Source organism: Osmerus mordax, chromosome 16 (genome assembly GCF_038355195.1).
Source record: "Osmerus mordax isolate fOsmMor3 chromosome 16, fOsmMor3.pri, whole genome shotgun sequence".
NCBI classification, from domain to species: domain Eukaryota; kingdom Metazoa; phylum Chordata; class Actinopteri; order Osmeriformes; family Osmeridae; genus Osmerus; species Osmerus mordax.
Window position 1 is genome coordinate 14,230,072 of NC_090065.1, and position 140,031 is coordinate 14,370,102.

Below are 140,031 nucleotides of genomic sequence, written 5' to 3' on the forward strand. Positions count from 1 at the left end.
AACAGTGGGAAAGAATATAATTATTTTCGCTTTTGTCTGGCATTGTACATTGAAAATTGTATTCACGCATTGCCGTAAGTACAGTTCTATGTTGTTCAGCATGCTGTGTGGAAAAATAGAAGGAAGTAAAGGAAGTGAAGAAAATACAATTGGACAGCAGGAGAGAAAGAACAAGTGGTTGAGATTAAATTGAGGTATTAGTCTATGCAGTCTATGCATAGTGCTTTGTTAAGGGTAATTAGGCCTACCCGTCATACTCACAGCAAATATGGAATACAACCATTTGGACTGGATTCCCTTAGGCTACTGTAATACAACCTTTAAAGCCAATCCTCAGCCCACAGGCTGTCACATTACTTCCTTCACATGCAAACAATGCCCCCTGCTGACATGTTCAAGTTTTACAGACGAGAGATCTCCAGGTTAAAGACTTCTTGATATCACAAAAGTGTGTGAGATAAAAATGAAAAAACTAAAAGCTGTGCAACATGTTTGCATAGTCAGTGAACATTGAAATGAATTTGAGGATTATAGGTCACATGACCAAAAAGCTATTGAAGTTTGAAGATTTCTTTTGAATAAAAAAATGTTTTTAATAACCTGAGATGAAAATGAACAAAATAAAGGCTGTGCAGCATAAATGCATACATCTTCACATTTAGTCATTTAGCAGACGCTCTTATCCAGAGCGACTTACAGTAAGTACAGGGACATTCCCCCCGAGGCAAGTAGGGTGAAGTGCCTTGCCCAAGGACACAACGTCATTTGGCACGGACACGAATCGAACCAGCAACCTTCTGATTAATAGCCCGATTCCCTAACCGCTCAGCCACCTGACTCCCTGCCACCTGACTCTTTAAACAGTTTAACATTATTTTGATCATTAGTTCATGTTGTTGAAAAGCTATTGACTTTTGAAATTTTTCATTTGTTGACGTCCCTAACATACGTGTTGTTTAGGCAGCCAAAAGCATTGGCTAAGCAGCCGGTCATAGCGGTGCTAAACACCGGTTAAAATAACACAATACTGGGCGTCCGAACATCTGTTGAATATGGAACTTCAAACTAACTTTACCATGGTCATCTTTGTTGTTGCTTTCCCAAGAATTCACGAGTTAACGTTATTAACCTCAATTCAACAGGAAAAGTAACGTTGCAACGTTAACCCTGCACTTTTCTAATTATTCTTAGTCATTAATAGATAATTGCACCTCAAAACCTCATTCCTCCGGTGTGGTCTGCTGTCCGTGCTGACGATTGCTTCCCTGAGTTGGAGCCTTCTATGGTGAACTGAAAAATGAAAAAATAAAAGCAACTTTGGTGGCGGTGTGGGGAGGGTGGATGGCGTCATCTCATGCTGCATTTACATGCATTCGGATATTAGGATATTAGACATTCGCTCTTGCAAATGTCCAACTTCGCAGAGTGGAGTGGGGAGGGTGGTAGGAGTCATCTAGTGCTGCATTCACTTGCAGTGGGATATTAGAAATTCGCTCTCGCAAATGTCCGATGAGCCACAACTTTTCTTTGTTTTCAAAGCTGCCAACTGGGGTGGCAGCTGGGGTGGCAAGGCTATTTTAGGGTGGCATGCCACCCCTTACCAACCCGGTATATCCGCCCCTGCTGGATATACGAACGAATCTGCGAGCTCATGTTTGGCCAGGCGTAACTCTTGACATGCAAGCGTTGTCTATATCTTGACAGTTTTAAGAGAGATGGGAAATGACCCGCGGTGCCCTGCTGATGTGTTTAAAAAAACTAAAACGTTAAGGTTAAGGAAGGAATTCTGTGTACGTGTAAAAAAAAGTATACCTCCTTTAAGCATAAATTATCTGCCTCAATTATTGCGGTGGGTTAATGTAACATTTGTTATGCAAATCCAACCTTCTCACGTCGGACAGTCAGCGGACATCATGGATCCAATCACAAGCTCGCGCTTGTGCCAAGCCGCCAAACTGACTCCTCTCGATCTGCTGTCAAACGTTACTATCTAAAGTGGATCGAACATGGCTAGCTTAATAGCTCGATTTTATTAGCCAGGTGGAAGGCATTGTACAAAGATCGGTGAATATGGACGGTATGTGTGAGAATATGAACGAACCGTTTTATTGTGTAAACAATCTGTAATTAAATAAAGCGCAGCAAAGCAGTCATGTCAAGTTAGCTCTACTAGTAGCTATCTAGCTACAGTACGTTCATATGTACAGTATGGTACTGTAGCCTAGCTAGCTAGTACTAGGATACTGTAACGGTTTGGTTAGCTACAGTAGATTAGATTCTACTTCTTCTGCTGGCTATTTATAAAACTTCTGCTTTGAGTTCAAGGTTGGGATCGATTGATCTTTGATGGTAATGTATAATGCAAACTGATAAACCATCAAGTTAGCTAGTACAGGCGCACTTTTGCCATTGGACAAAGAAGGAACTGTTGACCTTTTACTGTGATGTAGTGTACTGGAAGGAATTGTTGGCTTAATGTGATTTATCGAGTCCCTTAAGAATATTTTTTTCAATGGTGGGTCATGCTGAAATGTCTGAATTCAGTGCACTGATTTGAAGTAGCTTGGCCTTTTTGCTTTTTTTTTTACATATGCAAACACATTTGTAACTCAAGACAAGTCTCCTTGGATTTTGGATTGGAAAACTATAGGTTTTAGTAACTCGGCAAGTTAACATGGAAAAAAGTGTTCTGGTGACCCTAAATGAACGGAGTCCAGTAGTTAAGGACTGACACCAGTGAGCGAAAAAATTTGGGTTGACGTCCCTGGAAAGAGCTTCTGGTTTCATTTTATCCCGCCTACTACTGTACCGTGTCCTAAAGCGTGAGAATGTAGGTTACGCTCATCTCTTTGATTTATGTTTGAAAGTGAGCCCACAATCCACACTCTGGGTTGAATAAATGTACTATTATGTATTATGGGAGTCAGGTGGCTGAGCGGTGAGGGAGTCGGACTAGTAATCCGAAGGTTTCGTTCGATTCCCGGTCATGCAAACTGACGTTGTGTCCTTGGGCAAGGCACTTCACCCTACTTGCCTCGGGGGAATGTCCCTGTACTTACTGTAAGTCGCTCTGGATAAGAGCGTCTGCTAAATGACGTAATGTAAAATGTAATGTATATAGAGATATGTTAAATTTACAGTATATGAACAACTTAGAGGCATGGCTCTCTCACTGGAGGGGGAGCACTTAGGCTGTGCAGTGGGGATTGTGTGTGGGTAGCAGGTAATATAGGATGGGATTGCTTGGACTGCTCTGTCCAGGGGTGAGGTGGAGGTGAGGGTGTGTTTCGGGAAGGGGAGCAGGAATCGGGAGGGTTTGGCTGCACATTGGCAAGGGAGGTGTGGGCGGCTGGGAGGACTGCTAGGCATTAGTCCTAGTTTTCCTTTCAGTCGCCAGTCAAACAGGAGAGGGAGGCTCTGGGGGCGGTAGGATGAATGCGTGTTTACCAGATGAAAGCTGGGGCACTGTGGTCTGGGCTGAGCGGAGGTTTGCAGTTTGTTTTGTGGGTTGGCTGACCCTGCTGGGGGAGTGACTGCTTGGATGGTCCAAAAGTTAATATCCTAAGGCCTGTACTCTTGGCCTAGGCTGGGTATAGCCTGGAGCAGATATTTAGCGCTATGCTTTTTCTTTCGCCTGTAGAAGGCAGTAATGCGCCGATATCTGTCTAGACCCCCGCTAATTTAAAAGAAGAAGAACTTCGAGAGGCGGAAGTAGATCAAGTACGATATCTCGAAACCAGAGATCTCTGCCTGAGCAAAGCGTCCAATAACAGAGAATGCTTGTGGGAGAAGTGACCGCTAGCTGGATGTCAGAGATAGTCGGGGCGGAAAACATCGCTAGCAAAGGGGTTGAATAGGGCTGTTGACAATATATTTCATTGTAGGTTGTATCATTACATTGCTATCGAGTGGCAATAACATTGTTACGTTAAAATCAAGGAGTGGGGGCATATTTCTGTAGTTAGCTACCACCATCTCCCGCAGTCTTAGCGATCGCCGTGTCTTCCATACGATGGGAAACGCTGCCACTGCCAAGAAAGGCAACGAGCTAGAGAGCGGTGAGTTAAAATATGTCAACACACTCATATGTATTTAGATACAGAGAACAGCACCTACATCAAATGCAGTTCAGAGAGCCAGTCTTTTCAAATAAGGTTGGGGCCACTTGGTCTTATTCTGGAATTTGGTTAGTCTTACCCAGCAAAGCTACATTTTTACATGCATAACGTTCGATTATGCATTTGCTGTGTACTTACTCCAGCTGTTCTTGCATTTATAGTTATAGGAAGTGTCCATTATAGGCCAACTAATTGGAACATGCTGGTCAAGTTATGTGATCATTACCAATCTTTTTTAGACGATGTTGTCATTGGCAACCCTATTTTAGCGAGGGGGCTGGGTTGGCTAATCTAGCTAGTTTTGCTACATAGGAAGACTATCTAACTTTACAGATTCCGAGTGTCAGCTTTCTATTTAGCTAGCTAGATAGCTGTTGGTCTCTAAACGATATGCATGTGTTAGCCACTTGGTTTTAAGACTTAACGGCCTAGGGAAGATATGATATGTGTAGCTAGCCTGCCTGCTATCATTATACTTGGTGGATTAAGTCTGCAAAAGGCCTTAGCTAACAAGCGAGAACCTGGCGAACCTGTTAGCTTAACAGTTATCTGGTATTGTTAGCTCTAACCTTTTAGCTGCCTCTCCATTTGTCGTCTGAAAGCTAACGGTAACTGGCTACTGTACCGGGCCAGTGTATTGACTGGAGACGGCCCCGAGCCTATAATCCACTGTTGGTCGCAAGGCTAAATGCATTGCTATTACCGGGGTCGGGGTTTTAGACCTAGAAAGTAATTCCGGCGATGATGGCCTGCTGTTTGTATATTGTGGTTGCTGCACGCAACTGTTGTATAGCTATCATAGCTTGAAGGCTAATATGGGTGGTTCTGCAACACATCTTCATGTGTACAAATGCTACCTAACTGTATTAATGTTGGAGTAAACCATGGCCACACAAAGGTCATTGTAGACAGCCATGACGTGTTATATCATTAGAAAGCAGTTTCCTTATTTTGTTATTCTTGATTTACTGTATGAACACAGCTTTCTCCCTGAGCGCACCAGCATGACCAAATATGGTGAAGATATGACAAATGCTCTTGTTCCCATTCATAAAACCAGGCTTTACTACAACCACCCCGAGTGATTTACCACAGAAGTCATTTTTTTGTTTAGAGTTCCTGTTTAATCTAGGTAGAGCTAAGGTTCTGTCTCTCACACACACATGTACTGTGTGTACAATCACGCGCACACACACAGTTTGTCATTGACTGGAAAGGCTTGTCATCAGACCTTCGTCAGAGGATAAGCTGAATTACAAGCTTTGAAAGGTTTGACGTAGCAAGCCCTTAGCCTGCATTAATTTGCCATGGTATGCTTTGACGTATTTTGCTGATAACCAGTGTCCATTTGATAGTGATAAGGCAAAAATGATTAGGCTAAAGTTTAGATACCGAGTCGGTGTTGGTTTGTAGTCGAATTTAAGTGGGACAACGCTTATTAAATTGGTTAGACTTGTTAACACCACTTAATTTTTGTTAACTACATACCTCTTTGTTTAGTCATTCTGTTTTATGTTCTGGAAGCCTACATTCACTTGGAAATAAGTTTAAGTGATATAGTATGCTACATGCACTTGGATGTGTAAGTATTTATGGCCGCTAACCTGTATCAAGGTTGTTAAGGGGTGTCATTTCATTTTATGACTCTTATGAATCTGTTGGTGTGAGATTTATTGGGGTCCTGAGACAAAGCGAACTAACCTGGTTGCGTTTCCAGATGCCCGCTGGCATCGTGGACCAGATGAGCATGGCGCTCTGCTGAGTGGCTCTAGCAGTGTGGCCCTGAGCAGTAGTGTCCCAAGCTGGAGCTGGGTATTAAACCTGTGTAAGCTGACACAATGCCCTGAGCTGCAGATTTGTCTGAAGGGTTGATTCACAAGGCGACCTGGTTCCCTATAATAGCTCTGTGGGTGTGCATGTGTGTGTGACTTTATTAGAACATTTTTTTTTTATTTTTTTTTTACAACACGAGTACACATTTCTGTTATCTGAAGAAAAGATGATCAGACTGGACCTATAATCAGCTTGTCTATTGTGTTACATGTTAGATATGTCTGTGTGGTGCGGACTGGTACATCATATAGGCTACACACCTTTTTTTGTCAAACTTTGTCTATTCCAGATATACAGCACTGAGAATGTGGTCATCTTGTGTGTTTTGAACTTCTGTGCACCATGTTTTTCAGGGGCCATTCCAAGTGCATCGTCTTGTATTTGAGTGGCGCGGCTGTCATTGCCTCCCTGTTTACTGTTGCTTCATCATTGCAAACTGTATGCTTCATGTTTGTTGATCCGAGATTCTTGAATGTGCATAAAAATCGACCTCTCTCCCTTTCTCTGTCTTTTTCCTTCCTTATCATCCCATCCATGTGGGTGATTGTTCCTGCAAATCCTTGCTGATCTATAGAGACTTTTGGTATGCCCATATTTTCCACTAGATTCCCAAAATGACAGAACTTTGCTCTCTAAAGACATCAAAATATGACTTGTGATTCAGTACTACATGCATTTCCAACACCCTCCCCCAAATCTCAATCGTGTCGTCGTCTGCACTCTGTCATTCTGGATGTCTGCTGTGTTTTCCATGTAATGTTGGTTTGTCCCTGCTTGTGTAATCAGTGTGGTGATTCTGTGTGAGTTTCTTAGGCTTTCATTAAAACAGTTTTGCTGTGGAGACAGTGATGAACAACAGCCATGCATGTCCTGGGAGTCCGGCCTCTCCTTTCCTCGTCAACCTCGACCGCCCTAATAAGACGGGGGGGGGGGGGGGGGGAGAGGCCTCTCACGGTCATCACTTCTCACCAGTCTGTCTGTGGTGGTGGTTGTCGTCTTGGTTGTTTGTTGTGTGTCGTCATTCTGTGCCTCTTCAGATAGAGAACAGTGCATTTGCTGTGTGTGTGTGTGTCTTCCTCAAGCCCCCTTATAAAGTGGATATTGTGTGTTAGTGCTGCTTAACCCCTCGTTGTAAAATATCTGTTGGTGTTTGTTGCCCGATCCATCCAGACCTTGTCTAAGTTGACAAAGTTTGATGTTCCACGGGATTCACTCAAGTTTTTTTGGTGTACTTCTCCTTCCAGTTAAAGAGTTTCTCGCCAAAGCCAAAGAAGACTTCCTACGGAAATGGGAGTGTCCACCACAGGTGAGCAGTGTTTTCAGGCGTTTCCCCTCCTGTGGTAAGCGGGGGGAACAGGAGTTAGAAGTGTATTTGGATGTCCAGTTACCCCCTCGAGCTGACTGTGTTTCCATCACAGAGCACCACGGGCCTAGATGACTTTGAAAGGACGAAGACTTTGGGCACAGGCTCATTCGGCAGAGTCATGCTGGTGAAACATAAAGGAACAGAGCAGTTCTACGCCATGAAAATACTGGACAAGCAGAAGGTCAGGGAGGAAAAACACTGTTTCCCTAACGTGCTGCCCCCCCCCCCCCCCCTCACACCACCCACATGGTTTTTATTGCTGTGAGTGACCCACATGTTAGAAATGGGGCACATACCTGGTTATTGTATTAGAAGGTCTGTTCAGCACAGGTTTTGTTATTTCAGGGCAGGATTAACCCTTGTGCTGCCTTCGGGTCACATGACCCAAAGGTTCATAACGAACCATCGTTGTGTTTACCCAATTTTACCCAATACAAAAACAAATAAAAATAATTTTCTTTTAACCTTTGCAATGTGGGGGGTCTGAGACAGCCCAACGGTTAAAATAAATTGCTTTACTTTGTTTTTGTATGCGGTAAAGTTGTCGCAATACGACGGTGGGTCACAACGACTGATGGGTCAGAATGACCCGAAGATAACACAAGGGTTAAGCAGTGTCATGCCTTCACCGCAGCTGCCTGTTGATTCATATTTTTGTCTTATCAGGTGGTGAAACTCAAACAAATAGAGCACACATTGAACGAGAAAAGAATCCTGCAGGCTGTGTGTTTCCCCTTCCTCGTCCGGCTGGAGTATGCCTTCAAGGTACAGTCTTTACATTTTAATTTTTATTTAAATGCAGTCCTGAAATACAAGCAATGAGAAGGTTACAAACAAATGATCTAAATAGTAGCATCACAAATACGGTATATGAGAATAGCAACAATACTATACAGATACGAAATAAACAAAAGGCCAGGGGTACAAACCTTTTAAACAAAGACCTCAAGGGACAAACATTTATCAATTTAAGTGTTTTTTGTTGGTATAGTATTGGATTGTTTTAAAGTATTGATCCATTTCTTTTTGCAAGACAAGAAAACAGACTGTACTTTCAAGGTACAGTCTCTGCCCTGTGCTGTCTGCTCAGTGACAGAGCCTTCAAGGTACAGTCTCTGCCCTGTGCTGTCTGCTCAGTGACAGAGCCTTCAAGGTACTGTCTCTGCCCTGTGCTGTCTGCTCAGTGACAGAGCCTTCAAGGTACAGTCTCTGCCCTGTGCTGTCTGCTCAGTGACAGAGCCTTCAAGGTACAGTCTCTGCCCTGTGCTGTCTGCTCAGTGACAGAGCCTTCATTTGTCTAGCAGCTCAATGACACTGGAGTGGCCTGTGTGTTTGCTTAATTTCTCTCCCAGGACAACTCCAACTTGTACATGGTGATGGAGTACGTACCAGGAGGAGAGATGTTCTCGCATCTAAGACGAATCGGAAGATTTAGGTGACCGCCGCTCCTTGCCACAAACAATGTTTCAATTTTTATGTCGTTCAAAAAAGTCTTACCTTGTTCAGTAAGAAGATGTTTGCTCATGCAAGTACACGGTACATTCCATACGACAGTCCCTATAACAGTCTTTTTTCCTCCATAGTGAACCACACGCACGATTTTATGCAGCCCAGATAGTCCTGACATTCGAGTACCTCCATTCGCTCGATCTGATCTACAGAGATCTTAAGCCTGAGAACCTTCTCATTGACCAGCATGGCTACATCCAGGTTGGTAACATTGATCACCGGAAAGGACGGTCTCGGGTTATCATTTGGCTCCTCCTTGACCCCTGCCTATGTGCTGTCGCCCTGTCAGGTGACAGACTTTGGGTTTGCCAAGAGGGTAAAAGGCAGGACTTGGACGTTGTGTGGCACACCAGAGTACCTGGCCCCAGAGATAATCCTCAGCAAGGTAAGAACCACATCTCCGTGTCACGACTAAGGAAGCAACCATTGAAAGGCGTTGTTTGTCTTGTGTCATTTCTGTGTCGTGGCGTGACCTACGTGTACCGCTGTTGTTGGAATAGGGTTACAACAAAGCGGTGGACTGGTGGGCCCTCGGGGTCCTCATCTATGAGATGGCAGCTGGCTACCCTCCATTTTTCGCCGACCAGCCCATTCAGATCTACGAAAAGATTGTGTCTGGAAAGGTAGGGAGGCGTCCTCTTAAAGAAACGTCCACATCAGTGCTGCTCGGTCGACAGTGCCAGTCGTGACCTTTCTCACCCCGGGGTTGCGTGCCACTGGTTCTCCGCAGGTACGATTCCCCTCCCACTTCAGTTCCGACTTGAAAGACCTGCTGAGGAACCTGCTGCAGGTGGACCTGACCAAACGCTACGGGAACCTGAAGAACGGCGTCAGCGACATCAAGAGCCACAAGTGGTTCGCCACGACGGACTGGATCGCCATCTACGAAAGAAAGGTATGCGGCAGTGTTCCCTCGCCGTCCGTCTCTGTGAAACACTCGATTGGCCCCCGCCGGTGTCCTCCAGTGCTGTGTGCAGTCTTCAGGGTGTGATGTTCTGTGCCTGCAGGTGGAAGCCCCGTTCATACCAAAGTGCAGAGGCCCGGGGGACACGAGCAACTTCGACGACTACGAGGAAGAGGAAATCCGGGTTTCCTTAACGGAAAAGTGTGCAAAGGAGTTTTCTGAGTTTTAGGACACAGGAACATGGATATATCAGGGCTAAAACACATGAAATAATGGGATCTTTGCACTCTTCTAAAGACATGGGATTGAAGCAGAGACCGCCATTGTTCAAAACTATTACGTAGTCCCTTCATTCCACAAGGCTGAATGAGGTCGCCATGATCCTTTGGTGCCGATAACACCTCACTGTTACACCCACCTGCAGTCTACAGCAGACACGTCACTACCCCAGTGTATTTTCTTTCTATTCTTTTCTTTTTTTTATCTTCCCACTACTTTTTTTTTTTTTTTTAACTTTGAAGCAGTTGTTGTAGTCTTGGATGTTGTGCTCCCCTTTAAAATGTGATACTTTTCAACCTAGGAGGAAAAACTGAAACATCACTTTGAAACCAAGGCCAATGTTGCGTCCACACGGTGTAACGTCAAAATCGATTCTTATGAGGCACAATCACACATGGTTTGTAGGGTATTGCCTCTAGTTGTTGATTTCAGTGTATATTTATGGTCTGTTACAAGTCAAATGCTTTTATCAAGAGAATAATTGTATCTTGGACTGAAACAGGATTTTATGTTTGGCCAGCTTTCAGAAATAGTATTTGTCCTATGTGCATATCTGTTCTGTCACTTTTGTAAGACATTTGAACACTGGGTGTTAAAAGCATGACCAAAATAGAAGCAATTGGATGATGTGTTAAGAGAGGGCCCCTTTCCTTTCTTTGCCTTAGAGTGCAGATTCCACTGACCCCATGAAGTCCCATTGATCCACTGACCCATTGATGTTCATTGTACACTACTACAGAGAATGGCAAAGCTGATAGACACAAAATTGTTTTTTCCTTTGGGGTAAACATTTTGTTAAACATTAAGCACATGTTGAGTTACTTCATCTTATTTCAGGTCCAGATTTCAAGTACACAAATGAAAAGGGTTCTTTTGTATATTAATTTGTGAAGGGACGTTCCTCCAATATGTGGGGATACAAGCAAAAGGAAATCCTTTTTAGGGTTTTCAGAGTGTACTGTTTCATTTATCAGTTCAGTGTAAAGTGTTGTGGCGTGAGCCTCAACCTTGTTAGTAATACCTAAAAAGTCCACACTTCCTAACATATTAATGCTATGCTGTCTTTTTGCAAACTTTGAGGGATTGCAAAGTAACAATTTTCCATGTTTTCCCTGTTGATGTTTTTAAATTGCCATCCCTGTTTGGCTCATTCTTTTGAAAGAATATAGAGTTGAAACTTTATAGATATGCATATTGTCAAAAAAGAAAAAAAAGAAGATGCTTGATTTGAAGGTACAGTTTTCCTCTCACATACACTGGCTAAAAAAACAAGACTGCTCCTTTGTATCACATATAATCCAGTCATTGTTCAGCTCATTACATTATACGTATATACATTGTTTCATATATATGTTTTTATTTATACACATTAGAGATGCTAATAAATTTTATTTTTAAAAGTGTCAACTGTTGTTCGTTTTATTTTAGTAACCGATTTGATATGTAGCGCAAACCTGCTAGTTGAGGTTTAGACCGTTATTAATAGACAGTTATTAAATATATTTGAGTTTCTTAGATTAGAATGTATTTATTTTTACCCCCATTTACTGTACATTAGGGCGTCTGGGTAACGTAGTCCTTTGCTTTGTGCACACGCGTTTATCACGGCGACACACAGCGAACATGGCAGGACTGGAATTACTTTCCGACCAGGGATATCGTCTGGATGGAAGAAAAGCCACAGAACTTCGCAAAGTTCAAGCCCGCATGGGTGTTTTCGCCCAAGCCGATGGCTCTGCATACATAGAGCAGGGAAATACCAAGGCCCTCGCCGTTGTGTATGGTCCACATGAAGTAAGCATTAGCTAGCTAGCCACCATTTACGCTAGCATTTAGATAAGTTGCTGCCTACTAGGTACTCTAGACCAGAGTTGAGAGTATTGGCGTAGGGAAATTGCATTTACTATACTATGTAATACTATGCAGTATGACTGTCTTATCTTTAAACCAGCAATGACAAAAAAAAAATGCAATCGATTGCACGCAGCATCTCATGATAACCATTAAGTTCCAAAACTTAAGCTGCACTTAATTGTAGGCTACATTCACCTCTTATGGTAGGCCTACATTTGAAACTGACCAAGGAATTACTATTAGAACTGTGGACAGTGTTTTCCTCTTGATTATATGCTGCACATACTGTATTAACTGTAAGCACTGTAGCTGTATAACTTGGGATAGAAGCGTCTTTTAAATGAAATATGAATGTAAAACTTCTAGCCGAGCTCCTTATGTTGACGATCAACCAGGAATAGCTTAAGGATCAATGAGACAGATGTATATATCTGTCAGGCATATGCCTGCCTGTCTTCGGTTCAGAGTAATATCTGATGTCATTTTGCCCCTGATATCACCAGGTGCGTGGAGGCCGCAGTAAGATTCTCTATGACCGAGCAGCGATCAACTGTCAGTACAGCATGGCCACCTTCAGCACTGCAGAGAGGAAAAGAAGACCCCACGGAGACCGAAAGTCCACAGAGATGAGCCTTCACCTCAAGCAGACATTCGAAGCCGCTGTGTTGACTCAACTGTACCCTCGCTCGCAAATAGACATCTATGTGAAGGTGCTAGATTTGACGAAGCGAGGATGTTCCATTTTATTATACCTTTATTGTTGTACACTCATGAGTTTTCCTTTCTCCTAGATCTTGCAGTCAGATGGTGGGAATTACAGTGCGTGTGTGAACGCTGCTACCCTGGCAGTGATCGACGCAGGCATCCCCATGCGGGACTACGTGTGTGCCTGCACAGCTGGCTTCGTAGATGAGACGCCCCTGGCAGACCTGTGCCATGCAGAGGAGAGCGGAGGAGGCACGTCGTTGGCCTTGGCTCTGCTGCCCCGCGGGGGTCAGATCGCTCTGCTGCAGATGGACGCCAGACTCCACCAGGACCACCTGGAGACGCTGATGGAGGCAGCCATGACTGCATGCAAGGGAGTGAGCAAGGTTTTGGACGAGGTGGTCCGGCAACATTTACAGGAGGTGTCGGTGCTGACTGGAGAGTGATGTGGGACACAGTACTTAGACTGATGGGTTGAGAGCTGTGGAGGGGCTGAGTCTGGAAGGTCTTTTTTCATTTACCTATGCATTTGTAATAAATACAGTAAACACATTAAACTCGAATGGATGTCTCTTGTTTAAATTACACATTCAACTAGGAACGAATAGATGCCTAAGACAAATACCTAAATCCGAATATAAAGCATGCATCAAAAATTATGAACGTTTCAACAGTTCACGTGTGGTGTACAAAATCGCTGTTTGTGTCAGACCGCCGGTAATTTAATTTGGGAGATCTCGTTTTTGATCATCTTTGCTTCTACGGAAATTGGTACGCAGTATTGTAGTTCCGACAGGGAACACGGAAATCACGTTATAGACCAGCGGCCAAAACAGCTGCACCTGCAAAAACCCTTGGTGGTTTACCGGTTTTGCTGTGAACGAGGTAGGTTGATTGTATTTCTGTTTCTAAAACTGAATGAACGTTTATCTAATTAACGTATCTTACCCGTTACCAGTCACAATCTGTCAGATATGTGAAGCTTGCGTTAGGTTTGATGCTCGCTTGCGCGGTAGTTAGTTAGCTTGCACGTTAGCCAACCGTACTTTCTATATCAATGTGATTGTCTTTTTTGTGTGTATGTGAATTCGTGTTGTCAAATGTGGCTATTCCATCCTCTTCCGTTCTTTCACCATTAGTGCAAGTGCATTAAGAAAGCGTCGTTCCACACTGTGTCCCCCTTGCCCCAGCCAGGGTCCTGCGCTGAGACAACCCTTGGAACTGGACCATGGGTCTTCTGTCGGACCCTAACAGAAGGCGCGCCCTGACCAAACTCCTTACCCGCCTCAACGCACCAATCTGGTAAATAACTCATCTTGTCATTCATAAAACGGGATGTTGTTGAATGCTTGGGATGTTGCCTGGTGCAAAAAAATAAATAAGCACTTTTCACTAAAACGTTACACTGCCTAAACATCAAAAACAGGTATATGCTAGTGTGTGAAATTATACGACTACATGAATCAATATGAATTGAACCCATGCCTCTCTTTTCAGTGTGGTGTGTTACATGGCGGGCGTGGCTTGGTTCATGGGGCTGGCCTTCGAGCCATTTACGCTGCGGACCTACATGTCGGAGAACGCCATGGGTTCTACCATGGTGGAGGAACGCTTCCCAGCTGGGGAGAGGGCACTGGCCACGGGCAAAGAATTTGCCGCTCACAAGAGGAAGGCAGGGTGAGTAAGACAAGCCAGCTCTACCAGCAAAACTCTTAACCCAGCCAGTGTTAGCATACCTGTCCCGACTCTTGACGTGTGTGTGTGTGTGTGTGTGTGTGTCTAGAGGGATGCCGGTGGACTGGCTGGTGAAGACCATGCAGGCTCGGGGGCTGGAGGTGTTCACCCAGAGCTTCACTCGCACCTTGCCCTTCCCCGATGAAAACAAAGAGAGATACGTGAGTGTGCGATGGGAGAAACGTGGAGCCTACGTGTACAATGAGGCAATGTTAGCGATAGCACACAGGAACACGCAGCCCTCCGCACTTCATGTGGCGGCCATCTTTGTAGTCCACTAGTGTTCAGGCACCGACGTTTCCCCCTAAAGTGTCCCTTGGCCTCTCTCTGTGTCCTGTGTGGGTCAGATGGTGCGTGGCACCAACGTGTACGGCATCCTGCGGGCCCCCAGGGCGCCTCGTACTGAAGCCCTGGTGCTGACTGCCCCCTGCAGCCCCGGGAACAGCAACAACCAGGCAGTGGGGCTCCTGCTCGGCCTGGCCCAGTACTTCAGGAGTGAGTACAATGCACACACACACACACGCACACACATGCTCACACACGTGCACGCTCCTCGACACCTAGTTACTCTACTAGCCCCACACATTAGCCTTCAGTGTTGTGTTTTAGACGTATTTAAGTTGAAATGTGGATCGGGACAACCATCCAACATCCAATGCCTGAAGTCGAAATACTATTACGAACCCCAGTGTCTCATGTTGATGAAGAGCCTGTTGTGTCTCGGTCAACAGGCCAGATCTTCTGGGCGAAGGACATCATCTTCCTGGTGAACGAGCATGACCTGATCGGTACGCAGGCTTGGCTGGAGGGATACCACCACACCAACACCACCGGTGAGGGCTCCCCCCACACACACACACACACTCACACCTGTAACTTTTCGAAAGAATGCGTTGATTTCAAACCCCCCCGCTCCCTCTCCTCCGTCGCGCCTGTCCCTCAGGTATGGATTGGTCGCCACTGCAGGGGCGGGGCGGGTCCATCCAGGCGGCGCTGTCGCTGGAGCTGAGCAGCGATGAGATCACCAGTATGGACCTGGTTCTGGAGGGACTGAACGGACAGCTGCCCAACCTGGACCTGGCCAACCTCTTCCACGCCTTCTGCCAGAAGATCAGCGTGCTCTGCACCATCCAGGGCAAGGTAGGACCACGCGGACGTTTCCTTCTGCATGATCTATGTCAATGGAGACGAGAGAGCAGGAAAATTGCCCCCCGGGTGGATGGAATTGAACCCGGGGCCCCTCACGGTTAAACATATGGGATACGCTCGCTGACCCGGTTAAGCACCGGCTTGGTCATGTCCTGTGAGGGAGCGGTGGTGGAGACGGCTGTCGCTCACCCTAGCCTCCCGTCCTCAGCTCCAGAGGAACGACTGGGACACGGCGTCGGGCTACAGCCACGCCGTCCAGACCATGAGCCTGATGGTGCTGAAGCAGGCCAGTGGCCGGCCCTGGGGGGACCACGGCCTCTTCCTGCGCTACCACATCGAGGCGGCCACCCTGCGAGGCATCAACAGCTTCCGGCAGTACAAGACGGACATCACCACCATCGGCAGGTCAGGACCCAGAGCTGACATGTCGTTTTCTTTGGGGGGGGGGGGGGGGGGTTAGCATTTGTTTGAACCCAAAGCGATCTTAATCTGCAGACGTACTCTACACTCACTGAGCCATACCCATCTCCATGTAAGTTACTAAATGCGCAGTCTCCTTATGTCTGTGTGTGTCTTTGTGTGTGTGTGTGTTTGGGCTCATCGCCAGGCTCCTGGAGGGAATGTACCGGAAGCTGAACAACCTCCTGGAGCGTCTCCACCAGTCCTACTTCTTCTACCTGATGCCCTCCCTCTCTCGCTTCGTCTCCATTGGCTACTACATGCCGGCCTTTGGCCTCCTGGCTCTCATCCTCGTCTTGCGTGTATCCTCCCCCCAGCGCCAGCAGCTGAGGACGCCACGGCACCGCCACTGAAGGCTGCCTCACAGGCTGCCTCACAGGCTGCCTCACAGGCTGCCTCACAGGCTGCCTCACAGGCTGCCTCACAGGCTGCCTCACAGGCTGCCTCACAGGCAAACTGCAGTGTGTGTGTTTGGGTGTTGTGAGGGTTTGGGTGGTTTGAGTTGTTTGCTTTGATGCTTGCGCGTGTGCATGTTCCCTAGTTCCGCTGCTATCATCCGGGCGTAGCCCTGTACTTGTAGACCTTAACCCCCCGGTGTAGGCCTTGGACCTGTGGGTCCAGCTGGGTGCCGCCGCCCCCAGGACAGAGGAGGGGCAGGTCGAGGCAGAGCAGGTCAGTCACACTCAGTTATCCGCCTGCCCTGGGGGACATGCTAAGGAGCCCTGACCCATGGAGATGGGAGATGAATCAGATCTGAACTTTGACCCCTCTCTCCCCTCCTGGTCTGTCTTGTCTGTCTCGACACCCCCGCCTCCTCTCCTCTCGTTCTCCTCCTGGCTCGCAGGCGTCCAGCCCTGGGATTCTGTCCATACTGACCCCGGTGGTGATCAGTCACATGACGGGCGTGGCCCTCTACACCCTGCCCATCCTGTCTCAGGACACTGCGGTGGAACACTTCCCCGTGTCCAAGACCGAGGCGGTGGTCTTGACGGCCATCGCCATCTACACAGCCGGCCTAGCCCTGCCACACAACACACACCGGTACACACACCACACACCCCTCACCTGGTCGCACGCACACACACACACACACCCCTCACCTGGTTTTCAAACACACGACTCACACACACACACACAGACACACACACACACACCCCTCACCTGGTTTCACACACATGCACACACCTCAGCCGGTCTCACACACACACATACACTGGTACACACACACCTCAGCCGGTCTCACACACAGACACATACACTGGTTCACACACACCTCAGCCGGTCTCACACACAGACACATACACTGGTACACACACACCTCAGCCGGTCTCACACACAGACACATACACTGGTACACACACATCTCACTTGCCCTTCCACATGCCAGCACAGGAGTCCACATCTAACCTGGTCTCTCTTTCACACACACAGCTCATTAGCTCACGCACACGTTTCACACATGGTCTCTCTCTATCCCACACACACTAGCATACAGGGTGCTGAGCTGCGGTGTGTGTGTGTGTGTTCCAGGCTGGTGTCGGGAGAGGGCACGGAGCAGGGCTGGAGGGTTCTGAAGCTGGTGGCTGTGCTGTACCTGGCCGTGCTCCTCAGCTGCACCGCCCTCATCAACTTCTCCCTGGGCTTCATCCTGGCCCTCACCCTGGTGCCCCTGGCCGCCTTCATCACCCCACACGTGCCCAAGTGAGCCTCTCGCACACACCAGCTGTGCCCTCTCTCTTCAGTTTGGTAGCAGTCTCTCGTTCAGTGATGCTCTTTGGCGTCGTTTGTTTTCTAAGTCCTTGTCGGGGTCTCTCTCTCTCCCCCTTTCTCTCTCTTCCCACCTTTCTTTCTCCCTCTCCCCCCTCCCCCCCACTTTCCCTCTCCCCCCTCCAGGGTTCTGTCTGCCTTCCTCATGGTGGTCCTGAGCCCCGGCTGCACCCTCCTGTTCTGCGTGTTCCTCTTCCAGGAGCTGCAGGAGATGCCCGTGTCCCTGCTGGAGGGCTGGGTGCTCTACCTGTCCGTCATCTCCCAGGGCATCCTGGACCACGCCCTGTACGGCTCGCTGCTCTACCCTCTGCTGGCCCTGCTGGTCTACCCCTGCTGGCTGCTGCTCTGGAACATCCTCTTCTGGAAGTAGCTTGCCCCAGCCACAGCCATCCCAGACCCGGGGCCAGGGGAGGTGGGGAGGCGGCTCTCCAGCTGCAGGCTGTCCGAGCTGGGCTGAGGACTGGGCCTTCCCAGGAAAGGGAGGAGATGACCCACTGGCTGAAGAGGACAGGGGAAGGAGTTGAATGCTTTGGTTGGATTTGTATGCAGACACTCATATAGGGTTGAGGGGTTAAAGGTTAAATGCTCGAGCGCATTTAAAAAAAGAAAAAAATGTTGGGGTGGTGTTGGGGGTTTGGATAGCAGAGGGAAAATTCTGGCACTGGTTTTTATTTATATGATCAATGTGTTTGTCTGTTTGTTTGGGGGGGGGGGGGGTACAGGCCCCGCAGGCGTGATACCAGACAACTCTCTGTCTGACGCTGGAGAATCTAAGTTACACGTATCCACTCATCCACTGTACAAACATCTTTTGCTTTTAATGTTTTTATATTCGTTTGTTTTGATAACTTTATTTGAGCCCTCTGTGCACAACCACATTTCTATGCCAAACTAATAAATCTGAAAACTGACCAGGAGTTTCATTTGAGTTTCACATTTATTCCCATAAATAATGTGGAAGCCAAGAGCCAATTTATGAACATGTGTTTATTCAGTTAACACCGGTTACAGTATTATGTTCTGACGAAACAAATCATTCCATCACAATCACAGTTCAGAGTAACTTATGGCAAATAGGTCAAACGAATGAACATCAATAACTCTAGACATTCTGATACAGAGAATACACAATACAATGTTATAAAAATAAAAGCACTTTGAAAACCCTGTCAACTTCTGCAGCCGATGCCCTAAAAGCAAGCATGTTCCTCTCAATGTGCCCAACAACAAATGTTGGCCCTTTTTCTTTCTTCACCTCACCTAGCATGTCAATGTTCATCAGCCGACTAGTCGTATGACATCCTCTCATCTTCATTGGTGTTAAAACGAGGGGAGAGAAGTGAGGCATCGACCCCTCTGTGTTTAAAATAAATATTGGGATAGTCTGCTTCTTAGGCAACAGCACATATCATCCAACCCCGACCCACCCCTTTAGAATAAATATTGAAACGGTCTGCACCCGGAGACAGAGTGAGCCTCAGAGAGAGAGAGAGAGACACGGAGGCATCCTCTTGACACCCTTCCGGCCGTAGCTCAGTAGGAGCCTGCAGCATCGTGACAACCTGACCGCCAGCAGGCCTGTCGCTGCATGAGGGTGAGTACGTGGTCAGTAGTTCTGTGGGTTTATCCTGGCTGCGACGCCGCCTCCAGTTTTGTGTTCGAGGGAGAGAGGAAACAAAGAGAGTGTGTGCGTATGTGCGTCGGGCTTCTGTTCAGGGAATGACGGTCTGTGCAACAGGCAGTCAGCTACTCTGTACAGCCACTTCTCCCTGGTCCTCTTTCCGTCCCTTTTCCTAAAGCACAGGAATTCAAGCTGAGTCACTGGACAAATACAGGAAGTGGACTTGCCAATATGGACTTGCAGTCAGGTGACCTACCTGTTGGATGCGGGCCTTGCGCGTGTCGGGTCTGGCCGTAGCACAGATCTCACAGCCTGGACGAGAAGGCTTGTTGATGAAGGTGCACGAGGGACAGGCCCATTCAGTCTGCGGGGTGAAGGGGTAGAATGACTGTAGCATCCATGACTAACTCCTCTAACAGAAGCGTTCCTGACTGGGAACAGGGGTTTGGTTGGAGCCCCACCGGCCCTTACCTGGGCTTTGCCACTCTTACTGGGTGGTTTGTCGTTCAGCTGCAGCGTCTCCAGGTTGAGGGCGTCCCTGATCTCGGCCGCACCCGCTCTCTCAGCCCCGCCTCCACTCCCTACGACCAATCACAATGGGACTGTTATATATATAATAACAAGGTGGGAAGAGAGAGAGACAAAAGGGGATGGGGGTGTGGGGGAAATTCACAGAAACAGAAAGTTAGTCAAACGGAACAGCAACATGTGTGTGTAACACTCTGGCCCCCCCCACCCTGGCTGCTGTGGCTCAGTCTGGAGGGCAGGGTGCTGTAGCCCCTCCAGTCCTGGGACGCGGGCCCGTTGCTGGGGGGCGGAGGGGGCGCCAGCAGGGCGCTCTCCTGGTCCTGCTGGAACAGCTGGCGGGTGAGGCGGCTGTGGCGAGCGGAGACCAGGTAGAGGTAGGCCGTGTCCCCGTCCTTCTGCGCCCCGTAAGAGGCCAGCGACCTGGGCTCGGTGCACAGGCACTGGCCAATCACCCAGCGCTGCACCCGGGGGTGAAAGCCATACTCCAGGAACACCTGCCACAGAGAGCGTTCTCTTTACACAGACTGAAGGGAAGAGAGCCGGCTCTGCTTCTTTGTGGGGTGCTTGTGGAGACTGACTTGAATAAAACCGAGATTCAGTTCCTCTCTCACCTGCTGCTTGAGTGCCGCAACGGTCATGTGGGGGAAGACTTTCACCGTCACGCAACAGGAAGAGGAAACGTCCTCCACGGCCACGGATAAACTGGAGGACAGACGGGAGGCTTTTGTTAGCGCGTGCTAGCTAGAACGGCAGCGGCTGCTGTGGACAGACCCCCCCCCCCCCCCCCCCCCCCGGCCCGGACGGGCCGCCTCACCTGATCTCTCCGTCAGTGTAGCTCCTCCCAGACAGCTGGATGGTCAGGGACGGCTTCTGCCGGGCCAGGGAAGACGCGTGCTGGGAGGCGGCCTGGGTGTCGCCTGCCTCGATCGCCCGGGCCAGCTCTAAGCACAGTTCCTCTGACAGAGAGAGCGAGGGAGAAAGACAAAGAGAGAAAGAAAGACAAAGAGAGAGAGGGGGGGGGGGGAGGCTGATACAGTGAGATACAGACAGATCGAAATGTTCTTCACATGTTCTGCGGTTGTGGGAGCAAAGACAGGGCCAGGCAGGCTGGAGGAAGGGCCTCACCAGTGAGGGGTAAAGAGGCTGAACTCCACTGCTCTATGGCAGCTGTGTGCTGCTGCTGCTGCTGCTGCTGCTGCTGCTGCTGCTGCTGCTTCTGCGGCTTGTCATCCAGAGGATGAGGGGAACTGTTTGCCACTGAAAAAGAAAGCAAGGGTTCAGACCACGGTTTCTAACACTGAGGGTAGTGTTCTCAGACCAGATTCCCAGAATTTGGGAATACAAGTGGCAGGGTGAGGGGCTGAAAGAGAGACGGGACAGTGAGAGAGTTGTCCCGCTGACCTCTGTGAGCTTCTCTGAGTGATGACATCACCACAGTGGCCCATTCCTGAGCCTCTCTGTCACAGCGGAAGTTGAAACGGATGCAGTCGTGTGGAGGCGTGGCCAGACGCATCTCATGACAGCGGGGAGACTTGATTTCATACTGCACAGAGCGCAGATCAAATTCGGCTATGAACTGTGAAAGTAAAGGAAGGTGCCATGTTTACCTTTGTATGTGGACATTTGTATTCTTCACAAAACTTATGAGCTTACTTGGATTTGTTTACAAAGGAATCTATCCAGTATATAGTCTGGTACTTTCCAAGTGTGACTGCTAAGTATGAGGCAAGACAAACATTATTTTTTTGCTACAGTAAATGTGGATGTGCCACACAGCTAAGAGTAGTAGTAGTTCGACTGTTACAGGGCATACATATTATTATTTCAGATGATAATCAACTCATGATCGACTTGTAAGTAAATATGACTAATTAACTCAACCATGTAATTACAAAATCGTCTAAAACTCGTGTAAGGTGAAAATTGTTACCACACTGCGGCCGCTTCTGCTTGAGTCTCGGAGAGCTAGCCTAAACTCCCCAGCCCGGCTAGGGTCCATGCTAAGCTGAAGACGAAGAGCTTCATCACCAGCTCCAGGGAGACACAGCGGCCGAATACCCGAATGGCAAACAGACACGCGTACCGACATTAAAACGGTATTGCAGCTAGCCATTGGAGGCCCACCGTGCGCAACCTGGGACGGGGCTGCCACGGGTGTAGGAGCCCATCCACCAGAGCTCAGTGCCATCTCTGACACACCGCTCGGAACGACAGGTGTCAAAGCGGATCGTTGAGAAAGAGTAATTCTACAGCCTACCTGTGTGTAAATAGATGTAGTTTCATAGCTAGTAGCTAGATTGTTGTTAGCTGGTGCCTAGAATGGAGGATCGCTAACTGCCCTGTTGACAACCAGAACCGAAACCGACCTGGAAATCAAAACAGGAAGTAGAAATGTACGTCCTCTATTTACTTCCGATGCAAGATTCTACCGCTAAACAATTAACATAACGGTCCGTGCAAAGACTTGCTTCAACTATGAGGCCAAATTTCCCACACATGGATTTAGCCTAGTGCTAAATTAAGAGAACAATTCAGTGAAGATCTCCATTGAAAGAGATTTTGGTCTAGGACTAGGCATGTCTGGGAAACTGGGTCTTAGAGTACATACCCAGCTTCTGTTGATTTCAAGATCTCCCAATACCCACCAAATTGAGACAATTTGACAACTTTTTCCGTTTGCAATAAATATTTATTGTACAATAATTCACAAAACAAATAGTTGATATTGATTTACAAAAACCTTACTACGTTCACATTACTAAACATACATGCTGGATTTTTCAGGCTGAAAGCACCCGGTTTATACCTAATAGGCAGGTCTAGTCCCAATATGTGATCAGTAAATGTAGAAATCAATAAATGTTGTGACATCCTACATTTCTCGAGTGAGTGAGTGAGCGAGTGAGCGAGTGAGCAAGTGAGTGAGTGAGTGATTCTAAGTCATTCCTCTAAACCTCTAAGTCTAAACCTCACTGCCTGACATATATAAGCTACGTGTTAATGTGTGTCTTTCAAGGGGTGTTCATTTACTCACCAAAAACACTCAATTCAGCTCAATGTCCTTGATGATAAACGTCCCTTTAAGTACCTGTGACTAACTGAACACCTAGAAACGAAGTCAGTCACAAACCGGTGAGGAGAGAATCTGTGACTTGCTCTCTCTCTCCTCAGAAATACAGCTGGGAGCCCTATAGACGACCCTGTCAGGGAGAATCACAGAGGCAGGCTGTAGACGACCCTGTCAGGGAGAATCACAGAGGCAGGCTGTAGAGAAGAGGGGGCCAGAGGGGACCAGACGTATTGGACTACGGACGATCTTAAAGAGAAGATAGAGCCTTACAACATGACCCTCTTGAGAGAGATCAATCAGAATGTGAAGAGAATCAGGCCGTCGCAGCTGGAGAGGCTCATCCGGCGAGCGGAGCAGCTCAGAGAGGAGCTCAGACACGTGAGTCTCCTCCGGCTCTTCTGTTCCAACATCGGAATTCCACTTGAAACCCGCTGCAACTGGTTTGTCTTCCATGTTTCCGCTAGGGTGCGAAGAAGCCTTATAAAAACCTGACGAATGTCTTCTGGGGTGATCTTCAGGGAGGAGGAGTGAGGCCTTTGTCGTTTGTTCGACAGGTAAAGCTTTCTGTCCTTAGCAACTGCCGCTCTAATAAAGCATGTTTCCATCTGTTGCCGTTGGCTCGTCTGTCTGTCCCACATCCTGTCTGACTGTTGTGTATTTCAGGTTCTGGCAGCCTGCTATTACCCACAGCTTGTCCACAGTGACAAACTTCCAATCGATGTCAGAGAGAGGGCTCAAACACTGCTGGGTGCTTGTGAGGGAGGGAGTGTGGGTAAGAGAGTTTGGTATGGGGAGGGAGTGTGGGTAAGAGAGTTTGGTATGGGGAGGGAGTGTGGGTAAGAGAGTTTGGTATGGGGAGGTTCACTGGTGAGGGGTGAACGGTTCAGGACTGTTTCGTGTGATGTGTTGGTAATGTATAAAGCCTGTTGTTGTTCAGTAGGCTTCTTTCGCTTCTGTTGTCTGTCTTTAAACTGTAGGTTCCTACACAGCCACAAGTGGCATACGTCATGTTCAGGAAAGTGTAGCAAGATTCATATGTCAGAGAGATGGAGGTGTACCATCCAACCCTGACAACATCTACATCACCACTGGCTCCCAGAGGTCAATCATGGTACCGGCCGCCATCACCCTCCTCCTCCATCATCCTCCGTCATCATAATGAAGGCCACTCCCATTCACCTTTGCTCTTCCGCTCTAGAAAGTTCTCAAGCTGCTGGTCCATCGTGAAGGCTTGCCCCCGACCGGTGTGTTGACTCCAGTGCCTGGCTACCGAAGCGTCACCATGGTCCTGGAGGCGTTCGGAGCTGCCATTGTGCCCTACTACCTCAGCGAGGGCCGAGGCTGGCAGCTGCAGACACAGGAGCTGCATAGAGCGCTGCGGGCCTCTCAGGGCAGCTGCAAGCCCACTGTGCTCTACGTCATCAACCCAGGAAACCCCACAGGTGATGAGTTGCGACCCTGTTCTGGTCCTGTCGATCACAGTTTCGCCTCTCTATTATTCCATTTCCTTACCTCGCTTCTTGAATCGTGACAAATGCACAAATGGATTTTCGCTAGGTCATGTCCAGAGCAGGAAGTCTATTGAAGAAGTCATCCGGTTCGCTGCAGAGAAGAAACTCTTCCTAATGGCTGATGAGGTGATGGATGGTGTTGGGTTGAAAGTTACCTGATAAAAGCCTCACAAATGAAGCCTGACAAACTTTTTTGTCTTTTGTCTTCAGGTGTATCAAGACATGATGTTTGGGAAAGGTAATACGTTTGTCTCCTATAAGAGAGTCCTGGCAGAGATGGGCCCCCCCTTCTCTCACACAGTGGAACTGGCCTCCCTCCACTCAGCATCCAAAGGCTTCATGGGAGAGTGAGTTTAATAGCTCCCGAGCACCGATTCAATCATTTGTAACCGGCACTACTGTGCAAGAACTTGAACTCCAACTGTCTCTCATTCCCCCAGGGCAGGTCTGCGAGGAGGCTATGTGGAGCTGGTAAACCTGGACCCCAGCATCATAGACTATGTCCACACCCTCTTCTCCACCGATGCTGGGGCGCCTGTGTCTGGCCAGTTGGCCCTGGAACTGATGGCTCAACCACCCAGGCCGGGGGAGCCCTCGTACCCCGTCTACACTCAGGTGGGCTGGATCATCTGTCCACATCACCTCCAAAAAGCAATGACCGTTTTTCGGTCTTGTTTCCATAACTAGCAATGCATCTCCCGATAGTTTATTGGAAGCTGGTGTTATTTGGGGGCTCTTTCTCCTCACCTGCAGGAGACCCAGGCCATCCGGGCCATGCTGGTCCAGAACGTGGGCCGGGCCCTGGAGGTCCTCAACAGCCTCCCGGGGGTCAGCTGTCAGACAGTGGAGGGAGGAGCTTTCGTCTTCCCCAGACTGCACCTCCCACCCAGAGCAGTCCAACAGGCCCAGGTCAGACAACGGACAAACGTTACATCATTACACACGGGACATTTCCTGTTAGATGGTTGACTATATTAACAGCTGAGCAGAGGGGAGTACAATGGAAAGTATTTCTTTGTTGTGCGGTTGTGTTGACCGTTCAGGAGGCTGGCCTGGAGCCTGACCTGCTGTACTGCTCCATGCTGCTGGAGGAGGAGGGGCTGTGTGTGGCACCGGGGTGTGAGCATGGGCAGTTAGAAGGGACACATCATCTGAGGTACCTCTTCCTGTCACCAGTCAGTCTTTACATACAGTACAACCATCAACTGTCTCACTGGCCCACCCAAACCAACATTTACATTTAGTCATTTAGCAGACGCTCTTATCCAGAGCGACTTACAGTAAGTACAGGGACATTCTCCCCGAAGCAAGTAGGGTGAAGTGCCTTGCCCAAGGACACAACGTCATTCTGCACGGCTGGGAATCGAACTGGCAACCTTCAGATTACTAGCCCGACTCCCCCTACATCCATCCCTACCCAAAGCATTACATAGAATTATCATAACATTATTTCATTATATTAGAGTAGTTTTTGGACAACCCACTAAATGACAATAGTGTCTCATTGACTGACCAAAGAACCTTCATATAGACCTCTGAACAGCGAATCAATGAGGCACCCTGATGACCCTGTTTTTTGTTGTTACCGTGTCATGTCCTTGTAGGCTCTCCATGGCGACATCGGTGGAGAGGGCGGAGGAGGCGCTGAGACGTCTGACAGCGTTCCACCTGCGCTTCATGGAGGACTTTTCCTAAGCAGCAACCTGCCAGAGACACACCAGCACCTCATCACACTATAACCCTGTGATCAATCAGTAACATCCACATCACGTTTCTAAGTTCTGGCTTTATGGAAAGAATCACACACACAAACCAATGAGTGTTTTAAAATGTATTTGACATTCATATATCACTTAAATACGATGAATAATTTGCAACAATAAATTATATTGTTTGTCCATTGACCACGACGTCTTCATTGAAGGAGGTTCTTTTCCACTTGGTCAAGTAATGTACAATCTCACCTCCTCCCATCTCACCATACTCATTAACAGAGTTCAATTCTTCAACTCCTGCTTTTAAGAAAGCAAATACCAAGTTCAAAACCCACTCAAAGCAAATGGATTTCCTCACCTGCCTTATTTCACGCTTCAAAGTCTACAAGGCTTTGCATTGACCTACTGCACAGCTTTCAAGGCCGGATGGAGCAATGACAGCATGATGCAGGACAAACAGAGACAGTTTAGTAATAAGGGCAGCCATCCAAACATTCTGTAATCCCTCTACCTCATGTTCCAGCTTACAAATCACACTACTGTTTCTTAGTTGTTGTTTTTTTTAAACTGTTGACTTGATTCTTCTGTATCCGTTGACCATGTCCATGACACGCAGGCAGGGCCCCCTGCAGGCTGGAAGCAGAACTTCACCGTCCAAATCAAAGGGTATTTTTGAAGTGCCACTAGTCCACTTCGCTGTCGCCCTGCTGCGAGTCTGAGTCTGTGTTGTGGAGCAGCTCCACCAGCAGGGCCAGCAGCTGCCCGTCCTGGCCCTGGGTGTGTGCGTCTCCCCGGGCCCTCAGGCTGCGGTGCACCATGGTCTGGATGGAGGTGCGGAGCTCCCACAGCAGCTCCCAGGTGGGGGCGGACAGCTCGCAGCGAAACAGGGAGTGGCCCGGGAAGGACACCTCCACCCGGTCCCCCAGCACTGGGACAGAGAGAGGGGAAGGAGAGGAGGGGGAGAGGAGAGGAAGGGGAAAGAGGAGAGGAAGGGGGAAGAGGAGAGGAAGGGGGAAGAGGAGAGGAAGGGGGAAGAGGAGAGGAGGGGGAAAGAGGAGAGGAGGGGGAAAGAGGAGAGGAATGGGAAAGAGGAGAGGAGGGGGAAAAGAGGAGAGGAGGGGGAAAGAGGAGAGGAGGGGGAAAGAGGAGAGGAGGGGGAACAGGAGAGGAAGGGGAAAGAGGAGAGGAGGGGGAAAGAGGAGAGGAGGGGGAAGAGGAGAGGAAGGGGAAAGAGGAGAGGAAGGGGAAAGAGGAGAGGAAGGGGAAAGAGGAGAGGAGGGGGAAAGAGGAGAGGAGGGGGAAAGAGGAGAGGAAGGGGGAAAGAGGAGAGGAAGGGGGAAGAGGAGAGGAGGGGGAAAGAGGAGAGGAAAGGGGAAGAGGAGAGGAGGGGGAAAGAGGAGAGGAGGGAGAAAGAGGAGAGGAAGGGGAAAGAGGAGAGGAAGGGGAAAGAGGAGAGGAAGAGGAAAGAGGAGGAGGGGGGGACAGGTTAGTTGAAGCGGCCTGCTTTGTAGGGCGTGACGGAAACGTGGTTTCTGAACGCAGACTTGTTCAGTATGGCTCCAAGGGGGTGATTTTGAAAAGTCTTGTTTCGGTGGGGCGCGCGGGGGGGGGGGGGGGGGTGCCTACCTCTCTCGGTGATGTCACAGTCGGTGAACAGCAGCAGGGCCAGCGGGTGCACGGAGGAGGAGTCGCGCATGAACACCTGGCCGCTGGACTTGACGGCGGTGAAGAAGGTGAGCCAGCGGCTCGGGAGGTCCTCCCTCCCCCTGGGGAACGCGGGCGGGAGCTCATTAACACACTCACTTGCTGATTGGTCCACAGCACATTTTCCCTCCAAAGCTTTGTGCGGCCAAACATTTCCCAATATAGATACAGGTGGGTGGGAGGAAGAGAAAGAGACACACACACACACCTGTTGACTGAGGAGCGGTGGAGATGCACAGGGCCGCTCTGTGTGCGGTAGCCCAGGTTGTTGGGCCTGAAGCGCCCTCCTTTGGTCACCAGGCCCCTCTTCAGCTGGGACACAAACGGTTGGAGGAGGGTTAGTGACAACACAAAACAGCCCCTAGACAGGCAGTGAGTAAATCCTAGGTGCGGACTGGTGTGCATGCTATGTGTGTGTGTGTGTGGCACCTGTATGAGGTTGGGGTAGAGGCCAGCCAGCAGCACAGCCTTGATGAGTTCCTCCTGCTGGCTGTGCTGGTTGTAGAGGGAGAAGGGCCTCTGGCAGTCGGGGGAGGCCGACACCATCTGGGCCTCGTACAGGTTCTCACTGAACTGGGACGTCAGCCCTGGGGACGGGGCACAGCACACAGCTGGGTCAGCACAGACGCAGCACCAGGAAACACAGACACCCGTGTGTGTGTGTGTGTGTGTGTGTGTGTGTGGAATCTGCTGTGAGGCTCTTAAATGACAGACAGTCGTCATTTGAAATGACCGTTATTCGTTAGACACAGTTATAGCAAATGTTTTATACATTCATTTGAATGTATTGACCATAGCATACTGATCTGTGCCTTTGACATATAACCCCTTGCCAGTGAGATTTTCAGTTGAGTGTATGGACTGGGTAAGCCTTTATTGGGATCGCTAAAGTTGTGTCAACGTGCTGTTGGGCTGGGACAGTGTGTGTGTCGTGTGACAGTGTGTGTGTGTCGCGTGACAGTGTGTGTGTGTGTGTGTCGCGTGACAGTGTGTGTGTGTCGCGTGACAGTGTGTGTGTGTCGCGTGACAGTGTGTGTGTGTGTCGCGTGACAGTGTGTGTGTGTGTCGCGTGACAGTGTGTGTGTGTGTCGCGTGACAGTGTGTGTGTGTGTGTGTCGCGTGACAGTGTGTGTGTGTTTGTCGCGTGACAGTGTGTGTGTGTGTGTGTGTCGCGTGACAGTGTGTGTGTCGCGTGACAGTGTGTGTGTCGCGTGACAGTGTGTGTCGCGTGACAGTGTGTGTGTGTGTCGCGTGACAGTGTGTGTGTGTGTCGCGTGACAGTGTGTGTGTGTGTCGTGTGAGTCGTGGCCCACCGTGGATGAAGCGCAGGCTGGCTCCAGACAGCGTGTGCTGGGTCAGGTAGTCCTGCTTGTCCTCGCGGCCTCCTTCCCGGAGCACCCTCTTCCAGCCGGCCACGGCTCGGCTCAGGGCCAGGTAGTCACTGTGGCTGGAGCCACTCAGAGCCTTCTTCGACTGGACACAACACAGGGACGCGACACGCAGGGTCACAACATACCGTCACTCGCCCTCGCAAAGCCACATTCCCCCACCCGGAATACACGTTCCAGCACAGTTTCTTTGAAAGGATTTCAACGCATCTCTGAAACATCCCCACAGAGTGCCATTAGAGGGGAGTAGGCCGGTGTTTCGAGGGGAAGTGGTACCTTGGAGACCAGGGCTCGGTTCTGCATGCTGTTGTGGAAGGGGTCTCTGGTCAGGCAGGCTGCCACGGACAGCAGGGGCAGCACGCACCGGAACACTGCCGCCAGCACCAGCACCTTCCCCAGCCGCGGGTCACATGACATGCAGGCCACGCGCTCCCCCAGGGGGGTCAGGGCCTCGCTGGTGTCCAGCACTCCTGCAGAGAGGGAGGATTGGAGCCGGGTCACAGAAGGTCATCCGAGCACGCAGAGCAGCGATCGAGACGACCTCGGACGGAGTTCCATTTGAAACTTGATCGGACACCCGCTATCCTGGATGCAAACGTTTGGATTTTTCGACCCCCAACCCAAATGTCTTTTTCTCTCACCGATTTCCTGCAGGTTGCGGACTGCATCAATCACCGCTTGTTCTTCTGGGCTGTCCAACACCTGGGACAAGAAATCTACCGCCTGCACAAAACACACCAGCACAATATCTCAACATTAAGTAGGTAGGGGCAACAAAAAAAGAATATCTTTACACCCCTATATCAGAGGTTTTCCCCCCCCGTCCTCACCACCCACCGTGAGATGAGGGCTGTGGATCTTGGCCTGTACCACCAGGCTCTCCAGAGGGGTGCGTAGGATCTCTGGCACAGGGAAGTGGCTCATGTTCTCCAGCCGGGCCTTTGGGAACAGGTGGTAGGAGTGTCCTGGCTGACAGCGGCCCGCCCTCCCTCTGCGCTGGGTGATGTTGGAGCGAGAGACCCACACTGTGTCCAGACAAGATACCTGCACGGACCCCAAACATTACGCAGCTGAACCGTGGCCTTCCGATACGTTTATCATGATGAACCTTCGATAACGAAGAACGCCATTGGCCTCAACTCATTTCCGTTCCTTTCTACATTTACAATTATTCGTTTGGCAGACGCTTTTATCCAAAGCGACTTCCAAGAGAGAGCTTTACAAATTGCATAGGTCACTGATCATAACGAGATGGCCCCAAAACATTGCGGGTAGCCAAAACATGAAGCCCCCAGGAAACAGGTGGCACCCCCCGGTGGCTCACTGGAGTAGTGCGCGTACCAAACTGTCAGGGATTATTGCTGGGTTTGAATACACCTTTTTTTCTGTCATGGCCTCCATTTCTCCCCTGCTTATCCAGTCTCTCCATACTGTCACCATAAACATAATAAAAAAGGCAGAAATGCCCCCCAAAAATCGATCTTCCAGGGTGCAGAGATGACCCACCTTGGTCCGGGGGTCGTAGTTCTGCTCCTTGTGGGAGCCTGAGTCCACCACATGGACGATGTCATCGATGGTGATGGAGGTCTCGGCGATGTTGGTGGCCAGGACTATCTTCCTCCGGCCCTCCGGGGGGCGCTGGAACACCGCCTGCTGGTCGGCCACGGACATACTGGAGTGTACTGGGCAGAGGAGGAGGAGGACGGCTCAAACCTAGCGAGCGCTCATGTAGTCCAGACCAGGGGTGTTCAATCCTGGCCCTTAGGACCCACTGTGCTGTATCTTTTCCACGCTTCCCTGCTCCAACACACCTGATTCAGAGGTTGTTATCAAGCTCTGTGGAAGCCTGATAACGAACACTCATTTGAATCAGGTGAGCTGGAGAAGGGACACGTCGGAAAATCTACAGGACAGTGGTAGGACAGCCTCTTACGTGGTAGGATGGTGTGGGAGGCCGAGCGGAAGGCCGGCCTCTCCTCCAGACGCTCCTGGACGGCCTTGATGTCCTGCCAGCCGGGCAGGAAACACAGCACGGCCCCTGGGGGAGGACAGGAGCAGACCGGGGGATGAAGGGGAGATTTGGGGGGGGGGGGGCGTTCGAAGCAGGGGAACTGGCGTTGAGACGTTGCCTCACCTGGCTCCCCGTGACTGTGGATGTGCTCGATCACGTGAGCCACCAGGTCCAGGTTGGGCGTGGCGTCGTCTTTTGGCTCCTGGACGAACAACACAAACACGCGCTCAAGACGAGCTCAGGTTGTCTCACAAAACTCCATAAACAGTACTTTCGCCAGCATATCAAAAGCACACAGACAATTTGGATGAAATGCACGTCTTGGTCAAGTCCAAGTCATTCGAGTCCCCCCCCTCCCCCTCCTCACCCGTCCTTCAGGGTTTGCCCTGACCGGGCGCGGCGGGGGGCGCCCCAGCTCCTCCAGCACCTCCTCCAGGTAGCGGTCCTGAACCGGGTGCATGAACCCGGGAACCTTGACCACCGGGCAGCCTCCAAAGTACTGGGCCAGCCTGAGGTTGTCCCCGGTGGCGCTCATCAGCACCAGCCGCAGGCGGGGGTTGTCCCTGAGGGCGGAGCGCAGCAGGGCCAGCAGCAGGTCCGTGTTGACGTCCCGCTCGTGGACCTCGTCCACCACCACGTGGCTGACCCCCCGCAGGGAGGCGTTGCCCTGCAGCTTCCTGAGCAGCACCCCCACCGTCAGGAACAGCAGGGCCCCCCCGCTGTGCTCCGGGGGACGGCTCTCCAGGCGCACCTGGGGGAGGGGAGGGGGGGAGGAGGGGGTGAGAGAGGTGCCGTTCGGGAAAGACCCCCTGCGGTGACCCGATCGAGCGGTTTCCCCCGGCTTTACCCGCAATCCTCCAGACTCACCTGGTAGCCCACAGAGTGTTTGAGGGCGGGGCCCATCTCGTGGGCCACCCGCTGGGCCACGGACACGGCGCTGATCCGGCGGGGCTGGGTCACCAGGATGTTGCAGTCGGCCCCCTGGCCCCCTCGCACGCGCCCCTCCAGCAGGAAGCGTGGGACGCGCGTGGTCTTGCCGCAGCCCGTCTCCCCGGCGATCACCACCACCCTGGAGGCCTCCACCTCCGACACCAGCCTCTCCCGGTGGCCGTCGACCGGGAGCTCCACCCCCAGCCTGGGGTTGGCCCTCTCCCACTCCTCCCGGAGGTCGGTGGAGAGCTCCTCCGCCTCGGACACGGAGAGAGGCCGGTGGGGCCGGCCTGTGATGGCGTCGGTCACCAGGTCGTCTTCCTCCTCTCGGTCCTGCTGGTTCAACCTCCACTGGGCCCTCTCCTCCTCCTCCTCCCACAGCCTCTTCACCTCCAACGCCGCCGGGTACTGCCGTTCACAACACGGGCACAACAAGCATGGCTAAGCCGGTCTGGTGGTACGGTGGGTACTGTGGGTACCGCCGCGAGCAGCCAGGCAGAATACGGCACGTTACAGAGTAGAGAAGCAGGGGGAACTGACCTCGGCCAGGTATTCTCTCATCCTGTCCTGCAGGTACTCGGGTATCTCCAGGGGGCAGGGCCGCCGGTCTTTCTCCCCCGCCTCGCGCACCTGCTCCTTGTGGTATCTGGCGTGAGTCAGAGGGTTGTTTTCCTGGTCCAGAAGCTCCATCTCCTACACAGGTTTAAGGGTTGCCGTCAGGGGAGGCCTGTTGAGAAACGGGGACCCCTGGAAACTTGCTGGTCACCTCACCTTCAGCTTGAGACAGGCCAGCGCGGACGCCCGCTTCTCCGCCTCCACTCTGCGGCCAGCCGAGGCCACGAAGGTGAGGTTCTCCGGCCACCGGACAGTCAGCTCGCATCGCTTCATCTTCCCTCCGGTTGTCTTGTACTGCACCAGCTCCTGGAGCCCAAACGTTTTAACATGCCAGGGCAGGGATACGGAAGTGAAGTTAATGATTGGGTCCTCCAGTGATTCATAAGACAGTCAGTCTCTGTGTGCTTGCTCGTGTGGACGAAGGAGAGGGAGAAATACACACCCTAAAAGAGTTGGAGGACGTGGCCACCTGGATAACCCTGGCCAGGAGAGCTTTCGGTTGGGGAAACATTGAGAGAGCCTTATACAAACTGGTGTCCTCTTCAGTTGACCTGTAGACACCAAAACCGATTTTTCAACAAACAGCGAACACAGATTTGAACCCCATCCTAAAACTATTCTTTTCCAGTAACATCCTTAATACCTTGTTAGTAGTTGAGGGTGTGTGGGTTGACTCTGGGAGACTCCAGAGATGTGGACCTGATCTGTGACAGGGTCCTCCTCTGCATCAAACAGGGCAGACGGCCGAGCTCCTCGGCCCCGTCCGGCTCCCTTTCTGGGCAGCTGGTTATCTGGACCAAGCACCCCCAACTCCTGGTTGTGTGTGTGTGTGTGTATGGAAGAGGGAGAGGGAGAGAGAGCGAGGGGGCAAGGAGATGAAAGGTAAGAGAAAAAGGTACAATAGAGTGCAGTGAAGCCTGAGGCGAATCCTTCTCTGTAACGGTCAGAAACATTTCATTAGATCCCAAGAGTCACCAGGTGTCTTTTCTACCTTCAGCTTCTGGCAGGCAGCTGCAGCAGCAAAGCGTTCAGCATCAAGTCTCCTGGATGCAAAGCCCTCCACCTCAATTTTGGTGGGCCATAAGACCGTGACAGTGGCTTTCTGAAATGAAACACAAAATGTTCAACCATGAATGTGAAGGAGAAATGGCCTTATGGTGAACTGAGCAGTTTACATAAATACTGACCTTGACATCTCCATTTTCTGTGCAGTGATACTGTATGAGATTAGAGAGGTCTGACACTCCAAGTGAACGGGAAATAGCATTGTTCAGCAAACCCTTCGGCTCAGGAAACTCCTTCAAGAGTTTGGGGTTACCTGGTTGGGCACGAATAAGGAAACATGACAATCGGACTAAAATCGGACATGTTGTAATTCGCAGGTATTACGTTAAATACTAACTTTACACTTATCAACACTATAATTATTACGAGGCATATTTATTTGGTTTGTCCTTGAGGTTACACGCAGTTGTGATGGTGACCTGGCTGATCTAGGCAGTTATGTGACTCATTGTAGCTCACCCCGTTTAGTTGGCTCTGCTGGCGTTTCTGAGTCCTGAAAGGTACGAGCTTTTGTCTTGTACCACCTAACACTACTGCTAACATTTAATCCAATTTTGCTTTTGGAATAAAAACCAAGGTTGCAAAACGCTCTAAATTGCACGAGTACTGTGCCGGGTAGCGCCATCTTTCTTTTTCTTCGTTTTGGTTTACGGTAGTTGGCATTCAGCTTATTGGTGCATTATCGCCACCCTTTGTTCAGGAGTGTGCATCAGACAGTAAACACACAAACACAGACTAGTAGCACCATCTTTTTACTACAAATTAAAAAGTTTTGTGTGCTGAGTGTAATACTGGGCTATTTGAAGATGTTGGCGGTACAAACGGTTATCAGAGATCTCGCGTCAATCCCAAGAGATCAACAAAGCAATAAGATTTTTTTTTTTTATACATTCAGACATGAAGGTATTTTTGATAGATCAAGTAGTGACAGCGAAGATGGAGAAGATCTCCCCCCGATCTGGTAGCCAATTGCTAACCCTGAGGCCAAATACTCCCGAGGGTCACACGGCGATGGAGTTTATATGGAGGAAGTCATGGATGACGATGTGGAGGTTGTCTGCTCTACCTGCTGGAGGGCTGAGTTAATTCACCTTGGACTTGCAGTTTTGTTCGAGGATACGGTCTGGAATGCAAACTCTCCCTGCTGCAGCTCCAACTGGGATGCAGTGCTTCAAGATACTTGTTTACTGAAGAATTGGTTGTGGATATTGTCGAGGAAACACATCGCTATGCCTTGGAGCAGCAGAAGACCGCTCCAGGAATGGGCAGACAGACACAGGAGCTGTGAAACGGTGGCAGACAGACAGAGCCCTGGATCTCCTACAATGAGACATGGTGAGGCGGTGGGCATACAGACAGACTAGAGCGCTGGCTCTCCTACAATGAGACCGGGTCATGGAGCTGATGGCTGTGTGTGAGCGCAGGCAGAGGAGCTTGGACTGTTCTACGAGGGACAGAGAATCACAGACACGCAGGCACACATATACACACACACACACACACACACACACACACACACACACACACACACACACACACACACACACACACACACACACACACACACACACACACACACACACACACACAGCCTGAGCCTTACTCGAATCACACTGGTCAGTCCCAGTGTGTGATAATGTGTTTATATGTGTCCATATGTGTATTGTATAACTAATCTAAGTTTATGTGAGTTTTTCCCTCACTCCAGCTCTGGACGTTCCCTTTAATAAATGAATGGTTTCACCCCTGCTGGCCTCATATATAGGTTCACATTTCTAACTGTACGGCAGGTTGTAAGTGACAAAGTTTTGAGCGGCATATTTCACGGTTGGCTGACATTTGAAATGTGCTATGAGAGAGACAGCTGGGGGGAATATGGCTGTGTAATTGTTGTGTATCTGGTTGTGTTTTTCCCTTTACAGCACCTGGCAGGGCCACAGATAATAACGAGGTGTAATGACTGACAGAGAATCACACGCCCAGAACAACACCTTCACAAAGACTTGCTTATAGGGGCCGAATCCCCAGCGCTCCGAGGCCCCACTGATCCATGTCAACTTCTCAACGCATTAGAGGGTTCAGCATCTGTAAACATCACGGCGAGGACTGTGTTTTGAGCTGCACTCACATTAACATTTACAAATATGTTGAAGGAAATGCCACTGGAAACACAAGGCGCATGCCTACGGTATTCATATCTACGGTTATTGTTTAATTTCTTTAATCCTAAATGACATAAAAACGGGTTACGGAGACCTTGACTTACAAAGTTATCACACTCTCACTGTACAGATAAACTCACATACAGCACCTGGTACAGAGAACATTTATCCCAGGGCGTTTGGCTATTTAAAGGAATTGTGTCAAGGCAGCTCACACAAAGATGTCATTAGTTTGGGTATACGCCATGAAACAGGACTACTAGGAGTCACAGTGGGTAAGCTAACTTCCAGTGCTCTCGAAATGTCACAGCCCTGCAAAAAAACCTGCTTTGTTGAATCGACAAGTATCTCTGTGCTTCAGTGTCTGAACCCTGTCTACCAGCCCCTCACCAGCCGGGTGGTGGAGGGGGAGGAGGACCGGCCGTACAGCTGGCCATGGCAGGTAAGGGAAAAAACACTCATAAACAAATGGTAGTCCACGTCTACAAGCCGGATAGCCTGAGTTAGCGACATCATTTGAAGTTACGGAAACTGGTTAGCCCAACTGTAGTTTTATAAGGCATTATTGATCTACAGACCTTAATTCACTGACGAGTAAATTGTAACTTATCCGTCGAGCGCACACCAGTTGGTGACAGCAACATGCATAGTTTTCATTCCTCTCATGCCAGAGGGATCAACTGCAGTGAACACACTCACTCATTACAACACATGATACACAAATGGTCACATACTGTTCAAGCACTTAAAACAGAAATTGTTTCAAAGATTACGTTGGAATTAAACATAATCAGTTTAAGTTAAATCACCTCAAATACATTTTGATGTTACAAATCAAATCCGCAAAACCATTTGAGACTAAAATGATGACATCCTAAATGATGTATTAATTCAGAGTTGGCCACAACCGAGGTAACTGACCACAACCCTATGTGCTGTTTCCTGGGTCATGACTTGATTGGCCTCTTGTATTCAGGTTTCTCTGGAGTCTTTATTCCCAACCTGTGGAGGGACTCTCATCGCTCCTAACTGGGTCATGACTGCCGCACACTGCATCACGTGAGCACAGCCTGTCAGTCAAGGAGATGTCTGGGTTGGATTCACCACAGTACATTCTATGCAGAAGATCCTGATATTCCTTCCGGTCCATGAAATGAGGTTATGAATGAATGACTAAAGCATAATACCTGTTTTATTTCTATACTGACCCTTGAAACTCTACCAGACAATGAACTGGACTGCTTCTCTGGCTCTAGTTTAGGAAATTGAGATTCTTATTTCAGGCCACCAGCATGTGGTGCTATAAGACTGAGCACTATAGCCTACTGTACCAAAGAGGAGGAATCATTGGGATAGTTATTCATCTCAGATAGATTGCTGCTTGTCCATCTCACATGTGTTTGTGTGTTGAGTCCAGCTTCCACACCTACAGGGTGGTTCTAGCAGAACATGACATGAACACACAGGAGGGCTTTGAGCAGTCTATCATGGTGGATAAAATGATCCTCCATCCTGACTGAAATGATAACTGTGTGTCCTGTGAGTAGGTCGACCTCCTTGACTTAATGTTGATCTCGTTATACGTACCAGGAAGCGATATCGACCTGTTAATGTGAATAGTGAAGAGAAACAGTCACGTGTGGCTAAGTGATATTGTTGCTCTGTCCATGTGTAAGGTATCCAACCTGAGAACCTTTTGTAGATAGCAGCTGTGTCAATAACAGGGTCAGTGGCAAAAGGCCACACAACAAAACTAACTTACAACATACGTGACATGACAATGCATCGTTCTGGCACTAACAAGTGTCCCTTGTGCTTTTGTGGTGATATCCTGTATGTAGAAATGACATAGCCCTGCTAAAACTGGAGAGGAGTGCTACTATCAACGACAGAGTCCAGGTGGCTTGCCTTCCAAAGAGCGATGCCGTCCTTGTCAAAACCAGCCCTGCTACATCACAGGGTGGGGCCGCCTGTCCTGTGAGAGCCACCCCCCCCCACCTGCCGGAACACCGCTAGCCCACAGAGCACAACGGACATGTTGTTGAACGTCTTTCACTTAAACTTGCAGTACAATAATGCCCTGGTGTCACTCGTCTACACTGTTGTCAGCTCGTTGCTTTGTCCACTTATATGGAGTCAGGGCCCAGCCTAACATCCGAGTGAACCCGAAAAGGATCTTTGTCATGAGTAGAAGTGAATGATCATTGAATTCCCACTTCCCTGTGTGCATCAGCTGGAGGCCCCAAGGCATCCAGGTTCCAGCAGGCCTTACTTCCTGTGGTGGAGCATGACGTATGTAGTCGTAGCGACTGGTGGGGGGGCTCTGTGAAGACCTGGATGGTACGCGCTGGAGGAGAGAGCAAGTCTGCCTGCCATGTAAGCAACCACCCCCACTGGGATGCCTCAACCTCAACACTCCGGATAGTATCCATGAAATATCTTATCATGGGTTAAATGGGAAATCAGTGCTTATCAGTATCTTGTCTTCCTTCCATATTTGCTGTGTCTCCAGGGGGACTCTGGAGGGCCCCTGAGCTGTGAGGGCCGAGATGGGAGGTGGTATGTCCAGGGAGTCACCAGCTTTGTGCATGGGGGCGGCTGTGACACCCCCCAAAAGCCCACAGTGTTCACCCGAGTGTCTTCCTTCATCCCCTGGATCAGTAAGGTGAGGAGGGCCTGGATGACATGGCACCACAAACATGGCACCACAAACCCTATCCTATTAGTTCACACTGGATGTCTTAGTGTCACCAGGTGGATAAATGGTGCTCATTGTGCAACAACTGCATTCAAAACGATGATTAAAATCATGCTCGGAACAAAAGATAAAATGGCCAGTACAATTAGTTTGATACACATACATGTTTATTATTAACAATTTTAATATCTGTTTTCCTCCACTCTGTAGACAATGGCTGAGAACTGAAAAAACTCCCACCCAGAAAGAATCTACATGCAATTAAAAGGCTTACCGCACAAATTGACTGATACTCCTTATTGATACCGGTATCTACATTTAGTGCAGCAAAGGGTGAGGAGACAAGACCGTATCATAACATCATAATCACGTCGTGATTCTAGAATCTCTAGAACATAGAACCATTTCACATACGTGTACAAGTTGGTCTTTGAGTGTTTGAGTGACTGTTTTGGTGTCAGCCTCATAAAAAAAAAAAAACTCCAGCAACATGAGACATGATCTCCACCAGCACGTGCCCAGGGTCAGAGGTCAGAGGTCAGCTGGTGTCCAGGTGAAGAAGTCGGTCCCCTGGAGCTCCTGGGGCAGGTAGTCCTGCTCCACCGGAGCGCTGAAAGCAGGGTTGTACTTGTAGTCCTTAGCGTAGCCCAGCTCCTTCATCAGCCGGGTGGAGGCGTTGCGGAGGTGCAGGGGCACGGAGGGCAGGGGGCCTTTGTGGTTCCTCAGACACGCCTTTACATTGTTATAGGCCTTGTAGATCTCCACGGACTTGGGCGCCCTGGCCAGATACACAGCACACTGAGCCAGAATAACCTGAGTAGATGGGGAGGAGGAGAGGAGATGGGGAGGAGGAGGAGATGGGGAGGAGGAGAGTAGATGGGGAGGAGAGGAGATGGGGAGGAGAGGAGATGGGGAGGAGGAGAGTAGATGGGGAGGAGAGGAGATGGGGAGGAGGAGAGTAGATGGGGAGGAGAGGAGGAGAGTAGATGGGGAGGAGAGGAGATGGGGAGGAGGAGAGGAGATGGGGAGGAGGAGAGGAGATGGGGAGGAGGAGAGGAGATTACAGGAAAAGAAGTGAGCTTGTATGATCAAGAAGAAAAAAAAGAAAAATATAATACATACATACACACGCGCACACACACACGCACACACACCTCACACTCTGGCATCCCTATGAAGTGGCAGGCCTGGAAGGCAGCGACAGCCTGCGGCAGGGCAGAAGGATCAGCCAGACCTGAGCAAGAGGACAACACACAGTCAGAACCTCAACCAGGAGCCGTCCAGGGCTGCCTGCTTTTCAGCTCCCCCAGCTGTTTCCAGCTCCATTTCATTTGATGCTGTTTGGAGTAGTGAGGGATCTAGAGAGGATCTAGCTGACTGTAGAGTCCCCCACACACAGAAACCCCTCAGTTACATTTGCATGAAATAAAGACTGTGAACATGACCGACTTGGGTAGTAGAAAAATGATCAGAACAGTGTGACACCCTCTTCTCACAGTACTGAACCTTCCAAGTTCAACTGGTTAATAATCCCAGCCAATGACTGCCGTGGAATGAGGGAAGTGTCCGAGTCACGCACCCACGTCCTCGCTGGCGAAGCGCACCAGCCTGCGTGCCACGTACAGAGGGTCCTCGCCGCCCTCCAGCATGCGGCCCAGCCAGTACAGAGAGGCACTCTCGTGGGAGCCCCTCATGGACTTATGAAGCGCGGAGATGCAGTTATAATGCTCCTCACCTTTAGGAGAAACAAAAGTGCACACACACACACACGCACAGGGTATTAAATACACAGATTGTCCAGACAATGTGTCGCCTCATTTAGCCCCGATCTGCAACCTTGTCACACACACCTTGGCGTCATTAGTCAGGCTGAGGGGGGAAGTGTCATCAGCCAATACAGCAGGGTACAGTAAATCTCTGTGATAACTGACAGCTGGATGTTACATAACGCGACACAGGGAGGACTGGTTGCGTCTTAGCCGGGATGAGAGGGAGGGATTCATGTTGACGAGCTGTTCCCTAGCCTAGCTAGCCGGCCCCGCCACTCTCGTTCCCCTCCGCAAGCCATCCGTCTGAACCCCTGAGATAGCTGGTGCTGTCGAACGACAGTTCAGCTGGTAGCTTTACAAAGTAAACAACCATAAACTAAGGGGAACTCTGTTGATGACTGAAGATGAACCCATGGCTTTGGCCCTGGATCCCCCAGCCTGTTTTGTCACGAACATAAGCAACATAATTAAATGTTTTTCCCCAAATGTGAGGAAAGGTTTTGAAGGACCGCTTATTACCCACTGATAATGACAGAAAAGAAACGTCTTTACAAAGAAATACAATCATTCATCGTTAATGGATCGTTAAGTGTTCTTTTATGGCCTGAACATACCAGTCTTCCCACTGTGAAACAATCCTCTTCACATAAAAGCAGGGGCCGCATTCCGTCAGATAAAAAAGTATACTGCAAGTTACTATTACCATGATAACACATCACACAAAAGAACATTATCTAGAAGGCTTGAGATAAGATTCCTAATTCTTTCTTGAAAGGGATCTGATTATTTGTGTTCCCGAGGCCTCAGGTACTAAATCGTTTTTGGGGGGTCCGAGCTTTAACCGAAGCCTCTGCCAGCGCTGCAGATCCCAGCGCTGCAGGACCCCAGCGCTGCAGGACCCCAGCGCTGCAGGACCCCAGCGCTGCAGGACCCCAGCGCTGCAGGATCCCAGCGCTGCAGGACCCCAGCGCTGCAGGACCCCAGCGCTGCAGGACCCCAGCGCTGCAGGATCCCAGCGCTGCAGGACCCCAGCGCTGCAGGATCCCAGCGCTGCAGGACCCCAGCGCTGCAGGATCCCCGCTCCTCCACTCCGCTCTGCCCGACGGGTCCCCCCCCCTGCGTGACCACCGGCTCCCCCCTGCGTGACCACTCTCCTCCCAGTGTGGCGCCCCATAGTCACATCCACCTGTCATTTGGGGGTGCCTTTCTGTGTGATGGATGGACGTCTGCTATCCTGGACAAAACCCTGAGGCGTTAGTGCGTTGACACCCGCTATTCTGGAACGGGATCATTCTTAATCCCAGGTCCTCCCCCCCCCCCCCCCCCCCCCCCCCCAAACAATGCCGGTGCTCTGCCAGGAGCTCTACCATGCCAGCTGGCAGACACTCATCATTGTCCCCTGGCAGCCAGGGGCGTACATCAGACTATGGGAGCGAGGGTGGTGGCAGACCTGAGGACCGCCCACTGATACCATGCACGGAAAGCATACTAAAGTATGCTTTCCGTCTATAAGTTCAGTAACAGTTTTGGACCAACACTCTGGTTCATTAGTCAGTGGTAAGCCTATTTATAAAAACTGCCCATCATCTGGGGTGACTCGAGCTGCAGCATCGTTGGTAACACTGGGCACCACAGTATCACCACAGTATCACCACAGTATCACCACAGTATCACGACTGGTGAGGTGTGGGAAGATTCGGCCTAATTAGACCTCCGCCCGACGACCTCATTAATACTGAAACTGATACTAGACGAGGGTTCAGGAACATTCTGTTCCTTGGCTTCAGTCACAGGAGCACGTGGCGGCGCAGCTGCCCGGGGGGGATTCTCTGGAGACTCTGAGCCCACCTGCTCTGTCGTAGAGGATGTGGGACCTTTGCAGGCCCTCCTTCACGTGCTCCTCCCGCACCACCACAGCCCGAAGGCCTCCGCCCGTGCCGACCCGCGCCTGGACGGCCAGCTGCAGCCCGTTGAGTCCGGAGCGCGCGTCTCCGTCACACAGGTGGGCGATGGTGTCCAGAGCGGTCTGCTCTATGTACACCTCAGGCCTGGGAGGAACCACCACCACACAGAGGGAAGGAGCATGACTACTTCTGCTACATAGACCAAAATGTACTGATATTGGTACAAAAATATTAATTTTGAAACAAACCTTAGGCAATATTTAGAGAACATGCTGACTCATTATATACATGTTAAATGCCCTACAGACCATGATTGAGTGATTGAATTCATGCAATCATCAATAAAAAAAAAATGGTGGTGCATGTGTGTCTCAAAAATGATCAAAGTCAAGGTGTTTACATTTGACAAACTTTAGACAAGCACTGTAGTATGGATATTATATAACCTGTTTTTCATTTGAAAAGGTATCCTCACAAGTTAGCCTAGATTTAATCGGGACACATTGTAGCATAATATCACACCTATATTAAAGCTTGCTGATTTAGTTGCTACTCAGATGACCACATTGGTATCCTCCAGACGGCTGTGCCAAGGAATGACCCAATCCCTCATCCAAGTGTTGCCCCAGATGAGAAGTGGACCAGGTGCCGCCCTCTCTTGCCCTCATGAGTGTCTGGCCTTCCCCCCAGGTATGGAGACATTACCCAGGCCCCAGTGTCTGGCCTGCCCCCCAGGTATGGAGACATTACCCAGGCCCCAGTGTCTGGCCTGCCCCCCAGGTATGGAGACATTACCCAGGCCCCAGTGTCTGGCCTGCCCCCCAGGTATGGAGACATTACCCAGGCCCCAGTGTCTGGCCTGCCCCCCAGGTATGGAGACATTACCCAGGCCCCAGTGTCTGGCCTGTCCCCCAGGTATGGAGACATTACCCAGGCCCCAGTGTCTGGCCTGTCCCCAGGTATGGAGACATTACCCAGGCCCCAGTGTCTGGCCTGCCCCCCAGGTATGGAGACATTACCCAGGCCCCAGTGTCTGGCCTGTCCCCCAGGTATGGAGACATTACCCAGGCCCCAGTGTCTGGCCTGCCCCCCAGGTATGGAGACATTACCCAGGCCCCAGTGTCTGGCCTGCCCCCCAGGTATGGAGACATTACCCAGGCCCCAGTGTCTGGCCTGCCCCCCAGGTATGGAGACATTACCCAGGCCCCAGCACAGCTCTATTTCCCCCAGGTTGCACGGTCAGTGTTCTCGCCAGTGTCCCCACCTGCTTCAAGTACAGCAGGTGTTTAACAAGCCTTTCTGCCAGCTCTGTACACTTCTCCCAGACTGACGTTGTGTCTTGAATCGCTCAGAATGTATTCAAATAAGGATTTTGCGCAATGCAACAACATTAGCATGTATCAAGGCGGTAAATACGAGTTTTTATCTAGATATTGATGGAACTTTACAGATCAGAAATATATTAAATATGGACTCGCCTGCGGTTAAAACACTTTATTTTGAATCCCTGTTTGCACCATTAATATCATGCAAGGGATGTTCAATAGCTTAGCAGGCCCAGCCTTATTTTGTGGCCTCAAATAAACCAGTCTCTTAATTCCCATGACATCATTTATCCCACAAGGTGATAAATAAAATGTTGATCCTTTTACCAAGAAACAACAAGTCAGCAGCAGTTTGATCCTCCGCCTGAAATGAAGCTGTGTGGCTGGTTCAGTAAGGTTCTTGCCCGGGTGAGAGTGTGTTTGTAGGGGTCAGGTGACTGTTGAGTCCACAGTCCCCTGACAACATGAGATGGGGAGATAGGACGGAGCACCGAGCACAACCCTCCAAGTGGGTCACGACCAGGGGCGGACTGGCCGTCGGGAGATTTACCGAACGGACGGTCCAACGGCCGCGGCATAATGCAAAAAAAATATATAATAATAAAAATACACGCCCCTGGGCAGTTTTTCAGTCCCAGTCCAGACTTGGTCATGACATGTCGACCTCTCAGATTACATCCCATAATGCCTATCCAAATAGACCACCAATACGTGCCTCCTTGCCAGGGACAAGGCATGCAAACACATCCATAATTTCTGAGGAGGTCAGGCTGTAAAAAGGTTCTCTAATTTTAAAATTGGTAACCTACTTTGATGTTGACAAACTTTTGACTCGGGCAACTTTTGAATCGTTTTAAATTGACACACTTCATGGTTATCAGTGTTTCCCCTACCATTATATTAGGGGGGGGCGCCCCGCCCCCCCAACGGCCCCCCCTGCCAGGTAAAGTTAATTTAGTAATTAATTATAATTTTTTTATATAGCGTCAGATCACAAAATAAGTCATTACCTTTCCTATAAAACAGGTCTATAGCTTGCTCTTTTATTAAACAAACTAAATGGCCTTATGTTAATGATATTATTTACACGACGGCATGTCATTTCTGTCTCTACATGGTCGGGTGGTCATGTCCCCCCCCTCCCCCCAAAGCTGTAAACCTAGGAGAAACACTGGTTATACTATACTATCAACAAACTATATTTAAAATACATACTGTAGAATAAATGAATTGTCACACCCCACAGGCACATTTCTGTTAAATAAGATAAAGTTGCTATTGTGAGTGACAGCCTCAACAGACATGACACTTGCATGAGAGATTATCAAAGTACATAATATGAGGGGCAAGGAATGAGGCTATTGCCTTTACATGTTTACATTCAAGGCATATACTGTGGCACCTTGTACTGAATGCCAATGCTACCCGATACCAAACACCTCGTAAAAAATCCTCTCAGATCACAATTCTATTAATGACTTTGACCAACAGGGGGGTCCGCCCACGAAAAAGTGGGTTAAGGAAAGAACTAATTAAACCCTGTCGTGCTTCGCTGGTGGGACTTTACCCAGTACTAAGTGGGGCCAACATTCCTTCTTCCTCCATCAGGCTTGTGTGACGCAGGACAGCAATAGGCTTGTTTAATTTGATAGGGGATTCCGGACGGCAGCCAGGGTTCCACTCACTTGTGCTGACACCAGGTGGAAAGTGTCTGATAGCCTCTTTTGCATTTTTCAGCGTTCAAGAAATCTGACAGAGACGAGCTCACCTTCACAACCCAACAACTCACCATGGAACCGTACAAAATGTCCCAGAGCCATGAAGAGATGGCAGGTGTAGGCAAGTTACAGTAGACCTACACACAGTACTAAATAAACACTGATCATCAAAGGGTTTCCATGGGAACACACTGTACACGCTGTGGACGGACAGCCATCGGATGCATCGTCATCCACCCCGACTGCCCGGTGCTCAGTCCCAGACACCAAGCAGCCGGGTGGGCCGGCATCTCCGTCACACTGACATGTTTACCATGAGCCTGGCAGCAGCAGGGCTGCTCAAACTCAGCTCCTGCCAGCCATTCACAGCAGTCCCACCCTAGTCGCACCCACCACTCACTTGCCCCCCCCCTCTCCTCGGTGTCTGTCAACAGATATAGAGCCCCAGGGACAGGGGGAGGGTTTTAGTTGTAACTACTGTCAGGGTGCCCAGCCAATAGCGTGCCTTGACCATATATAAATCACCTTACTGACATGCATCAGACGACTACAGGAGATGGAGAGGGCCTCCCACTCGACCAATCGGAGCCTGGGGATGGGGGGGCTTCCGGGGTGACACGCGGGCCCCCTGGCATCCAGCGCCCTCCGTGATAACAAGGGGCGCGTTCCCGGAGGAGGGGGCACTTACTGGGATCCGAGCTGCGCCGAGTCCTGACGCTCGTCCTGACCCGCCACCTGGCTGTCGTCCCGCCCCAACACGCCGATCCCCAGCGAGGCCACGGCCCGCCGCAGGATCCAGCCCATCGCCTCCACCGACAGCTTCTCCAGCACCAGCACCCTGCACCTGCTCAGCAGGGCCGCGTTCACCTGGAAGGAAGGGTTCTCCGTGGTGGCCCCGATCAGAGTCACCGTCCCGCACTCCACGTGAGGGAGGAAGGTGTCCTGCACACACACCGAGAGAGAGAGAGAGAGGGAGAGAGACATAAGGAAAACATGGGAGGAAAAGAAAAGATTGTGTTGAGCATCCCTACAGTTGCAAATGATCAAGGGTAAGTTGTTATAGACATGGTATAACATGCTTAGCTCATTCATTGTACAAAGAAAAATATGAAGAGATGTATACAGAATGTATAACACTATCTGATGGATGCACGTGGGGTACGAAACACTTTTAGTAAGACATGTACACAGAATGTATAACACTATCTGATGGATGCACATGGGGTACGTAACCCTTTGGCATCTCTTTAGCCCGAGCAGAGTCAAGAAAGCATGGTTATTATCAGGATTTACAAAGATCTCAAATGTCAAGCAGCAGACAACTTCAATCCTTCACTCCTTTGTGGGATCAAAAACTAATTACAGATTACTCGATTCATTCTTTTAGTTTGCAATTTTTGGTGACAGAAAACGATTTCCAGCATGATTTACACAGCCATGTCAGACAATTGTCCATTTTGGAGGTGTTACAGACCAAAGGGTTTTTTCTTGATCATATACAGTTAGCTAACATCTGTCCTCTGACGTTAGGCTACGTCTGATGGATCAATAATGAGATATGAGATTGTTTAAATACCCATCTGTTTACCAATTTAGTTGTATGGGTTCTGCTACGGTGGTGTTGAGCTGATGAAGTAGCCTAACATTACCATTACTTTATGTCAACCACTTAAGTATCCTGGCTGGAAGGATTATTACATTGTTGCATTCCACAAAGGGGAACAACTCTCTCTGTCCTCTGAGAAGATTAATGACTAAATGAATTCCACTGTGTGGGGATGGGTATTTTGTATGGAAATCAGAAGGTGTATTTTGGGGTTGCACATTCCCATAGTACTGTTGTTAAGACCATGTTGACAGGCCATCACCACAGCCATTCACAAGTGTGGGGAGTCAGGTGGCTGAGCGGTGAGGGAATCGGGCTAGTAATCCGAAGGTTGCCAGTTCGATTCCCGGTCATGCAACTGACGTTGTGTCCTTGGGCAAGGCACTTCACCCTACTTGCCTCGGGGGAATGTCCCTGTACTTACTGTAAGTCACTCTGGATAAGAGCGTCTGCTAAATGACTAAATGTAAATGTAAGAACACAGAAGAAGACAAAATGTGTGGCTGCTGTCTGGAAAGGGCAATGAAACCATTAGCTGGGCCTACATTGAGCACACAAATGGCAAAGGGCACAGTCGACAACAATAGAAGTCATGATCAAATGCCACTCGGGAGATTCTTAAGTTTAAGGGTGGGTCAGGGCGAATGGGGTGGCATACCTGTTGGGATTTGTTGAAGCGATGGATCTCATCAATAAACAAGATGGTTTTCCTCTTGCAGAGACGGAGCTCGTTCTGGGCTTGCTTTATGACCTCGCGCACCTCACTGGTGGATGTGCTGGTGGCGGACAGTTTTACAAAGCGGGCTGTGCCCTTCTTTTTACTGGAGCTGGCAATGATGTGAGCAAGAGTGGTCTAAAGTAGAGAGAGAAAAACACAGCGGCAAAATAAAGATGAATACATGGGAGTTACTGACACCACCTCAATAAGACCTGCTCTCAATATGCCAGTTCCTAATTCCTGGTAGACCCAGATGCTGTTAGCGATCATACAAATGAGCCTGCCTATTTTCCTGTATCAATGTATCTAGGTAGGTCAGCCTGGTGGCTAAGTATGCTCATCTAACATGCCACTTTTTAGTATCCATTATAGGTTTTCCAATCCATATAATCTGTCTGTCACAAACTAGTCCCCCAGACCCTGCCCGAAGACAGCCTCATAAATATGGTCCCCAGTGTAAATCCTTCAGACCAGTTCCATAAATAACCAAAATAACTCTTATGAAACCTGACCTGGACACAAGGGGGCTGGCAGAGGAAGAGATGCAACAAAAATGTGAGTGGTGCGTTTTGACTGACAGTCCAAAACCAGCGATTATACCATCAACAACGCTGTCTGAAAAGCCCCTTTGTACAGTCCTGTCAACTTGCAGAATTCCCACAGGGACATACACCGCCCACACAAGTCTTGCTTTGGAAATGTAGTTAACATCTGTGCAAAATGAGCGTGCCAAATGCTCACAGAGCAGGATTAAAACCTTATAATCCCTTAAATCAAACTGGGATTTACTGGTTACAATGCAATAGAGCAAAATAGCAAGTTCAGAGTGGATGAAAGGTTTAAAATGTCAAAATCTATAGACATTATAACATTTGGATTTAATCGGATTGTCTTCTGTCTCAGGACAATCTCAAAGGCAAGAATGGATGCGCGTCAAATCATATGTACCTTTCCACAACCAGGTGGTCCCCAAAGGATAAGAGAAGGGATCTCCTGTAAATCTAGAAGTGACCGAAGCAGTGTGTGTTCACCCACAACTTTATTTTGTCCAAAGTATTCCTCCAGCGTGTTTGGTCGCATCTTCTCGGCCAAGGGTTTGTCGGTGTTCTGCAGGGCGAGTATGGTACTTGGCATCTTCAACGGTCCATTCATGGCAGGTGAAGGTGAATCGCTCTTCAACCTTCCCATATCTTTCTCCCTGTCGTTCGGCGAATTGCGTTTTATTCCATTGCTGACAGCCTCGGCGCTCGGTTTGTTAGAAGGAAATGCGTTCCGTTCACTCTGAGATGAAACCATAATCTTGTTAGTTTGAAACATAGAAAATACCGAAGAACCTTTACTCCTGGAGGAAGTGGAAGTGTTCGCTTTGTTGACATCAGGACTGCCTGGGACAACTTCGCAAGAAATGCGAGATTTCTTGTTAGGTGGTCCACTCTCGTCTTCAGTCGTTAATGTCGGACCATCATCAGTGCTCAGCAGACATCTGTCCAAATGGGCATTTATTTCTGAAGGCGCAAAATCGCTCGAACAAACAGGACATTGCACCCAGTCTGAAACAGTTTCGCTCGCCATGCTTTCTTTTCCCGCTCAACTATGACCCCAACGAGTGACCATATCAACAAATTATTTAACAAAAAGTCGTCTTAATAAAATCTCACTTCAAGTTTTACCCCCCTTTAAAGATAACAGAAAGTAGAACAGTCCACCAGGATTTTATAAATAAATATCAAGCCTGTCTTGTGACAAACGCAAGTGTTTGGTGCCTAAATGCATTATGGGTCATGTAGTTTTATGCTACTACTCTACGTCTCTCACCGTATTCTTTTTGTATTATCTCTCTGTGTTGGCCCTGTGTTGCCTACTGGAGCACATTTATCCTTTAACCACATGTTGCAAATGCATCTTAGTGTTTCACCAGTCAATATAGTATAAGTTTGTCGTTGAAAACATTATCGTTTCACTATTCAGGTCAGACAAAAGGCCCAGCCATGAGGTGGATGTCAGCTCACTGGGTAAGAATGAGAGGGCCCATGGATGTGGTGGCCGGATTTCCCCCCCTGCTAAGATGGCCAAACTGAAGTCAGTCCGCCAGTACTCTGACAGCCATGGTGTGGGCAAGCTGGCCTTCTTCCACTACCTGGAGAGGGTGGAGACCATGCGCTGCTTCTGGGAGATGAAGCACATTGAGCTTGAGGGAGATTTTCCAGAGGTAGGCATCACTCTGTTGCACCTCACTCTGTCTCTTTCCTCATTTCCTCTAGAACAGAACATTTAGTTATTGAACGTGTCTACTTAAGATGAAAAACATATTCAGAAAAACGTTTCTGAACACGTAATTGAAAAAACAAACAAACATATTCTTTAACCCCTCTTACATATTTAGTTTTAGGTTTTCATTAGGTTCAAAATGCTGTCTACATGGTCGACTAGCACCATCTAGTGTCCTCTCCTAAGTGTACATTGTTATTTATTTTTTATTTATACAAGGCACTGCTAAAACTCAACATTGATTTTCAACATTAACAAGTAGATGGTTTGTGTGTCACCTTTACTAACTTACAGTTTACTATAGACCATACATCAATAAACAATCATTTGTTTCCAATACCTTTTGGTCTGTGAGTTTGAGTTAGATACTACATGGATTTGAGACATAGAAATTGTATCTATAAACAGTCTTGGCTGGAATAGTACTCCAGTTTCAGACCAGACAGCAGAGTCCTGTCCACACATGTCACATGTTCTCACATTGTTTTGGTGTTTAGTAATGCCAGGCTGCTCCCCCCCCATTGGCACCACTGGCCAGATTATGTTGTTTTAGGAATCCTTACTGGAACATAATTGTCCCCTGGTCCTATCGATATAGTTGGTAGTAAGACACCACGTGAATGTGTGTGTGTGACATCTGAAACAGTCATTCAATAGCGCGGGATATTTACACCACTACGCCTCTACAGTTGCAGACAGGCCAGACCGTCCATCATCACAAATTGTGCCACCTAAATCCAATGTCCTCCATTCCATTTTCTGACTTCTGGTAATTAGAGAGAAAGAGATAGGGAGCGAGAAAGAGAGATAGATTTAAGCACATCCCCCCTGACACCCTTTGCTGGCACCTGTCACTCTTTAGTCACATGGTTCAACTCGCCTGTCCTTTGGGGCCCTTGCTGAGGAGTGTTGAAGTGTTGGAGGTAAGGTCGTAAGTTTGGGCGTTCCTAGTCCAGGGAACCCTGTCTCCTAATCAGCCTACTGCCATCTCATACTACGAGCGAGTTCTCTCTCAGAGGTTAGAGAGGCCCTGAGGAGAGAAGATTCAAACCTGGACAGAAGAAGAAGAGGGTAAAGGGAAGTGAGAAACCATGAAGAGCTTCTTCAAGGGCAGGGACATGTGGCTAGTCAGCAGCTTGTGCGTGGTGGCGTCCTACCTCTGGTACAGGCTGTGGGATTTACTGTGCTACAGGAGCAAGCACAGAGCATCCATTCCATCTGACGTGCAGGTACAAGGGGTCTTTTCTTTTTGAATATGTCAACAGTGTGCTCTCAGTTTTGTTATGATTTTTTTGTAAAATGTACAGATGGCTTTGTCACGTGACCTGCGACGTGAGGTAGTTTGCTAATTGTTTGTCTGTTAGCTAAGCAGTCAGATGTAAAGTCAGATGTTCTCTCGTACCCTGTATTTAGCACATTCCCATTGTAGTTGTCAGTATATTTTAAATGCAACATATGTCTAGCACAGAAAATGTATCAATTTTTGTAACTTCTATGGATTTACTCTTTATACAGAGTATAACACATCAACAGTTTTATTCCGAGGCTCCTAAGACATCAGACCTAAAGCACAGCACCTCAGCACTAAACATAACCACCAGTTCTTATTGCATGGTAGACCATGCACTAAACAGAACCACCAGTTCCTATAGCATGGTAGATGATGCACTAAACAGAACCACCAGTTCTTATAGCATGGTAGACCATGCACTAAACAGAACCACCAGTTCTTATAGCATGGTAGACCATGCCTAAACAGAACCACCAGTTCCTATAGCATGGTAGACCATGCGCTAAACAGAACCACCAGTTCTTATAGCATGGTAGACCATGCGCTAAACAGAACCACCAGTTCTTATAGCATGGTAGACCATGCGCTAAACAGAACCACCAGTTCTTATAGCATGGTAGACCATGCGCTAAACAGAACCACCAGTTCTTATAGCATGGTAGACCATGCACTAAACATAACCACCAGTTATTATAGCATGGTATACATTTTCACATAGGTCCATGTCAGCATTTGTGTGTGTAAACTACAGATCTACTGAACATGTTCCACTTTCAACAGCATCATTTGTCTCCGCTTGAAAAATAACATGCATCCTCTATCAGGCAAACACTGGAAATAAAGCAAATTTCTTTTCCTATCTATCTTACTTATATATAGTGAATTCAGTTGATCAATCTCATGATAGGTTGTGTGCTGCTGTAGCAAGCCAAACAGTGGGGCCCCATGTCTGATCCAGACAGTTTAGATGAGGAATTTTGGAATATCCCATTCCTACTCATTCCAAAATTACCTCTCTATCTCTTTCCTTATTATTTCCTCTACCTTTCTCCCAGTGTTCACCGTGCTTTGAACGATTGTATTAAAAAATGAGTGAGTTGTAAAAATCATTGAGTTGTAAAAATGAGTGATTTACAGTTTGGATTTACAGTGAGTCATGATTGATATCTTAGGGATGTGCTGTTATCTAGGAGAGTTAACTGAGGCATGCACATTTTATATTCTTCTGCCAGTAGTCCTTCTGCCTATGACTGAGATTTCCATCTAGCGCAAACAATCATTATTCCTTTTGTACTGACAGCTCAATGTTTATTGATTAAATGAAATCCATGATCCATGTTGGATCTGGTGTGGAAAGCACACACTGTCCTTGTTTACCTCCCCCCAGTAGGTACCATGAGAAATGCAAGGTCACTTACATTAGTAGTCAAAGTTCTTTACTGGAGTACCTGAAGATAGAGGGGTTGGAACTAAGATATTGTAGTTGTTACACCTTTATTTGATAAATGCAGACATATTTTAAGAAGCCCACATATTTGACCTGTACTGTATTCCAGTCGGTATGATAGAGAGCCATGCAGCTGCCTCACATGGCTGGTGGAGGGGCAGGTCCTGGAGACTGTTGAGTTCAGTGCAGGGGGCAAGAATGTTGTGCTCTGAAAGGCTGAGGTGTTTTATTATAGCATCAGGTGTCTTGTGATACTGTGCACACAATGGGACATTGTCAGCCCCCCTCCCCCATTAGGACTCTCGCGAAAACCACAGGAAACTAGTTTGCTTGTTAATCAGTGTCATAATTACAGTCAGCCCTGCCCGTCAACATTCAGCAGAAATAGCTTCTAGGATATGTGATTGTAAGTCCCACTATATGTGTCCCTGTATCTTCACATTACCATCAGTCTCTTTGATTCCAGGCCTCATCCATTGGATCTGTATTGCAGTCATACATGAGTCCATTTGTGATGGTGAGTCCAGGCCCAGTAACCACTCACCGTATTGTGGTGTGTTATCTTCTGGAACATTCCTGAGCTAAATCTCAATTTGAATTTAATTAGTGAGCTCAACTCATAACAGCACAGGAACGTGTGTATGTGTACAACAGTAATATGACTCATTTGAGGTATTTGTCAGCGAATAATTATGTCTCAATCTCTTCATAATAACTCAAAAAACACACATATGCAATAATTATGAGTTTATATGGTAGTTTTTCTTATAAGAAATATTGTCCTGATTGATTTTCTACGCAAGTACTGTACGCAGAAAGCTGTAGTAATACAGTAGACTGACTGGCACAGCTTGTACCCTACAGTGCGCAACCAGAGGCAGGGGCGCAATAAGATGGCTGCAGTTCTCTCATGTAAGACAGGGTGAGCTCTCAGTCGGACATCAAGCAGTGTCTCTGTGTGTGTTTCTAAAGTTTTGACTTACATTTAGCAGACGCTCTTATCCAGAGCGACTTACAGTAAATACAGGGATATTCCCCCGAGGCAAGCAGGGTGAAGTGCCTTGCCCAAGGACACAACGTCAGTTGGCATGACCGGGAATCGAACTGGCAACCTTCGGATTACTAGCCCGATTCCCTCACCGCTCAGCCACCTGACTCCCTGACTTAAGTACCTCTGTCATTCCAGGGGATTATAGATGTGCTCAGAGAGCAGTTAGTTATGTCTAGTAGGCCTACCACTAACCATTTACACATTGTATGTGTAACAAGGTTTTGTCTGTAATTGTTAAAAGGTAAACTTTAAAAGTAAAGCTGCAAGGCCATGGTGAAAATATGTTGTTCTTGTCAACTGTTGTTCTGTTTTTGTTATACCGTCCAGTTTCATTGACGAAAACTTCAAACACAAAAATGTTCTTTGAGACAAGAGAGGAGATCCATCATCCTCTCATGTTTCCATTCCTGTAATGGTGTTTGAGAGACAGTCACTATAAATATATGTGACTAAGCCCTCTCTCTGTAACCATCCAGTCACTATGCATCCTTGCATGTCAGTCTGGAGGGTGTCCTCTGCTTAAAGATGCCTTCCTTCACAGACTCAATACGATATAAGAGTTGTTTTATGGAACACTAAACATGTATAATTGACAACCATCAAGCCTCAAGACTCAAAGTGTTGAGGCTTCCAGTCTCATGCACTGTATGCCGCCTCCCCTTTGGCCGTCCTACCGCCTGCCTGTGAGCGTCCGCCTGTCCGCCTGATGCAGAGCTCCCTCAAGTGTTCAAACAAAGCCATACAGGACAGAATGCGATCTACAGTGTTCATCATTTAAGATATCGTTTTCAACCGACTTGAAAGCAGGTTGCTTGTGTTAAAATATCCTTGAAAAAATATTAGTCCACCCCTTCTTGTCTTATCATATATCTGTTTAGCTTTTTTGTGTGTGATTTTTGACACTTAGCTGTGAACAGCAACGCAAGTTGTGATCGTGATCCATCCTCCTGTTTCATCATCTAGAGGACATTGTATTCATTAGGCTCTGATCCTGAAAACATCTTGAGAATGATTCCAACTCAGAAGATCCGGCTAAGTGTTCCGGTGTGTTATGTGTACAAGGCTCAAGTGAGAGAGTACATGCACAACCTGAGAGGGGACGGGGGGACGGGGGACGGGGGACGGGGGGGAGCGGAGGGTGAGGAGGGGGAGGAGGGGTGGAGACGTTTAAGACGGTGGTGGGATGTGTAGGCTTGTGTTTCCTGGCTGCCACTCACGTTTCTGCCCACTAGTTTCCAAGAGACTCAGCTATAGCAGCCCGGGTGGTGTTAGAGAGGGGAGGAGGGGTGTGTGTGTGTGTCGCCCCTGACAGCACACGACCCTGGAGCGTCCCAGGACAGTCTGTTCTGGATGAGAGGCCCACTGCTCGGTGGTTTGTCCCTCTGCCAAACAAACCCCCTAATGCCACTCAGGTCACTGTCCTCCAGAACTCCCTCCCTGGCTCCCTAGCACGGACTGTTAATACCGTTTTGATTGAGATGTGGTTCAAATGAACAGTATTTAGTATTTAACATAGCGTTAGGTTGCTGTGTTTGTCTGCCATGTTGTCTTACGGTGTTGTGTATTCAATACAGAAAAGCAACAGGTGGATATTGTTTCCTTTCTGCGTCTGACAATGCTGTTGGTAAAAAAAAAAGAGAGGATGACAGAAGTGTGCGGCCGCAATATCTATTTTTGTTATAAGCGCTATGTGTAATATCCATTTACTTGATACCAGATTTCAGCTGACCAAAGAGGACAGTTTGTTCCACAGATGAAGGGACCGACCCTCACAAACACACGCAGGGATAAAAACAAGATTTTGTTCTGTTCCCTTTTGTCATGTCTGTGTGTGTGTGTGTACTTATGAGGGGAACAGTGGCTCAATGACTTACTGTCACATTAACGGAAACGTTACAACCCTGCACCGTTAGATGGCGGCAGCAGTCGTTCCGCTGGTCAGGACATAGCTCCACTTGGCACCACAGGTCTGCATGTGGAAAACGCGGGCAAGACTCCCGTTGTGGCTTCTGAGCTTCCATTGCTCATGTTTCACTGTAAGTGTGAGTGATATAAACTCAACCTCTGGTTTGTGTAATGAGCACCATCGTAAGCCGTTTATATCTCACTGTAGACTTTAATGGCCTCACATTACCCCCTCCAGTGCTCAGAAAGAAGGGAATAGAGAGGGAATAGAGAGATATATTGTGTTTTTAGAGAAATACAGTATTAAATATTCCTATTTCTATAGTTATGGTAAGGGTTTTGGGTACCTGGTGTGTCTGCTACAAACAACAGTGGGATAAGCCCACATTTTGCACCATTTAACATCTGAAGTGTAGCACCCCATCGGTATAGTATGTGTACAGTATGTCCCAATAGTTTCTTCAAAGTGGCAGTTGATTTACGCGCGATGCGTGCGCATCGCTTCGGTTGCAGCCTTGACTTTCCCCTCATCAATCTCTGTGGATTCTTTTGAATTCTGTTCCTTCCATGAAAGCATCGCAATGCGTAAGGTAACCCTCCACGCCTCTCATAGTGACACAAGCTGAGCCGAGTGTCCGGCGTGGTCGAAATTGCCTCTCTGTCATCTGTTGGCGCCCAAGGACAGGTGTTGCCGCCCTCCCCCCCCTCCCCCCCGCTCAGTGATGCCTGGTTACGTTCCCATCTGCTACAGCCCGCCACAGAACACGAAAAAAAAAGTGTCAACCTCAGCTCACAGGGGGTATGGAGGGCACTAGAGGTCAGGTAGAACACTGGGCTGGACCCTCGCCCTCCCTTGCAAGCATGTCTACCTCCGTGCGAGACAGGAGAATAGAGTGAACCGCCTTCTAAGTCTTTGCTTGTGGTGAAACCGGATCTGAACAGCCCCCCCCCCCTTTCACAGGGCCAAACCTCCCCTGTGCCCCCCGTTGCTGGCCCCACATGCCCATGAAGCCCATTGGCCCATTTGGCCTGGCCCGCCTGAGCATGGTGAGCGCTGGGCTATTTTGGGTCAGGTCTGGGTGGCTTAGTTAGCAGTCTGTGCCTTCTTTGTGAGCTGCATGTTTCCCAGTGAGCTGGGTGCCTCCTTCACCACATCATCTGTCCATCTAGGAGGGCGGCATGAGTTAGCACATACGCAAACGTTTATCTGAAGCGGCCTCTTTGTTGAATTCAAGTGGTTAAGACTTAATGTCACACGTAAGTTAATGCAGTACTTCCAAAATTAACAGAGGAATTTCATTTTGTTGACACAGGTTTGTTAGTACTAAATACCAGTCACCCAAGTAAATCGGTTGAAATGGAGCACAACAAAAACATTGAATAAAACGTCTATCATTAAAAAGTTTCTCTTTCCTTGTTCATTGGTGGTTGGAGGATTTGTTTTGACCGTTAATGCAAACAACATATGTCCACTACTACAACACGTTAAGCATAGTTTGATAGGTTTATAGGGTTCTTGGCTCAGGCTCAAATTTCAAACCCTAAGTTAAAATTGATCCGTAACTGTCTTAACTGTGTATGAGTAAGCATGTGCAAAGCCTTGAGCTGGATGGGTTTGTCAGTGGAGAGACACTATATTAATCATCCCTGTCAACCCTCTCTACTTTCAGGAGAGGGGCTGAAGATCTCTCCCAGAGACTACAACTGGTGTCATTTACCTATGCCACCGGGTACAAACCCAGCAGTGCAGGTGGCTTTGTACAATACTTCTAAATACACAAGTGCACGTAGATTCTGCAATAGTCTGATATTTGTCCAAAGAGGCTACTTTGAACACTGTACTGCATATGTGCTATAAGTTGACTGACAGATATCAATATACATAGCGGCCCCGTTCCAAAACACAGCTGTTCATGAGCTTCTTTTAACCTGATTGTTTGATATTTAGAGTTGACCTTAACATGTCTATCACTACTTATAAATAAAACCCCTTGGCACCTCGTTCCCCTCCCTCTTTTGGGGAACACCTGTCAGGTATGTCGTGTGAGAGCGGCAAGCATGGCCGGCTGCGGTGACACGCATCCTCGTTCGGGTGTGAACAATGACAAGAAACGTTGAAAAAAGGGCATCGTTACAGATGAAATTCCGCCCTGCCTCGAGGTGGAGTTGTGTACACTGGCCATTTTGACACTTGGCAGGCGGTAGACGATGGTGGGCTTAACATTGAAAGCCTCTCATGTGTCTCACAGCCCCCAGCAATGCCAACCCCCCCCCCCCCCCCTCTCTCTCATAGCCTGGCCCCTGCTGACGTCGGTGGTTCCGTTTTACATTTAGGCAGAGTGACTTATCCCATTCTTAATACCATCCTGGTGGGGAGAGGGACAGCCACATTAGACAGTGGGTGCGAAAAGGAGGGACAATCTCATGATCCGATGACTCTTAGCATAGTGCAAGGGTGCTATACAAGGGATTAAGAGTTCTGTCTGTTGGAAGGTCAATTCCAACACTCCTCATTGGATCTTGGATTTATAGATGTTTGAGGACACAATACGGTGAAATCCTTTTTTATCGGTTGTTGCCTGCGTTCGAGCTTTCAGATAAGCCTGTCTTTCCACTTGAAGAGGAGCACCGAAGGATAGAACTGGCTGCGTTTGTTGAAACCGTTTTTCCGTGTGTGCCGCGGACCTCGCTGGTCCTTCGTCTGTCTCGGCTGGGTGTCCTGACGTGATCCTGTCACACCTGTTCCAAGATTGTAAACACTATGGGGGACCTGAACGGCACCGGCTTCGACCTGATCCAGAACCGAATCGAATCTCTGAGCAGCAAGATGGACCGGCTCATCAACATCCAAGAGAAGGTCCTCAACAGGCTGGACGGAATGTCTCAAGACATCGACGGCATCGAAAGGGACGTGGAGACTCTCAAGGTCGACAAGGAGGAGATCCACGTCCCGTCCAGGGCTGTGATCCTGACCTCTGCCCAGTCGCAGAGCCAGGCCACGGGGGGAGAGGTGAGGGAAATGTGCCAGGAGATGAGCTCCATCATGTCTGCCGTCAACCAGCGCTCCCAGCAGCAGGCTCAGAAGCTGGAGGGGATGGAGAAGCTGGTCCTGGGCATCCAGCAGGTCATTGGCTTCATCGGGGAGACAGTGAAGAGCTCCAGGGTGATGGACCTGATGTTCAAAGGGCCGGCCGCGCGCAAGGCTCAAAGGCTCAAAGACAAAGGCAAGGTGAGAATTAAGAGAAAACATTTTTCTGCTTGAGGAACCAAGAAGGTTGACAAAGTGCATCCTTGAGGGCAAAGTTTAATATTTACAAACGTCAGTGCTGCAGAATCCATAGAAGCTGCATTCCATCATTGCTCAATGAAAAGGTTTTGGATGACGTCATATTGACAATACAATACAAAACAATACAATATTGACGTATTGTATTTAACACGTTAACATATATTGAGGTTGTCCAACAATGCCAGAAAAGGGGCTCCACGTGTTCGGTGCTACAACCGTTACCCGCAGAAGCCTTATCTGGCACTTCATGTTCTTGGCACCACATGCAACATGTAAGTGATCAGAGCAGTCAAGCTCTGTCAAGAGTTCTATTTCCAAAGATCGCGGCTAGGCACAGGTTTACTGTTCCTTCTTCATCATAAGAAAGCAGGACAATGTGATTAATCAGCAACGTAGCAATGCAGATAGAGAAAAGCATTCATTCACTTTGTAGGTTCTTCATCGAACCCATCAACATCCGAATCTGAGGAGGAGTGCAATTGCGTACTGGAGTATTTGAGTTAATAGTTGATCATTAGCAAACGAATACGTCATCTTATTTGCACAAGCTGCACCACTTTAAAAACCCACATTTCACTCCTGTCCTGTACTGTATGCCTACCAGCTGTAATGTGGCCTCACAGGCATGTGACATGCACTGGGACCCCCTGGAGGGCATGAGAGGGCCACTGCGGGGCCACAGGTGGAGTATTATGGGCCATGTTTGGTTAAGCTGAATGTGGATCTGGTCTCAGTCTGTTTGTGGCTAAAAGGGCCTGAATATAAGAAGTCAAATGTCCAAAACTTGTGATGAGCTCTTTTGAGTCTATCCACATGGTGACACATTATGTGCTATCTCGAACCTTTTTTTCCCCGCACAGTAAGAATCTCATTCGTCTCTCATAATTGTCCTATTTTGGGTGTTGACCTATTTTGTGGAGAGCTATTGCTGGTGTTAAGTTCACTCACCTGTGCATCAACATCTCAAGCATGTCTGTGAGTTTAAGTGCTGCTATGGTTACTGTGCCCCACAACAGTTGCTCTAGTAAAGGTCCAGTCTTTATCGTGTGTGCTACGTTTTAGCGAGGTTGGCACCGATTCAGAGGTGAGAGTCTGAAAATAAGCCGGACGTCGTAGAAGAATGTCGAAAGCTCAATCTGTTCGATTCTTTTTTAGGTGCACGGTCATCCTATGGGACGGAGTAGAGTCTAGCTCCATAGTTATTCGATTCTCCATCTTCTTTACTAGGCCCTCAACCAACTACTGTGTGTTTTAAGCTCAAACCTGTCGGGGCTAACTCTAACAACTTCAATGACCACTTGTGGTCGCTAGTCCAGTGCTCACAGGAACAGGTGGACAGGGTCACAGACAGGGAAGAATCTGATGGTCAGTGAGTGCCACGCTGGCATTAAAACCAAAGGCTAGACTTAAATATACCACAAAGCCCAAATGTCATCACATTCCACTGAGTGTAGATACCAGAAGGGGGGGCTGTTTTAATGACAGGAGAGAACCCGGCAAGGACATTGAGAGGAATAGCCCTCTTATAAGGATGAATGTTTTCCCAGTAGAAGTGAGGAAGAGTTGTTATTGGTGTAATCAGATTAGGTATTACGTATATGTAGCAAGTGTTAAGCTGCTGTGTATATCCTGAAACATCATTACCGTGGTCACACATTATTTCCATGCAGTCGAACACATACATATGTAACGGCTACTGAGTGACTCAAAATGTCAGGAATCCATGTGGTCGTCACTGCTCGCGTCACATGTTGTCTCCACCTTCTGGGGTGTGAGAAGTCTGGCTAGCGACACCAGCTACTTTAGCCTCGACACCGCCCCCCAGCTCCCATCCTCCGACTTTTCCTCTGGCTGTCGTCACTGTGGAAACCCCATACTCAAAACATCTCCCCTGCTTTACCAACAGCCAGTGTTTACCTCCACACAGTGCTGTGTGCGTAGGAAAGACACGCTCACGCTCAACGGACCTCCTTGATTTGGACCTGCTCATAAAAGGAGTGTGTCATCGAGTCCCTCTGGGTTGAGTTGGAGTAATATTTTCCGCTCAGGGCCGACATTGAGTTCCACTGACTGTGACAAGTGATAAGCTATAAACTCACAGCCTTGCACCTCTATGGACATCCATCCACTATGAATATTCAGAGGCAGGCCTTTACACATCCAACTTTGTCTGCGCATTGAAATCAGGTACATAGTACTTTCAGGAACACAGCAACTGATAAATTGTTTTATAGGCCATGACATGTGGCCGTTTAGCCTTTCCATCACAACTAAATGTTCCGTATTACGTCATATATTCTACTGTTTATCCTCCTCGTGTCTCCTTCCAGACCTCTGGGCTTTAACCCTCATCCCTAATCAATGCCTGCCAACCTATCATGCACTGCCATATTGTCTCTTTAACAGAAAACGACCTCTACTAAAGCCTCTAAAGGGACTCAAGAAATAACTCCTGCATGTGAACCCACTCCTTCGGAGCCCACTCACAAGATAAACCTCCACGGACCAAAACATTACATCTCCTCCCGCAAAATCGGCAACTTTGTAGGTTTTTTGTCGTTCCGAGTGCCAGTTGTCATATGGCATTTTGACATTCATGAGCCATCTCATGAATGCGCCTTAAAAAAAAAAGGCGAGGTTTACAACATTGTATGTACAGCACTGTTCTCTGTGAAGATCTAAAGCGTTTGACAATTTCTGTACTACAGTATACACAATTCAAAAAAGACATTAACCATTGTTCCTCTCTCTTTATCTTCATTTTCTTTGTCTGTTGTTGCGTAGCTGAAAGACAACAAGGGTAAGGATGGAAAAGACAAGTCCCGTCTGAGCCTGAAAGGTCTGAAAGCGCAGAAGAAGAAGAAGCCTCCGGATCCTGCAGGTGCTCACATCCAGAACATTCTACACACTCAAGTCAACGGGAGTTTGCACCACACAGACCTGAACACACAAATCACTCGATAGACACACAGTAACAACAAAAGGAAACAGGGATCAAAGTTCCCTTCCACTTAAAAGCAGCAAGATAGTCACAATGGTCTTCCTGTAGAAATAAACAACAGTGGTCTAGTAGTACAAAATGATACAAGAGCATTGATTAAAAGGTTAGGTTAAAATATTACACCACCAATCCTTATTTACTATCAGTATTACACTTAGACAACAATACTTAGGTTGTTTCAGCAACCTCGAGACATGGCAAATAACTTCACAAAGGCGGTTGACATGTAATAAATCTACTGCTGCACTGTTTGAACCTTGGCAGATACCATCTCCCTGAAGAAGCAGGCTTTGCTGCTGGAAGAAGTGCAGAAACTCAACCGGGAAAATGCTGAGAGATCAGACCCTAATCTCCCCCCTGGACTCCTGGACCTGGAGGCTGGGGGGGCCCTGGAGCCAGAGCGGGGCTCCCTCAGCCCCAACTTGCTCGACTTCATCCTGGAGGTCCCCAAGGCTCCTGTGGCAGAAGAGGAGAAGGAAGAGGACCCAGGTGACGGGCTGAAGGAGGGCGTTACAGAGGTGTCAGCTTCAGTGGACGAGACAGATCTCCGCGAATGCAAGCTCAGTGAGGTGGATGTTCTGAAGGAGAAAGAGGAGAAACAGAAGGAGGAGGAGATCAAGTCTAACGCTTCCTCCGAAGACCCCTCAGAACCTGTCATACTGCCGGAGCTCCCTGTTAGTCCCCATACTCAAAACGAGACAGACTCCATTCCTGACAGGTACTCCTAATCCATTCACTCTCTGTATTAATCACCCCATTTCATTGTCTCTTCGCCTTGCCGTATCGATGTGTGTGTCCGCTTTTCTCACCTCTGAAACGTCTACTTCAGCCGTGAAGACAACAAAAGTGCCTTCCCATCTCTGGAGGCCGAGCTGGACCAGATGGAGGAGGTCAACGCCAGTAGCAAGCGACGGGGCACCGAGGAAGACCTCGGCGTGGAGGACCACAAGAAGAGTCGGGTGGAGCGCGGAGAGGAAGAGGAGGAGCAGAGGGAGGAGGACACGGAGGAGGAGGAAGAGCAGCGTGCCGAGTCTGAGGGCTGGGGGGTCTTCAAGGCAGATGGAGTTGAAATCCGGGTGAAGCTGAAGGAGATGCTGGAGAAAGCACAGGAGGAAGACACAGAAGGGGAAGACAATGTCAATGTCGAACGGTTCTTTATCGGTGAGTCCCTGGTTTCTTTGTGAGTAATGCACATGATAGAGGGGCCAGACACAGACTGTACTTAATAGCCACTGAAGTCGTTTGCTCCTACTTGTTCTCTGCGTTGCTGTAGGTGTACCAGCATGCTCACTGGCAGTTTGACAGGCAGTTACACATCAGAAGTGTATCATGCTTACCACAGTGTGTTAGCAGGCCTGGGTGCTAACGTGATTATGACAATCATGAGGTAGCATTTCTGATGCCACATGCCTCTCATTAAACAACCAAGGCTTCCATCTTCTCACCTTTCAGTCTCACTCTCCCGTTTTCCTTTTTTTGCCCCTTTGTCCAAATATCTTTTTAGACACTGCTCCCCCTCCGGCTGCTCCATTCAACCACCGGATAGTGTCTGCCAAACCCAACCAGATCAATAACTTCTACACCATCAACCGACAGGAGATCCTAGGGGGGTGAGGCTTCCATCGATGGATTTTATTGTCAACTTCAGCTTTTGGTTCATTCAAAATAAACAGTTTCTTATATACTAGTGTAATAATTGGACCAATACGCTGTTCTTATTGGTCCAGAAGACGTTGTCAAAAGTTAATAAATCCGTTTGTATACCTCCTGAAAGTTTGCAGAGGTAAATAAACGTTTTTACGGACCTAGCAACAAGCGGTTATTGAAACTCCACAGAGTTGTTGATATGTTGCCTTGGAGATGTAGTGACGTCCCCAGTGCAAGTGCAGCTGATTGCTCTGACAACATGGCGTCTGCAGACCTGTTGAGGAGTAAACATTTGCAGTTTATCAGACGAGGCAAATGCAGAGAACAAGGTTCTCAACCACCGGCAAAGACTAATTGTGTAACCCTCTCCCTCCTCTCCTCTCACCTTGTTCATAGCTTCAGAGTCAGCCCAGTTATTTTTACTCCAGGCTTTCAGGGCATGTGAAACCATACTCCTACTGCCAGATGGTAGCTAATCACTAAGTGTTAATCCAGCTCTTCAAAGAGACGCCCTCACTCCCATTTAATGGAAAAGAAGAAAACACAACACTGTTCCAAAACGTTGGCACTTTCTCGTATGTAAAGTGATCTTATTTCCAGTTCAAGGACATTGAACCGTGACAGATATTACTATCAGTGCTAATTCATAGGGTCATTTGCCCAGAGTGTAACATTGTAGGATTTGCAGCTTACAGGTGATAGTTTTGGCATCTCTTTAGACTGGCGCCTGTAGGGGAGTACAATGACATGGAAAGGTGACATTATAAACCGAAAAATGAGATAGACAGACGTCATTCAGACACTTGTACTACTTTTGGACTAATTTGCCTCTCTTTCCATTCTAAGGGGTCGTTTTGGCCAGGTGCACAAATGCATCGAAAACTCCTCTGGACTCACCCTGGCAGCCAAGATCATCAAGGCCAGAAGTCAGAAAGAGAAGGTACAAAAACAGCTTGTGATCATGACTGCTGAAATACTACAACAGTAGTTACATTAAAAGGGGAGAGTCCTCCACTGGACACCTTTCTCCAAAGTCAGTGCACTCCAAAGAGGTGAATGGACTGTTCTCTCTGAATCTCGGTGAGATGATACCTGTGTGCGTGTGTGCTTGGCAGGACGTGGTGAAGAACGAGATCCAAGTCATGAATCAGCTGGATCACGCCAACCTGATCCAGCTCTACGCTGCCTACGAATCCAGGAATGACATCATCCTCGTGCTCGAATTGTACGTTTTCAAACTCCCAAAACAATTGGTTTATGCTTTACATATATAACCAATGCTAGACAGTCCAACTTTGATTGAAGAGAATCCAAACATGTGAGGATTTGAAGGGGGATTTGGATAAGTTGCACACACTGATTCCCAAACGTTGTGTTTGTCTGATCTGCAGCGTGGATGGAGGCGAACTCTTTGACAGGATCATTGATGAGAACTACACCTTAAAGGAGCTGGACACGGTGGTTTTCATCCGGCAGATCTGTGAGGGCCTCCAGCACATGCACAAGATGTACATCCTCCACCTCGACCTGAAGGTAACCACAACCACACTTTAGGAATATAGATTGTATGCATGCAGGGCAGTATCTATTTTGTCTCCTTTTGTCAAACGGAATCCTTAAATCCTTCCTTTGTGTCCATTTCAGCCTGAGAACATACTATGTGTGAGCAGGGTCACAAATAAAATCAAGATCATCGACTTTGGCCTTGCCAGAATGTAGGTCCCCACTTGCAGTCAGTAATACTTTTCACTTGTGTTGCCTCAAGTATGTAAGACTTATCGAACACGTAGAAATATGTGATTTATACACCCATTTCTACACCCAGTGGCTCTCAGAATGACGGCAATTCTCCTCTCACAGATACAAGCCCAGGGAGAAGTTACGAGTGAACTTCGGCACTCCAGAGTTCCTGGCTCCAGAGGTGATAAACTACGACTTTGTTTCCTTCAACACAGACATGTGGAGTCTGGGAGTCATTGCATACATGCTGTAAGTGTAGACAGACGTGCACACACACGGAGGTCCAGTTTGAACGCACACACATTAAAGACGTCCTCTCTTCTCCAGCCTCAGCGGTCTTTGTCCTTTCCTGGGGGACGATGACAACGAGACTCTGAACAACATTCTGGCCTGTCAGTGGAACTTTGATGAAGAGGAGTTTTTACACATCTCCGACCAGGCCAAGGACTTCATCTCCAAGCTCCTCGTCATCAACAAAAGGTGTTTTTCTTCTGCTTGACGGGACTGCCTGTCTGTTCGTCCCACTGTCCCCCCTCCAAGAGACTGTACATCAAGATGATGCATGAACCACTGCCTGTGTTTGTTTGTGTTTATCTGCAGCTGGAGGATAGGAGCCTCAGAGGCCTTGAGGCATCCTTGGCTCTCTGACTCGGCCCTCCATCACCGGCTCCATGAAAAGGTACAGTCCTACGTTGCGGTGGTGCAGTGATATTTACAGATGGAGTGAGTCTCCATTTTGTATCACCCGTAGCAAGTTGGTATTAACTAGCTTTGTGGTAATTGCCTTTTTCGCTGTCTTTTTACAGAAGACAATGTGCCGTTCCCGCCGGTCCTCATGCGTGCCTCCTACAGATAGTTGAGGTGAGTGTCGTTCATACGTGAACACATTGCCAACTCTGTTTAGTAAATAAAAAATGTTTTAGCTGCCGTCGTACATCGTTGTAGTTCAACATTACAAATAGTACCCCATCATGTCCACCAGGGAGCAGCAAGACACAGTGTTTGCGCAACGAGGCACGAGAATCTCGGCGTTGCACATTGTCCTGGTTGAAACTGATCTCTTTCATCCATGTTCTGTCTCGATCAGCGCGACGACTTGATTGCCCTAGCTGTGGCCAACTGGACCAATCCTGCTGTCCTCCTGTAGGATCACCTGCGCATCTGTGAAGATGATAATGTGTTATCACATTGTCGTTGATCAAGTAACTGCATGGCAATCAAGTATTATGTCAATGTATAAATGAAATTGTATCAAAAGATTGAAGAAAAATACATTGCTATTAATTGCAGTAGATTTGTGGTTTGATTATTCTTAAATTGGAGTAAATTGGAGGTTTGTTTTTGTTTTAAGCCCTACAGCAGATCTTCTGATAGTTCTGCAATGACTTCAGTGATTCTTCCCTTACATAGATTAGACATCCAGTTTACATTTACCTTTTAGATATTTATCAGTCGCTTCTTATCCAAACTGATGTACAAATAAAACATGCTCCACAAGGAAGTGGAGCAGATAATCATAGGCAAGAAGTGCACATTTCTCTACCTTTTGCTTTCTATTCTTGTTAGACACAAAGGATGACAAGGAATGTGGTATGCTATGATGATAAAGTGTGGATTGTGTTCAGAGGTTCAGTACTGTTCTCCACATGGCACTGTGGAATGATGTAAGAGTATGTACACTAAGGAGTTTTCCTCTCAACTTGACTGATTTCGTTTTTTGGTTGTTTTTGAGCATTTGACATCCACCTTAATTTATAATAAAGGATACTGCGTTCAAGCAAGGAACTGAATAAAGATATTTCTAGGTCTCTGAGGCCATACAGCCCATGTCAGGTTTGTAAAATATGTATTTCAGTTTTCTGTTTTCATAAGCTGTAGGTGCACTTTATATTGTTATTTATTTGAACATTTCTTTTTCAATTTAGCTAATCCTAGCAGTCAAGAAATATTATGTGTTAGAATTTGTACATTTGTTGTCATGTCCTATATTTTTTCATTCTTCTGTCTGTGTGTATGGAAAAAATATTTTTACTTTATATTAAAATAATTCAAGTCTTATGATTCTCCATATTCTTTTAATCGTTCATTTGTATTTGTGTCAATATCAAAACGTTTTTGATTGTTGTGTAATCTTGCTTGCATGAGCTCAATATTAAAATCAATACATACTCAAACAACATATTTAGAAATGTAAAAAAATATGTGCTTATTGACTTGCACTTATAAACAGTTTTGTCTCTTGTAATTTGTATTAAATGTTTGAATGCATGTAATTGTGTTTTAATGTAATCCAATGTACTTGTAATTGTTCATGCTACCTTCCATGAAGGGTTACTGTAGCTGTTGTATACTACCTATGAATTATTAGTTACCGTTTGAAAGTGGAGTAAAGAAACATTCAACATTAGATATTTGTCATTTTTGTTAAATATTTTCTTTTCTTATAGTTTTTATTTGTGTAGACTGTGTGGAATTACTTGATTTCATAGTTGCTACTTGTTTTTAACAATTGGATTCTTTGTAAACACAAAACAACATAACATGGTTAGTCCTCAACAATGGGTAAAACCAAGACAATTATGTGTGCTTTTTGGGGTGTGTAGCAAGTCAAAACATTTAATAAACATAGCATAACATCTAAATCTTCTTCTTACAAATTGTATTATTTGGGATTTTGGAGCAAACACTTCTGTGAAGTACCTTTGTGGAACTTGTTCTTGTGACTCAAACAGTGAAATAAACATATTAATGAACACATCCTATGTCATATCTTCATTAGGCTAATTATGTACATTGTATATTGTGGTAAGATATACTCTTATTCTACTCTTAATGAAAGTATTTAAAAAACTAGACTGCATGTGTTTGTCATTGAACAAATACAATGTGCCATCAAGAACAAACCCTTGACTGGTGAACTCTCCGCCTTCAGACGAGTATGGACAGAGAAACAAGGGTCCTGACCCCTAGAGAGATGAATGATATGTGATGTGTGGATTAGCTTCAAACCTTTGCCCCCATAATACCCAAAGGCAAAGATCTTAGCAAATCCAGTTTATCCATCCGTGGAATTTCACTTTTGAAATATCTCAAGAAACCAACCCTTGAAAAAGATCTGTTCCGATTTAAGCTTGGAATGAAAACAAACCTTGTTCATGATGACTTGTGTTTTAAAGGTTAAAAGGTTATTTGCGAGTGGTCAAGCATCAGGCTGACTCACAATCACTTTGTATTTATAATTTCCCTGCTATGTTGGACATTTACACATTGCGAATCATGTAGTTTCTTAGCAAAGACACACACACACACACACACCAGACACACATGTGCATCCATTCAAGATGGAAAGCTCAGATGATTCTGGAAGCCTAATTAAAAGCAACTGAGGGAGCCAGTGTGTGCGATACAGTTTGTTCACCTGAGAAAATAAACGTAATACTGGAGTTTGTGGGCTGGTGCTGGTGGTGGGGGTGGTTTAGCTGAGCTATGTTGGGAAAAAGTGGGAATAAGGGATTTTAACAAGGGTCAGAAGAAGGGCTGAGAAACAGAGAGACAGGAGAAGGGATACTGTGAGAAAGGGTTAGAGTGCAAACATGAAGGACACCCTATGCAAACATGTTTTTGCCAATGTCTTCATTGTGAACACGTATTTCAAATGATAGAATTTGACTCTTTCACTTGGAGAAGAGGAAAAACAGAGCACACATACTTGTGATTATATATAGCTGACAGGCTATGTCCTTCGGGTGGCTGCGATAGACAGGTCAAAGGTCCTTTACGGTATCTTAGATCTCACTGCCCAACTAATAAAATCCACACAATCACCTTCTTATCCTCTTGATCCATTTCTGCTATCTCAGTGTGTTTTCCCATCATCAGGATTTCAATTGGGCTTACGAAAATGTTGCCTGGGAAGGGCCGGCCTTGGCATTCAGCTTCAATTGAGTTCTGTACCACACAGGGAGAAATAATCAAATGACAACAATCAATCCTGTACGCTCCAACACTCAGACCGTGCCCCAGGCAGTGACAGGCCTGCTGGGCTCCATGATATCATGAGAAACAATTAAGGGGGACTGCCCGAGATAGACAGCGTCTATCCCAGCAGTTAACTGTGACGTATCCAGTGCTTTTTTCTAAGTTGATTAGTCTGGTCTGGTGTGTTTATTACATCCTGTGATCTGCTGCTGGCTTGTAGGAAAGAGAGTGTTCAGTAATCGAAATGAAATGCCGTATTATAGTAAGTAGGTCTATAGCTTTTACACAGTAGATCCATAGTTGTTGTAGAGCAGGACAGTAGTCAGTGTAATGCTGTGGGTACAATCTACAGAGTCTCTCTGAAGACACCTTGGTCTACATTTCTCCCTGTTGTCTAATAAATCATACAATTCTGGTTAGTTTCCATTTTCTGAGGATGAGGACGTGTGATAATGACTTGTAAAACAAGGACATTTTCTTCAAGATGTAATCAATAGTCTAATACCAGCAAATATCCATTTACCCCCCTACTTCCCACCAAGAACTGACAACCTTGTTTAGTCTATTATTTGTTTATTTTCACACATGGTTTCATCAGACACAAAGAGTTTTATGTCAGGAATGGTTCAGGGAGAGTTCAGCCATTCCTCCACTGCAAGCATAGGCAGGGCGAATCAGATCTGGCTAATAGCTCTTATTACTTTGAACATGCAGTCATTTGGCTGAACAGGTGAAACTGATTTCTGCCAGAATTTCTTCCTGCGTTGCGTTGGAGAGCCCGAGGGCTGGGAGCTAAATGGAGTTTTGTGTGACAGGCTCCAGCTCCATCGCTGGGCTGAAGCCTGGCCTGGAAGGGTGAGAAATTCAATTTAAGAGGAGAACAATCCTCCGCCCCGGAGTCCCCTCCATCCACATCTCCAGAGGCGATCTCGAGCTGCCAAATCAAAACCAGATGGACTTATTGAGCCTAAAGATAACAAATAGTGCCTGAGTTCCTGTCAGTTAGAGACCACCCTAGCAAGGAAAGAAAGAACAGAGCTTACCGACTGAATGTCTGCCTACATGTCCTTGTTTGTGACTTATGAACATGTTCCCGGACGTACAAAACAGTCTTGGACATCAATACGAATAGGGATTTGAGGAGGAGGTGGGGACATGAGCATGCTGTTCAGACCAGTGGTCCCCCAGTGACTGTTAGGGGCCAGCTCCAGAAAGCTGCTGGGGGTGGGGTGGGGGGGATAGACTGGTTACTTGTTGCAGAGGCTGGCGGGGGGTTTGTTTTGGCAGGGCGGGGGGTGGTGAGGGTGATGGGGGGGGGGGGGGGGGGGGGAGGGCAGGCCTGGTGGTTTGGGAGGAGGTGCTTGGAGAGTCCAGGTGACATCTTGGCTGTCAGCAGTGACCTGAGTCCCTGGGTTGCATGCTCCGCAACCTGTCAGTCTACACGCCTACCGCCCACACACACATCCAAACACACTGAGAGAGAGAGAGGGAGAGGGGGAGAGGGGGAGAGGGGGGCGCGTTTGGAGAGAGCAAGCCTCAGCAATGTTTGCAGGAGAGAAAGAGAGAGTGTGTGCGTGGGAGAGGGAAACACAAGAGTCGACCCCTCATAGCCTCCCCACAGATCAACTAGGAGAGTGTCCTTTGTAACAGGAGTTTCCTGTACGTAATTAAAAAATATTGGCTCTCCTCATAAGGGAGGCCAGGGTGGGCCAGGGGTGGACTCGAAACAAGACCTCCTCTCCTCTCTTCCTCTCTTCCTCTCTTCCTTCTTCCCTTCTTCCCTTCTTCCCTTCTTCTCCCCTCTTCTCCCCTTCCCTCTTCTCCTCTCCTCTCCTCTCCTCTCCTCTCCTCTCCTCTCCTCTCCTCTCCTCGCCTCTCCTCTCCTCTCCATGGAGGTCTGGAGAGAGGGCCAGCTGGGTTTGTGAGGACCCAGGGGGCAGGTGGTTCTGATTTGCGTGTGGTTGGGGGGTTGGGGGGGGGGGGGGGATGCAGGGTGTGTGGGAGAGACAGAGCGTTTATGTTCAGTTAATGGCAGTACACGTGTCACACGTGTGGCAGCGTCCAGCGGCTGGAAACACGCCGGGTGACGGATCTGTTTTTAACACTGCGGACGTTTGTCACCAAGGTGCAGTGGCCTCATTCAATGAACCCTTTCTGGGCACCCTCATCTATCACCTTCCACCTGGATAATATGATGTCTTTCTATGTTGTGATATCACGTCCCACAGTGTTCTGTTAGCTCTCCTGCTGTAACGCATACGAGTAGACCAAGCAAATGATCAAGAAGCAATTATTATTGATTGCAGCTTGGGCAATTTCTGTTTAAACATGATTAGCAAGATGGATTTTTTAAATCAACTTACATCCACAAAAATCCATAATAATGTGGCTTAGTACACACATGCGGCACATTTTATGAGCGAGTTGCTTTTCGGCAAACGGTCAAACATGACTTATGAAATGAAAACAGGGGCCTCCCACCCACACACTCGCACGCACGCACACACACACACACACACACACACACACACACACACACACACACACACACACACACACACACACACAGAGACTGGTTCTCAGTGGTAGAGAAACACAGCGGCTTGCTGTGTCCAGTGTTTTCAGAGCGCTGATCAAATGGCCCTGCTGAAGCCTTTAATGATTTGAGAGGGCCCCTGCTGCTGGCTCATCTGTGTGGCTCCATATAATCCCCCAGGTTGGGCCCTACCGCTGGCCAGCCTCTCCCACAAAGGGGCCCTCCTCCATCAGCCCTGTATTTACCCGTCCCCTTGGCTCACCCCTCGGCCTGCACGGGGTCTCTGTTCAGTCTGCCAGGCGTGCTGAGAGGCCTCTGGGCAGCGCTGTGGCAGGGAGAGGCGGAGTGATCCATCAGGAAGCCCTGTGTGCTGAGGTTCACACATGGGTCTGGGACTGCATGGCCTGGCTGCTCAGTCTAATGAGTCGACGAATGAAGGATCGAGGAGGAGACCAATAAGCTGCCTGAGGGATTGCGTGTGTGTGTACAGTCTGTGTGTGTGTGTACAGTGTGTGTGTACAGTGTGTGTGTGTACAGTCTGTGTGTGTAGTCAGGGAAGGAGACTCGAGAACCTAAAACCTCCAGATAACCCAGACAACAGAACATATTCGGTATCCTTTTTTTCCCCTTCCATGTAAATGACCTCTCACCCCACAACCCTGCCCGGTAACGTACCTCTGCCTTGGGTTTGTCTACGCCAGCCTCTCACCCACACACTCGGTACAGTACACATCCATCTCTCAGTGGCGTCCTCCCATCCCACCCACAGGGTCTGTCCTCCCTCCGCGTGCTGAGTGATCGATGAGCTGAGTCCTGGTCTCGCTGCGGCCGGACCGTACAGTGTGTGTGTGTGGGGGGGGGGGGGGCGGGGGAGGAGGAGCCCCCCAGCTTGCTCTCTGTCTGACTCTCAAAAACAGCAGCCGGAGCCAACACAAACACCACACAAAGGCACCCAATGGCAAGCCAGGCGGCTAGCTGCTAGCGGCTAGCTGCTAGCTAGCAGCGGCGGGGTTGAGGTTTCCCACGATGGAGCTCAGACGGGGAGAGGGAAGATTCTCCGAATAGCTGGGACCAGGGACGGTCGACACGGCCACTGAACGAGCCGGGGTCAGAGAGAGAGCGCTGAGGTGAAGTGGGAGAAGAAGCAGTCAGGCTCGGGTGGTTTTAATTGGCTTTTCTCGCTCGGACCAATTTGTCCCTCGTTGATGCATAAAAAAGCCCAGCGTGATGTGGGGAATGCAACCTTTGCACTACAGACTGTCGTGAAGCTCTCTGCGCCCTGCGCCTGTGCAGCCAGATAACCCTCCCGTGTTGGTTCCAGATGTGCGGTCTGTCATACATTAACCTGGCTCAACCCCATTAGCCTATTTCTAGTGATGAACAGGAGAGGGTGGGGTTGTGGGGTGCGGGCGGGGCAGAGCGGTTAGTCTTGTGTGGGATCACTGATCTTTGGCAGTACTGTCTTGTCAGGACAGGGATAAGATTCATCGCCGGTCTTTTCTAGGACCAGCATTTCTGGTCAGAACGGGCTGGTCTAACCTCCTTTTAGACAGGACAGACAGGAAGCAGAACCACTGTGGTTCATTCTTAGGACCAGATTCACTTAACCACACAAAGAGATTGTTTAAGAAAGAGACGTTTATGTGTTGTGGGGCAGCACAGACACAAGATTTACGGTGTGCCGGCTACTATGAGGCATTTTGGATGATGACTGTGCTGTTACTGGTAGGCCAGAAGGATTTATAGCCGTCGGGAAATACCGCTTCACAGCAGTTTTATTATTGTTAGAACAATCCTACCTTGTCCATCACTTCTATGGAATGGAGCAGCGCTTTTGTTAATTGCTGCATCCTTATATGGCAAAAGAAACATTATATATCTACCTATTATTTTTAAGTATGTGACAACATTTCCTCTGAATATTTCATGATTAACGTGATCTGAAAGGGTTAGGGCTAACCCTTAAAACATGTAAAGAACATTGACATGGTAATTTAACATCTACAATAAATAAAAAATAAATAAAAGGCATTAAGTAATGAATGTACTAAGTTATGAGACAATTTTAGGCCTCTACCTTATCACTGAAAGATTCAACCAATTAATCAAATGATGGAATTGTAATGGTTTACAGCTGCATCATATACTTTATTGCATATTTACAACTTTATCAACAAAAGAAACTACTAAGAAATTGTACAAAGCCATTTCAAAATGGATTACTGTTAAGATAAAAAAAGGGTTACAATCCAGAAAAGCTGTATATTGTACATATAAAAATATATGGGGATTTTTGTTCCACAGAATTTTTCCATCTTGCATTTGGTTCAGATTCTGTAAAAATGTACTGTCGGTAGGAACATCTTCATTCATCTATGTTCATCTCTAAATGATCATGCGTGTATGTGCGTGTGCACGGGCATGGAGGTCCACGCGGTCCGTGGGATAGGAGGAAGCAGAGCCACGGAGGCATTAGTGAGAAACAATGACCCACACACATCCTGCCGCTGCTGTCAGAGTCCTCAAGACCCTACACAAACACACACGAACCAGGAACCACAACACCCTTCCCACCCAGATCCAAGCTTTGTTTCAGACTCCATATTGACTGCTCGTCTTGTTGGCTCAAATGGGTTTGCTTCTCCTTCTTTTTTCTTCCCTGAAAGTGCCCATTTATTTTTAGCCGCTTTTAAAAATGTCCCCCTCTCAATTAGTCTTGGTCCGGGCGAGAGCATCCAGGCGAGGGGATGACCACAGCGACAGCCGGAGGAGGGGAGCTTCCTGTCTGGTTGCTTGGGGTGGCAGTAGCCGTGGTGGAATGTAGAGTAGGGATTCGTCTGGAACACGGTCCGCGAGTAAACACACAGACCCCTGCGGGACCCTGTCTGTGTCAGTTGCTGCTTCTACAGTACTTACAGAAGTATGTAAAACACTGGCAGGATTTTTATGTTTTAAACCAGAAGTCCAGACCTCCACTCCCCATGGCCTTCGCATCCCGTAGCCCCCCTTTGGGCCCGAGCACTTTCTCAGCAGTCGCCTTTCTCTCTTTTTCTCAGGCTCACTTTCTTTGGCTCTCTGTTTCTCTCTCTGTTTCTCTCTCTGTTTCTCTCTCTGTTTCTCTCTCTGTTTCTCTCTCTGTTTCTCTCTCTCTCTCTCTCTCTCTCTCTCTCTCTCTCTCTCTCTCTCTCTCTCTCTCTCTGTCTCCCCCTTTCCATTTCTCTCTTTCTCTCTCTCCCTCTGGCAGCTGGGAGGCCATCGGGGCCTTGGGGCCCACGGAGCACACATCAGCACAGAGCGGGAAACGCTCCCCTGATTGCCTTCACACAGAAACGCACTTTCCAGAAACTCAGCAGAAATGAGTGCCGAGCGGCTGTGTGAGGAGGTTAATGTGCCCGCACCTGCAACCCCGACCCCCCCCACCCCCTACCCCACCCCCACCTCACCCCCACCACCCCTCCCAGGGCTGCTCCTGCAACCTCTCCTCATCCCTGTCTGGATAGCTGGCAACCTCTTCTCAAACAACCCTCAGACACTTCATAACCAGGACAACTCTTCCAAAACAGAACGCTTTCTCTGTCAAGATCCCACAATAGCAGCCATTCTGGTGGAGAATAGAATGTCCTGACCATGAACGCTGTCAGGAAAGTCCTCAACGTTTTCATGCTACGTTTGCCCAGTGCTGTGTGCTCTGATGAGTTGATGACAGAATGACCCCAACAGGAGTTTTTTTTCCACTGCTTTTTTCATTACCTACTACATGGTTCGAGTTCAACATGGTACAGTAAGGAGGACCACCCATGTTTTAACAGGCAAAAATAGAAGAAAAAAAGTTAGCGGTGGTCGCGTTTGCGGTAAACTTTTGCTCAAGCTCTGTAAAATGCTGACAAGCGCCAGAGAACAATCTAACCAGCAGAGGGCGACCAAAACTGTGGAAAAAACACCCTTCCATTTAGACCAACATGACCTCCTGTTTTCCTAAAGTGTCCAAAATAACGTATCCCATTACATTCACAACCAAAGGAGACATTTAAGACGGAAGGTATGGACAGTTTTGCCCACCAAATGGAGAGCCTTATCCACTTAAATGGTTTACTCAGAGAAGCAGAAAATCCAGTTTAGACTTTAGATTTTGTAACTGAGAAACACTACCGAATATCTACCTTTCCTTTCAGAGAGTTACTGGCAGTGTAGGCGAGCGGCATTGCTCAGTGCACAACATAACCCCTTCGTTGAAGCCCGTAAACGACTGTTAAACTTGAAACTGCTGCACAGCTCTGTATGGGCCTACTGTTCGAGCAGAGGTCACCTCGCCACACAATGTGCTGCTGTGTTATGCCTTCAACACATTTGATGGAAGTCAGGGACCAGTCCAGTTTAATCATACCTTTCCTCCCTGCCTGCCTGGCTAGCCTGGTCCTTCACGTACAACATCCACACCGCTAAGTGACCGTCCACGCCGCTCCTCCGCCCACTCCGGCACCTCTCCCCGCCGTTCCCATAGCGAGGACCCGCCACTGGCCTATCCCACGCAGCCGCCAAGACCTTGGTGGTCTGGAGTGACTCCGAGGTGGCATGGCCGCAGGGCTGCACAGAGTAAACAGGACACAGGGGGATGGAGGGATGGCGGGAGAGAGAGAGAGAGAGAGAGAGAGAGAGAGAGAGAGAGAGAGAGAGAGAGAGAGAGAGAGAGAGAGAGAGAGAGAGAGAGAGAGAGAGAGAGAGAGCGAGAGAGAGAGAGAGAGAGAGAGAGAGAGGGGAGAGAGAGAGAGAGGGAGAGAGAGAGGGAAGGAAGGAGGGATGAAGGGATGAGAGTGTGCCGTCAGCAGCCTTTTCCTCCTGCCCGGGGGGGGAGGAAAGCCTTTAAAGCCCACAGATTCAGTGCTCACACACAGAGAGGACTGCACTGAGACTAACAGTTTAGAGGACAGGAAGGAGGGGGGGAGTGCATGGGTGTGGGGTTGTGTGTGGGTTGCCTTGTTAACATTTATTGTTATTGACATATTTGGACAACTTCTCAACATATTTTTGACTTTGCTTGTCCATCCTCTGACACAGGACAGGATGGTAAATGTTCTTGTCATTTGACTGGGAAAAAAAAGTTATATCTATATATCCACCAAATTCAATGTACTTTCTAGATAATCTATAAAGAACGTTGGATTTCACCAGTGCTCAGGCTTGAACTGTGAAATGAGTAGCCAGCATTCACATCTTAGACACACCGCCTGTTTCCAATAATATTACCCCTGCTGGCGATGACAGGTTGAAAAGTGATTTACCTGAACAGACTTTTATTACAAATCTTTTTTGTGTGCAGTTCCTTGTGCTGCTAAAGCAGTATTGCCTGTTCCACTCTAGCCTTGGAGTCCACAACCACTGCTTGGTTTCCGGCTTTCTGACACCGGTGATGGAGATCGATGAGGTGGAGGCGGACAAAAGATTAGCCACTGGAGCTGTCGCTGAGCGTTGTACAAATGTATACCAGTTATTCGTAGGATCAGCATACTTACCCCATCCTCGGCCACATCATCCCATGTGAGGTTTGTCTTATCAAATACCGTCAAAAAAGAATTAAATCCCTTACAGTAGTGTGAAATAGTATTTTCCATACAAACAAAAGCAGGACAAACTCAGAAAATGACAATGTGACTAGGCCTGACAGAAGGCTGCTTCTCCTCAGATAAATTGTCCTTTGGGAACCCATTTTTCCGCTAGTGGCTTTTTCATTATTTTCGTTCAGAATCCACATCCAAAGCAGTGTACTTAGTCAGTGTTTGGATAGATTCAGAACCAGTCATCTGGGTTTTGTCTCTGTGTTTAATACGCCAAGGGGGGAAGACAAAGATGGAACCCTCTCAACCAGGAAATATAGGTATCTAATGAAGCTACTCCCTGCTGGAGCCCTGTCAGAACTGGCAGGCCTGGTAAACTAATGACATACTTGTCTCTCTAGCTGGAAAGAGAAATATACCACCACAGAGGATGCCTCAGTCCTAATAACCAGTTTGACAGAGACACAGGGACGCAAACTGCTGAACTCCATAAGGCCACTCCCTCAAGAAGACTCTTCTGTTCGGAAAAACACGTGAAAAAGAACGCTATTCAAGCGGAATCAGCTGAGACTTGTGTGATTCATTGAGAGGTTTGAGGACATTGGAACGATCCGTAGCTAACCTGAAATTGATCATATTTCAGCCGGACATGTGCTTTCCCTTTCCTGGATTACTGAGGCGTGTAATAAAACGCACACTGTTGAACAGGGTTCCTCTGAACCCTAAAGCCCCAGAACTGGGGTGTAATATGATGAGGATGCTTATGAATTTCATATTTCAGTCAAGGATAGAGTGCCCTAATTAGAACTGTAGACAGGGTAAGGAGCCAAGATATTGGGAGATCGAGGAATGCGTGTATATGTGCATGTGTGTCTTTGTTTGATGGGGTGAAATCATACGAAATCCTATGTGATTCTGCTCTGTGCTGTTATTGCTAATGATTGAGTCGAGTGATCCAAAGACAAAGAGTCGTTTCTCTCAGACATTAAATCAGACTTGCTAAATCCATTTGCTTCTAAAGCATGAGGCATTGGCCAGGGTTCAACTGACCAAGAGGACTATAAATAGACTTTCTGGCTCAGCTGAACTGTGTCCATAAGTATGGGCCACACGGCCTGCCTGTAAATAGAGATTTTCATAATCGCTAACAGTCCAAAGCAACAGCCTAATGAACATAATGGATGCAAGCATCATTAAGATGGTGATTCAGGCTGTTCATTTGATGTAATACTGCTGTGGCTGCTTGCCAGTGGGGTTCTGACTGGGAGAGGTGACTCGGAGGTGACTCGCAAGAAGCTGACTTGGAGAATCCAGCATCTGATTAAATTCAAACTTTATTGATACCTCCCTAGTAACCTTTTTACCTAGTTTACCTAGTAAAACCAGTATGTTGTGCACCATCTCCTTAGATCAATGATGATGAATGGTTCAGTTGATCAGATATGATGTAATTTAACTTTACACCTCGTGCTTTTAGTGGAATATTTCGTTGATTCAGGTAATCAGTCTCTGATACGGGCCCCGATAACTCTCCCATCTACAGGCAGGCCACGTTCTGAGCATGCAGTTGCCGTTAAGGTGAGTTAGTACGTTCATTCCGGCGTGTCGAGATAGTTCTCCGTAATTAATGATCTCTGCAGCGTCCGTTTGGCTTGGAGAAGGACGGAGGGAGGGGAGTGGGGGAGCAGAGGGAAAATTAACAGCTGCGTTTCATAAGAGAGAAAAGAGCAGAATTTAAAGCACGCCTGATTTGAGAGCCCATAAATGACTGCTCGTCTGCTGGCGTGGGTGGCCTCCATGCAGGCCCCTGGTGTGCCGGAGCGCAGAGCATGAAATGACTCCAAATTGGCAGTGTTTGCCCCTCGGAGGAGAGCTCTTTCAGATGCTATCCTGGTCCCACAGAGAGGTAGTCCATAGGGTCGCCGCTTATTCAATTAGTCCTGAAACCATGGCTCTGGCTGGAGCGCGTGAGAGGTGAGACCGAAGAGTCAAGAGAGATCGTTCTAAAATGGAGTTGAAGGGCTGGGGGGGGGGGGGGGATGTAGATTGTATGTAGATGCATGTAACATTTTTTACTTCATATGATTTCATTTGAATTACACTTATCTCAGTTGTGACGTATTTAATACCTAGACTCATTGTGAATCTTAGCAAGTGACGGAAGAAGCAACATGAAGGACAACAGAGATTTTCAGGCTGGACGGACTTCATAATCTGCTGCATATTAGGCCTTTTGCCAGAGGGTGGCGCTTTGATGTCATTTCTCAACCTCAGCTTGAGCGGAAATTGACATTGTGGACTGTTCCAGAAATGCAGAACTTTCATTGCAGGAGTATAATTCACTGGAGTTCACGTATGATATTTTCTGAAATGAAATACCTCCCCACCAAAAACCCGTTGGGGCTAAGCGCTCATCTCGACTGGGATACGTGCCTGGCATGTCTCAAGACGTCCCGGATCTCATTTTCACGGGACAGTCTTCCTCCCTGTCTGTAAGGAGAGAGGGATATTTTGGTGTTAGTTTGAGCTGATAGACACTGACACCCAGACTAAACATGGACCAGGTGATGACAGGGTCTGTGGAATCCAACCATGGACGCTCCACCGCGCCCAGGCTATGTCTCATGGCGTGGACAGTCTTTGCAGATAATGGCAGGCTGGCTTGTGCCACGTTCTCCTGGACACTTATGCCCCCTCGTCTTCTCTGGCGTGTGATACAAACTGCCAACTCAGTCAGGTCACGTGAAGGTAAATGCTCCGTTAAACAGGAGCAGTTGAGCTGTTGTTTACTTACTTCAAATTCTGAATTCCATCCTTTTGGTGGGACCTTCACTCTAGAACTATCATTACAAGTGCCCAGGTCTGGTTTTCATAAGTCTTCATTTGAATCATCTAAAGCATCTTGGAGGCCCCCTGCTTAATCTTACAACAACCTGTCTCATAGTTAGACCTCAGTCATTTTTGGCCACTCTTGTAGCAGTGTTTGGCTCCCTTATTTTGCAGTGGAATCATATGAATAGTTGTAGAAACCTCATTTAACGAGGTACAAATGAGTATGGACTATAAGAGCCAACTAAGAGTTCTCCATTCTGTGGTGAAGGCCTGTGTCCAGCCAGCCAGCCTGTCAGCCAGCTAGCCAGCCTGTCAGTCAGCCAGCCTGTCAGCCAGCCAGTCAGCCAGTCAGCCAGCCAGCCAGTCTGCCTGCCTGCCTGCCTGCCTGTCAGCCAGCTAGATAGCCAGCCAGCCATCCACCCTCTGTCAGACGAGGAAGCCCAGAGTTCGGTACATAACGGAAACAGGGGCAGTTATGATTGAGTTCCTGTTATTGACTGCTTTTTCTTGATAGAGCAGGTCTCTGCCAGGTTCATGTTTTCCCCTGCCAACAGTCAGAACACAGAGTGAGCACTGTGGAGACCTTTTACGGAGCCATGCACCTGAGCCCTGGCCCCCACGCCCATGGTCTCAACTCCAAACACCACTGGACTGTGTACACAACATCTTTCACAGGGTCACACAGAATGTCAAGTTTCTCAGCTTCCTGTCTACTAATGCTATAAAAACCACATCAACTACACATCATCTTCTCTGATCATTATACAGCATACAGTACATCGTACTTGTACAGACATCAGCAGTGTAGTAGCTCTGTACATTTTTGATTAGGAATTTATTTGAGTGTGTTTGTGCGACATTATTTATTATATATTATCTATCCATCCATCTATACATCCATCTATCCATCCATCTATCCATCCATCTATCCATCCATCTATCGAAGATACGGAGGAAGCACATCTGTAGTCTGTAGGCCCTCAAGGCTTCTGTTCACTGAGGACCTGGCAGCCACAGGAGCCTGGAGGACAGTAAATCAGAGTGAGGATTGAGACGTCCCAGGCTGCTGGAGGAGGAACTCTGTGGGTTGGGAGTGGAGCATGGAGGTTAGAGGGTGAGAGGTAGTGTGCTGTTTGGCTCCGCTCCCAGCCCCCCAGTCCAGCCCGGTACAAGAGTCCAGAGGCTGAGGGAAGTGTTTGTTGTGCCGTCGGTTGTAGCGCTGCTGCCATCTGGGTATAGACCTCTGGTCAGAGCCGCACAGAAGTGTGTGCGGGCCCGGCTGCCAGAAATAATACTAATAAAAGAAAGAGGCCGCTCTGTGCCTCCTCCCCTAAGAAGAATCTGCTACAGTAATGGTATTAAAGTTCTAAAACAGGATTAAAGAAGTAGCAGTTTTTTTTTTTTTTCTTCATCCAATGTCACATTCGAGCACGTTCAACATCTTTAGTTCATTATGGGACCCCTGAGGTTTGGAGCTTCGGTGGACAACAGTGCATGTTCTGAGGGGAAGGAGGACAGGGCTCACAGCTGGAGTGGATTTGACTCTTGTGTTTCTCTACAACGATGCTGGGAGGAGCGCTGGCAGAACACAGCTTTGGGAACGGTGGTGGAGATGACCTTTGTTCGTCTTTCCTTCAACTACAGTGACATCTTACTGTAATCATTTTTTGAAACACTCCCTTGTCTCCAAACAGATATTTATTGACCGTTACGGAAACTGAGAGGACATTTATAGTCTGGAATGGAAGGAGTTCTTTCAGAGAGGTGTGGCACTTCCACCCACAACTCCTGGTGAGTGTGAGGGTAAACACTGTGGATATGTTTACATCTTTACATCCCAGACACCAGTGTCTCACCCTCCTTCCATCCAAACCAGTCCAGGCTGACAATGAGTTGATACTGGACCCAGTCTGTTCTTACTAACATGGCAACAAAGGTACCTCCTCAACCTCCTCCCTCTACCTCCTCAACCTCCTCCAACTACCTCCTCAACCTCCTCCCTCTACCTCCTCAACCCCCTCCATCTACCTCCTCCACCCTCTCCTCCACCTCCTCAACCTCCTCCATCTACCTCCTCAACCCCCTTCATCTACCTCCTCTACCTCCTCCATCTACCTCCTCAACATCCTCCATCTACCTCCTCAACCCCCTTCATCTACCTCCTCAACCTCCTCCATCTACCTCCTCAACCCCCTCCATCTACCTCCTCAACTCCCTCCTCCACCTCCTCAACTCCCTCCTCCACCTCCTCAACCTACTCCATCTACCTCCTCAACCCTCTCCATCTACCTCCTCTAGGAGGGGGTTGAGGAGGTGGAGGAGAGGGTGGAGGACCACCCTCTCCTCCACCTCCTCAACCCCCTCCATCTACCTCCTCAACCTACTCCATCTACCTCCTCAACCCCCTACCTCCTCCCAGCTCCTCCACCTCATCCATTGAGTTTCTAATGAGGGGGTAACTGTTTCCCACACAAAGCATGGCCAAGTCAGGACACTGGAAGAGCAAAGGCCTAGCGAGGATGTTCATACTGTACCAACGATGCTTGACTGCTGGATCCTCATAACAGGGTCACCAAAAACAGGCAAATTAAGAAACAAAAGGCCAGTTCAGCTTCATCAGACTTGCATATTTAGCCAGAAGAGAGTGAATGAGGTTCAGCCCCATCGCATCGCTCTTGATCTGTAATCCTTCCTGGAGCACCATCAAGCCACCTGTTTCAGCCAACACAGTCATCCATTAAGCCTTACCCCGAGGTGCTGATTGCTTTGCCCCCGACCCCGGGTGCTTGTTTACTCAGGGCATGGTTGCCAGTGGGGATCGAGGGGGGTGGTGGGGTGGGGGGTAATTAGAATTCCATGGACTGGGGCTGTGGTGAGCCCCTCCCCCCCACCACCCCCACACACACAAACAGCCAGTCAGGCCGTGTGATGGGCCTGTGATGCAGCCCTCTGCCTGGACACTGACTTGTTGTTACAGCTGGGCGAGGCAGAGGTGCCGAGAAGTCAAGTGACTCGACTGGGGTCAAAGCACCTCTCAGCCGCACACGCACAGAGACACACACACACACACACACACACATAAAGATGCGTGTACACATTAGACAAACACACCCTCGTGCAGGCGCCCGAACACACGCGCACGCACGTGCACACGCTTGTATACAACACACACAAGTACAACACTTGTCACACACACACACACACACACAAGTACCTCTATCTTCATAATCGTCGCTTAATCATGTGAACTGCCTCTGATTTTTGTCCAGACAGACAAACGCATTGTCCGGGCTTGTTGATTTAACCCACAGCTCCCGTTGGTAATCTGAATATGAAACACTCGGAGATTGCTTTGGCTTCCTTCCTCCTCACGTTAAACCATCGTTTCAACACATGCAGCAACCAGGCTACCTCTGGTCTCACCTCTTCTGTTTCTTTAGCCGACTTAATCTTTGTGGGAGCCAAGTACAGCTCAGGAAGGCAAACAGACCATTGAAGAGATGAATATCCTCACTCTCTGAGGACAGGAGTGCAGTTCTGACTGTCAACCAACAGGAGGTGCTAACTCTTAACCCAGTAACCCAGAACATGCGTGCCGATTTGTTTGTCAGTGCGTTAGGACATCAATGGCCCACAACACCAGTGGTTTACTATTTCCGCAGTAGTAGAAATTCTTGCTTGCAAATCAGATATATCTCTAATTATCTGTCTGTCTGCCAGTTTTTCCCTGATGGGGAATGGCGCTATGAGGAGTAAGGTTTCAGACAGGACAGCAGCCAGACTCTGTCCTGGTGCTCCATCTCTATCTGTCTAAGTGTGTGTGTGTGTGTATGCGTGTGTGTGTGTGTTGGTCTGGGCTTTGCCAGTGTGACAGAGTAGGAAACTGTTTCCACCTCATGAGGCAGCCTGGGCAAGCCCACCTGTTTTTAATCCTGGTCCTGAGTAAGTCCCAGAGAAGATTGATGAGCCTAGTTACATGTGTCCAGACAAATAGGGCAGTCAGCCATACCAGAGCCAGACACCCTTCAATATGAATGTGTGTGAGAGAGAGTGTGTGTGTCTGTCAGAAAGGGCAAGCAAATGGGTGTGTGATGGGAGAGAGTGGTGAAAGCGGAGTGCGTTCAAGTGCGAGGTGAAGCGACTGTGCAGTACCTAGCAGGTCCAACAAATAAATAACCAACCGTGTTTCTACACTTTTCTATTGATGCAGACCAAAACATTTCCTTTCAAAACACCGACACACACACACACACACACACACAAATGATGCGTTCTTTCAAAGTTGCAGTCAGTCATGGAGCCCTAGTGTCTCATTTTTCTCTGGGCTGCTGTTTTTGATCACCTAGCCCATCAGTGACACAGCACTTCTGAGTTTGTGTGTGTGTGTGTGTGTGTGTGTGTGCGTGGGAAGTGCTGGCACCGAGAGCCAAGCACTATGAGCCCTCCTGGCCTTATCAGCGCCCAGGTCGCAAGGCAGACTGCAGAGGTAGGGGCATGGAGAGGCACAGACAGAAGGACGGGGGGGGTGGGGGTGGGCAGGGGGAGGGGGGGGGGGGCGGGCAGGGGGAGGGGGGGGTGGGGGCGTGGGAGCACCCGGTGCCCTCTGGTGTGGGTTTGTTCTCACAGGGACCCCCGCTGTGCTGGGCAGGAGTGCTAGCGCCAGATAACCGCAGCGCTGGATGAATGGATGTGAGAAACACGAGGAGAACAACAACATAGGCCGGTAATCTCCAGCGAACACCGCTCCGACAGGATCGGGTCCTTATTGTTATTTGGGCCGCTTCGTCTGGTGTTTTCGACGTTGACGCCTTGTTAAAAACATGTCTGTCAAAACCACCTTTAACTGTTCCATGTTTGATACTGACAGGCGACAATGCTCTTCTAAATAGAAAACTTTGGGTTTCTGTTGAACTATTGAAATTCCCCTCAGCTGAGTTTCACTCCTGAAACCATGCTATTCCCCTCCACAGTCTAGCCTGTTAGTGCTCCAGAGGGGGTAAGGCAAGTGAGGGAGTTTGTGTCCATCTCTGCCTCCGTATATTTGGGGCTTTCACATCGTACTGTACCTGTTTCTCCTCCCATCTCACTTTGAGTGTTCCAGAACTTTCTCTGTGGATCTGCAGTTCCTCAGCTGGCTGCTGGAGGGGTGGACAGGTCCGGGGGGAGCCCCTGTAACGTTAGACCCTCCCCTCGTTTACTGTGGGGCCCTGGGGTCTGAGCAGCCAAACCCTGCTCAGCTGAAAACACATACAGGACACACACACACACGCTTCGACACAGATGGACGCACACACACACATTATGCAGACACAGTACACACATGCACACACACACACACACACATATACACTTGCACACACACACCCCTGCAGGCCTGTGCCTACTGCTTAATGCCCCATTACTGTAAACTGCACAGCCACTCAACCCAATTACACCTCAATTGAAGCCACTGAAATGGGAATTAGCTTGATTGTTGGACAAAGTAGTGATTCATGAGGCCTTAGCTTGCCTGTGTACCAGGTAGATGTGCTCTCTCTGTACACTCCAGATGACAAGAGTTGACACGGTTACACTCTAGATGACAAGCAGGTGTGAGGAAATACAGATAGCAGACACATAACTGTGCAGAAGACTGGAAAAAAAGAGAAAGCCAGAGAGAGATAGAGCTGGAGATTCTGAAAGAGGGGAGGGGCCTATTCAAGACAGGAAGAGCAAGAGACAGATGGAAAGATAGAGGGAAGAGGGAGAGGGAACGTTCATGTGCGTACTTCCTGCCTGGGTCAGGTGACCTGCTGGCTGGAGGAGGAGAGGGAAGGAGGGCGGGAGGGGGGGGGGGATGGGGGGAGGGAGGGAGGGAGGAGGGAGGGAGGAGGGGGGAGGTGGAGGAGGTCTCTCCTCTCAGAGGGATTGTGGCGGGAGGCTGAAGAACCACAGTTTCCTCCTCAGGATGTCAAGTAGGAAGGACCACGCCATGTTTGTCTGAGCAGCGGCCCACTCTTTATCACACATCTCTGGCTCTCTCTAGCTCTCTATCTCTCTTTCTATCTGTCTCTCTCTCTCTCTCTCTCTCTCTCTCTCTCCATAGTTTCATCCTTTTTTATATTTCGGCTGTTTTCCCCACCTCTCCTTCTCTCTCTCTCGTGTGCGGTTCGATTCTTTCCAAGACAATCCAATAAATATTCAATGTCCCTTCATCAGCACGATACACTTTAGACATTGTTATCCATGTTCACTCTCTTTGGATGCTTCATCTACACCACTCTTACTTTTAGTGGAAATGGTTTTGTTTAAGTATTTGCAGTATTGCGGCAATTTAACAGTGCTCGTGTGTATATCTTAGTATAAATGTCTGATTAGCTGTCACCTAGCGTGCCCTGAAGGTCTACAATGAGGAAACAATTGAGTCAAGTGGGCTCTCTGTCTTCCTCACCAGCCCCAGTCATGAATCACAGCCCAGCCCAGTCAGGCCTGGGCCACCCAGCATCCCAACCCACCCAGGCCTCCAGGCCTCTCAGCCCCCCCAGGCCTCTCAAGCCCCAGGCCTGTCCCAGGATGTCCCTGGCCCCCCAGCCTGTTGTTCCAGGGCTGAGGTCAGCAGATAAGGGCTCTCTGGAGATGGATGGTCACCTCAGGCGGAGTGACAGGGGAACTCACGTCTGGGTGTGACCCAGTGTGGCACACTGTGGCCACTGAATTGTATTTCATGTAAACGTCTGTCTTTGGAGGCTTTGGATATGAACATCTCGGATTCACGGTTTCCTTCGCTGAAGGCTGGATTTGCTCACTGGTCACTAGATGTGAAAGTTCGGCTCTCCGGATTAGGACGACTGGCATGTGATCGGTGTGAAAGCGACGTCAATAACAGCCACGAAATCCATGCACCCTCTGGTCAGCTCTGTCTAGACAAACACTACACAATCAACTTGGCAAATGGTCCCTGGTATGTTCTTAAAGCCATGACCAGTCACCCGCCTCCCTGCCCTCCTGCTCTCTTTATCAACTGGCAAACAAGTGAAAATGACAGTCTGCCCTCGCTCTGTGGAATTCCAGCCATTCCCCTCGCGGCCAGCTTTCCTGCCTGCTCATGTAATCGGAGGGAAACAGAGTTGGCTTCCCAGCACCATGGCCTCCAGATAAGACCCATTTATCACACAGGGTCCCTCTGAGACCTGCTCTGGCTCACCCAGACCCAGGCTCAAAACCAGACCCAGACCCAGACCCAGGCTCAGGCCCAGACCTATGCCCAGACCCAGACCTATGCCCAGGTCCAGGCTCAGGCCCAGACCCAGACCTATGCCCAGGCTCAGGCCCAGACCCAGGCCCAGGCTCAGGCTCAGGCCCAGACCTATGCCCAGGCCCAGACCCAGACCCAGACACTAGACCCAGACACTAGATCACCAGACTCAAGTCAACACTTCTACAATGAATCTGCAATCTGCTTCAATCCAGCCAAATTCCAGCACAAAACTCAAACTTCCACCCAATTCAGTTGAAGGCCCTGACCTCTCCTCATGATGAATCTCAGACCTGCACTTAGTAACTGTGTGTTAACGCATAGTAATAAAATACAACACATAAATCATTCCATTCCAGCATTTCAACCAAATATTGAGTAATGATGTACAGCGCAGAGCATAACAAGCCCACATTTTGGCTCAAACAAAGGTCAGTGTCATATAACACCTTTACAGTAATCTCATAAACGTGTCTCTAAATTACAAATGAGGGGATCACTCCTCAAACCCGTCGGGAGAAACCACAGTGGGAGTCTGTCGCAACTTCGATCTGTCTTCTTCGTTGGCGGCTGGTGTGGCAAGGTGCCAGTGCCCACTCTGTCTCTCTCGAAACCCCCCCCTACACACACACACACACACACACGCACACACACACACACACACACACTGTACTGTATATGGAAGCATTACATAGCATTAACCAGAGCAGAGGGCTTAGGTCAGGGCTCCCTACCTGGTACCTGGTTTTTGCCTTATTTGATTGAACCAAACAAGTGTGTGCGGGAAGGTTTAAGTCTGTGGCGTGGCCTAATGCTGTCACCTCTGGTGTGTTAACACAGGGGGGGTTTAGGTCTGCCTGCTGTCTGGGTCGACTGGGGGGGTTGGGGGGGGGCAGCAGGACCAGGGTAAAGGCTGAAAAGACCTCTTGTGTTTCAGGAGGTGCCTCTTTCTTTTCCCCTCTCGATGCGTGGAAATTCTTAAAAAACACTGGCAGGGCTTTTGGAAAACATTACCTGAGGGAGGTGTTTGTGGTGAGGGGGGGGCCACAGTCTACCCGTCGGCGGCGGGCACCGGGGTGGTGCAGGGAGGGCCCGTGGAGCGAGCTAGTCGTGGCTTTCCATGGGCAGGACTTGGCCAGCCTATGCTGGAGTGATATCCAAGTTTTCTGTGGCTGTTACGCTGGAAATAGAAACCACAGAACCATAGTCTTGTTCATGACCACAAAGACCAGAACTCCCACCTGGATGGAACAATGGCTGCTGAAACGACCAGGCATCTCAATCATGCAGGTCTGTGGCTTAAATGAGCTTTTACTATGAAGACAGTTGCTGAGTTACTGTAATGAGATAAAAGCAGATCATGGGTCAGAGGTTTGGGATCCTCCTCCAGGGTTTCCTGTGTCGTGGGCAGGGCAGGGCAGGCCAGGGGAGGGCAGGGCAGGGTGGAGGGAAGGGATCCGTCTGATGGCTTGAGCTGTTTTTCTGGACGCTCCCTGCTCAGGGGAATTGTCCTGTCCTCAACATCAACCACTCCTCCTTACTCGCTCTGCTCTGTCGTCACCATTAAAGATGAGGACAAGAAGAACTCTTTCTCACAAAGAGAATTACAGACATGTCCAAAACAAAAATCTATTTGGGGTATTTTGATAGAGAGTCGGAGAGAGAGAGAGTGGAGGACATTGGAAATGGCCCCTGCTGGAATCGAACCCGGGGCCCTGCGATGTGGCTTATGTGGGACTGTACATGCTCAAGCCTGTGATCCACCAGGACACCCCACATTCTGAGATGTTTAATAACTACAGAACACCATGCTAGAGCATGCCATCATTCTTTTGTCTCACTGATGCGACCAAAAAGTTTGCCGTAAAGGAACGGTACCAGACCAACATCTCCGAAGAAGCCCAAAAGGAAAAAGATAGTGACGGAGAGAAAGCGAGCGAGAGGGTGACAGAGTGACAGAGTTAGAGAAAGATAAAGAGCGAGTGTGAGAGAGCGTGAGATAGTACAGGGAAAGAGAGAAAGAGACAGAGTGTGAGACATTACAGGGAAAGAGGGAGATATAGAGAGAGAGAGGCAGTGATAGGCCCCCAGTAACCTGACCAGGCTCCGCCCACGGGATCCGGCCAGAATGCGATGGTAAGCTGCGAACCGATGGGGCCTGTGTTTCATCTCCCAGCCAGAGAGAGAAAGTGGAGGGAGAGATAGATTGAGAGTAGGAGGGAGGGAAGGGGGGTGGGGGGGTTGGAGGAGGAAGGGAAGGCTGGTCAGAGGTGGAGGAGGAGCGAGGGGAGGGGGCCGGGAGTTGGGGGGAGGGTGGGGGGAGGGATAGCACAGATGACAGGGGGCTTCCTCTGAGGCCCAGGCTGTTTTCCAAAGGAAGTTCAGGGGTCCTAATCTGTGTCCCCTGGAGGAGTAGGGGACCCTGCTGGCCCCTGCAGCTCATTGTCCCCTTTATCACCTGGGCCCCTCCTGAAGGGCCCATCTCCTCCAGACACACACTTATCATCAGACAGCGTGTGTGAGGAGGCAGCCAGCTCGGCTTTATTGATAACGGAAGAAATCATTGCACAGACGTAGCATACGCACGCCAGGGCATACAATCCTTTCCAACAGACGTGACTTGGCAATAAACACTGTGCTCGCTCCCATACACGCACGTACACACGTACATACAAAAGCACACCGATTTTCCACAGATGACTGCTTTGGTTGACACGATTTGTCATGCCACAATAACAGCAGTGAAGTGATGTCATTCTCAGACACACAGTAGCAGTGATTCCATTGCATGAACTGGACTAGAATCTGGTTTCCTGATCTGACGGACAGTCTTCCCTTGTGTGGTGTTGGGGAGGATAAGTACATGAGGGGGAACAATGAGGCCTTCGGGGGCCAGGAAGTCAATTTGACCACTACAGACACAGTTTGTTAAGCTGTCACCTTGTAATGAAATGCAGGCGGAAATTGCAAACACTCATGCAAGTGTGCATACACATACACACAGATACACAAACACACACACACACACACACACACACACACACACACACACACACACACACACACACACACACACACACACACACACACAGGAGAGTACAAACTGCCATTTACACAAATACAATCACTGCACTTGCCCACACAAAAATACACAACCACTCATTCCACTTTAGCATTTTTAAAGCCAAAATGGCAAAATCTCAATGCTTACACCCCCTAGCACACCAGAGAGTCTCCCTTTCCACAACCCCCCCGCCCCCACCCCTCTCGCGTGCCTTGTCCTAACACAGTAACATCCCGCAGAATTACATATGCAATTTCTCTTACGTAGTAATAAAGGCTTGACCTTGTTTACCAATGTGCGTATATAGAAGTGGTTGCATCAGTTTCCCCACATCCTTCCAATTCCACTCCACAAACTATTTTGGACACGACCAGAGCACCTCCCCCTTTTGTTCCCGCTGATTAGGGGGTCTGGGGCAGGGAGGGGCCCCTCACTGGGGACGTCCGACAGCCAGGACCCTTCCTCTGGGCTCTGCGGGACCACTCAGGTGTCTGGACGCCGGCTGTGTGTGTGTGTGTTTCTTGAGAAACACACACATGCCATACACACACAGGAAGGCACACACACTCACAAACAGACACACACACACACACACACAGACACGCACACACACTTCCTCGACCTCCCCTGACCTGCACCTGTAGCCATCTGGGCTGGAGTTATTATTATGATCATCGTCATGACTATCATCATGATTAATGCTAACCTAACTAACATGTGCTGACCTCTGGAAGCTCCTCTGACCTGATCAAGACTTTCTCAATAGTACCGAGATGTAGTGGTACTGCACGTCGGGGTTCACTCTATAAATGGTGACTATTTGAAGAGAGAGAGACAGACAGACAGACAGACAGAGAGACAGAAAGTCAGAGAGAGAGAGAGAGAGAGAGAGAGAGAGAGAGAGAGAGAGAGAGAGAGAGAGAGAGAGAGAGAGAGAGAGAGAGAGAGAGAGAGAGAGAGACAGACAGACAGACAGACAGAGAGACAGACACAGAGAGAAGAGGGGGACAGAGAGAGAGAGGTGGGGTTCTCTTATTCTGTATTTGTAGCCACTAAGTTCCATTTTATTTATTGCAACTATTTTCAGTGCAGCCATTCCTAGCAATCCCACATACAACCCTCCAATAGTAGGTCCCACACACAGACACACTGAGGCACACACACACACACAGTCACGCACACAGTCACACACACAGACACACGCATGCCAGAGGCTTTCTCACTCTCCTCTAAAGCTCTGCGTCTGGCGGAGCAGAGAGACGACCTCAGCCCATTTCAAAAGAAGCCACTGATCCTGTAATCTGAACTAGATTACAGAGTGTCACAGTGTCACAGTGTCACATGGATCTGAGAGAGTCTCTCACCTGTCATGGTTCATACTGCTAGCCAGACACAGCCCCCAGGACCGACTGCACGGCACTCTCACTGTTCACCGAACCCCCCCCCCCCCCCCCCCCCCATGTCTCTCTCTTCCTCTGGATAAGAGAGGAGAGTGGCCAGTGGGCCTGGCGCTGGAGGACATAGGGTGTTGATGTGCTGTCTGCTGGTGTGTTGTGCGTGTCAGGGCAGGAAGGAGCAGGACCCACTGGTGGCTCATTAAAGCCCATTAAGGGCCGCCACACATACAGGATGTGCTAGTGAATAGAGGAAAGCAGGGCAGGGCCCGGCCGTTCTTACCCTCACAACCCCCCCCCCCCACCCCCCACCCCCCCCTGCCGCCGCCATCGCACACACACACACACACGCTGTTATCTCCTCCACACAGCGCTTCCTACGGCTTCCCAGAAGCCCCTGCTCTCTGCTCTGCCAAACCAGGCCTACGACCTGCCCGCCCGTGACCCACAATCACGGCCCGATCGCACGCTTCTCGCTCCGACACTCCCTCGCTCCCTCGCTCCACGGCATGTGTTTGGACATCGCTCTGCTCACCTTCACCTCCGCCGCGCTGTCTCTTTAGATAGCTCCCTTTCTTTCTGGCACCCGGCTAAGGGTGATGGACAGCCGTAAAAGTACAGAGAGGCTGGGAGCACGGCCCCGGGATATTGTCTGCTGACCTTGGGGTGGCGTGGATGTAAATGCTGGGTCTGGTGGGTTAGCAGCACGGTGGTGGGGTGTCAGACAGAAGCTCCACCTGCATGTGCCCCGGCTAAGGCCCAGAGGAATGGTTACTATTTGCAGTCCTGACTGGGAATGGTGGGAAAATCTGCTGAGGTCCCTGAAGGTCAACTGGGAGGCCCTGGGCCTCTTTGATGCTAAACTGTGTTTTACTGGGATGTTCCAGGAAGATGTTACCATAGTAAATGTTACTGAAGTTAAAAGCTTCTGGCAAGCTAAGATATGGTGAATTTCCCAGCTCCTTATATTTTCCATGTTTGTATTCATCACTTCCCCTAAATGAACCATCAACCATGATGATACACTTCACTCCCCCTCTTGTTCAATAGCACTCTATCTGACTTTGAAACCATGAACACTGTGGTTACGTTTTCAGAGTGATAGGTTACCTGTAATAGTTGTTACACAGGAACTACTCGTTAATAACATAGCCTACTCCTTTTTCCCAAGATATGGGGAAGGTGCTCCTATAGGCTACAGTATTCTGGTAACATTTAATTTCTTCTACAAAACCATTGAACCCTTTGTCACATTATCCCCCCTCTCCATACATAAGTACAGTGAGCTAAAGGACAATGGTATTGTACTAATATTGGTTTAACAGGAAAGTTAGTACAGTATGTAGCTCACAATCTGTATCAATTTAAGTCCATTCATAATCAGGTTTGACCTAAGATTGCACAATTGGTTAGAAATGTCATAATTCAAAGTAAACTGTGAGGACTTTTGATTGCAAACTTTGTTTTGAACTATTGTAAATATTTACCCGACCCAACTATTTAAAAAATGTCAGAGGTACTATAATTTCACGATGAGCTTGAGTTGATTAAATGTCGCTGAGGGATTGTTAGAAACAGAAACTCCCGGCTATGAGAGGGCTGAAATGGCTGCATTGGTCCTTGCCAAAGACAAATGTAAATATAGCAGCGTCATTAGCCGCGGCAGCTAACCGGGATCATTCCCTCCTACTCACACGTGCTGCTTCCAGGTGTTGCCATAGCAAGTAATCCTGTTTTCTCAACTGTGCTGCTCGTGCTGACAGAAGTTCACCGTGGAGTTTTGCGGGCTTTAGGAAAATCAAATGAAAGGCAATCAGACTGTTTTGACAAGCTGAACTCTGGAGAGCCGTGATGGTCTTTTGGCGCTGATTGCCCTGTCGCTGTTTGTATGAGAGCTGCTCTCAAGTTGTAGCGGGAAGCACTGAGGTGTGTGAGAGTGTTGGGGTGGGGGGTGAGGGGTGGGGGGAGAGGGTAGAGGGGTGGGGTGGGGGAGAGGGGGAATGGGTGATCTGTGTGCATACCTTAGCGTGCAAAGAGCACCGTTCTGAGACAGGATAGTGTTCAGGGTGGTGAGCCGGGGTTTACAGTGGAAGGGGGGGACGATGGGGGTGTCTTAGCGTAGACTGACGTCTCGTTGTACTGCGAGCATTACTCAACACCGATTGGACAGATTGTGCTTAAAAAGAGAAATCCCGACCTGGTCCAAACAGCATGCAGAACAATGGCTGTGATGTCACAGTATGCTCCAGTTGTATCTCAGGGCTCACGACAAACTGTGACGTCAGAAAGTGTTCAGCATTCAGTGTTGTCGGGTCATTATCGCAAAATTGAGTGGCTGTGATGTCCCAATTTATAATTGAGTAGAACTACTCTTGTCATAGAGAGAACTGTGCCCTTAATTGACTGTGCTGCCATGTCATAGTCAATATCAATGTCTTAGTTCAGTAAAAAGTATCTACAGTGGGCTCCTCATACAGGACAGTTCAATGGCTAAACATTAGACCACAATAGAACAGGACAGTAAACACACAACCCAAATGCTATTTCCCACCACATAATGATAAGGTTGACACTGTTAAGTAAAATCTGTGACCAGTTTGTGTCCTGTCATTGAAACTTATCATTTCCTGCTGTTTGGAACTTACTCAATAAACTTGTATTCCACCCATTGAAAAATCCCATGCAAACAGCTGGACATGCACGCTCCAAGGCAATGCTGTCCAAAAACTGTAAATCAATGCAACATGTTTCAACAGACTGATTCAATGGCCAGACACATGTAGTATGTATACTACATTCAGTGCATGCAATACAACCAACTGTAATTGAACCAGGCCTCGTTGGCCAACAAACAGGATCTGACTGGGCCACTTCCTCATCTGTTGGCAGCATTCCTCATCTGGGTCTCTGTCTCAGGTCTCTCCCTCCCTGGGTCTCTGTCTCAGGTCTCTCCCTCCCTGGGTCTCTGTCTCAGGTCTCTCCCTCCCTGGGTCTTCTCTCTCCCTCCCTGGGTCTCTGTCTCAGGTCTCTCCCTCCCTGGGTCTCTGTCTCAGGTCTCTCCCTCCCTGGGTCTTCTGTCTCAGGTCTCTCCCTCCCTGGGTCTCTGTCTCAGGTCTCTCCCTCCCTGGGTCTCTGTCTCAGGTCTCTCCCTCCCTGGGTCTTCTGTCTCAGGTCTCTCCCTCCCTGGGTCTCTGTCTCAGGTCTCTCCCTCCCTGGGTCTTCTGTCTCAGGTCTCTCCCTCCCTGGGTCTTCTGTCTCAGGTCTCTCCCTCCCTGGGTCTTCTCTCTCCCTCCCTGGGTCTCTGTCTCAGGTATCTCCCTCCCTGGGTCTCTGTCTCAGGTCTCTCCCTCCCTGGGTCTTCTGTCTCAGGTCTCTCCCTCCCTGGGTCTCTGTCTCAGGTCTCTCCCTCCCTGGGTCTTCTGTCTCAGGTCTTTCCCTCCCTGGGTCTCTGTCTCAGGTCTCTCCCTTCCTGGGTCTTCTGTCTCAGGTCTCTCCCTACCTGGGTCTCTGTCTCAGGTCTCTCCCTCCCTGGGTCTCTGTCTCAGGTCTCTCCCTCCCTGGGTCTTCTGTCTCAGGTCTCTCCCTCCCTGGGTCTCTGTCTCAGGTCTCTCCCTCCCTGGGTCTTCTCTCTTCCTCCCTGGGTCTCCTGTCTCAGGTGCGTCCTGAGGACCAGCCCTCCAGGGGACACAGCCTGTCTGCTTCTCATCTGCAGCTGGATGCTGGGGCTCGAGCCCTGCCTACAGTCTGTCAAACATCTGTGTGTGTGTGTGTGTGTGTGTGAGAGAGGGACCTGAGCACTGTGGTGGGCTAGCAGCAAGGAGGAGCTTTGGAGACCCTTGGGCTTTCCACATTCTGATAATCATCAAACATTCCGAACCTCCTACACGGTAAACATGACGGCACACTGAATGTCAGCACACACTGATGATAAGCTTCAGTATAAATTGCACCAGTGTTTATGGCACACATTAATCAAATTCATATTAGTAAACACACTGTAAAGTTAGGGGGATATGGTATCAAGATTACCAAACGTTTCTTTTTTTCGTCTTTTTTTCCCGAAGCCCACTCAAACAACCACCTGCAATGGACAGAGTGTTGCGGCATGCTGTAAACTGCAAATCCCTTAAAAAAGCGTGTGGAATTCATTTAAGAAAAACAAACTGTAAATTGTCCGTAACCGACTGCTGGGGATGCTTTGATTCGCTTCGTTAATATGGAAGGAAATCCATTCGCTAATTGATTGGTGCATATTTAGTAACAAAGCCGCTGATTGGTTTACTCGTTGCCTGATTGCTATTTATGTTACAGCCTTGAGAGCTTCCCGGCTGAGGTGTTCCAGTCAGGGTATCAGACGTCTCAAAGACCAAACTCTCTCAGCGGCTCCAACAGTAGAGCTTCAACAATCGTTTACAAAGAATCAACTTTTTATTGAGTCCCAATTTCTGTTGGCGGTCATCTGATGTCAGAACCTATCATTCAACTCCAATCTCTCCTAGTCTATGTTTTTTGGACCAGCCTACAGTACCATGGCATGTTCGAGTCAGTCATTAAGAGGTTAAGTCTGGCGCTTCTCCACCTCAGTTTGTGTGATTATTCAGCAACATTTCACTGATCTGTCTCTCTCTCTTTCTCTCATGAAGGCTCATGAGGAGAGAGATGCCTTTAATGTGGAAAGGCTCGCTGCTATTTTTAACCCTGATGAAATTTTGGGGTAAACAACCTTGAGTAAAAGGAGCCCTCTTTTTAATCTTTCTCTTCCTTCTCTCTCTCTCTCTCTCTCTCTCTCTCTCTCTCTCTCTCTCTCTCTCTCTCTCTCTCTCTCTCTCTCTCTCTCTCTCTCTCTCTCTCTCTCTCTCTCTCTCTCTCTCTCTCTCTCTCACCAACTCTCTCTCTCTCACACCAACTCTCTCTCTTCAGTGAATAAGTTAGTGGTTAGGTTTGAGCTACCAGTGTTTTTTTTCTCCCTCCACATGTGTGGTCAGAGCTTTGTATGTGTCTTCTTGTCTCACTACAGCATCAAGAGGCTGTGAGTTTGTAACTCTCCCAAAGCTGATCTACTCTACCCAGGGGCAATTGCTCTTTTTCCATACAACCCTTCTTATGGGAAACTGACTCACACCCCAGAGGAAACGATTGGACAGCGTCAGCAAGTTGGTTCTGCATGTCAGGCAACTGGCAAGCTTAACCCTCAAGCAGTGCACACATGGCTACACAACCCTGTTTATATTTGCGTTTGCCTCGCCAGCAAAATTCCATGCAAGAATACGTTTATGCTAGGTAACATAGACAGAGACCTGTGATGGGGTAAGCGGTTCTTTTCAAACATTCTGATAGCATGTCTGCGTGAGGCGTCTCTGACAAACCCTCCCGCTCGCAGCCACAGACAGGTGGCAGCAGAGAGCCACAGCACATGCCGAAGTCGTCTCAGAGGCCACAGTAACAGGGTTCATGTCTGTCTTAGTGGCTCTTTTATTCCATGCCAGTTGTGTCTGACTGTCGCTTCTCAGATATTTCAGACTTCCCACAGCATCATACCACAGTGAGATACTAGAGGCACATGAGCTATGAGGTGTGGGGCTGCTCCAGGAGGGGTTTGATGTGTTGCATCAGACACAGGGGAGGATATGGCCTGCTCTGCACAGGTAAGGTCACCTGAGTGTCTGTTCATTTGCCCAAGGAGGAAGAATTGTGAGCATTCAGAATGCCTTAGAAGTAGATTGTCTGCTTTTGTATTTCTTTCTGTGTTCTCATTTCTAATAATAATCTCATGAAGGGAGGATGAACGAGGTGGACGATTGAGTAAATGAGGAAGTGACGACAAGAAGAACAGTGAGTGAGAGAAAGAGAGAGAGAGAGAGAGAGAGAGAGAGAGAGAGAGAGAGAGAGAGAGAGAGAGAGAGAGAGAGAGAGAGAGAGAGAGAGAGAGAGAGAGAGAGAGGGAGGGAGGGAGGGCACGGCAGCAGTTGCAGTAGGCAATTGTTCAATGCTTATTGCAGGCTATATTAGTGCCTAATTAAGACCTCTCTCTCCCTCGTTCTCTTCCTCTCTCGCGCTGTCTGGGAATGTTTTGTCAGGATTCCTCTGTGGTGTCAGCGTTTTGGCACAGGGGAGTGATTTAAGGGGGCATGGCGTGCTTGCTGTGCCCCCACCCCTGACTGTTCCACTCTGCCCACAGTGTGTGCAAACAAATACAACAGACTGGCCCTTTTTTAATTAGCTCCGGGGCAGAGATTGACAGCTTGGGGCGGAGGAGATAGCACAGTAACCAGCTATTACACTAAATATTTGGTACGTTGCACAGCTCAGGCCCTGACTGTGGGATCCCAGAGGGCGTATCGGCGTAGGAACACTGAAAACAATTCAGACACCCAGACATGATCGTGATTAACCACTCCTTATTAACGCTTCAAAATTAAGTTCAGATTTGAACAGAATATCCTGTATGAACTCAGGCTTCCTAATTTGTCTCCGTTAATAGTTTGTCAAGTGGGAATTCTTTTTATTCCTTCTTTTTTCCTCAACTGTGTGTAGGAGGTTGGTCGGCTGGCGCCATTGTGTTATTTATGGCAGGGGGCAGGTTAGTTTGGTGAGGGGTGTTATTTGGAAGGTGATGACCTTACTTATAACCAATTTACAGAGCAGCCCGGTGTTGTAAATTGCCTTATTGTGCCATAGACCATGGGCATTGCTCACCCACACAAGGCGCCTCTGAAACCATATTGATGTTGACCTCAGGTCACGGGATCTCCTGAAACAGTGAGGAAGAGCTGAGGCGACACTTGACACTGGTCATCAGGGACATTTCATGTCTGTGGGATTGAAGATTTAACAACGTTTGAAGATGGAATTTCTAGGAACATGACCAATTAATCTAGAATCTGTATTTATACAAATATGTTGTCAAATTTGTGTTTTCTGCCTTAATTATTGAATTGTTTTTTTTGTTCTTATCACTCATCAACTCATTATATCTTCAGTGCGTCTGTTAAAACTTGTGGGAGTACGTGCACAAAGAATTTGTTGAAAAATTTTCTGCACGATCCTTCTCAATCCTTTCTGCTTATTCCCTAAAACCCTACAACAATGGTTTACCTCTGATATAAAATTCTCTCTAATTGTTTGTCATCAAACCTATGTAATCCCAGGGTATTACATGCACATCTTCTGTGTTGCTGCGAGGTGAGTTCCTCTGACAGTTTTGGCAGGACATCAAAGATGGTGCTTGCATTAGAGATGAAAATTCCATGACTCAGAGTTTAGAAATATAACTGTAGCATTCTTTTGGTTTGGTTATCTTTTATGTTCAATTCCTACTAAAAATAATGCAACAATAACAGTTTGTGATCTAAATCTTAAATTGAGTGACAGTAAATACAAAATTAGGCATGCTGTTTGTGAATGTGCACCAGAGAATGCGGTGACATTTTGATTTGGGGAAAACACGTCACAACATGCCTCACAGTTTCCCTGAATAATCAGCTCCTCTCACTGAAAACCTCATGCTATTTTCCTATTTTGTTGAGCAAGACTAAATAATGGACTTTGTTGCACGACAGAAACAAAATGATATCAAGTTGACATATGTTTTTATAGGCTTTTACGATGCCCAAACCTTGTCAGGAACACCTGATTCATCCAGTGTGTGATAATGTGACTATTCTTCTTGTAGCCTGATCCTGACCTTAGATTGTGGCTTACAGGTATAGAAGTTATTATTTATAGTGTGACTGTGTGGGTGCCATATCAGACACTAGCATCGAAGGGGCCTTAGTTGTCTCTATTGCGACTAAATGACGGGTTTCGGGTCTGCAGCTTCCTCTGCTGTTAAAAGATAATTACAGGGGGATTCCTCTCTGAAACTACATTTGACAGGTCTGTCGAACCTTCACAAGTTCAGGAGACGTTGCTTTAATGGTGCAGTAAAAAATAGTGTTTGTTTTTTTCAGTTAGTTGAAAAGTTGAAGTTACTTGTTTGTGACTGATTTGTCAGTCCTCAAATACCCAAAAGGTGTTTTTTATAGGAATATAATAACACAACAAACATGTACATCGAAAATATTTTGATTAAGAATGGTTATAGTACTCTGGAATAACTCTAGTAGACTCCTCATAACGAGCCATACTTAAAGCGGTCCAGAAAAAGTGTGTTGGTGGTTTGGACCTCCAGAGTTGCAGCTGGGTTGAAGATGGAGACTCTTGCTGGGTTCTGGGTCTGGGGCAGCTAGGAGAGACCTCTGGGTCTGGGGCAGCTAGGAGAGACCTCTGGGTCTGGGGCATCTAGGAGAGACGTCTGGGTCTGGGGCATCTAGGAGAGACCTCTGGGCCCAAGCCTTGGGAATTCTCTCACTCTCTACCATATCCTGTTTACCCCACTGCTGTCAATCTCAGAACCAGGCCCGTTCAGAACCAGGCTCGTTCAGAACCAGGCCCGTGCAGAACCAGGCTCATTCAGAACCAGGCCTGTTCAGAACCAGGCCCGTGCAGAACCAGGCTCGTTCAGAACCAGGCTCGTTCAGAACCAGGTCCGTCCAGAGCCAAGGGCCAAGGTATGCATCCCAGGCAACCAAAAAAGGGTTTATTTTGACTTAGTCTTAAATTGTGTCAAAATAAAAAATTATTAACAATTAGTTTGAACTGAAATTACATTTTAATGAAACACTACAATTAAAATAGTTACAAGATTAAAACTGCAACATAATTGTTCCGGTATGCCAGTTATTTAACAAATAACGTTTATTGCATGATGTTTATAAAACATTTAATCTTTCAGCAATATTAGAGAACACATATGTAGGGAGTACATATGCATTCGACAATATTTAACGTTAAAGGCAATGACAAATAATTTCTAATCAATCAATGAACACAACAGAAGTAAATACACTTTAAAAGACTTGATAATTTCAAACAGTCCATTTAATTTAGTTTTAAATATTGGTTATTATGTTTGTGTAACAAAAATAAAAATATTAGTTATAATTTATGTAAGGTTTAAAAGTATAAGATATTTATTCATCCTTCTTAGAGTATCCATTATTTGTATTTTACAAAAAAGGGTTTTCAACTTCTCACACTATGAGAGAAAGCAGCTTTATTTCTTCGCAGAAGACTCAATATGTTGGGACTGTATGACATTCAGACTGTCTTTGTTATCATTTCTCAGCCGATGGAATCCTGTGTGATACTCCTGCTTTCCTTCTGTTTGTTTAGTTTGTCGCTGGAGCCCACCTTCTTCTCCTCCGAGCTCCATGGAGGACGACAAGCAAAAAGATGAAAGAAAAGTGAATGGTCGAAATTATCTATTTGAATATGTTAAAACTTTGAAAAGACACACACACTAATAAGAAACCAAGTTCTTCTTGATGTTAAAATACATGTAGTTTGAGAAAATAATTTTTCTGTAGAAATGTATCAAATATTGTATTCTCATAATGTACTTTAAATTAACAGTTTTATCTATGGTAATAGTGTGAAGCAAAATTCAATGAGAGTCTTTATGAAAATGCGGAGAAATGTTAATTGCAATAAAAAAAATCTATATAAACGGAATAATATAATTAACATAAAAACAGTTTAATCAATTTGTATTTAAATCAAATAAATATTAGGTAGTTAAGTAGTTATTATAGCAATTGGTCTAATAATTATTTTTGCATGGCTTTAAAATAAACATCCTACAATTGCTATTTCTATTGTTGAGTTATGTTTTTGTGTTTTATCTTTATCTTTCTTTGGTGAATTTGTTGTAGATGAACTCATCTACTGCATAAACAACTATAGAAATTATTTGAAGGATTAGCTTTTTGCTGGTTTTTAATTCCAGAAACATTTCTAGCTATCTGTTGGTGGGGAGGGAATTGTGACAGGCATGAGGACAAATGTGCTCGTAAGGAGCCAACCGAGACTCATCTTTGAGAGCTTGAAACAAGGTTGACAATCCTCTTATGTGCACACTGTTTAAGGAGAAAACGAAGAATGTAAAATTATACTTTTACGTAATATTCCACATTTGTAAATCCACAATAGCTTGTGTTGATAAACACCTCAGTGTGTATTTTGTAGGAGTGTGTGTGTGTGTGTGTGTGTGTGTGAGTGGGGTTCTATGAGGTTTTGTGTGTGTGTTTGTGTGCGTGTGTGTGTGTGTATGTTCTAGGAGGGTGTTTGTGTGTGTGTTCTAAGAGGGAGTTTATGTGTGTGTGTTCTAGGACGGTGTGTGTGTGTTCTAGGAGGGTGTGTGTGTGTGTGTTCTAGGAGGGTGTGTGTGTGTGTTCTAGGAGGGTGTGTGTGTGTGTGTTCTAGGAGGGTGTGTGTGTGTCTGGGAACATCGGTTCGGGGGTGTCAGTGCCGGCCTGGATTTATGAGTGTGTAACGAAGCGTCTCTGACGCAGGCAGACTAAACAGAGCCTGTGTCAGCTTCCCCCACCTCCCCAACCTCGCCCCACCCCAGGGGCTAAGCCATAACCCTGTCCCCCTGGACGAGACGCCATAGTCAGGGGCCTGTCCCACAGCCTGTCCCCCTAGACGAGACGCCATAGTCAGGGGCCTGTCCCACAGCCTGCATCCCTCCTGGATCTGGGCTGCTCAGTCACCATGCTGGACATGCTGTAACTCAACTTCCCAGAATAGCTCACTGTATTTTACTGTACTGTAGTTCATCCACTTTTTGATATTCAGGTCAGATGAGAAAGAACGTCTATGGAAACTGAGATTACATAAAATACTCAGTGGAAGTGTCTGTAGAACAGCACATGGTGATGTGATATTGTTGTGCAGTATCAGGTACAGATGCATAATGGAGCCATTAGTAAATTCTTTGAAAGCCCAGAACAGCTAAGTAAATACTTTCTGTCGAACTGCTTAGTTTGAATCAGGATTAAAGTCAAATATGCTTTACTTAATTACAGCAATTACAAATAAAATGTCTTCTTTATTTGGCAAGAGTCTTCACAAAGCAACAGAGAGCAAATTGCAAATACAACAACAGAAACAATGTGTTTGCATTTCGCAACAATCATATGTGTTTCTGTTCTGTTACCGAGACTGGGAACTTTGTTTCATTAACACAGAATATTCCCAGTATTCCCAGCCATTGTGTAGAACTCCTAGACTCCTCATTTCCTCCTCAGGTTATTTGAGGATCTCCTTCATCAGTGGTTCAGGCTTCCATGTCTGCCTCAAGTATCATTTCTCTTCTCACACCTCCGAAAATACCTCTCTTCCTGCTCAAAGCAGGCTCTGCTGTATTGCAGACAAAGGGCCACAGTTGTCCCTTTCGTGGAGAGTGGCCAGAGGGCTTGACCGGCTAGGAGCACGCCTGCTCCAGTGGGATGGCGGAGGCCGTTGGTGAGGGGTTTGGGGGGGGGGGGGGTCATGTTTATGGGTACTTTCCCCCTCACTTCCCCTGATCTATTTTGACGGTCCTGGCAGCCCTCTGACTGCCAGTGGAGCGCGTACCCCACTGGAGTGGATGGGGAACATACCAAGGAGGAGAAGGCTGTCAAAGCAAGGACAGATGTTTCAGGCGTAGACTCCACCTTCACCTCCAACCACCAACCCAAACCACTACCCGTCTTCCTGTCGTATATTTGTTCTGGCTCTATAAATAACTGACGAGGAACTTGGAGAGAAATGTACAGCTGAAGAAGAGCAGACCTTTCGCCTTCTCCGAGATGTTATGAGAGAGACTCCAAACTGGCCCAGAGAACAGATGTAAACTGGAGTTGATACGGTCATGGTAAATGGCTTTAGGGCAAGGGGGAAATGGTGTACACACCCATTGTGTCCACATATGGACCTGGCTCGACTGGCTCGCTTCTCCATCTTATGTAACAGCAGAGCGCAGTGCATGACTGGCAGACGAGGAACGATGCGCCCGAGCCAACAGTCCGGCCACACTTACCAAAAATACCCCGGCCATATTTAGGAGACACTCATTTCATGTTCTTGGAGGCCCTCCGTGTACCTCGGTGTTATTCTCCAATCTGGATTTGGGGATTTATTGAATTTGATTCCTAAGAACGAAGGCGCTTTGTGAAAACAAAACGCAATTTTGTCAAGTCACAATAACATTTGATTTATCATTGTGGAGGTTTGTCCTGACCGGAGAGTGTTAGCCCAGCTTGCTGGATGGATGAATGGGGGGATTGTTAGAGGGTCTGAGAAGAGGGCTCTCAGGGGGCTCATCAATTCTCCGTGGCTCCTGGAACATCAGCCTGGCCGGGCTAGCCCAGGACCGGGGCTAAGGCTTGCCTCACTGCTCTGACCTTGTCCCAGTTACCGCTCAGGACCTCCAGGGCGCACAGCTGGGTCCCTTAAAAAGCCCACACAGATCTCCAGCTGAACGATCACAGAAACACTGCAGCTCTTCTTACTTTGCTGCCTGCGTCTCTCCTTACCCATTCCTTAGAATCGAGATAGAAGATATTGTGCTTTTTACTTGATGCGAAGATCTGTGCTTGCCAAAAAACCCTCGAAACTGTATACAACTCAGCGTGCCCGTTCTTAACCAAAGGGCTGCTTGAATTGGTCCTATATTTCCAAGACACACATGTATGTCCACACGCACACACCCTCACATGCACACACACACACACATGCGCACACTTCTTGTTTGACCCTGCAGCGGTCCTGGTGTGCTGGATCAGTTACATGCGAGCGCCCGTCAGGTGGTTCTGCAGGACATTCTAGAGCAGTGAGAGGCAAGCCAGCACATTCAGCCCTCCAGCTCTCTCTCACAATCCAGTCCCAGGCCCCGCTGAGGCCTAGTCCGGGGCAGAGCAGGGCAGGGAGACACCTGGCCAAACCACAGAAACACTTCCAGCTGCATGCAGGCAGACAGACAGGCCAGCCTGATGTTCACCATGGAGAGAATCCAGGCCAAAGGTGGTACAGTACAGTGTACATTTGTTTTTAACAAAAAAAATAAAAAAAATAAATAAATACAAAAAATACAAAAAATACAAAAAATACAAAAAATACAAAAAATACAAAAAATACAAAAAATACAAAAAACACAAAAAATACAAAAAATACAAAAAATACAAAAAATACCAAAAATACCAAAAATACCAAAAATACCAAAAATACCAAAAATACAAAAATACTAAAAGATTGACTCCGCAGGTTTGCCGTACGTTCGTCTGCACAGACAGACTGGTTTCTGCTCACCGCAAAGCCTACATACAATAATAACACAATCATGACAACACGCTGTTCTCCAAGTGAAAGTGCCTGGGCAGGACACAGAGACTACAGACCTCCTTTTCTCCTCGCAAAGTCAACTTGAAAGGGCGCATTATGTCTCAGATTAGAGGCAATTACACCGGGAGTGTGCTTTAAGACCTTTGTTTGCCAACATGACAGAAGTCAGCAGGGGTGTAATTTGATGAGGGGGCAGTGCGAGGGAGAAGCTGTGTGTGCATGGCTGCCTCACAGAGGCAAAGAGAGAGAGAAAGAAAGAGAGAGAAAGGAAGGCAGAGCGAGCGACAGAGGCAGAGCCTTTCACAGTTGTGACATGAGGTGATGTACGGAAAAGTTTACAATTTCAGGCACGTAGACATGTCTTAGCATTGTTCTGTTTTTGTCAAATATACTTCAAAGGCCCGAACCATTGTCTCAGCTCTATAGGAGACAATGGCGGGGCAAATGTGTTGAAGAAATGAGGCAAGATGAAATCGTGTTTGATCGCTGAAAATGTCAAAAACCTTTCCACTTCTGTACACTGCATGTAATAATCCCATTGTACTGTACCTACCGTCAGACCAAAGCAGCGGGTCCAGAGTCATGACAGTCTCTCTGTTCTCCCTAGGCTCATTGTTCAGAGCCTGAGTTTTCAGGACAGGAAACAGGCAGGTTGTTCCAGACAGGGGCCAAATGGAACGCGTCTTTATGCGAGGGAAGTCATTCCGTTGATGTATAAAACACCAAAGCACCGTTTCCTTCCCCTCCTCGCTTTCCTGGTGTGATTCCCCCTTCAAAAGGAGCCCGTTCTTTCTACTCAGCTTCCATGAACACACGGGATCAGTAGAAAAACAAACAGAGGCCATTTAAATATCAACCAACCTGCCTTCTGTTTGAATGGCCGGCTACCACATTGCAGGGTTTAGCCGCCGCTGTTGTGGTGGACTCATATTATGTGTCTGGACTTGTCCTCCCAGGACCCGGATATGACATGGTAGAAAAGGACGTTTAAGGCTTTGTGATGTGTATTTAGAACTTCCTTATACTAATTAGAAACATTTTGTGGTGTTTTTTGGAGAGCGGATTTAAAGCAGATATGGTGTCGGTTTCGTATCTCGTGGACAAGGGGCCTTTCTTTTGGTGTTTCTTTACTCGGTGACGGTGTGATTGGAGGAAGAGGAGAAGGAGGGGAGGAAGAGAAGGACCACCTAGAGGACTGAGATCTGAGGGGTGATGGATGAGTGCTGGGTGAAGGCCAGCAGGCAGTGGACTCTGCGGGGGTGGGTAGGTGGTGGTGGTGGGGTGCTGGGAGCGGTTTCACCTCCCTCCTCCCCATAGCCTCCCCCTGCGGCCCCTGCTCTGGTGAGGGGATCAACACCTTCGGTGCCGCATGTTTTAAGACTTGCTTTCATTAAGTTTCAACTTTCATTGAGTTTCAATTTTCATTAAGTTTGGTTTCTTTTGACGCTTCACCAAGAACGTGTGCATTTTGAATGTGATACTATGTATCTATGTATCTATGTATCTCTCTATCTCTCTATCTAATCTATCTAGACGTAGGTAGATATAGATATATACTTTTCTCTGCAGACACAAAAACCCAACCTGCTTATTGACCGCATAATGTTAAGTATGAATGCAGTATATATTATATGTATTTTAATTGAATAATAATTTTCCCATAATTACAGTAATTACATGAATAAGAATCTGAGGACAAGATAATAATGTTTTGTATTGCACAGCCTTATTATCCAATTCAGTCCAAAGATAGCAAATTGATGTACATGTTATGACTTGCTGACACAATCTAGTGTTGGCACAGGACTTTTCTGCCTGGAACGAGCTTACAAAAAAGACAACTTAGTCGGTCACATTTCTGCATTCAAATTGGAAGTGTTGTAGGAGACAAATGGAGAAGCTACAGGAGCAGATGTGTGGTTTAACGCCTGGCGTGTGGAGGAATTACTGGCCTGGTAGTCTGTTCCTAACTGTCAGGAAATGACCTGTAATCTGAAAGAGTTTGACTGCTGCAGCATTCCTGTGAAATGACACAAGTTGAGTAGATTAAGGCCTGGGTAATTAGCTCATTAGTCAACATAAACACATGGCACAACTCCTCCTGTCTCCCTCCCTCTTTCTCTCTCACTCCCACACACACACACACACACACACACACACACACACACACACACACACACACACACACACACACACACACACACACACACTCCGCCCACAGCTGCTGGAGCACCACCTCAGGTTCTCATTCTCCTTATAACACGAGCACGAATGGACAAACACACAAAAGCACACTCTCATACACACAGCCAGCCAGCCCCCCCCCCCCCCCCCCCACACACACACACACACACCTCCAACCCTCTTCATCAGCCCTACGACGCCTCTGGTCTGCTCTTTGACTCTTCTTTCTCCACCTTGCCTTGCCTGCTCATTCCTTTTCCGTGTCCCCTCCTCTCCACACAAACCAGTCTTTCATTGTGGGCCTGGGGGCTGAGGGCAGGCCACTTTCCACCAGCACTAGCAGCTTATCAGAGCACTTTATCAGCATGGGGGAAAGGGATGTGGGCTAAACCGCTCCCCTCCGCCACTCTGTGCCTCGGCAAACCTGCAGCCTGTCAGCAAACAAACTGTTTTGTAACCAGGAGCTCTCGAAACCTGTGCCTTGTGACAGAAGGAAGATGTGGGGCTGTGTGTTGGGATGTGTCGTCCCAATGTATCGACGGTGCGACTGTCCGCGTGCGTGTGCGTGTTTGGGTCTCTGCGTGTGTGGGTGCGTGTTTGTGTGAGTGTGTGTTTGAACCCAGGCCAGCCTTTGTGCAGTAAGGTGAGGGTCTCTCGTTGCTCAGGGGACTCCAGCTGAACCCTGGGTCTCCTCGATGGGCTCTGCTCCTCCACACCTCCTCAGGGAGGCCTTCTGGAGGCCTTCGCTCGCAGCTACACCCCTCCTCCAGCCCTAAACCAGCTCCCTCCCTCCAGCCCACCCTCCACCCCGTCCCACATCACACCAGTCCCATAATACTCTCTTTCATCGGCACGTCACAATCCATACGGACGTTTTTGCGAATGTTATCAATGCACTGTCAAAAACGGAAACATTCCTCGGTTTCAAAAGCTGCCACGATTCAAAAATTATTATTTTCCAAAGCTTTGAGAGCATACCTGCTTGGTGATCCCATCACTGACTGGTTTCAACACATTGGGTTTTCCTTAATCCATTTTAGCACCTCTGTCTTTGGTTACGTTTCAGCACAGGCCCTGGGCGTGTGTGAGCCTCAGAGTCCCTGGAAACACAAGGCCTGTTTGATGGTGTCTGCTGGCTGATATGAATGGGCATTTGTGTGGGTCTCCACTGTACATGGCTTGTTGTCAGCCAGACATCTCTTAAGTAGGGTCAAACACCTAAGTCACATTACACAGAGAGAGAGAGAGAGAGAGAGAGAGAGGGAGAGGGAGAGAGAGAGAGAGAGAGAGAGAGGGATTGAGGGAGGGAGAGGGAGGCAGAGGGAGGGAGAGAGAGAGAGAGAGAGAGAGAGAGAGAGAGAGAGAGAGAGAGAGAGAGAGAGAGAGAGAGAGAGAGAGAGAGAGAGAGAGAGAGAGAGAGAGAAGAAAATGACAGAAATGACAGACATGAGGAGCATAAATAATTGTCAAAGTGCCGTGGCGTCCCACCAAATCCAATTGAAGGGAAACTCTTTAGACACAGTCACTCACTGGAGTAGAAACATTTAAGGCCACCCTTCCATCCTCCTCTGGAGAAACAGTCCTCACAGCTCAGAACTGGTCAAATACACAGACCTCTCAATTCAACCCTCCATTCACACAGACGCAATGGGAGCAATCTGCAATGTTCGAGCACTGCACTGCCCCAGGTGCAACGATCCCAGCTCGCTTTCCAAAAATCACAGCCTGCCAAATTGTGGGTCGACGATGAGTAGGCAGAAAGCTGTTAGACGACTGTCTCTGTATTTGCATTACCCAAGGGACTGTACCACAAGGAGAGACAGGGAGGGAGGGAGGGAAATTGTTATTCTCTGTTATCATCCGTTCCAGAGGAAGGTCATCCTTTTGGAAAGGTCACCCTCAGTTTGTCAAAAGTAAATCAAGGCCCTTGTAGGTGACTGACATAATAAGTTACTGAGTATCTACAGACCACACATTGTGTTAGTGTGATAGGAATAGGCTAGTGGAATAGCCAGTGTGTTAGTGGAATAGGCTTGCTTTGTCATTGTTCTTAGTGACAGATGTGGAGGTTGGGTGATGCGGGAATGAGTGGAGAAGGTGAGGATGACAAGCATCTGTCTACAGGGGAGACCATCACCCTTCACCATGACCATTGCGAGGGACAGAGGCCTTATCTGGACTTGATGAATGGCATTAACACCCCTGCTATCTCAATGATCACCCCCTCTACCAACCACCTCCTCTCCCTTCCCCTCACCCTCCCCACCTCCTCTCTCCCTTCCCCTCACCCTCCCCACCTCCTCTCCCTTCCCCTCACCCTCCCCACCTCCTCTCTCCCTTCCCCTTCCCCTCACCCTCCCCACCTCCTCTCCCTTCCCCTCACCCTCCCCACCTCCTCTCCCTTCCCCTCACCCTCCCCACCTCCTCTCTCCCTTCCCCTTCCCCTCACCCTCCCCACCTCCTCTCCCTTCCCCTCACCCTCCCCACCTCCTCTCCCTTCCCCTCACCCTCCCCACCTCCTCTCTCCCTTCCCCTTCCCCTCACCCTCCCCACCTCCTCTCCCTTCCCCTCACCCTCCCCACCTCCTCTCCCTTCCCCTCAACCTCCCCACCTCCTCTCCCTTCCCCTCACCCTCCCCACCTCTTCTCCCTTCCCCTCACCCTCCCCTCCACCTCTCCCCTCGACCTCCCCACCTCCTCTCTCCTCCCCTCATCTTCCTCTCCTTCCTCCCGGCCCCTCGGCCTTGCCCCGGCCTCCTCACCCTGTTTCATTAGCCAGGACCTGTTGTGTGTGAATGAGTGCGCCGGGGGTGGGGTGTGGGGTGTGGGGGGTAGTGTGTGTGTGTGTGCGTGTTGAAGGGTCAGGGGGTATTAGTGTGTGTGTTTGTGTGTGTGTGTGTGTGTGTGTGTGTTGAAGGGTCAGGGGGTATTAGTGTGTGTGTGTGTGTTTGTGTGTGTGTGTGTGTTGAAGGGTCAGGGGGTGTTAGTGTGTGTGTTTGTGTGTGTGTGTGTGTTGAAGGGTCAGGGGGTGTTAGTGTGTGTGTTTGTGTGTGTGTGTGTGTTGAAGGGTCAGGGGGTGTTAGTGTGTGTGTTTGTGTGTGTGTGTGTGTTGAAGGGTCAGGGGGTGTTAGTGTGTGTGTTTGTGTGTGTGTGTGTGTTGAAGGGTCAGGGGGTATTAGTGTGTGTGTGTTTGTCGGCACTTAGATGTTAGGTTAGGCGCTGTGTTTACTCTATATACTGTACTTGATTACTCAAGACACAACATTATGCATGGGGCACATGGGAGTCCCTACAGTGCCGCTTAAAGCAGCCTAAAATCCAGGCTGACTTGTTGCATTGCTTCACAAGTTGCGCCAACGCCAACCTACGGTACTGAGTCACGAAAAGAATGCAGGGAAAACGTGTTCAGAGCAAGAGAGCGAGGGCGCGTTGTCAAGGGAAGAAAAATAATAGGGCACAAACAAAAACAGTTCCCACCTGTCATATCTCCAACGATGACTGAGCGACGGAACTGGAGCAGAAAACCCCAATAGGTATTTAGAGACAATTATAACTTGTTGCTGCTGATGACTTAGGATTGCTCACTCTCTCTCATGCGTCTGCAGAAAACCGTTACTAAGTGGGTCATACCTGTGGTATTTGCTACCGTTGCCTGAAACTGGGTTCTTTAACGTGTGTGGTTACAAACTGTCCTGTGTTGTTATCACTACAGAAGCAGGGCCAAACTTGCTGAAGGACAGTTCTTAAGTGCCTCACTGGTGTGTGACCCCCATCATTAGTGGGGAGAGAGCGAGCAGGCATCCTGGAGGGCCATTTCCTGGTTTTTAAGAGGGCATCCTTCCTTCTCTGACTCCTACTTCCTGTGCCGTGACACCAGGAGAGGACACGCTTGCCCCACCCGCATCTTGAAAGAGAGCCCGTTCATGTGACTCCTCGACAGATGTAACACTTGTTAAAATGCTCTTTGGTTTCAATTTGTCCTAAACAAATGGCTTCTTAACCATCACCACCTGCCTCTACCACACAAACGTAGTCACACACACACACACACACAGTTACACACGCAGACACACAGACACCCACACACTCGCCTGACAAAACGACTGCAAGGTCTGTCTGGGAGTGGAAGAAGAAAAAGATCATCATGACTGTGACCTTTGAAATGTACATTGTGACCTCAATGCATGGTAGAGCGGTCATGTATGTAAACCAAATAGACTACTCGGTGGTTGCAGAAATATGTGCGTTTTGTCCTTGTCTGAACTTGTTGTGGACGCAGGAGAGGACCATGGCAGAGGGCGCTCCAGTGTACACACACGCTGCTGTTATTCCACTCTGAGTGACAAGGACAGGAAAACAGGTTGTCAAGGGTTTACGCATCATGGAGGAACCTCGTTCCACAGATCAGGGTCCATGTTGAAAAACACACACACACACACACACCCACACACACACACGCACACACACTGATGAGCTGTCCCCTCCTTTTTCACCATGTGTCCCCCTGGACGTTGACAGGAAAGGCCTTTTCGAGCACTTCAGACTTCTCTGGGTGCCTTCCCCGACACCTCAGAGGAGGGGTTGAATGACCTCAGATCTGGCAACCTTTGTCCCTGTTCCGGTGATTGCTGAACATACAACCAGTCTGCTGTATCTGCGGGAGTCTCACAGTAGGTAAAAGTATATGTCAGCAAAAGAGTGGCGGAACCTTTACACACACCTACATATCCCAATAGACAACATATGTTGACCTCAAGCTAAGTACAGTTGCCACTCATAAACGATAGGTTCTTGTACCCGTTATCACCGTTGTGATATTGGATGAGAGCAGAGGTATTTGAAGACAGTGAGGGCAGGGCTGGACAGAATCCCTGTGTTCCAATATTTCCAGCCGCAGCAGAACCTCAGCACTGGCCACCCATTGGCCGTGTCTCACACGAACACCAATTAGGCGTGATGTGGGACAGAAATAAAGGCCGGTGCACTTTGCTGCGAGGAGCACTTGTTTTTTCTCGACGTCAGAGGAGGGGAGCATGCGGTCCAAGTCTAGGTCGTAATGGCAGCTCAGTGTTCCGGGAACTACGGGAGTAAAAAAAAGAGAAAGAGAAGGCCATGAGGTTTTCTGGGTAATAACTTCATTCCTCCCCTGTGTTTGGGTAAAGAAGGAAGGAGGAGCGTCTTTCTTTCTCTGCTTTTTTTGGGGGGGGTTCTTTTTTGTTCTGGCAGGTTCTACGGCCACCCCTCCATGGAAAGCCTACTCTGCACATTCTGTAGACAAGAGTCTTCAGGGAGGAAATAGGGAGGAAATTGTGCAGAAAGTGTAAAAATCAGTCTCCTGCACTCCTACTCAGTCTCTCCCTCGCTGCTTCTCTGAATGTCTGTCCTTGACTTCACAAAATGAAAGACGCCTTGTTTGGGAGGCCACTGTTTCACAATTTCCTTGGTGTTTAGATGTTTCAGCGGTTCAATGAGCAATTCCTGCATGGTGGCCCTCTCTGGATGAGACGAGTCATGGCACAGAATCAGTCCTGTAAATTTGGTGTTAAGACGTGATTACAACCTTCACTGTAATACGATGCAAATTCTCCAGATATTGACTTTATCTCCTCATGCCAACGGCTGCTTAAAAAAACTGCTGATTTTCTTGTAATCCAGGGCTTTGCCAAGAATGTCGTACAAGGATATGCTGCAGGGAAACAGAAAACCCAGAGAGCGATGGCTTTGCAAGGTCTTGGCAGATTTCATCCTCTGTGCCATTAGACACATAATGGTGGGGCTCGTCTTGCATACTCAATTTGTCACTTTTACACTTTCGCAGGAGTTTGTTTAAGGGCTGGGATACTTAGAGGGGGTTGACTGCTCCAGAGTCTGTGTGAGTGCGTGTTAGTGTGAATGTGTGTGTGTGTGTGTGTGTGTGTGTAGGGGCAAAGAGCTGACATGGGAGGTGGGGTTTTATGTGAGCTGGGAGGGGGAAGAGGAGGGATTGGAGTCAGAGGCTGAAGTTTCAGATGAGGTGCTTTTAAATCTTCTCAAGGGATCTCATTTGTGCCAGGTGGCCACACTTTCTGAGCTGGCAGTAACCTGTACCACATGCTCTCACCTGCGTGTGAGGTGAGATGGGGGTTGAGCTGGGTCTCCACGGATCCACTAGGGGGTGCTCTGTCTGAAAGACATGTACCTACTCCATGGTATTATTTGCAATTCATCTTACTCTCCTAATGCTAAAAGAACAGCAAACATTTCACCAACATAATGAATAAAATATACAGTATAGGAACATTGTTCCGTTTAGTGGGCCTGTGAGCTTTTCCTATGCATCTTAGCCACCTAGCGCAGCTGAGGAGACATGTACAGCTCAATGCGGGGCAAACATAGATGACCTCTGACCTCCACTGTCTGGCTGTGATTGATGACGGATGGGGGTCAGGGCAGATGTTCCAATGTCTTTATCTGCCCATCAGACAAGCAGGAAGTAAAGGCACTTCCTGTCCATACTTGGCCTGCCACGCTGGGAATAGGACCATGGGAACACAATGCCCCTGTAACCAAACACTAGCCAGAGAGAATGTGAGCAAGGAGATAACTCACTATGCTCGAACCAGAAAGGCATGGATACTCCACTGTCACACAGCACACGTTTACTGGATAGGGATCTGTCACCCCAGCATGGCTGGCAGACTGTTCCATTGTGTCGTTGAATGACAAACATGTTGAAGTGGAGAAGGGGGGGTGGGGGGAGTAAGGGGGCATTTGCTACTGGGGTCTTGCTGCAGCCTGTGACCCCAACATATTCCGCCCATTAAACACACTCATGGTAACAACTAACATTAGCACTCTGTTGCTAACACTTGTCACCTTTGGTTCGGAAGGTGATAACTCACAAAAAAAGCCTCAAAGAAACAACAAAGTAGAATTGACAGCAGGGTGTCTTGCTGCTGAAGACTATGTTTGGGATTTAATGAAAAGCTGGATGTCAAAGTAGGAAATGGGGTTGTGCACGCTAAATGTATCAAAAAGAAATGATAGATAAAGGGAGGATAGAGAGGTTGTAAAGTTCACAGGCTGGGCCAAGGAGGAAGAGACCCCTGTAGTCTCTGATTACTTTACCAAAAACCTCCTCAGGTCTCCATCCATGCTCCTAACAAGGTTGTGGAAGGGAACACAGACACAAGATTAAAGCAAATATCCACCTTCAAAGTTCCTCTCTCTCTCTCTCTCTCTCTCTCTCTCTCTCTCTCTCTCTCTCTCTCTCTCTCTCTCTCCCCCTGTTCTGATCTTAATGAAGGGACTGTGTGGAATGCATCAGTAAACAAACTCCCGTTTTTCTTCCTGACATATTTCCCTTGTAATTATTTTGTCTTTTTTTTTATTTCATCAGGTGTCCAGGTCTTTTGGAAAGCAACCAGGAAATACAATGCATGTCATCTTCAGCTATGTGTTTTTGAAATGGTTTCATCAGCTGTGTACTCGATGGGCCGACTCTTGGTGATACCTCCGATAAGCGATCTTTCCGTACGGATTGTAAACAGTCTAGGAGAGCTGCGTCACAGGCTCACCTAAGAAGCAGCCGGCTCATTTGTTCTGAGCCGAGGGGACATTTAATTGGACCTGGTTCCTGAAGGGGGAGTGGGGTTCAGGGTGGCCAGAACATTTCAAATGTTCTTTTTCCTTTCCAGACTGTTCTGGCTTTATAACTTAGCAACAAATAATGAAAAAAAGGCTCAAAGTCAAATTTTGTGTAACAAGAAGGCTTGTGATGAATCTGTGTGTTGTGCCTTGTGTTGGCCAGGCCTGACAGACCTCCTAATGGAGCGTAGGAATGGTTGAGATTCTTGTTCAGGTACAGAAGGACCTGGGGCCTGGAAGGATCCAGAATTCAGCTGATTACAGAACGTGAGAAAGAGAGATCGTTTACCTGTTGACATGACAAAATAAACAAATGTGGCAGGAAACTCCTTGATCACAACGTGGAGGGCAGTCTGGATGGCATACTGTATTTTAGTTTTTTTTTTAATTTATTTCTCTATTTTTGGGGAGCAAAAACTTTAATTTATTTAAAGATCAGGTAACAAATGGTGTCCTATTTTCGGCATGGTAACCTCAAAGGAATGAATCAGGCCCAAGGTGGGCAGCTATGTGATCTGACTGGAACATTCAACAGGAGGACTTCCAGAGTTTGGTTGGAGCGGTGTTAATTAGAAGCTTCTCAGCGGAGTCCTGGCCTGCACCCGATCACCACCAAATGGTCTGGGCAGAAACAGGAACAGCAGCAGGGGGAACAGCTGGACATGGGGGGACACTGAGAGGTTAACGATACACAGCTGAGGAGATAGGGATGGGGGGAGGGAGGAGATAGGATGGAAGGTTAGGCGGCGGGAAGGAGGTTGGGGAGGGGGGGGGGGGAGAGGGTCTTTAAGTGGCTGTGGTGGAGAAAGAGTAATTAGGGATTTTCCACCTATATTTCAGCCAGAGGCCCATGCTTTATTCAGGATCCCGACCTCCCTCCAACATCAAGTTCTCTGCTAATGATCTAGGTGAATGATTATGTGTGGGGAGAATCATATTATCTATTCATTATAACACAGTTTTGCTTTAAAGGATTGGCCCAGCTTTTGCATCCATCCTTTGCCTTTATCTTTGTCTAAGCTCTCTCTCTCATCAGGTCTTCTTCTCATGCAGTGGATGGGGCTCTCCCACTCCTAGTCAGCTCATTAATCCAGGTTACAGCAGAAGAATGCTGTTTGTCTTCCCCTCACATGATTGGCTGTGACAGACAGAGTGAGCCAGTGACTGTCGGTAGATAATGGGGGCTTTTTTTCGTCTCAGCTCAGCACATCGCTCACTTCTCCCTGCCAAGTTGAAGTACATGACTCAACATTATGACATTCTCTGTGATTTATCTATCTATTTGTGCCTAGCTCTCTCCCTCTTGCTGTCTGACCCTCTCTCTCTCTCTCTCTCTCTCTCTCTCTCTCTCTCTCTCTCTCTCTCTCTGTCTCTCTCTCCATCTCTCTATCTCTCTATTTCTCTATCTCTCTATCTCTCTGTCACCGTCTCTCTCTCTCTCTCTCTCTCTCTCTCTCTCTCTCTCTCTCTCTCTCTCTCTCTCTCTCTCTTCTCTCTGTCTGTCTGTCTGTCTGTCTCATCCTATATCAGTCTTCCCTTCTGTTTTTCAGCTATGTTTTTACACAGTATTGCTGTACAGCCTTTAACAGGCCAGTGGTTTTTAACAATGCTATAAAGAGGCCAACATGTTTGACTCAGTCCCTGAACTGTGGCTTCACACAACAGATATCCAATACTGAAGCTTAAACAGTGGACAATATTACAAAGATTTGAAGTTGGTGCTGTGTGTTGACAAATCATGGTATGTTCTCTGTATGTCTATACAATGATGGATATGCAAATGTATTAAACTTTATTTCAACTTAACAATTAAAATATTTTATTCCCGATAGTAGTACTCATCTTCCATACAGATATTGCAGACATTTTATTATTCGATGAAATATCAACTTTATGTCAAGAAGAATGCCATTGACAAATGGGACAGAGAGAAGAGAACTATGCACTATGTGTGACCTCATAAAGATCAATGCGGAGGTTTCACAGCAAGAAAGGAAATGTAACAATGTAACAATAAGATTGTTCTGGGCTTCCTTTTACATGAAAGCCATGGAGAAAGAAGCCAGGCTATTCTAGGCCTTTAAAGGATCATTCCTTGTCTTATTTTAAAATGTGGTTATTTATAAGGGGGATATTTGTAATATTTTTAGATTGAATGAAAGGGGTTTGAAGACGACAAATTCACATGGAGAATGAAGGTGCATGCAGCTGTCCTGCCCTTCTCCTTCCTACACACACACACACACACACACACACACACACACCACACACACACACACACACACACACACACACACACACACACACACACACACACACACACACAAACACACACACACACACACACACACAAACACATACACAGGCACACAGGCACACAGGCACACAGGCACACAGCCTCATGAAAATACAACAGCAATAATCACAACATCCGGTGATGCATTTTGCAACCTTAGCTCTGTGCAAAACACCTCAGCCCATGAAAGGATCCCGCGGGTGATAACCTCCCCCAGACGGCCTTCATGTTGTCTGGGAGCTCCCAACCAGGTGGACTTGTTTTCCTCCTAGTCCCTTTCCTGTTCTACTTAAAAGCAGGTGAGGCGGTGTGCCCCCACTTAGTAAGATAAGTGGATTACATAGCCTGTATCCACGACTTGCAGTGACCGTATCGATTGGCAGCAGAGCAGCCCTTGATTACAAGTCTGTACACTTCAGACCACGCAACAGCCAGCTACACGGGAGCAGCTGTCAACAGCAACATACAGGAGGAAAACATCTGACCGCGCTGATTCGTATTGCGACTATGACATGCCTTAATCAATGCGGGGCGCTGCCAATTCAAGTTTGTCATCCAAGGAAAACACTTGAGGTAATATTCAATTATCAATCATCAAAGAAAAAAAAGAAGCGATTTACTGTAATATGTGTGGTGAACTTTCTCAAGCTTTCCGTTACTGCATAATCCTCTCCTGGGTTTGGAAGGAGGACAGTGTGTGTACGCAGAGGGGTGTACAAATGAACCCTCACTTACAGTGATAGTGTTGGCTATATATCTCACACACATTCAGAAAGAGACATCTTAACGGGTGGTTGTGGATGAAGTTGTTTGCGTGGTTTGAAAATATTGACAAATCGGAAACAGTAATAATCGTAAGAATTTTTTTATGTACACAGTCTTATTAATCAGGCACGGTAAATTATTTGTTTAAAGTAAGCAACTCCTAGTTGAGATCGATGACTATAAAAAAGTACCTCAGTCATCAAGATTTTTTTTTCTTATCATGTTCTCAAAGCAATGAACCATTGTGACATCCAGAGAGAACCAGTCTCCTGTTTCCCTTTTCTAATAAGGGAAAATATGACCGCATTTATGTTGCCTCCCACACTTTATTTGTTGTCCTTCATTCCCGGAGTGCATATAAAAGGGAAGAATGAATGTGATATCTCTTTCCATCTCTGGGCTTAATGCTCTCCGGTGCCTCAGGAACCCCCACAACCTTTTTTTTTTCTCCCAAAAAGTTGAAAGCTTCTGGCCCAGCTGGGTTTCTCTCTTTGTACGGCCGACGTTCAAAGTATTACACTGTCACTAATCATCCGTGTTACAACTCAGAGCGGCGAGGCCTTTCTCTCTCCTCTCCCTACGACTCCACAGAACCATTATGGTGCCACGGGGTTGCGGGGAACAGCCCTGCTTTGATCTCCTCAGAAGCAGGGCTATGGGGAGACATGTTTCGGCCCCTCCCCCCCCCCCCCCCCGCTCCCTCTGGTGAGAGACTCTAAACAGTAGGCTGGAGGCCGTTGTTTTGGGAGGATGGCGTGGGGGTGAGGGGTGAGAGATGAATAATATCTCGTACTCCGGAGCCCCGACGACTCCCCCAGCCCATCAAATGTATAACAAATGCGCTTACATGCGCTCCCATAAAGAAGAAATGGAGGGAGGGATGAAGAAGAAGAACGAGGGGGCAACATTTTTCTGACACAGTTTTACTGCTGCGCTTATTCCTAGCAGCAGCTTTGGCTCTGGTCCCCCCCTGTCTCCCCTCCTTCATTCTCCTCTCCTGTCCTCCACTCCCAGTCGGCTCTATCAGTCACATCTACACATTCCATCAGGGCCGGAGAGGGGCAGGAGCGAGGGATGGGGCGGCGAAGGAGGGAGAGAAGGACAAAGATCTAGGGAGGAGATGGAGAACGCGCCGACCATTTCTTGACGTCACCTTGCACTCTCTCTCTCTCTCTCTCTCTCTCTCTCTCTCTCTCTCTCTCTCTCTCTCTCTCTCTCTCTCTCTCTCTCTCTCGAGTTTAGAGAAGATATCGAGGGCACAAAACATAATCTCTTTATTATCTCTCACAGGTTCCTAGATAATGCAAAATATAAATGAAACGCAATGCTTCAAAGATCCATTTCGCAGAAGCGCGTCAGTGAACAAGTCGAACCAGGGTGCACAACGACGTTACAAACATTTTTGGAGTGACTTGGGTTTCTGCACTGTCGGCATGTTGGGCTGGAACTTACTGTAGAGGCGTAACATGATATTATTGAAACAACAATAAACGGCTGGGTAGAGCTTAAAAAACAGTAGTTAATAGAGGACAGCTGAAGGGCCTGTCTCCTACACATGTTGACATGAAGCGAGTCTTCTAAAAGCAGAGCTTCTGACCTCTGACGGGACTACAAGCCGTCCAGCATGGCTACAGCAACACCCCGCTTTTAATAGCCACAACGTCATCGTTCCCCGAGTGTCATTTTAAAACCGTCTAACTAGCCCCGGTCAGTCATTCAACACTCCTTGTAAAAAACGTTGAATGCACCCCATAGTAATGCGGCTACCAAAATACTTTACAAAGAACACCAGTGGAGGATTCTGAGTGGTGCCCCTACAGTAACAACACCATTTTGGGTGTAAATATCTACAGTGGAACAACAGCTCTACATCGCCCACCTCTCCTCCCTTCTCTTGGGTTCAGGGCCTAAGGAGAGAGGGGTGTCATGGACCTCGCCGACTGACCAACGATCACAAGGCTCTGACCTCTGACCCCGAGCGTATAAATCTGCCGGCATCCCCCGCCCCTCCAGAAAGGAGGGCAGTGCCGCTAATGGACGTGGTGCTCAGGGTCCGTGCTGCGGGTGTTTGATTAATACAGAGCCAGATAGCTGGCCCTGTCTCTCCTCATTTCTCACTGGCCTGGAGGGAGGGGTGTGCGTGGGTCCTCTCCAGCCCCCCTCGCCCCCTCCCCCCGTCCCCCCGTCCCGTCAGAGTGCATGGCACCCTGTGTCCTGCGCCTCGCTCCCTCGTCTCTCCAGATCGTCTAACTGGGCCATGAATCACAACACAGAGGACCATGTAGGGCAGCGGTCCTCGGCCTCTCTCTCTCTCCCTCTTCTATCTTTCTCTTCTCTCTCTCTCTCTCTCCTCTCTCTCTCTCTCTCTCTCTCTCTCTCTCTCTCTCTCTCTCTCTCTCTCTCTCTCTCTCTGTCTCTGTCTTCCACCTGCAGATCCGCACACAGAGAAGCAAGGTGAGTTATGTGTCTGCTGCAATGACACGCACAGGCGTCACAGAAATGTAACTTTTGGAACTGTCTTTTGGCAAAACAAAAACGAAGCAGTCGAAAGCTTCAAGAGAATACTGGGTCCATCTCAACAGGCTGAGACAGGGGAGGGTATCGATATCCCTCGCTTCCAGCGACAGGACTCCACTCAGACAGAGTGTGTGAAGCGACAGCGTGTCATCCTAAAGGCGAGCATGCGGTGTTGGAGGAGTTCAGACGCTCTTAAACAAGTTAACCAGAACGAGAGGAGGAGGGCGTTGGGGTGGGGGTTGGGGGGGGGGGGGCGGGGTACGTAATGTGAAAACGATGGGCACGCCTGGGAAAACCAAAAAAGGAAGAGAAGTTCTCCCGAGTTCTCATGAATGGAGATGACCCCCCCTTGATGATATCAGATATTAAAACCTCCTAATTCCGTCGCCACGATGCTGGGAGGAGATAAAACAGACGAGGCGATAAGGTTTCCCACTCTTTGTTGGCTAAATGCAGCGCTAAGAGCTCCCGTCTGGGTCGGAGGGGATAGGAGACGTGTCAGAGCGTAGTGATGGGAGGGGAGGGGGGGGGATTGGATTTCTGGTCTGCAGATGCTCCACGTCACACGCCGCCCCCCCCACGCTCTCCCCCACGCTCTTCCCCCCCCCCCCCCCCGCTCTGCTCCCATCCGGCCGTGACCACTCTCCTAATTAAAGGTGACCCGAGGTGAGCTCCGTGTCGTGCCCCGCCCCCTCCCGGTCCCCTCCTCTTGCCGGTGGGACGGGCCCGTCGTGACGCAGGACGGTTTGATCTGAGGCAGTGATTAGAGTCTGCTGATGAACGGGGAGAGGAGAGGAACAGCCTCCTGCTCCGGTGGCATGTCCACTCAGCCATGAGGGGGGAGGGGGGGGGGGAGGGGGGAGAGGGGGGGGAGGGGAGAGGGGGGGGAGGGGAGAGGGGAGGGGCTCCTGTCTCTCATCCCACTCACCTTCTCTCTCTGTTTTCGTGTGTTATCATGCAGACCTGTTAGCTACTTACCTGTGAAATATTATCGTCTCCCCCCCCCCGCCCCCCGCCCCGCCCTCGGCTCCTCTGACGGCAGGGCCTAATGGCACTCTCCTTTCACACACGGACGCCACGGTGGTGCTGTTATTCCTGTCTGTCACTTTGGCCCATTTTCCTCTCTCTCTCTCTCTCTCTCTCTCCTCTCTCTCTCTCTCTCTCTCTCTCTCTCTCTCTCTTTCCCTCTCCCTCTCTAGCCCTCTCCCCCTATCTCACCCTCTCTCTCTCTCTCTCTCTCTCTCTCTCTCTCTCTCTCTCTCTCTCTCTCTCTCTCTCCTCTCCCTCTCCCTCCCTCTCCCTCTCCCTCTCCTCTCCCTCTCCCTCTCCCTCTCTCCCTCTCTGTCCTCTCCCTCTCTCTCTCTCTCTCTCTCTCTCTCTCCCTCTCTCTCTCTTCTCTCTCTCTCTCTCTCTCCCTCTCTCCCTCTCTTCCTCTCTCTCTCTCTCTCTCTCCCTCTCCACAGTACGTCTCTGTCTCATGTGATAGCCCCCCCCCCCCACTGCCCCAAAGCCATTGTTGTTTTGGAGGGTCCATCCACCCCATTTGCTGTCGGAGATTCTTCGGCAGAGTGGCCAGCACGCCGATGGGTGGGGGGGGGCGTTGAGAAACCTTAAACCGTTTATTAGAAACACTTTGCACCCTTCAAGAAGCGTGGAGCCACCGTAAATAATGACAGTAGCAGACCGGCCCGTACCAGTAAGCTCTGAAGAGAAGCCTGATAGGTCGGCGTGATGGGGGATTTGAGCGGGCACATGGATGCACACACATACGTAAAGTCTATGTATAAGTGAGGGCCAGTTAAAGGCTTGTGTTTCATCCTTCTAATTATTCTGCCATTCTCTTCACTGTGTGTAAAATGACTACAAAATATGATGTGATATTTGTCACGAATCACATCTCATTCGACTCTATTTTTTTTCTGCTTCATCTCTGCTGAAGGTCTGGCTTAAAGGTACAAGCATGTTTTCGTAAGAGGCCCTTTACATGCCCCTATATGTCTCAGTGTCAGAGTCCATTACAAGTGGCCACCGCTGAGTTTCTTTGAACACAGCTTGGATGAGAATGGGGGCAACACTGGTGGTCAGGAAATTAAACCAGGGCATGAACTTTTAGGTGGCTGATTCCCGCAAGGAACATACAAGAATCAAAGACAAATGGAGCACATTTTGGATCCCTTTCAGAACATGTAGCAGAGTGGGTTTTGAATTGTACTGTGGATTCTGAAGCAGTATGAAACAGAACTTGAGTAACGTTCTTCCAGATTGTCCTCTCACTGCTGGTGGAAACGCCTGAAACAGTATCTGAAGGGCAAGCCTGGCTCCCGCTCAGTCGCTGTTTGGTATTAGAATACATGATGATGTGGGGATAAAGGCAGTCAGCGAAATGTCAGGAGAGTGAGGAAGGTGAGTAAGGTGGGAAGGTGAGGAGTGGTGTGGTTGTCTCCAGCAGTCTGCCTCCAGCAGACCTACCGGAAAATATCTCCCCTTAACCCATGCGAATCTGGCTGAAAACTAAACACAATGCTCGTTTGTGAAAGAGGTATTACATCTCAGCTGGGGGGGGGGGGGGGGGGGGCTTTGGCCGTGCTGAGTATCACCTGCCACTGGTCTCCTAGGTACTTTACTCTACTTAGCCTGCCTGGGTGAGGTAACATCTATACATGACATCACTGTCCTCCAGGAATAGTGGGGAGGTGGCACACAGTTGCCAGACTTCATTGCCCACATGAGTAGGAAATGATGTCACCTCTCCAGCTTCTGCGACGGGGCCCCTGAAGAGGGGGGGGGGGGGGGGGGGGCAGCGTGTGTGTGTGTGTGTGGGGGGGGTTAGGCGCGCTAAATGGCTGGTTGGTCCGAAAAACTGAACAGTCAATCACAGATTCTGACATTTGCCTGATGTGGAGAGAGGGACTTGAGCCGTAAATAATGTTACATTTGTTACTACAAGTGGTTGCCAAAGAAACTAGGGTTGAAGTATGTGTGTGTGTGGGGGGGGGGGGTAAAATACATCTTTGGAGATGTAGTTCAGAGTGGCTTCAGGGTCTAGTCTGTCCGCCTGACTGCCCTAACCAGCTGGTGCGAGTGTCACTGCACACAACGCAACGTCGCTGACTCATCTTCCGCCGATCACTTCGTCTACCGTTCATCTCCAGAAAATGAGGCTGTCTCAAAGTAACAATGGCAGTGTGTGTGGGTTTGGTTTTCTTCACAAGAGTTTGGGAGGGCAGTCAGGGGAGGGAGAAGGAGGGAAGGGAGCTCGCCAATAAAAGGCACAAATTAGCACCACCCGTCTGTGTGCGGACTGGGCTAACTGTGAAAAGGTCCGAGGCGTGTTTGGCTGGCCGTGCCTCAGCCCTGTGGACAGTCGGAGACAGTCCGGATTAAACAGACCCTGCTGGTGCAGTTTGAAGTTAATTGGTCGGCATGCCGGTTATTCATACACACACACGCTGGCGTGCTTGAACTAAGTTTTGACTTTCCAAAGTCTCCATGTTTTTTCCGCTGCACACAAGTTCATAGGTGAGGTGAACTGAAGAGGGGCCAGCTTTTTCTAAGCTGTGCATAAAGTTGAACAGTGTGGCCAAGTTACTGTTCAGTTTCTTACAATCATTGTCTGATTTGGGGAATTTAGAAGAACATTTAGAGTGGGAAAAGTAAATTTGTGACAGAGATTAAAAGAGGGAGAGAGAGAGAGAGAGAGAGAGAGAGAGAGAGAGAGAGAGAGAGAGAGAGAGAGAGAGAGAGAGAGAGAGAGAGAGGGCCTTTTGTAGTGTGAGTACCTTCAGTTAAATGGTGTTGCTTTTGGCCAGACAGGACGAGCAAATGAGCCCTAATCTCTCTGAAGTTGTCTATCTGGATCATTGACCATGACATGACGTGTCCTTCCTGTCCCCTGGCAGCTTGTTCGGTTTGTCTGCCTGCGAGACTTTCTGCATGTATGCCTGTTTGTCTGTCTGCCTGTCTGCCTGCCCCACTTCCTGCCTGTCTGCCTGTTTTTCTGCCTGCCCCACTTTTTGTCTGTCTGCCTGCTTGTCTGCCTGCTTGTCTGCCTGTCTGCCTGTCTTGCCTGTTTGTCTGCCTGCACGACTTTCTGCCTGTCTGCTTGTTTGTCTGCCTGTCTGTTTGTCTGCCTGCCCCACTTTCTGTCTGTCTGTTTGTCTGCCCCACTTTCTGCCTGTCTGTCTGTTTGTCTGCCTGCCCCACTTTCTGTCTGTCTGCCTGTTTGTCTGCCTGTCTGTCTGTCTGAAATTAAAACACATGCATATAGTCTTACAGACACACACACACACAACTGCTTGTGGCCCCAGAACAATCAGCCCGTATCATTCTTTAGGCTTTGCTCCTATGTTGTTTGTATGGTATTAAATCATAATCAAATAAACATGTTAAGGATATTTAGCAAACCAATAATTACAGCTCAAATGTAATCTCTCTATAAATGTGTACGTCTCAGAGTACAGAATGTTGTTAACATGGGCTAGCAGTAGATCCCCACCCTGGGGGTAGAGGAACTGGGGGGTGGGGGGGGGGGGGGGCATACAGTACTGTCATGCTGAAGTAAAATGTTGTTTTAAGTGTAGACCTGCTATTTTACTGAATCAACAGGTTTTCAAGTAAATGGACCAAGAGAAAGGAGGAGATGGTCAGATCACACCAGACGACCTGCTGGAGATCCTGTAAGATCTGTAATGTTCTTCAGCTGGCGCCCACAGCTTTTATCTCTGCTGTGCCAAAACAAAGAGAAGACTAAAAGACTAAAAGAAGGAAGAAGGATCATGTTTTCAGTAATAATTCATAATCTATGATAAATGATTCTGTGTATGTACTGTGTGTTCAGTAATTGTTCGGTAGCACTTGGCAGTGTTTCTCATCATTTATTTGATTCTTATATGGACTTAAGAAAATGTTTTACAATAAAAAAAAATATAGGGAACATAAAACAAAATGTGGAAATCCTTTGTGCAGTATTTTGAAAATAAATACATTTGAATATTTGACAATCATGTTGAAACTATTTCCGTAGATTATTATTATTAGTAATCTTTAATTCTTCAAAGAGTACACAAGCTAATAATGGTAAGATGTACACTTTTGCACCTAAAATTCCAACAACTATGTTTGAATAAATTCAACATTTGCCTCATAATCTATTATTGTTAATATTACTATAATTTGTGACATTTAGTCATTTAGAAACAACAAACAAAATACTTTTAGAATCAGGCTCAGAATTGTGTCCAGTAAATAATTTCAGTCAATAATTCCTTAGTTCCCACCAACAAAATACTGTTAGAACTGTACACGTTCTACATGCACTCTTTCTATATTGCTTTGGAGAAAAGTGTCTGCAAAATAAATTAAAGTAGTGCAAAGGTAAAAACATTTTGTAAATAATGCAAAATTCAAATAAACATGAACGGAACTACCAATTGTTTGGTAAATAAATACAAAAACGACTTGTGTTGACAATCATAATTTTTTACATAATGAATTCCTAAATGTTAATATATACATACAAATTACATCACAAACGTTTAATAATTGTTTCTTTATATATAAAAACTTGCAAAGGTTCCGAACTCTTTCACATTTGTCTAACCTTTTCTACTTTACAGCTATGTTGCTCTTCACAGAACAAACCATCTTACAACGTCAACGTAATGTCGTACCTTTCTGCTCAGAACCAGCACAGGCGGCTGGTGTGGAAAGTCAAGCAGCCGGCGTTGCGTCACTGGCCATCTTCGTCTTCTCAATAATTCGATGGCAGAATTGAGTTATTATTGGATTTAGCCAGCAGAGTGTGGAAATCTGGCTGCTTGTTTTTCTGGTTCTGGGTTGGCTTTTGGACGGAATCGTGGACTTGCTGTATGATTTTGATTTTGACCAGGAATGGGAGAGTTCAGTGGTGGGGCTGCCTGGTTGTTTTCTGGCCTGGGGGAAGGTTTGAGAAGACTTAGAACCAGGGTGGTCTCATACACCTCAGCGGCCTCTGTGTTACTCTCCCTCCTAACACCCCCCCACCCCCCCCACCCCCACAACCCCCAGACCCATTTGTTCAACTTCTTACATTTTATGCTGATAAACTGACATTCCAATAGATTTTTTTTGGCTACAAGCCAAAAGACCGATACTGAGCTTGTAAATTAAAAGTGTTGTGTAATGGGGGGGGGGGGGGGGGGGGGGGGTGTCCTGGGTGAAAATGGATAGCTTTGACTTCTCCTGTATGAGGCCTCTGGGCTTTTTCCCATGGCTGCTTCATCAAAAATGGATCTATGCTGATGTGGAACTGTGGCTTTATTTTTCAATCAAACTTTGAAAAGAAATTTCCTCTTTTGATTAATGAATGCCTGTATAGATTTGCATATACAACAAAATTATGTGACACGGTGCAGTTCTGATTTTGTAGCTCTTCAAAAAAGACCTGTGGTAGTGAACAAATAAATTATGACACACCGTAGTTCACTTACGAATACATAACGATACACACACACACACACACACACGCATTCTCCCTGAAATGCACATACACGCCCACTTTTGTCCGCCCAGTGGGAATATGTTTTTGTAGATCATTTGAAGCCGACATATTTTAGCTGCATGAGTTCTCTTATGAAGGTCTGCCAAGAGGGAGTACCAAACTGCTCAGGCCCTCAGACAACAACTCCTAGTTCCCAGAATTCAGCGGGGCCCAAACACCCACTTATGTTCCAGATTGCACTGGAGCAGAGGAAACCCAAATGTTCAGACCAAACTGTGACAGAAATATTGGGCTTGATAGGGGTTAACACAACGGGATATCAGGTGGCTAAGCGGTTAGAGAATCGGGCTCGTAATCAGAAGGGCGCTGGTTCGATTCCCAGCAGTGCATAATGACGTTGGGTCCTTGGGCAAGGCACTTCACCCTACTTGCCTCGGGGGAATGTCCCTGTACTTACTGTAAGTCGCTCTGGATAAGAGCGTCTGCTAAATGACTAAATGTAAATGTAAATATCAAGCTGAAAAGGTCCTGATTATCTGGACAATTCATAAATCTACTATTAATCATGTGAGTTACATTGACAAACAAATTGTTTACCTACCGCCAAAAAATCTTCACTGAGTTAAAAAGGCCCACACAAGGTCACAATGTGAATAGAAAACATTTGCAGATCTCTGAAATACCGAGGTATGGACTTTTGGATCTCTTCCATTCTGTCTCCAAGGTTTCATGGTAAATAAAGTATTGTGTGCATCTCTATGGGGATTCTCCTGCTGATTATCATGGAGGATGTTGGTCGGGAACTCTGTGTGGCCAAGCACCATTTCACATCATCTTCCCTTAGGGCTCAGAGCAGAACTGCTGTCTCAATGAGCTCCCTAGATACAACCAACAGCCCTAACAACATCTGAAACCTCCACCAACACTAGCACCACTGTACTGTACAGCACTCTGAACGCATCACTTTGTGGCAAGGACCATCCTTAATTCTGCCCTGAAATATTAGATTGAACAATTACAGATTTGTATATCTTGCGACGTACAGTGCCATAACACGTGATACACAAACAGTATGCTATGGAATGTACTTTAGTGCTGTGTAGAGGACTGAAGGTTTGTTTATGGTGACTCCAAAGGTAGGTTTGAATTACATTTACTTGCTCTTTCCCCCTTGTGCAATTACAGGACCGAAAGTGATTGAAAAACATTGTTTTTATGTCTCCCATTTCATGGCTCTCTATATGCTGAACGGTAAATCTGCCTCAGGTTGTTTAACCAGATAAGGGGGTTACTCCAGGCCCAACACCACTTACTGTAGCCTGATCCCATAGCCTCTAATGAGTTTGCTGGCCATGTTTCTTCACATCGACATACTGTAGGAAATAAACCTTCACATTAGCCCGAGCAGAAACGTCACAGTTGAAAGTATTTTGGACTTGTACAATACTGTTTTGACCTTTTATTTGAAATGTGTGACCCTCCACTCTCCGTCTTCCTCTCCTCCATCGCTCCAGATGTGAACCATGGGGCAAAGCTCACGACCATCTATCATCCCCCAGAAATGGGGGGAAAGAGGGCATGTTTTCTTGGCACCATTCCCTGGCACGGTATATACTGTAAACACTATTCTACTGCTGCAAAACCTCAACCCCTTTCAACCTCGCCGGACACCTACTGTCGCAGTTCTCCTCCAGGTCGTCCTCCTTTCGGGATTCAAAGGGAGTACTGACCATTGGTTAGTGGAGGGCTGGTTAAAGCCAGAGAGAGACCTCTCCCTCCAGTCCAGGGTCCGAGGCCCAGTTCCCTTACTTCCGTGGGCTGAGAAGAGACGGTTCATTGAAGCAATGGTGGGAGAAACCTGAGACACATTTAAGCTGTGGCGCAGTAAACTCTGGGCTGTAAAGTGGAAGACTCCCATGTTGTGTGTCAGCCAGGGCCTCAGAGCACTAGGACTGTATAAAGTCTGATAGAACATATAGCAGAATTTTTCTCTTTATTCATTCCCAGATTCACTCATATTGGAATGTAAGCGGTGCCAAAATGTCGTTGTTGTTCCCTTAAAAATCTTTTGAAACGTCACCCGATAGTATCGAGTTGAGCATGTCATCTGGAAGTTAGCCCCAGAGAGTCTCAGGTCTAAATAGGGCCTGTCATTGTTTTTGTCCATGGAGGCCCTCCCTAGCTGAAAGTGCTTTTCTCAGCACCAGCCTGTCTAGTAGTGCTTCCTGTGCCCCGGCTCTCCCGTCCTCCTTGTTATTAGGCCCAGCAAATGGCCCTGGTTCACTGGTGGTCCCTCTAATAACCTCCACTGATGGACGTGTCTCACCGCTCGTGGCCTTGAGCTCGCCCAGGCTCCCCCCTGTGCACGGCCCTAAACGCTCTGCACTGTAACACACGCACAGAAATCGCCTCATTGCCGTAACTTGAGCATGGAATGCATTACATTGTAATGACTTTAAACACGTCTAATTAAGAGAAAATATTATATGACCACTGGTTACTTGGGGATACTGGGATTGGTTTTTGTAAAAGCTGTGTGGAGGGGCTTTGGGAAAAATGGTAACTTAATCTTGGGAGTTAATCTGGATAAGAAGACATGTTTACACCACAAATGAGGTCTGAATATTCTCCAGTGTACTTTGCTGAATTAGACTTGCATTGGTATAATGAGGTGTACATGTCTTTTAAATGTGATTTACATGATTCCTAAAGCATGTAAAAATTACCTAAACAGAAATATGATCCCCTCAATTAGAGTTGAACACAGAACCAATTGTACCAAATGTTTTCATATGCAGGCAACATGCATTTTTTGAAAGCTTAATGTGTTAATGATGAATATGTGACAATGAAGATGATGATGATGATAATGATGATGATATGATGATGATGATGATGGTGGTTAACCCTTACACCCCTCGGCCATAGATGTACGTCAATGTGCAACGTTTTAAGATCATAGTTTCCACATTAATATGACTCAGATTTTTCTTTATTTAGCAATTTGACCCATTGCGTTACCATACAAGCAAATAGGCAGGCCTCACACTTATCACTCCCAGTATTTCCAGGGTGTCAAGATACTCTTTACTAGTAATTCCCCCAAAGGATCTCTAAAGTCTCAGCTTTCTGCTTGAATGCCCCTGTCTCTCAAAACTAATGTCATAAAACCCCACAATCTAAACAAGGCAATCTGAAACCAAAGTGCAAGATTAAACTGAGGGAGAAAAAAAATCCCTTTACTTCTTTGGGTCTTTCTATTTATAAAAAAGGCACATTCCTTTCAATATTAGTAATTATCATTCAATGAAAGAGGTCTCGCCTAAAAATATGTTCTTTGGGGGTGGCAGGCTGAATTCTCCTTTTCCCAGGGGGGAACTGAAAGTAGACGTCGCAGACCAAAGTGAGAGAAGAGGAGAGGGGAGAGGGGGTGAAAAGGAGGCGGGGGAGAGGGGGGTTGTAGACATGAGTCCGCAGTGCTCTGAGCCTCAGTCCGACCTCACAAACAGGCCCCGCTCCTTCCAGCTCCTTCCAGCTCCTTCCAGCTCCTTCCAGCCTGGCCGCTCAGCTCTCCCTGCTCTGTGTCCTCCCTGGCAGCCGCTGCTTGCAGCCACTCTCAGGACAACACGAGCCCTGCTACCAGACCCCAGTTATAAAGCAGAGAATCAGACCTTCTCCATTGGGCTACACCTCGTTCTCTTCATCTCTGTTTCCCCTTGTTTTCCTTTTGGTTCTTCCCCCTCTATCTTGCTGTCACAGAAACGGCCCTGTGGATTGGTCTTGTCTTAGAGAGGACGATGGGAGTCCATCTGAAGATGCTCCATAGATACTCACTGAAATATCAATGTTAAATGGCCGAAAATGAACCCTAATAGTTACCCTAACCCTAACTTGTTACCCTAGCCCTAAACCTAACCTCAACCAGCTTCTAATTAGCAGAGATGTAGTTGACATTCTTTGAAACGGTTCATTAGAAAGTTTGGGCTCTACAGTACAGATTAGTCTACAGGGGACTACCCAGAAGGAATGTGACAGAGACTGCTAGCTGTTAGCCTGAAGTGAACGTCAGTAAGAAGAGCGATGGGCCCAGCCTGGCCTCAGGGCCTAGAGACCAGCTCCAGACACTGGGAGGCATTGGCAGTAGAGTGTCTGCTCTCTGCCATGAGTGAGGGCATTTCCTGTTTCCCATGACTCCCTGGTTTACTGTCCAGCGGACTCCTGGCCAGCTGATTTAAACCCCTCACTGCCCCCCCCCCCCACCCCACCCCCCAAAGCCATCACATGAATCAACCCACCATATACTTGTGCCAACTCCCCATGCTTCAACCACACTGAAACAACAACAAACGCTGAACGTATTTCATACAATCTTAATTATTCATTGGATCCCACCAGACGTGTTCAGCTCTATTTCATTACTGTCAAAATGACCCCTTTTTGCAATAATTTTTGACATGCCCTGGATGAATTTGTATGTATATCTCTTGGCACTGTGTGGTATTTTGCGAATGCTCGTCTAGACGTTCGAGTGTTAAAATGGACATTCACCTCAACTGGGGCACAGAGCTCCCAGTCCACACCAGCACGGCACCAGCACAGCAGGACAGAACAGGAACAAGCACATCATCCTGAACCATCACATACAGCGCCCAAATCCTAACAAATGGTTGTTGTCGATGACAATGAGCTGAACAAAGCTGTATACTACAACTGACATATAGGATCAACTGTTCCCAGTGGTCAGTTATCAATTTTTCATCAGAGTGGACACTTTCCTGGAACGCAGATGGCTAGAAGTCCTTATCAGAAGGAAGCATGTCACTGTTAACGGGTACATCATAAAAGGTCTGTTGGGCTCTGTTTTTCCACTGCACCAAAAGTGCATGCTGCCAGAATCACTGACTCAGCAAAACACACGAGCAATCACACACACACACACGTCTGTGCACCCACGCGCGCACACACACACACACGCACACAAACACACACAAACACAAGCCTAAACACACTTAGACTTTACAACATTGTTTTCCGTTGTTTCGAGGGCGTTCTTGATGCATGTGTTAGATAAGAAAGACTTCTTTTTCAATCCCGCTCCTGAAGTCCAAAAAGAGAGGCTAGGGGAGGGGAGCAGGGAGCAAGGAAAGGGGGGAGGAATGGTGAGACGGAGGAAGGGAGGGAGGGAAGGGTTCTTTGCTTTCCTGTGCCTTACAGAGTTCAGATGACTGTCATGATTAAGCCAAATGAGCAGAAGGGGATGTACCGCAGGGAGATAAGGGCTGAGCAGTCACTCTGAGTGGCAGCAGCGGCTTGGGAGGGAACACAAGCCACCTGATGGAGCTTTGTTTGACTCGTCAGAATTCGATGATCTCCCTCCCTCTCTGGCCCCAGTCCATCTTCACAGCTCCCCCAGCTCCTCCCAGCTCCTCACAGCTCCTCACAGCTCCTCTCAGCTCCTCACAGCTCCTCACAGCTCCTCTCAGCTCCTCACAGCTCCTCCTAGCTCCTCCCAGCTCCTCCCTGCTCCTCTCAGCTCTTCTCACCTCCTCACAGCTCCTCTCAGCTCTTCTCAGCTCATCACAGCTCCTCATAGCTTCTCACAGCTCCTTCCAGCTCCTCCCAGCTCCTCATAGCTCCTAACAGCTCCTAACAGCTCCTCCCAGCTCCTCCCAGCTACTCACAGCTCCTCACAGCTCCTCCCAGCTCTTTACAGCTCCTCAAAGCTCCTCCCTGCTCCTCCCAGCTCTTCTCAGCTCATCACAGCTCCTCACAGCTCCTCCCCGCTCCTCCCAGCTCCTCCCAGTTCCTCCCTGCTCCTCCCAGCTCTTCTCAGCTCCTCACAGCTCCTCCCAGCTCTTCTCAGCTCCTCACAGCTCCTCATAGCTCCTAACAGCTCCTCCCTGCTCCTCCCAACTCCTCACAGCTCCTCCCAGCTCCTCCCAGCTCCTCCCAGCTCCTCACAGCTCCTCTCAGCTCCTCACAGCTCCTCCCCGCTCCTCCCAGCTCCTCACAGCTCCTCCCTGCTCCTCCCAGCTCTTCTCAGCTCCTCCATGCTCCTCCCAGCTCTTCTCAGCTCCACACAGCTCCTCACAGCTCTTCTCAGCTCCTCCCAACTCCTCATAGCTCCTAACAGCTCCTCCCAGCTCCTCACAGCTCCTCCCTGCTCCTCCCAACTCCTCACAGCTCCTCACAGCTCTTCCTCTTCCTCCACTCATCAGAACCACTTCAAGCAATCGACGGTCATGTGCACCGAACGAATGCGACGTGTTTAGACCCCGCTTCAATGGAAAATCACCTCATCCGTTCATTCCTCTTCATTCACGCGCTCGCGTGCTCACTCACTCAGTCATAGTGACCCCCCCCCCCCCCTCTGTAGTCCATTGCAACAGTGCCTTTTCTGTGTCCCGGCCCCCTCCAGGTCCTCTCCCCTCTCCACAGTCAGAAATAAATCAGCACTGGTTGGGGCTCAGTTGTAATAAATCAAGGGCTGTCCGGGTCTGGAGCCTGCCCAGTCGGCCTGTCTCTGCCTGGCCTTCACTCAGGATTAATTAAAGGCCTGATATAAAGCCCAGATGTGCAGGAGCAGGAGAGACCTGGGTCCCTCAGAGAGGCTCAGCGTCACAGACCTACCTCCACACAATGCACATGCACATTTGTGTGTGTGTGCGAACAGAGGCACTTTTTGGTCCAAATGCAAGTTTGAGTGCGTCCGGTACGCTGGCGTGCTTGCACACACGCACGTGCGCACGCTCTCGGGGGAACGAGCAGACGCTGTGAACACCCAGATACGAACACGCAAGCCACATTTTTTATGGTCCGTCAGAATGTGCAGCTCCCTCGTGGACGGCATCGTCTCCTCCTGCTGCTCTCCTTCCCTCCTCCTCCTGCTCTCCTTCCCTCCTCCTCCTGTTCTCCTTCCCTCCTCCTGCTGCTCTCCTTCCCTCTTCCTCCTGCTCTCCTTCCCTCCTCCTCCTGCTCTCCTTCCCTCCTCCTCCTGCTCTCCTTCCCTCCTCCTGCTGCTCTCCTTCCCTCCTCCTCCTGCTCTCCTTCCCTCCTCCTCCTGTTCTCCTTCCCTCCTCCTGCTGCTCTCCTTCCCTCTTCCTCCTGCTCTCCTTCCCTCCTCCTCCTCCGCGTCTCCCGCACCCTTGTGGTGGGCACGGAGGAGGAGTCAGAGGAGAGGGTGATGGAACTTTGGCTTGGTGTGCTCCTCTGCTCCTGTCCTCTCGCCCCTCCCCCCCCCCCCACCCCTCCCTCCCACCACAACCCCGCAGCATCCGGATAGATAGGCGCAGGAGGATGTGGAGTTTTTTAGGGAGTGGCTTGCCAGGGTCATGGGTCGCAAAGCATGCTTTATCGTATGACAAGCGAGGGCAGGAGGGGGAGGGCAGTGGAGGGGGGGGGGGGGTAGATGAGTAAGATATCACTGCGTGTTCTGGTCACGGCTGAGCGATGTTGACCCCCAGGACCTTGCCCTTAGTCCCTGGGCTGTAGAGGGATGTAAGGGGGGGGGGTGAATCCTGATAGTCGCCGAGCGGTCTAGCCTTCCCATTCCATGGCAAACTCTCACACAGGAAATTAGAGGCCTGGGCTTCCCTTTTCACACGAACCCTCCCAGCGCACAGACTTCCCTCCGTTATTACTAAGACCCTGCACCAAACTGGACTGACAGTTCCGTCCCATTCTCTTTGCTTTTTTCCCCCGACTGAACCTTGCAGTGATTTAATAAGTCTCGAAAACACAACACGACGTGCCGTGGATATGAGAAACTTTTCTTCTCACCGTCCCTCACAGCTTCCAAACGTTGGCCGAGCCCCTTGAGATGAACTCTGCAGCACGGAGGACATCTGTTTGTCTGGTGTGTGGGATGTCAGCACCCGTAACACATTTATTGTTGAAAGTCAGGGCTGTATGGATGACGGTCCTCATCCCTTCTCATATCGCTAGGAGGAGAGGCCGGGGAGAGGCTGAGGGGGGCGAGGCAGACAGAGATCATGGCTAAAACAGATTGAGGCCATTCTCCAGTGTCAGATATGATATAGGCGCTCGGTGCCTAATGGGCCTGGAAAAAGAGGTAAACATGTCCTCGACCCTGTGAATTCCATTACATAAAAGACTTGATTTGTAACTGAAGGTAACTGCAAAGCAGAACTTGAATTATTTTTTTGCAGAAAATGGCTTATAAACCTAAACACTTCCCAACAAGGTCACTGAGTTTTTGAGCAGAAACAGAAAGCTCTGCCTGACAAACACTCTGAGTTGTCGATTCGGTGACGCAATTTGCGTTCTAGAAACGTGTTATGGGATTACGCTGCAGCATGTGATCGCTCGACATGAGCTTTCTCGTGGAGGCCTTGTAGGTACCCCGGCCTTTAAAGTCGGAAAGAAAAATAAACGTGCTGAATAATTGCTGATATGTTCCTAATGTGCCCCCTCACCTCTCTAGCACCCCCCCACCCGACCCTCCTAACCCCCCCGACATACACACACCTCCTGCAGATAGGCCACCCCTGATGGCTGTCACACCTGGTGCTGCGGACGGCAGGGTGTATTTTATCTGCCCAGGGCCGGTTGGGGGGCTGTTCATCTTCCCCCAGACTGGTGTTGGGAGGTCAGGGATGACCCGTCTGTTTACCCCCCTGTCCATCAGCACTGCTCGCCTCCCTGGAGCCTCTCCTGCCGTTCCCCTGTGAAAGTGAGCCCGGTTGGGGAGAGAGGCTCTGTGTTGGGGAGAGAGGCTCTGTGTTGGGGAGGGAGGCTCTGTGTTGGGGAGAGAGGCTCTGTGTTGGGGAGAGAGGCTCTGTGTTGGGGAGAGAGGCTCTGTGTTGGGGAGGGAGGCTCTGTGTTGGGGAGAGAGGCTCTGTGTTGGGGAGAGAGGCTCTGTGTTGGGGAGGGAGGCTCTGTGTTGGGGAGGGAGGCTCTGTGTTGGGGAGAGAGGCTCTGTGTTGGGGAGGGAGGCTCTGTGTTGGGGAGAGAGGCTCTGTGTTGGGGAGAGAGGCTCTGTGTTGGGGAGAGAGGCTCTGTGTTGGGGAGAGAGGCTCTGTGTTGCATTGGCCTGTTCAGGTTTTTGGCCAAATCCAAGCGAGCCAAGCCTGGAGCTGAGACGGAAATGACTCACATGAACACAGAATATGAACATGTAACCGAAGACTTTATTCACTTTATATAAAGAAGGTCAGTTTTAGCGTGGTCCGATCGAATATAAAACATCTGCATATGCAGCTGTTGCTTTGCCTTCTTAAGTGTATTCATGTTTAATGTCATGTAATGGACAGGTCTAGTTTGGTAGTTCTCCGGGCAATGTTTAGATGAGGAGTGCGCCCGGTGGCTAGTAAGTGCCCTGTTTATCTACTCTGTGTTGCACTACTGCTTCTGCCTGCACACGTGTGCCTGGGATTCTGGGATAGGTCCCTTGGGCTGGAGGACCACACATGTAGAGAACGTGAACTCAGCGCTCAACCCAGTATGTCTGAAAAAAAGAAGAAAAACAAAAATGATTCAAACAGTGGCTAGTGAGTCACTGATACTTAAAATGTAGAAAAGTGGCCTGTGTTTGGGGTATTTGACTGAAACACACTCAAATAAGACACATTTTTGTGTCACACTGGACACGTATTTCTGTACATGAGAACTCATATTGCTTAAAAAATAAAAAATAACATTTACTAAACAGTACTTTTGTTTTCATTTATGAATTTGTTGTCTTTTTTAATGACAACAAGACACGGCAAATCACATCGACAGTATGAGGTGTGACTTGATTTGGACAATAGCAAAGATAAACTGATAAATACTTTGCTCAAAACTAGTTTACTGGACTTGTTTGTTAGTTTGCCAATTTTTCTTTTGATATCGAACAAATTGCATATTTTAATGAATAACAAATAGTCTAACATTTTTTGGAGGTTGTTTCAAGATGTGTACATGATTTTGAATATTTTATTACTTCTTTCATGTTTTCAACTTTGACCGAAAGAAGGGAAGATAGATATTGAGAGAGACACAGAGATAGAGAAAGAATGAGAGATAGAGCAAGGGGATGAAATGAAGAAAAAGAACAGAAGGAGGAAGAGAAGAGCAAAGAGAGAGGAAGGGAGGTGTGTGTGTGTGGGTGTGGGTGTGTGTGTGTGTGTGAGAGAAGATGTGTGTGTGTGTGGAGCAGGACTGAAATCTGACTCACAGGCTTGCACTCTTGGCTCTCTCTCTGGGACTCCCCTACTTGGCTTCGACTTAATTGCGTCCCCGATATAAACAAGGGGGTTAGTGTGAGAGCACACCAGCAGCTGAGGGGCTCAAACTGAGGGACTGGGGATTGAGTTCAGAGAGAGAGAGGACTTAACGCAGACACTGATATAAAATATGGGGGAGAGTCAGTGAGAGAAAGAAGGAGAGGGACACAGAGAGAGAGAGAAATGGGCACGGGATGAGAGGATTATTAGCACTAAAAACTGTGAGGATGTCAACACGAAAAGATAGGGTGGAAATGGTGTTGTTCAGATTGGCTGCTGATCAATGATTATAAAGAACTGTGTCAGGACTTGTCCCAGGGAGCCCAGCTGAGAGTCTGCTGTCCAGGGATCTCTGGGTTATACTTTACAAAGTCTTCAATTCACATTCAGTGACTTATTGGTCTGTCTAACCATTACCGACAGAGCAGTCTGGTATACTCGTACTTTTTTCTGAATGTCCTTTAATTCATTTTTATGAAACAACCTCCTCTGCTTTGCAAAAGGAAAAAAGAAGGGGTGAGGGAGGGAGGGAGAGAGAGAGAGACAGAGAGAGACAGAGAGAGAGAGACAGAGAGAGAGAGAAACTGAGACTGGCATTGGGAAAGAAGTAGAGAGAGAGAAACTGAGACTGGCATTGGGAAAGAAGTACCAGGCAGACACAGAGCCGGGTTCGGAGGCCCCAGACAGTAGCCTTTCCCTCTGGCTCCACTGAGGTGCAGGCCGCCTCTCTGGACATCTCTTTCACAGATGCTCCCCTCTCATCGATTAGTTCCAGCCCTCTCAAATGGACAGCCAGGGATTTGATTTCATTATCTGTGATCCCTGTTCAGAGCCCCGGGCCCAGAGCCCACAGACAAAGGGGTTATGTGGTACTGGACCCGATTAGACTCAAAAAGTCGACACGGAAATGTGTGAAAAGGCAAATATTCTTGTCTAGCCTTTGCATGTTATTCTGTGCTAACATGCTAACGTGGAATATTGGTTAGAAACACATTGCGGTGAAGTCCCTAAAAATACATTTATGGGATTGTTTAGTAGCCTCACTGATACCCCCTCATAAACACTGTGTTAACAAGGGCCAGCATGGCATCCATAATTGAAAGCATCTGTTGGCAATTGCAAAATAACACACAAAAGAAACTTGACTTGAGGCAAAGCATACAGTACCTGAGCAGGCAGGACAGTGTGCGAGCACATCTCCTGAGCAGGCAGGACAGTGTGCGAGCACGTCTCCTGAGCAGGCAGGACAGTGTGCGAGCACGTCTCCTGAGCAGGCAGGACAGTGTGCGAGCACGTCTCCTGAGCAGGCAGGACAGTGTGCGAGCACGTCTCCTGAGCAGGCAGGACAGTGTGCAAGCACGTCTCCTGAGCAGGCAGGACAGTGTGCGAGCACGTCTCCTGAGCAGGCAGGACAGTGTGCGAGCACGTCTCCTGAGCAGGCAGGACAGTGTGCAAGCACGTCTCCTGAGCAGGCAGGACAGTGTGCGAGCACGTCTCCCTGGCTGCTGCTGCCTGCTCCCACCTTCTCAACACGAGGCAGAAGGAACGAGCTCCACGCCAGACAGACGTCTGCTATACCTGTGCCAGACAGACACAGACACTGCCTTTTCCCTCTTCATCTGTATACTGGAGATATCACAGCCTCTGGGAACAATGCCATGCATCATGACAGGAATGCTTTTGCTACTGGATATTAATGAGTAATATAAAAACATTAGGACTCTAGAATTACCACAGTACTTCGATGGAAATGTATTGAATTGTAGATACACACTAAATACTGTTCATACTGTTGAAAAGTGTTCCACATTCTATACTTTTAATTTTATCAAACTCAAAACAGACACACATGTTAATAAATTTTTGTGTGTGAAAATAAAAATACGATGTTCATAATTAGGGAAATAGAGTACAAATGTAATATGTAGCCTAGCGAAATTCTATCGAACTTCTAAGAGCTAAGGTAACAAGCAGCACTGTGCCATGTGATTAAGTGAGAGTGATCAATCACATGAAATACTGACATTCACTGCTGATGAGACGCAATTTGCTGATGAACTGCTGTATTTTTCTTTGGTATATAGGCTCTTTTAGAAATGGGATATGAGAGTTCCCAGGAAATTGGTATTTCACGTGGCGTGGCATGGCTATTTTGGCCATGTTGCCCTCCAGACTGGGACAAATTGTGTCTTGGGCAGCTGCCAAGGTGTAAAATGCCCAATTTCAGTCGAAGCTATTTAGCCTGCAATCATCCACAAGGTCGAGTCTGTCCCAGCACTTCGTTCCTCATCCATTTTCTTTTCTCCCTGACAGCTAAATGATGGCTGACGTTTTCTTTTCTCCCTGACAGCTAAAAGAGTGTGTAACAGCCACGGCCTGTGCACGCCCGTGAGAGACTGTATAGGTGTGTGTGTCTGTATGTGTCTATGTATGTGTGTATATGTGTGTGTATATGTATGTGTGGGGGTGTCTGCCTAACCCTTGTTTGGTGACCAGCAGCAGGATTAAGGAACAGCTCATAAAAAATGTGCCTCTCCACCCAGGGACTGCAGCTAGACCAGTCCTTGATTGACATGGTGTTTTCAATCAATAATGCATGGCCGTTGGAGGTGGCCATATATCTCCTGGTTCCATCAAAATTCCCACACGCCACTTTGGAAACATCTGACTCAAATTTTATTGTATCTGAACACGATCCTATCTCAAGTTTGAGGATCTCATTATGAGTTGTGTGTGTGTTTATGTGGTGGGAAGGGGCTGCTGATGTTGAGAA

At 48.1% G+C, this 140,031-nt stretch overlaps 8 protein-coding genes and 1 pseudogene across 15 annotated transcripts; 6 read left to right on the plus strand and 3 right to left on the minus strand.

Annotated features, from left to right (window-relative positions):
• Positions 1-3,791: 3,791 nt before the first annotated feature.
• On the plus strand, positions 3,792-11,384 carry LOC136958973 (cAMP-dependent protein kinase catalytic subunit beta). The gene is made up of 10 exons (XM_067253138.1): positions 3,792-4,058; positions 7,196-7,257; positions 7,370-7,498; positions 7,984-8,082; positions 8,670-8,752; positions 8,901-9,027; positions 9,116-9,211; positions 9,327-9,449; positions 9,557-9,721; positions 9,834-11,384. The coding sequence occupies exons 1-10, from the start codon at positions 4,013-4,015 to the stop codon at positions 9,957-9,959; spliced, it is 1,056 nt and encodes a 351-aa protein (XP_067109239.1). The 5' UTR covers positions 3,792-4,012; the 3' UTR covers positions 9,960-11,384.
• A 225-nt stretch (positions 11,385-11,609) lies between these two features.
• exosc4 (exosome component 4) lies at positions 11,610-13,131 on the plus strand. Its single transcript, XM_067253706.1, has 3 exons — positions 11,610-11,803; positions 12,367-12,573; positions 12,655-13,131. Exons 1-3 carry the CDS (start codon positions 11,633-11,635, stop codon positions 13,012-13,014), a joined length of 738 nt encoding a protein of 245 aa, XP_067109807.1. The 5' UTR covers positions 11,610-11,632; the 3' UTR covers positions 13,015-13,131.
• Positions 13,132-13,370: 239 nt separating this feature from the next.
• Positions 13,371-18,588, plus strand: gpaa1 (glycosylphosphatidylinositol anchor attachment 1). 3 transcript variants are annotated; one of them, XM_067252476.1, is made up of 13 exons: positions 13,371-13,453; positions 13,708-13,870; positions 14,066-14,245; positions 14,352-14,463; positions 14,650-14,797; positions 15,034-15,135; positions 15,246-15,442; positions 15,660-15,856; positions 16,059-16,212; positions 16,511-16,582; positions 16,755-16,951; positions 17,441-17,611; positions 17,804-18,588. In XM_067252476.1, the coding sequence occupies exons 2-13, from the start codon at positions 13,797-13,799 to the stop codon at positions 18,045-18,047; spliced, it is 1,848 nt and encodes a 615-aa protein (XP_067108577.1). In that variant the 5' UTR covers positions 13,371-13,453; positions 13,708-13,796; the 3' UTR covers positions 18,048-18,588. The 3 variants fall into 3 exon arrangements, with proteins under 3 accessions (XP_067108577.1, XP_067108579.1, XP_067108578.1); XM_067252478.1 differs by having other exon boundaries at positions 13,411-13,453; positions 13,763-13,870; XM_067252477.1 differs by having other exon boundaries at positions 13,439-13,453; positions 13,759-13,870.
• A 61-nt stretch (positions 18,589-18,649) lies between these two features.
• Positions 18,650-22,188, minus strand: sharpin (SHANK-associated RH domain interacting protein). 2 transcript variants are annotated; one of them, XM_067252484.1, is made up of 9 exons: positions 22,084-22,188; positions 21,228-21,402; positions 20,952-21,083; positions 20,641-20,782; positions 20,438-20,528; positions 20,035-20,320; positions 19,770-19,879; positions 19,555-19,662; positions 18,650-19,470 (listed from the first exon to the last, which is right to left on the minus strand). In XM_067252484.1, exons 2-9 carry the CDS (start codon positions 21,337-21,339, stop codon positions 19,420-19,422), a joined length of 1,032 nt encoding a protein of 343 aa, XP_067108585.1. In that variant the 5' UTR covers positions 21,340-21,402; positions 22,084-22,188; the 3' UTR covers positions 18,650-19,419. The 2 variants fall into 2 exon arrangements, with proteins under 2 accessions (XP_067108585.1, XP_067108584.1); XM_067252483.1 differs by having other exon boundaries at positions 21,757-22,177.
• LOC136958513 (alanine aminotransferase 1-like) lies at positions 22,081-26,311 on the plus strand. Of its 4 annotated transcripts, none has more exons than XM_067252481.1 (12): positions 22,081-22,219; positions 22,998-23,274; positions 23,361-23,450; positions 23,560-23,668; positions 23,874-24,007; positions 24,095-24,338; positions 24,454-24,533; positions 24,618-24,754; positions 24,848-25,022; positions 25,161-25,316; positions 25,451-25,563; positions 26,012-26,311. In XM_067252481.1, exons 2-12 carry the CDS (start codon positions 23,170-23,172, stop codon positions 26,100-26,102), a joined length of 1,434 nt encoding a protein of 477 aa, XP_067108582.1. In that variant the 5' UTR covers positions 22,081-22,219; positions 22,998-23,169; the 3' UTR covers positions 26,103-26,311. The 4 variants fall into 4 exon arrangements, 3 of the variants coding, with proteins under 3 accessions (XP_067108582.1, XP_067108581.1, XP_067108580.1); XM_067252480.1 differs by having other exon boundaries at positions 23,006-23,274; XR_010878696.1 differs by lacking the exon at positions 22,081-22,219 and having other exon boundaries at positions 22,945-23,274; positions 24,853-25,022.
• Positions 26,312-26,381: 70 nt separating this feature from the next.
• dhx30 (DEAH (Asp-Glu-Ala-His) box helicase 30) lies at positions 26,382-34,460 on the minus strand. The gene is made up of 20 exons (XM_067252475.1): positions 34,295-34,460; positions 33,958-34,088; positions 33,762-33,872; positions 33,414-33,583; positions 33,213-33,321; positions 32,927-33,076; positions 32,696-32,848; positions 32,093-32,563; positions 31,593-31,976; positions 31,349-31,427; positions 31,148-31,252; positions 30,721-30,896; positions 30,052-30,258; positions 29,856-29,937; positions 29,491-29,684; positions 29,140-29,299; positions 28,256-28,413; positions 28,035-28,138; positions 27,749-27,888; positions 26,382-27,050 (listed from the first exon to the last, which is right to left on the minus strand). Exons 1-20 carry the CDS (start codon positions 34,458-34,460, stop codon positions 26,806-26,808), a joined length of 3,495 nt encoding a protein of 1,164 aa, XP_067108576.1. The 3' UTR covers positions 26,382-26,805.
• A 1,838-nt stretch (positions 34,461-36,298) lies between these two features.
• On the plus strand, positions 36,299-38,991 carry LOC136958960 (proproteinase E-like; annotated as a pseudogene).
• Positions 38,854-49,409, minus strand: wrnip1 (WRN helicase interacting protein 1). Its single transcript, XM_067253432.1, has 7 exons — positions 48,684-49,409; positions 47,676-47,870; positions 46,100-46,353; positions 42,313-42,512; positions 40,275-40,430; positions 39,850-39,929; positions 38,854-39,508 (listed from the first exon to the last, which is right to left on the minus strand). The coding sequence occupies exons 1-7, from the start codon at positions 49,305-49,307 to the stop codon at positions 39,227-39,229; spliced, it is 1,791 nt and encodes a 596-aa protein (XP_067109533.1). The 5' UTR covers positions 49,308-49,409; the 3' UTR covers positions 38,854-39,226.
• An 8,688-nt stretch (positions 49,410-58,097) lies between these two features.
• On the plus strand, positions 58,098-68,121 carry mylk4a (myosin light chain kinase family, member 4a). Of its 2 annotated transcripts, XM_067253930.1 has the most exons (15): positions 58,098-58,926; positions 61,393-61,530; positions 61,771-61,867; positions 62,252-62,705; positions 62,817-63,148; positions 63,492-63,597; positions 64,481-64,574; positions 64,750-64,859; positions 65,026-65,167; positions 65,279-65,349; positions 65,495-65,623; positions 65,702-65,854; positions 65,975-66,053; positions 66,181-66,235; positions 66,462-68,121. In XM_067253930.1, exons 1-14 carry the CDS (start codon positions 58,459-58,461, stop codon positions 66,232-66,234), a joined length of 2,427 nt encoding a protein of 808 aa, XP_067110031.1. In that variant the 5' UTR covers positions 58,098-58,458; the 3' UTR covers position 66,235; positions 66,462-68,121. The 2 variants fall into 2 exon arrangements, with proteins under 2 accessions (XP_067110031.1, XP_067110032.1); XM_067253931.1 differs by lacking the exon at positions 61,393-61,530.
• Positions 68,122-140,031: the final 71,910 nt, after the last annotated feature.

Coding starts and splice junctions, on each gene's coding strand:
- LOC136958973 (XM_067253138.1), top strand. CDS start 4,013: ATGGGAAACGCTGCCACTGCCAAGAAAGGCAACGAGCTAGAGAGCG. Junction 9,212..9,326: donor CAGAGATAATCCTCAGCAAG/GTAAGAACCACA, acceptor TTGTTGGAATAG/GGTTACAACAAAGCGGTGGA. Junction 9,722..9,833: donor TCGCCATCTACGAAAGAAAG/GTATGCGGCAGT, acceptor CTGTGCCTGCAG/GTGGAAGCCCCGTTCATACC.
- exosc4 (XM_067253706.1), top strand. CDS start 11,633: ATGGCAGGACTGGAATTACTTTCCGACCAGGGATATCGTCTGGATGGA. Junction 11,804..12,366: donor TTGTGTATGGTCCACATGAA/GTAAGCATTAGC, acceptor TGATATCACCAG/GTGCGTGGAGGCCGCAGTAA. Junction 12,574..12,654: donor AAATAGACATCTATGTGAAG/GTGCTAGATTTG, acceptor CCTTTCTCCTAG/ATCTTGCAGTCAGATGGTGG.
- gpaa1 (XM_067252476.1), top strand. CDS start 13,797: ATGGGTCTTCTGTCGGACCCTAACAGAAGGCGCGCCCTGACCAAACTC. Junction 14,246..14,351: donor GCTCACAAGAGGAAGGCAGG/GTGAGTAAGACA, acceptor GTGTGTGTCTAG/AGGGATGCCGGTGGACTGGC. Junction 14,798..15,033: donor CCTGGCCCAGTACTTCAGGA/GTGAGTACAATG, acceptor CTCGGTCAACAG/GCCAGATCTTCTGGGCGAAG.
- sharpin (XM_067252483.1), bottom strand. CDS start 22,014: ATGGCACTGAGCTCTGGTGGATGGGCTCCTACACCCGTGGCAGCCCCG. Junction 21,084..21,227: donor ACTCAGAGAAGCTCACAGAG/GTCAGCGGGACA, acceptor TTTCTTTTTCAG/TGGCAAACAGTTCCCCTCAT. Junction 19,880..20,034: donor ACTGAGCCACAGCAGCCAGG/GTGGGGGGGGCC, acceptor GATTGGTCGTAG/GGAGTGGAGGCGGGGCTGAG.
- LOC136958513 (XM_067252481.1), top strand. CDS start 23,170: ATGACCCTCTTGAGAGAGATCAATCAGAATGTGAAGAGAATCAGGCCG. Junction 24,008..24,094: donor GCTCCCAGAGGTCAATCATG/GTACCGGCCGCC, acceptor CTTCCGCTCTAG/AAAGTTCTCAAGCTGCTGGT. Junction 25,023..25,160: donor CGTACCCCGTCTACACTCAG/GTGGGCTGGATC, acceptor CCTCACCTGCAG/GAGACCCAGGCCATCCGGGC.
- dhx30 (XM_067252475.1), bottom strand. CDS start 34,460: ATGGCGCTACCCGGCACAGTACTCGTGCAATTTAGAGCGTTTTGCAAC. Junction 30,897..31,147: donor CTCCCACACCATCCTACCAC/GTAAGAGGCTGT, acceptor TCCTCTGCCCAG/TACACTCCAGTATGTCCGTG. Junction 29,300..29,490: donor ACCGAGCCCTGGTCTCCAAG/GTACCACTTCCC, acceptor TGTTGTGTCCAG/TCGAAGAAGGCTCTGAGTGG.
- wrnip1 (XM_067253432.1), bottom strand. CDS start 49,307: ATGGCGAGCGAAACTGTTTCAGACTGGGTGCAATGTCCTGTTTGTTCG. Junction 46,354..47,675: donor GCTTCAACAAATCCCAACAG/GTATGCCACCCC, acceptor GTGTGTGTGCAG/GACACCTTCCTCCCTCACGT. Junction 40,431..42,312: donor CATCCTCTACGACAGAGCAG/GTGGGCTCAGAG, acceptor TTTCTCCTAAAG/GTGAGGAGCATTATAACTGC.
- mylk4a (XM_067253930.1), top strand. CDS start 58,459: ATGGGGGACCTGAACGGCACCGGCTTCGACCTGATCCAGAACCGAATC. Junction 62,706..62,816: donor ACAGACTCCATTCCTGACAG/GTACTCCTAATC, acceptor CGTCTACTTCAG/CCGTGAAGACAACAAAAGTG. Junction 65,350..65,494: donor GACTTTGGCCTTGCCAGAAT/GTAGGTCCCCAC, acceptor CTCCTCTCACAG/ATACAAGCCCAGGGAGAAGT.